The sequence below is a fragment of the Tasmannia lanceolata genome, unplaced genomic scaffold (genome assembly GCF_043159265.1).
Source record: "Tasmannia lanceolata isolate RefF3 unplaced genomic scaffold, GAP_Taslan_0.1 ptg000019l, whole genome shotgun sequence".
Lineage (NCBI taxonomy): Eukaryota > Viridiplantae > Streptophyta > Magnoliopsida > Canellales > Winteraceae > Tasmannia > Tasmannia lanceolata.
This window is the reverse complement of record NW_027518696.1, coordinates 16,422,795-16,543,370: the sequence shown is the minus strand read 5'-3', so window position 1 is coordinate 16,543,370 and position 120,576 is coordinate 16,422,795. Positions and strand designations below refer to the sequence as shown.

Sequence of the window (120,576 nt, the reverse complement as noted above, 5' to 3'; positions counted from 1 at the left end):
CCTCGGATATACGCTTTGTCTTACCCTTTCAATTAGCAAAGAAAACCCCCAAAGAATATCTCCAATATGTTGATTATGTCGAAGAAATATGAGAATTCTTTTTGAAGAACCAAGTAGAAGAGATGAACACCAAAAGAATGGAACAAAATTCCAAGAAAAGGAGCAAGAGAGATGGATGAATTTTCAGATCTTCCCCTAGGGTTAGATGAAGTTTCAAGAAGAAGGCCAAAGGTTGTGTGTGCTTGCTTTTATAGAAAAGATTAGGGTTGAGAGAAAATTAGTAGTTTCCAATGTGAGAGCTTCTTTCTTTAGCATGTTTTCAATTTGTGCTTCTTGCTTCCTTTCTTTCTTGTTTCCAAATTTAATTAGATTCTAATCTTAATTTCTTGTCAAATAAGACATGCTAAATTACACAATATAGATCCTTCAAGATTAATCTAGAAGCCTTCTCACATAGGAAACTAGCTTTTATGAATGATTTTCGTCCAAAGAGGGTTGTCCATGTTTGAGCTCATTTTCGACTTATTTAGGGGCTGATTCAGAAAAAGTGATAAACTAGAAAGTTGTAGATCTTTTTGAGACGTTCGAAACAAGTATAGTTACGAATTTTTTGAATGAGAAGGTAAAAAGTTATGGCAATTTTACTAACCTGACTTTGCTAGCCGTTTCTAATTATAACTCCTCTTTTCTTTATTATTTTTTTTAAAGCAAATATGATGTCACCAACCACCTCATCCCATGTTGGACGTTTTTGCATGTGGCCTCCCCATGTGGGGCACCCACTTATGTGGCCAACCCACATGGGTGGGTCCACATGGACCCCCACCTCATGGGCTTTAGCCCAATGGGCCATATGACATGTATTTCAGGTTTTTTTTCAATGAAAATTCAATAAAATCCTTTAAATTCAAATTTTTTCATTGATCAACTCAACTCATATGACATTCATGGTGTACCCTCGACATATGATCGAACCATCCCCTTTAGAAAAATAATTTTTCGGACCAAAATACCCTTATTCGATCAAAACACCCAAAAGCGACCAAAATGACCTTAAATTGGATTGCCCCCAAAGGGGAAAGTTAAAAATAGAAAGTCTTCATGGTCAAACCTAAAAAATAGAAAGTTTTTAAGTTTGCTTCTTTTGGTGGGCAATATCAAACATGATCATTTGGTACCCCCTGAAAATATCTAAAATGCCCTTCGCACATAAAACTTCCAAGTTAAGTAAAACCCCTGAGAAATTCTAAATTTAGCAGGTTTTCCAAAATTCATGAAATCATCTATAATCTCTCAGACACATTTCAAGAATCAAAAGAATAACAAAGGAAAAGACCAAAATACCCCTGAAGTGCAAAAATGGGCAAAAATGAGGGAAACCCTGGAAATTCTAAAAATAGCAGGTTTTTTCACTTGCTTGAAAACTTGAACTTTCATTTTCCAGATACCATTGGAACACCCTAGAAACCTTTAGGATTGCGAATCAACTTCCAAACACCTAAAATGAGATGAAATCTACCCTAAAATGCATTGATGCCTAATCTATTGCGGAATATAGACTCGAGACTTGACAAACTACCGAATCTTTTGCTTTTTAAAGCGTAGCAAAATGGGGGTGTCTACAGATGCCCCTTTTTGGTAGAGATGACGTAGTCATCGAATACCAAAGCAAAAGTGACAGAATCATTTTGCGTAGCGTTAATCGTCAAAGGATTCACTAGACAATGCAACCTAACCTAATGCAAGACGTTAGATGAAGTCCTAGAATTAGAATGTTATAAAAAGAAAATCCCGCTGCGGTGCCGTTCACAAACGGGCAACGAGAGCATGAGATACCATTTTCGAATGGATATTCGGAGGGAAATGAGATATCACATTTATGTGATGCTCAAAGAGAATAAAAGACCATAGTTGTATGGACTCGAAGAGAATGAAATACCGTATTTGTACGGATTCCAAGGAAATGAGATATCACATTTGTGTGATGCTCAAAGAGAATAAGAGACCATAGTTGTATGGACTCGAAGAGAATGAAATACCGTATTTATACGGATTCCACGAAAAATGAGACATCGCATTTGTGTGATGCTCAAAGAGAACAAGAGACCATAGTTGTATGGACTCAAAGAGAATGAAATACCGTATTTGTACGGATTATAAGGAAATGAGACTTCATATTTGTATGACGTTCAAAAAGAACAAGAGACCATAATTGTATGGACTCGAAGAAAATGAAATACCGTATTTGTACGGATTCCAAGGAAAATGAGACATCGCATTTGTGTGATGCTCAAAGAGAATAAGAGACCATAGTTGTATGGACCTGAAGAGAATGAAATACCGTATTTATACGGATTCCAAGAAAAATGAGATATCATATTTGTATGATGTTCAAAGGGAATAAAAGACCATAGTTGTATGGACTTGAAGAGAATGAAATACCGTATTTATACGGATTCCAAGGAAATGAGACATCATAGTTGTATGATGTTCAAAGAGGATAAGAGACCATAGTTGTATGGACTCGAAGAGAATGAAATACCGTATTTGTACGGATTCCAAGGAATTGAGATATCACATTTGTGTGATGCTCAAAGAGGATAAGAGATCATAGTTGTATGGACTCGAAGAGAATGAAATACCGTATTTGTACGGATTCCAAAGAAATGAGACATCATAGTTGTATGATGCTCACAGAGAATAAGAGACCATAGTTGTAGGAACTCAGAGAAAATGAAATACCGTATTTATACGGATTCCAAAGAAATGAGACATCATAGTTGTATGATGCTCACAGAGAATAAGAGACCATAGTTGTATGGACTCGAAGAGAATGAAATATCGTATTTATACGGATTCCAAAGAAATGAGACATCATAGTTGTATGATGCACACAGAGAATAAGAGACCATAGTTGTATGGAATCGAAGAGAATGAAATACCGTATTTGTACGGATTCCAAGGAAATGAGACATCATAGTTGTATGATGTTCAAAGGGAATAAAAGACCATAGTTGTATGGACTCGAAGAGAATGAAATACCGTATTTGTACGGATTCCAAGGAAATGAGACATCATAGTTGTATGATGTTCAAAGGGGATAAAGACCATAGTTGTATGGATTCGAAGAGAATGAAATACCGTATTTGTACGGATTCCAAGGAAATGAGACATCATAGTTGTATGATGTTCAAAGGGGATAAGAGACCATAGTTGTATGGACTCGAAGAGAATGAAATACCGTATTTGTACGGATTCCAAGGAAATGAGACATCATAATTGTATGATGTTCAAAGGGGATAAGAGAGATATGATAATTTGAGCTTTGAAAGAAATCGAAATTTCCAATTAACAACTTTAGAAGCAAAGGATTTAACAACACCATGCAGCAAAGGACTTTCAGGGCTTAAATATGAGATGCCACTTCATTAGCAACCTGCCCCAGTTTGAGGCATTCTAACCTCCTTCTATTCATTGACCAGATATCATCTTTTCAAAGATTTTTTTGCCATTCGTGACATTCTCACCTTTTCCAAGTTTCTCAGAACCTGTTAATGAACCTGCCTTCAGAGTGATTGCACCCTACAACAATTCTAAAAATAGAGTTCGTAAATTTTTTTTCTAAAAAATAGAATCACAGACACTTGTAATAAAAGGACAAAACAAGAGAGATTACTCAAGTAATCTCGTGATGCTTCTGACTTATCAGTATTTTCTTTTGGGTTAGACTAGCCTCTTTTAAAGAACGTTTCTCCATTGATAAACATCTTCACTTATTTTTAATACAGTGATACTTCATATATCTTTCTATCAACTTTCGGATTGCTTTGGAATTAATGTCCATAGTTTCAGGAATTGTTGTTATTAGCTTTGCCTGACCTACTGTGATTTCAGAGATTGCTGTAATTCTTCTGGCGTGAACCCCATCTTACCACGACCAAGTCTTCCTTTTTGGATTTTTAACTTGGCGGACCGCTCGGCCTTAACTTTTGCCTGAATCGCCTTTTCAGGTTTTCGACTCAGCAGGCCACCCCCTTAACTTTTGCCTAAGCCGCCCTTTCAGGTTTTCAACTTAGCAGGGGAATGATCCTAAATTTTGCCTAGATCGCCTTTTCAGGTTTTCAATCTAGCGGATCTTCAAGCTCCATTTTTTTTATTTTCTTTTTCTTTATTTTTTTATTTTCTTTTTCTTTTTACCTGAACACCAAAAGGACTTTATAGGTGGGGTAGGGCTTTTCAAAGAATGGCTTAAGGTTTTGCAAGAGTTTCGACCGAACCTGTGAACAGGTTGCCTACGTATCCCAGTGTAGGAATCAGGTCATGCGTAGTTCAAGGCGAATGCCCCAAATTCGAAGGTATTTTAATTTTTCTTTTCTTTTTGCATGGATTTTTTTTTTCTCTTTTTTTTTTTCAACTTCTGTGTGGAATAATTGATTTTCTTCTTTCGGAACAACCGAACTCGGTTTGACCAAACTGCCTACGTACCCCAGTGTAGGGATCAGGTCATGCGTAGTTCAGGGCGAATGCCTCTAGTATATTGGGTTTTGAAGGAAAACTTTATTTAGGCTCAAAAGGATTTTCAAAAGGTTATATATATCTTTCTTTTTTTTTAATCTTAGGTTATGAATTTGGGATTTATTCGGCCAACAGACGGCCTTCTAGTGTTCAAGCATAGAACCTCTTGAGTTGATCCACATTTGTTGGATCCGGTAATATTTCTCCATTTAAATTACGGAGCTTGACGGCTTTTCCGGGTAAGATTTGGTCCACAATATAAGGTCCTGACCAATTTGGCTTGAACTTGCCCCTTAGGTCAAACACTGGTGGTCGGTTCTCTTTCAAAACAAGATTGCCTTCTTCTAGATCTCTGATTTTAACCTTTTTATTAAAAGCCCTGGCTATTCTGCGCTGATAACCCTGCACATGGTAAAGCGCCTTTAACCTCTTCTCGTCTAGCATGTTCAGCTCTTTATATCTGACATCTGCCCATTCATTTTCTGGCAACTTGACCTCAGTCAATACCCGGAGCGAAGGTACACGGATCTCAACAGGTAGCACTGCTTCCATCCCATAAACAAGAGAGTAGGGGGTTGCCCCAGTTGAAGCTCTAATTGACGTTCTGTAAGCCCACAAGGTGTACGGTAACTTATTCGACCAATCCTTATAAGTTTCTGACATCTTGCTAATGATCGTCTTGACATTTTTGTTTGCAGCTTCCACCGCTCCATTCGTCTGCGGCCGATAAGGTGAGGATTTATGATGCTTAATCTTGAACTCTTCGCAAAGAGTGATTACTTCCTTCTTGAAATGAGATCCGTTATCTCAGATAAGCTCGTGGGGAATTCCATATCTGCATATGATGTTGGTGCGTATGAATTTAGCAACTGATGCGGATGTAAGCTTTGCATAAGAAGCGGCCTCAACCCACTTGGTGAAGTAGTCAATTGCAACGAGTATGTACTCGTGACCATTAGACGACTTGGGTGAAATCTTGCCAATGATGTCAATTCCCCATACCAAAAACGGCCAAGGAGAGGTAAGAGAATGCAATTCGGTGGGTGGTACATGGATGAGATTCGCATGTATTTGACATTTATAGCATTTCTTCACAAATGTATGACAATTTGCTTCCAATGTTGGCCAATAGTACCCCAGACGTAGGATCTTCTTTGCCAGCATCTTTCCATTCATATGAGGCCCACACACCCCTTCATGAATATCTGCGAGAATTTCTTCTGCCTGATCTTCAGTGACACATAAGAGTTGAATTCCATCGAAAGACCGTCGATACAACTCTCCTCCACAAATGACAAAATTAGCTGCCAATCTCTGCAAAGTCCTTATTTCTTTATTCGACGCCTCATTGGGATGCCCCTGGCCTGAGATGTAGTTCTTTATGTCTGTATACCATGGTTTACCATCGGGACATCTTGCAGCTATCTCTATAGCATCAACATATGCAGGAGCCCATTGCTCTTGAACCGTGATGGGCCTCATCTTCATATTGTGAGGTATGTCAATCATAGAAGCTAATGTTGCTAAGGCATCAGTGAATCTATTCTTCAACCTTGGCAGATAACTGAAAGTGATGCACAGGAATTGTTTAGCAAGAGCATCCAAGTACTCATGATATGGCAATAGCTTTTCTTCTTTGGTTCTCCACTCTCCCTGAGTTTGGCAAATGATTAGCTTCGAATCTCCATATACGTCAAGATTCTCTATGCCTAAAGCCAATGCAGCCTCAAGCCCAACAATGCATGCTTCATATTCTGCCATATTGTTGGTGCAATTGAATTGTAACTTAACGGCAAGGGGAACATGCTCATTTCGAGGTGACACAAGCAATGCCCTTACTCCTTGCCCTGTTTGATTTGCTGCTCCATCAAAATATAGGGTCCAACCAGCTTCTGGATATTCATCTTCTACCATCATGATCTCTTCATCTGGGAACATTGGTTTGAAAGGCTGATTTTCTTCTCGGGGTGCTTCTGCTAATTGCTCAGCAATGACTCGGCCCTTTACTGATTTTTGGGTTATATGGGTGATGTCAAACTCAGACAACAACAATAACCATCTGGCAGTCCTGCCTGTCAAGGCTGGTTTTTCAAAGAGATATTTCAGAGGATCCATCCTTGACAGGAGCAAGACCTTATGTGATAAAAGGTAATGCCTAAGTCACTGAGTAGCCCAAACCAGAGCTAAGCAGGTTTTTTCTAGGACAGTGTACTTCTGTTCATACTCCAACATTTTCTTACTGAGATAATACACAGCCTTTTCATGCTTGGTTTCTGGATCTTGCTGCGCTAACATACAACCCATGGTGGTTTCTGTTACTGACAAATAAAGAAGCAAAGGATGCCCCGGTATTACTGGTGCTACTATCGGTGGTTCAGCCAAACTTTGTTTTATCTTCTCAAAGGCCTGTTGACATTCCTTCGTCCATTCTTTAGAAGAGTTTTTCTTTAAGAGCTTAAAGATAGGTTCACAAGTTGATGTCAGATGAGCGATGAATCGCCTTAGGAACTGTATCCTTCCTAGGAATCCCCGAATTTCCTTCTCGGTTTTAGGCGGCGGCATCTCCTGGATAGCCTTAATTTTCTGAGGATCTACCTCTATGCCCCTTTGACTCACCATAAATCCAAGCAACTTACCGGAGGTAACCCCGAACACACACTTGCTGAGATTCAGGCGAAGCTGGTATTTGAGAATTCTTTCAAAGAACTTCTTAAGGTTTGGGATATGATCTCTCCTTTCCTTGGCCTTTACAATCATATCATCGACATAAACTTCAACTTCTCTATGTATCATGTCATGGAGTAGGGCTGTAGCTGCTCTTTGATATGTTACACCGGTATTCTTAAGACCAAATGGCATTACCCGATAGCAATATGTCCCCCATTGTGTAATGAACGAGGTCTTAGCCATGTCCTCGGGCGCCATCTTAATTTGATTGTAGCCCGAGAAACCATCCATGAAAGATAGTAATTCATGTCCGGCCGTATTGTCTACCAGGATATCGATATGTGGTAGAGGGAAATCATCTTTTGGACTTGCCTTGTTCAAATCCCTAAAATCTACACACATTCTCACCTTTCCATCTTTCTTCGGTACAGGTACTATATTTGCGAGCCATTCTCGATATTCCACCACTTGCAGAAATCCAGCATTCAACTGCTTAGTAACCTCTTTTTCTATTTTCAAGACCCACTCGGGCTTCATTCTCCTTAGGTTCTGCTTTTTAGGTTTAATTCCTGGCAACAAAGGTAGCTTGTGCTGAACAATGTCTTCACTCAGCCCGGGCATATCTTTGTAGGACCAGGCCAAAAACTTCTTTATATTCCTTAAGTAGGTTTATTAATTCATCGCGCTCTTCAGAGGATAGAGTATTTCCAATTCGTATTTCCTGTATTAAATCTTCTGTTCCGATGTTTATAATTTCGATTTCATCTTTAAGAGGCTGGGCTCGGCGCTCCTCCTCTTGTTTGAGCATATGCTGCAATTCAAGGGGAGTTTCGTCGATCCCTTCTTCCTCGTCTGAGGAGGGAGCGTTATCATTATTATTAAAGTCAGAAGCAAACACAGAGACATACTGAGAATCAGATTTCATTGAATTGAAAGAAATTACATCATTATTATCGGACTCATCCTGAACAGGCTCAGGACTCACATAGTAAATAAACTCAGAAAATGACTCGCCTGGACTAGGCACTGACACTGATTCAATCGACTTGACTAGACTTGACTTAGCAATAAAATAAGATGGAAAAACATCAGAACTCCAGTTTGAAAGATTTTCTGTTGCAGGTGCAATCTGACTCTAAGGTTCAGTAAAGATATCATTACTCTGAATAACTGCCACCAGCACATCTTCACAATCTGTCTCTTCTTGTTCTTCAGAATAGTAATCAACATCTGGCACATTTTCTTCAAACAAAGATCCCAGCACATCTGGCTCAAGGTAGACTAACCAGTCATCAACAGCTTTCTCAACATAATATATCGGCGGTTCTGTTTCTGGGAGAGCAAGGCCACTGAATATTTCAAAACCAGGTATCATGATCCCTGTCACTGAGTCATACCATGGTTCAGAAAACCCATAGTATGTAGAGGTCTCACCTTCTTTGATAAAATGACCATTCATTGATAAGGAATATGGAGCCATTGGGAGTACCCTTCCAGTGCGGCGGACTTCTTCCTTCAATTTCAATAATTCTTCCATGGATTCCTCCTCCTCCTCAGTAGGTACATATCCAAGATCGAAAATTCCACGGTTTATTTTGATTGGGCGCCAGTGAGATGCCTTGCTTGGATCACGGCCCAAATTCATACCAGGAAAGTAATTCATTTTTCTCATTATTTCAGCAACCACAGGACTGATAGCAAAAGGTAAACACAACTCCTCCCGAGAGGCATCCTCATAAGAAATAGCAGCCACGTCGAATGTGAAACCATTCAAGTTGTAGTCATCTGCTTTTGCAACTGGAAGGATCAAGGTTTCTCCTGTTATCTGCCCTATTTCTGGCTCTTCGTCACCTCTGACAGTGAACAACTTCCCATCTTTGATGAACTTCAGTTTTTGGTGAAGGGTTGAAGCAACAACACCTTCCTTATGCAACCAGGGACGTCCTAGAAGCATATTGAACGAGGCTTTGATATCAATAACTTGAAACTCAACCTCAAATTCTTGACCGCCTATAACGATCTTGGTGGTGAGGACTCCGACCACATTTCTGCGGGTGTTGTCATATGCGAGGATACCAAGGGTTGATTTGGCAAAATCAGTGGGACCGAAACCCAAGGTAATGGCAGTTCTCAATGGACACACATTCAAAGCAGATCCGTTATCTACCAACACAGATGGTACTTTCTTTCCTCCACAGACAATAGTGACATGAAGAGCTCTAGCATGATTCCGACCTTGAGGAGGCAGCTCCTGATCTGAGAAACTAATGGCCCTGGTGGCCTGGGTTAGAGCAACAACTTCAGCCAGTTGCTCCGGAGATATCTCTGAGGATACCTGTGTGGTATTCAACTCTTTCAACACAGCCTCTCTGTGTTTCTTTGATGCCATCAATAATCCCCATACAGATATAACAGCCTGAGTTTTCTTCAACTGCTGCACAACTTCATCATCTGGATCTTTCACATATTGCGGCTCCTCTCCTCGAGCCAATGCCCCTGGATTTTCGACTCTTAATTCAGCAGGTTTGAAAATTCTTCCGCCCCTTGTCACATGTCTGACTTCATCCAATTCAGGCTCATCATAAGTGATAATTTGAGGGACTTGCGGCTCATAAGTAATTACCAAGGGAGGTACCGACTCTCTTAGGTATGATTCATCACAGAATATGATTTGGGGTTCAGAAATGGGTTCTAAGGCACATATGAGGGTGAGAGGGTCAAACTCAGAATCTCTTATGGTTATGGCATTAACGGCAGCAGGAGGATTTGCATGACCAGGTAGCGGGTTTTGGGTGACATTGGGTCTTGGCTGGAAGGCAATGACTTTCTCATCAATGAGTTTCTGGATTCTATATTTCAAGGCAATGCAGTTGTCAGTAAGATGACCAAGACCTCTGTGGTACTCACAGTGTAGGTCAGCTCGCCAATTTGCAGGTAGAGGATTGGGTGGAGGCCGGATGGCAGGTAGGGTTATGCGACCTGAAGCCAAACACTGCTTAAGCACCTCTGAAGATGGAATGGGGAGAGGGGTAAATTCTACCCGGGTTTGTTGCCGAGGTGCAGTTGCGGTTTGAGCATAGTCCATTACTAGAGGTTCTTGGGACCTAGAGGATTGAACATTGGAACGGGAAATGCTATTGACTTGGGCTGGAGGGGACTTTTTGAAATCTCTGGGGTTTGGGTTGCTACGGTTGAATACACCTTGAGCCATAGCCTCCTCTATCTGGGTACCTGCCACTATGAAGTGTTTGAAGTCTGGATAGTATTGCAAAGACATGTGATACTGGAGCTGGGGGGAAATGTTTTTCATGATTATTTGAACCTGCTCTTCTTCAGACGGGCGCTCCATCATCTGAGCTGCTATTCTCCTCCATCTTTTCACAAAAATCAGGAAGGATTCCCTCGAGTCTTGCTTTGTTCTCTCTAAATCCTTTCTGGTGATTTTTGTCCCATCATCATATTTGAACTGCCTGATGAATTGTTCGCCGATATCCTTCCATGTCCTGTAACGAGTTTTGTCCAAGACCATGAACCATCTCCTAGCAGCCTTGGTTAGGGAAACTAGGAACAATTGAGCCATTTGCTCAGGAAATAAGCCTTGAGGCTGACACATGATGGTGAACATTTGCAAATGTGTGATTGGACAACCCACACCATCATATTTGTCGAAATCTGGCATTTGAAAATTAGCAGGAAGGCGGATTTCGGGAAATATAGTAAGATCATTGGGATTGAAACCACCCTGGTCTTGAAACTGAATGTCTTGAACTTTCTTGGTAAGAGTCTCTAATTTCTCCATAACAGATTTATCAACCATGAACTGAGAAGGCCTACTGCGGTCCTCGCTGTACTGCTCTTTTTCTAAGTCTTCTTCGGCTTTATCAGGGATATTGATGAACACTGGTTGGGCAGGTGCTGCTGAAGTAGCTGCTTGGTGCATAGGCCCTTTATCCTTGGACAACGACGGTCCCAACTTTTCAGAAAGCTGAGCCATGATAACTCGGTTCTCTTCTTTGAGTTCTTGAAGCTGTTGGAGAATCAAGGTAAGAGTATCGGTAATAGCAGCAGGTGGAAGGCCATCTTGGTTATCTGCCATTGGTGAGGATGAGAAAGAAGGAGATGTTGGGGTTCTCAGAGAGGGTGGTGGAGAGACAGAATTCCTCTCCAATCATGAAGAGACCCGAACCCAAGGAGCAATGGGGTTAGCTATGGTGTTTACTGCCCTGTAATATTTGAAAGACACATTTTAAAATCACGGAAAGAAGTAAACAATGACGCATGCATAGACTAGGATAATGAGAGAGAAAGATGAACTTTATTGATCAATCATTAAAGCTTGAGTACAGGGTTCATTCTTTCAAAGATAAACGGATAAGATTAAACATGGAACTAAGCATTCTTTTTAGACTTCTTCTTTGGACGACAATCATGCTCAGCTGACTCTTTTAGAGGTTTGATGATCCTGACATCCCAAGCGGATAAAACGGCTTTGACAATCTTGGGCTTGAGATCCTCAGGCGGATAAAAATGACGAAGGGGAGGCACAATAGATTGCTCCCTTCCATACTGACGCAGGATCCTGGCAGGAATATAAAAGGAAGTCTTTTTTAGACCAAGAAGGCAAACGTAGTTAGCTTCTCCGGTGTTGAAGACAGCTTCTTGGATTCCAGGAATTTGCATAAATCTGATCTTGTCGGCGAGAATTTAACCATTCAACCCAATCGCTTTTATGATCGAAAGAAACATCATGACGCCATTCGCTGAAGGTGTATAACTTATGATCAAAATGGACAGGAGCTGCAATTTTTAGCTTGTGGCACAACCACACCTGGAGTAATGCAGGACATCCCGAGAAAGAACCAACAAAGGAGCGGACATAAGAGCCTGGACCTGAGCTGGCACGAAGACGAGCCATATCATCCAATCCATTGAAGGTTTCTGCAAGTATAGCAGGAACTGGATTGGCGCCACGATCCATTTGATCAACGAGGTCCAGAAGAACAGCTGACGCAAAGCGAGAAGGCTGGACAGTGAGGAACCTAGCAAAGGAGCAGAATCTCAAAGCGCGCCGTCGAGCTTTTTGAATATCAACAGCACCAATGTGTCCAACAGGAGGGTAAATGTCAATCAGTTGCTGCATGGACACTTCTTGGCCTTTGATGAAAGAGTTCATGGATTCATCTGGATTATTCATCAAGCGAAGGAACAAAGGACGATAATCTGGAACACAGGATGGCTTCACTAGAGGGCCATCCACAGGATATTCCAATAAGCACACCATTCTTCAAAGGTGGGACACATTTCTAGGTTGCCAAAACAGAAGACATGATGATCGGGATCCCAAAACTCTAATGCGGCATAAAGTAATCCCCAATCGAGCTTCATGGTCGCCACGTAGCCGAAGAGATTTTTCTCGTGCTCACTTATGGCATAGATATGGGATTCTCTTAATGTACCACGGATCCAATCAAGAATTGCACGAGTAGACATGGTGCCTGCAAGCCAAGAGAAGGGATAAAGAATGATCAGGATTACATGAACACGAGATTGGGATAAGTTCCTGCCAGTATAAAGAAAGTATGGATACATGATCGAATCACATAATAGAAGTTTGAAAATCGTACGATCAAGAGATGGGATGACATAGCATAGAATTGCTTTCAACGGATAGATCATGAATGACTAATCCTATGAGATCTTTGGAAATGATGGGATTTATATCCTAACCTCGAAGGGGAAGTTTTTAATCTTCGCACATTTTAACAGTGTTACCTGAAGGCATCAACCCTAATCCTAATCTATCGGAGTGGAGAGAGAATCTCGACTCATGACTTTGTTTGTGTATCTAAGGACCGATCGTGACCATTGAAAGATGGACCACGGCCTAATCTAGATACAAATGGGTAAGATATCCTAAACTAGGCTCACACACGTGATGCACATGTGTTCGTATTCTACATGCATGTGTGGGTTAATCTAGGGGTAAGGCCAAGAGTTCCCTTAGCGCGAATCCATGTTCGATATACTGTACCAGTGTCCGGCGTATCAGTACGTGAACAAGAGATCCGTTTACGCACCATAAGGTGCTAGGCTAAGGATGGAATGCTTCTCTAGCACAGAGGCACCAGGTGATGAAATCCCAATCAACCATGCTAGATAACACTCCGAGTTCCTAAAATAGGACGTGTGTGCATGTGAGATGCAGGGTTTAGATGCAAGTGATGTAAGTGTGTGCAATAAGTTCGCGCAATCTATGATGCCTTCAGGTTTTGTTAGATTAAGTTCAAGTAAAATGTGATGAGAAAATAAAGCATACAAACTAATCTAATAAGCATAGAAGAGATAGAGTTTTCATGAGCCAGTTAAAATAGATTCAAATGAGTTATCCTTTGGAATTGTAATGAAGTTAGGTGGTCCCCAGCAGAGTCGCCAAACTGTGGGACCCGATCCCGCGAGGGGGGTGGGGCGCGAGCCACCACTCTCTCTCTTGGTCTCTCGTACCCACGCGATTGGCGTGTGCATTTTAATTATTGGTTTTAATTCATCTTTTATGTGAACTTGGGATCACTAAGGCAATCTGAATTCCACACAAAAGAGACTGACAGAGTCGCCACCTAGATGTGGGATCTAGGACCCATAATTAACCAGAAATCTAGACTCGCTACCTGGTTACGAGAATGGAAGGTATGGGGATTTATCCACCACATGCACCATTCCTGCCCGATAATCGGTATTCGATTCCAAAAGCTAACTCTTTTAAATTTATTTTAAATGGCTCATTCAACTCTCTATTAATGTGCTAACTACGGGACATGCATCCTATGATCTAATTTCAATGTGAATCCTAGATGTGTATCTTGATTTCTTAATTGGTTTGAATTCAATCTAAGTGAAAGTTCTCCTAAAATTCTAATTTCATTGAAAATCCTAAGTGATTTAATTAAGCATTTACAAGAAAATTAATATACAGAACACCACAATTTGTTGTAGTGCCGACTCGCGGTTGGTATGCCATCAGAAATCCAAGCTGCCTACGTACCCAAGCCTCACTGGGATCAGAGTCGACGTAGTTCGGTGCACCTAAGCTAAGCTACTTATGCCTAACTCAACTAAGACACCGACCTAGACGGGATTGATTGTTTCAACAGTTTTAGGAGAAGTTATTTAATTCAAGTTGAGGATTTTATTATCTTAGGATTTCATTTAAGATGCTATATGATTCTTATCTAAATGCAAGTTGTTCCTTAGACTAATGCAGGTTAGCCTACATCCTAGTTTACTAGGCTTGTCCTAGGGAAAGATTGGGTGACTAGTGTAACTAGACCTATGGCACGGTTGCTATCCATAGCAAGCGTCCGTGATGAGGCTGAACTCCTAACTCTAGGACTCCCTAAAACCTAGAACACAACGTGACGTGAGTGTTCCTAAGGGGCTCTAAAGGATCCTACGATGGGAGACCGCAATCCAACAGTTCCAAAGACATGGATTAAATCAATTCAGTTTGTTGAAATGAAAGATTTTCAGTTCTTTAAAAGGTTTCTGATTCCTAACATCTAAGGAATACCAAAGGCTCTAAGGCTTGATAAAATTCATGCTTAGATCGCATTCATGAAAGGGAATCGTGCGCTCTCACCTCGCACAATTTAACATCTAAGTTATAGTACATTATTGCCTGGCATGTTTCTCAGGATTTCCGTGGACAGTAGACCTCGGAGCCAATATCGTACTATAATTTACATGCTCAAATTGTCAAGGATTGATCACAATTAGTATACGATTATGAATGCGATTTCAGCCATTAAACTATCACAGCATCAGGATTTTACAAAGGAAATCAGTGATTCCTAAGGTTTCTATTTTGATAATTTAATGATTGAATATGTGATGGAATATTATGATCATCTGGAAATTTTTAAAACAATTTGATTTTAATTCGATTTACTTAAGGATTTTAATTCGATTTACTTAAGGATTTTAAAAGGTTTCAATTCAGATTGTAGATTTACACATCAACATATAGCAAATCTTTTTAGAACAAGATAAAATTTTTACAATAACTTCTCCTTAATTAGATAAGATTACTATAAAAATTTCATAGATTTTAAATGTCTTTTGCTATTAGTTTTTCATTGTTGAAAGTTTCTGTCCAGATTGTAAATTAACACAGTAACGTATAACAAATCAATTCAAAACAATATGAAATTTCTACAGTAACTTTATTACAATAAGAAATGATCACTGTAAAAGTTTCATAAATTTTAAGAATGATTTACTATTAATTTACAATTTTACAAATATCTATCCAGATTATGAATTAACAACGAAACACATAGTAAATCAAATCCAAATCAGTTTAAACTTTATAAAAACATGTAATTCCAGGAATAATTATCAAACAAATATTTTCAGAAGTTTTCATTGCAATTTACTATTTTTCTCAGATTTAATACAGCATGCATGATTTGACATAAAAAATCATAAACAAATATCCAACAGCAACCAAAAATCTTGAAAAATTCACAGGAGATTAGATTAGATTTAATTTGCTTCTCATCCAAATTTCACTTTTGAAAACCTTATAGAGTTTTCGAAAATTGGTTTTTTCCAAAAATACCCCTAGAGTTAAATGAATTTTTAAAGAATTTTCATTGATTTTGGATCTGTTTTGACATATTTTTAAATTCAATCTTTAGAATTTTACCCCTTTGAGGGTAAAGTTCAAAAGGTCAAATCGCGGTCAAAACGAAGTCAAAATTCTTCGAAATTCCAGATTTCTACACTCTTTAATGTGCAAAACACTCAGAGATTGAAAAATTCAAAAATTTGTAAAGGTTTGTTATAATTGCTTTGTAAATTGGATTTTAAACCCTTTTCTTTCCGAAAATTCAATTTTAATATAAAAAATAGATTTTCCAAGAAAAATTTCAGATTATGAAATAACTTAAACTTGATCTAATCTCCTTAAAATTTCACATTCAAATTCTTTAATATTCATGACTTAAAAAAAATCACAAATTCAATCCTAGCATGCTTCTAGTTTAAGATATATGAAAGAGGGTTTTGGAATACCAACCTTGCTAGCTCTCCTTGTCTCTAGTGTAAGTAATCCTCGGATATACGCTTTGTCTTACCCTTTCAATTAGCAAAGAAAACCCCCAAAGAATATCTCCAATATGTTGATTATGTCGAAGAAATATGAGAATTCTTTTTGAAGAACCAAGTAGAAGAGATGAACACCAAAAGAATGGAACAAAATTCCAAGAAAGGAGCAAGAGAGATGGATGAATTTTCAGATCTTCCCCTAGGGTTAGATGAAGTTTCAAGAAGAAGGCCAAAGGTTTTGTGTGCTTGCTTTTATAGAAAAGATTAGGGTTGAGAGAAAATTAGTAGTTTCCAATGTGAGAGCTTCTTTCTTTAGCCGATTTTCAATTTGTGCTTCTTGCTTCCTTTCTTTCTTGTTTCCAAATTTAATTAGATTCTAATCTTAATTTCTTGTCAAATAAGACATGCTAAATTACACAATATAGATCCTTCAAAATTAATCTAGAAGCCTTCTCACATAGGAAACTTGCACTCATGTCCTTCAGTCAAGCTCTCACAACTATGGTGGCCGACTACTCTTCCTTCGTCGTTGGACACCTGAGCTATCCCTCGAAGGACTCACACTCACCTCAGTGCCAATCTGGTCCATCTCCATAGCCTTCATCTCAAATTTTGGCCCCAACGTGACCTGAGTAAGATTGCAAGTAGAATTGGAAATCCATTATATATGGATTCCCAAACAACAATAGCCTCTCGTCTTAGCTACACCAGAATCTGTATTGAAGTATAAGCTGGAAGGTCCCTACCAGATCAGTTAATAATCAACACTCCAACAAGACAAGTGATCCAGAAAATTGAATATGATTGGAAGCCCCCCTTCCTGCTACATCTGTAAGGACTTCAACCATCCCAATTCCTCCTGTCCAAAAAAAAAAATGGTAAATAATCAGAGCAAACCTCCATATTAGAGTGGAGACCTGTTTAGAAAAAAAGGCTTGGAAACAAATGAAGTCATCCCCGAAATTGGCTAAGCAAAGAGACATCCCCCACAAGACGCTCGAATATCTAAGGATGACTCTATACCTATAGACCAGCCCCTTACTTCCAAGATAAAAGATAAGCCTCACCAATGCTCCATCCCCTCCCCACTACTCACACCCACAACTCCTATGAGATCCTTGGAGAGATGGAGGAAGACGAAAACCAGCTTGAGAAAATTGAAGGCCAATGTAAGCTCTCTCTATAACTAGAGTGATCCATCAACTTCTCTTGTAGCCATTGTGTCTAGCCCAAGACCCATACCTAAAGACTAGGGCCAACTAGTGATTCATGAGTTGTGGAAAATCAAGAGAACAAGGAGGTATAGCCAGAAGATAATAGACCTCCTCAATCACAACAAACATGGCTCCACCTGAGTATTGGGCACTACTCTAAGGATCTCATGTATGTTCATTTCTCTAGCTTGTTGAGTTTGTCTTCAAGGGTATCTTGTCCCTAGTTGTTCTTTCCTTTCTCTTAGGCATTGTACCAAGTATTGGACAGTAATCTTGGTCCTTCAATTGTATCATCTTTCTTTATTAATATACTGGTAGGGGTCCGCCTAACCCCAGTTTTCCCATTAAAAAAAGCAATAGCAATAGAATATCATTACTTTTTCACATTTATTTCCTGGCGAAAAATAGAAAATTTCATCACATAATCCAAAAGATTCTGAAACTACCAGTAAAGCTCATTTTCTTTAAGCAAATGATAACATAAGTTTGTCATACAAGAAAAAGGATGATACTACTAGTTTGAACGTTTTATTCTATTTGGTCCCTCTGTTTTTTCTTCCTCGAGTTCTCCCTCCCTACATATCCTATCTCTCTCATTTTCCTCCCAACACAGAAACCGGTAACCCTTTTATATTTTTTTTTCTGCTTCTTCTTTTTTCCTCTTTTGCTTTTTATTTTATCCACTTTTTGTTTTGCTTCTTCTTCCATTTAGAATTTTCTTTTCTTTATGTCCTTTTTTTGTTGAAAACTATGAGATCTCTAATCTCTCAGAATAGGATCAAATATGATGTGCAATAAACGATAAGATGAGATACAAGAAACACAAACCACACAAATCAAGATCACAAAATTTACATGATTTGATTGTGTGCCTACATCCACAGGAGAAGAGAGTCATTATATCAGTTAGTGTTACAAAAATCCTCTTTCTTTCCTCTTACCCAAGAAATACACAAAAACTCTTACCTCCCCTAACCCCATATATATATATATATATATATATATATATTTTTTATTTTATTTTTTTTATTTTTTATTTTTGTTGCTAACACCTGACCTCCTGGTTGTGGAAGTGGCTTATATCATCAAAAAATTACCGAAATACCTTCATCGCAAAAACCGAAAATTGAATTTTGCTTCCAGTGCATTGCCCCAAAAATCCTAGCAGGGGCTCACTATCTCCTACAACACCAATGAGGGATGATTGCACGACTCGACTCATGTGTGCGTCACACACATTAGTCCGCCAGGGTGATGAATCATTGCTAGACAATAAGTATTTTCACTTTTTGTTCACCTCGGTGACCATATCAGTTAGGTTTTACATGCAAATATTCATGAAAACTTAATATCATTTTTTTAGAATTTATTCAATCACTAATCCGCCCTAGTTGACTTGGTTTTCTCTAGGCTGAGTATTTATCCATGTAAGAGTTTTGCCCTACAAAGCCATTCAAAAAACTACTTTTACCTAAGCTTATTTATCGTCTAAGCTTATTTATCCATTGTAAATTCTTGTTTTATATACAAACATATGCATTCTAGTTTGTGTGTTGTGTTTCTTACTATTTTGTGAAAGGACTATGAGAAATGATATCAGCACACCCTTGTTTTTATAATCTCACTTCCCCCTTTTTAGTCACTTTCTTCACTAGTTTTTAATAGTCCGAAGTGTGCAGCCTTTAACAACTAATTAGAAAGTGTAAAATAGAGATAGGAATGATAAATCATGAGAATGTAGATATCATACCAAAGGGTATAGTTGTTAAAAATACAATCTTGAAAGGATGGGTGAAAAGGAATGGAATCTACAAAAAAACCCTATTGAAAACTCCCTTTCTTGATTTTAACAGCCCATTAACCTTCAGTTCCGTCTCTTTTCAAGGCCCTTTTCATAATTTTCACAACCCTGTTGATATCAAAGCTTCGGCTATCCGCTCCTTTTTCATCTTCCTCTTCTCCTCTCTCTCTCTCTCTCTCTCTCTCTCTCTCTCTCTCTCTAAAATTACAGCACAATAGAGGAAATGAAAATAGTGGTAAAAGGGTTGCCTGCATCTTGGAGGAATGTCTTTCTTTGATTTAATTGAAACAAATGGAGCTTCGAGAAGAGTGGGATTCCGGTAAGGAACGTGTTCAACCATTCTGGCTAGAACGGTTTCTAGAAGAACATGATCCCTATCGAAATCCACTCTCCTCGAAAAGTCCTTTTGTTTAGGAAATACTTCGTTGATTCGTGCAGAAAGAAATGGATTTTTACACTAGGTTTTTTTTACTCGAACTAGTTTGGACCTTAATTCAGTCTCAATGCCGTATTCGGTCTTCCTAGTGGCTTCTATCTTTAAACCTTCTCCAATATATGCCTTATATAGATTTTTGGGAGGCTTAAGATTTTCTTATTTTCTGATGTGGGACTAACTTCGGGAGGGAAAGCAAGCTCTGCCGGTCGCACATATATGTCTAGAAGAAATATTGCCTTTTACGCTCAACCTTCCTAAAAAAGTGAAAGGACGATTTATGAGCATGGAACTCCAACACAAGCACCACATCAAAATAATACCAAAATATCCTTAATGAGTATAGAGAAAAAACTCAATTAAGAAAATCTTGAAAATTCATTTAAAAATTTGTAAACAATTCTGACAATAATTGGTTGTCCATGTTGGGTATATGATATAACCCATGTATGTTCTAATATAAGCCCAATAAGATAATGGACCGGTGTAGTGGGCCTACATGGGCTAGAGTCCATTAACCAGTCATTAACCCTAGTGTATCTCTATATATAGGGGCTGGAGGCAACAAACTTGGTATTCCAAACTAGATACCTTGGGTGTAATGCTTCAAGCAAACCTTACCTTGCTTGACTCTAATAATCTTGAAGCATTAGAGTTGAAGTCCTAATTTTTGGATCGTTTCTTGCTTTCCTCTCTCGTCCAAGAATTAAGCTTGTAACGTTTGCCACTCTTGAAATTGTTTTGGGCGTTAGTGCTGCCTCTCTTGGGCGAAGGTCCCTCTCTCCCCTACAAGGTTTCTCTCCTTAGATGGATATCTCCTACACTTCGCGTTTTAGAAGGAGGCTATTCCCTCTCTCGATGTTGTGAATTCGGGTGACCATAACAGAGGTCAGACTGAATAGAGGTCACCAAGTCTATTCGAGAATTAATTTCTTTAAACAAGAATAATTTGGCCACAGAACTTATTTTTGGCTGAGTTTTTTTTTTCTCCCTTGTTTTGGGCCTCGTTTTCTTCACCCATAGACATCGATTGGCACTCCAAGAGACATCTGTCTCTTTCTCTTCTACCTGGTGGTGGTTCTTGCTCAAGTCTATCTTGGTCGGTGCAAATTTTGGGCTTTCAAATATTTTTATCCCTTCACCTCTCGCCTCTCTCTTACCTACTTCACCTTTCTTGATACTTGGGAGTGGCCGAATAAACTTTGGATTTTGGGGCTGAATTTGTGTTTCTGAAAGAAGCCTTTTGAGGTGAATTGTCGTCGATTCACTCTTCTCCCTCCAGTTGTTCCTCAATTTGCCGCCGGTCTGCAAATTGCTGCTAAAGAAGGCGAAGAGGGTTGTTGTTGGTTGTGGCAGAGACCATAAAGAAGGGACAAACGGCTGGTGGTATCTTCACCTTCTTCATCAACTCTTTAATTTGTATACCTCTTACCTGCAATTCGGTTTTTGGTGGAATTTTTTGAAGTGGGTTTTTTGTGCTTGTGGTTTTATATTGGGCGTGGTTCCATTCAATTGGTCGTGCAACTTGTACCCATAAGTGAATTCCATTGAGCCGAGCGCCACTTTTTCTGCAATACTCATCTTGCAGATCTTCTCACCCTCTCTTGCTACTAGAATCAGTTGGGTGTGGGTTTCACACTAGTGCAATCGATTTTGGCCGTGATACGGATTGGGAGTTTCTCTCTCCTTGCCAATTCTACTGTTTGGAATCTTGTTGTTCTTGGAGCTCCGTTTTGGACTTAGTTCTTGGATTCGGCTTAGCTTTGGTTTTCAGACAAGTTACTCAGATAAATGCCTTTACTTTCGTTCTATGTCGAATAAGGTTGCGATTATTTGCTTTTATGTAGATGACATGTTGATTCTTGGTTCCGATCTCTCTGTAGTGAGTGACGTGAAATCAATGTTAGCTAAAGAATTCGACATGAAAGATCTTGGTGTGGTAGACACCATTCTTGGTATGAAAGTAAGTTTTGAAAGGCAAGGGATCACTCTTAGCCAAGCCCATTATATTGAGAAACTACTTTCTACATGGGGATACAGTGAGTGTAAACCGATTGAGACACCATTTGATTATACCAAAAAGCTAATACCTAATGAAAAAGACAACGTGAATCAGTTGTATTATTCTAAACTGATTGGTAGTCTCATGTATGCGATGAGTTGCACTAGACCAAACTTAGCCTTTACAGTTGGCATGCTGAGTCGTTTCACTAGTAATCCTGGCCATGAGCACTGGGATGCCCTTATGAGGCTGATGAGATACCTTCAGGGTACTCAAGGATATGGTCTATCTTATAATGGCCATGCTCATATTCTGGAAAGATATTCTAATGCATCTTGGGGGTCAGAATTAGGAGACAGTAAATCTACCAGTGGTAGGGGTGGACATGGTTCCGGTTCGAACCGAGGATCCGAACCGAACCGGCACATATGGTTCGGTTCGGTTTGGTTCCATATTTTTATGGTTCGGTTCCGGTTCTGATATCCTGGAACCGATGGAAATTCGGTTCTGGGTTTGGGATCCAGGAACCAAAAACCGAACCGAGAACCGACCCTCACCTTAAAACCCAATGCCTCATCGCTTGATAAAATCACCCCACCCCCTTTTAATTCACCCCTCTTTAACGTGTTGCTTTGCCTTTAAAATTTTAATTCACCCCCCAAATTTGTGCTTGATTATTCCAAATTTGTGCATGTTTGTAGGTCATATATAATTTTTGCATTCCCCAAATTTGTGCAAATTTGTGCAAATTTGTGCCTGATTATTCCAAATTCGTGCATGTTAGTCTTTGTAGTTCATATATAAACAGGACCGAACCAATTATAAATACGATTAGGCAAAATATCTACATTTGGTGAAGGTTGGGTAAACCCAGAACCGAACCGATTATATATGAATTTGGTTCGGTTCGGTTCCAAACATATATGGTTCGGTTCTGGTTCCAATTTCAGGGAACCGATTATATATGGTTCGGTTCTGGGTATACCCCAAAACCGAACCGAACCGAACCATGTCCATCCCTAACCAGTGGTTATGTATTTACACTGGGTGGAGTCGTTGTTGCATGGAAGTCAAATAGATAGACTTCCATTGCAGCAAATTGGATAAGGAATCTGATCATGGACATTCCATTGACCCATTTAAAGATTAACTCTTTAGGTTTGTTCTGTGATAATCAAGCTACAATTACGATTGTGAAAAACTCACTCTTTAATGGTAAGAGGAGACATGTCAGACTGAAACATGCCACGCTGAATTATCTTATAGAACAAGGTGTTATCACTCTGGTTGATGTGAGATCAAAGGATAATATGGCCGATGCTCTTACAAAGGGACTGAACAAAGATCGAATATTCAAAACTGTGGGAGAAATGGGGTTAAAGACTGTGTAGACAGGTACAAGTCTTAACCTACATCCAAGTTATTTTGAATTTTTGAATATCTCTTTTGGCCAAGATAAGCACTTGATATGTTTCAGTGATGTTTACAGTTATTTTGTGTCATTCCACATTTGATGACATATCCTTTTTGGAAGAAGTTGTTTCATTCTAAACTTGATTATACAACTTAACTCGAATTTGGATAAGATAATTGTAACATTCCAAATGGAAACATGGAATGGTTCTTTGAAAAAGAAACTATTTTTGTCTTGTTCTTGTATTGAAGCTTGACAATGGTGAATGGTTTTTTGCAAAAGAAACTATTTAAGTCTTGTTCTTGAATGAAACTTGACACTGATGCTTATTGATATTTATTTTTGCAGCCAATATGAAAGTGTACTAAGTTCTACTTGTAGAACTAGATACTTTAGTATTTTACACAAATGATTAGATTAATTTTCATGAAATTCATATTTGATAATTTACAGGAATTGGCGAAAATGGAGGAGATTGCCTCGATCTAGATTTTGATGAGGATGAGTGAATCCTTATAAAGCAGTGGGGACTATTATTTTCTTTTCAGTTGGAAAAAAGGTTCAATTACATGTGAAACTGCTTATGTTTCAGTTTAGATTATTTCTAAAACTCTTGGTTATTCTTAAAAGTATTCTTGTTTTCATATGGATTACGGATCTTTTTTGATATGGTAATATGAATGATTCAATATTTTTGTGTGGACATTACATTATCTATCTATTGGATTGTGCTATATGTAGAACATAGGAGGAGATTGTTGGGTATATGATATAACCCATGTATGTTCTAATATAAGCCCAATAAGATAATAGACCGGTGTAGTGGGCCTATATGGGCTAGAGTCCATTAACCAGTCATTAACCCTAGTGTATCTCTATATATAGGGGCTGGAGGCAACAACCTTTGTATTCCAAACTAGATACCTTGGGTGTAATGCTTCAAGCAAACCTTGCTTGACTCTAACAGTCCAGACAATTTTGCTAAACCTCCTAATAAGAGAATGGTTGCATTTTATGGATTCACTCTAATAATTTATTTTGCTAAAAAATTCTAACAATGATCTTGCTAAATAATTCAAACAATTTTCATAGGGATAATTAGATTTACACCCCCTCAACTATAGCCAAATTCCACTTCTGACCCCGTGGTATCGACTTCACCAAAGACACCCCCTCATCTTTCAATAATGCTTGTTACGTGACATGGTGGATGGGAACGAAGAAATTGTCAGGGGGTGTCTTTGATGAATTTTGAACTATAGGGTCAAAAGTCAGGGGGATCTACTTACAAATGTCAGAATGTTGATGGGGTGTCTTTGGTACCTTCGATACCACGGGGTTAGAAGTGGATTTTGGCCATAGTTGAGGGGGTGTATCTGTGTTTTCCCCTTTTCATAACTGCAAAATGAAACCATTGCTAATTAATTAGTTCCATCCAATTTTTCAATGATTTCAGCTATTAATTTGCTTATATGCATTATTATTGACAAAAGAGACACCAAAGGGGACAATCGAACAAATATTGATTTATGTATTCATCCGACGTCCAGATTGTCTAAAATCTCTTTGAGTGAATCTAGACCACCAAGGGGTTTTCATATGCATACGCCTCAAGGTCTGCCACAAGGAAAGGCGTACCAAACACTTCTATGTGTAATAAGGCTATGCTTCGAAGTAATATGCCTTAAGCTCGGGAGGCTTTATTGGGCTTACAACTTTCAATTGCGGTGTATACTCTCTTTCTTTGATTTGAAACAAATGGAGCTTCGAGAAGAGTGGGATTCCGGTAAGGTCCATGTTCACCCATTCTGCCTTGAACGGTTTTCTAGAAGAACATGATCCCTATCGGAATCCACTCTCCTCGAAGAGCCCTTTTGCTTGTGAAATTATTTCGTTGATTCGTGCAGAAAGAAATGGATTTGTGCACTAGCTTTTTTGACTCGAAGTAGGTTGGACCTTAATTCAGTCTCAATGCCCTATTCGGCCTTCGTAGTGTCTTCTGTTTATAACCCTTCTCTCATCTATGCCTTATATAGGTTTTTGGGAGGCTTAAGATTTTCTTATTTTCCGATGTGGGACTAACTTTGGGAGGGAAAGTAAGCTCCATCAATCACACAAAAAACAAACATGTTTTGATAGCTGACGTCAGGAAGAAATATTGCCTTTTAAGCTCTACCTTCCAAAAAAGTGAAAGGCCGATAAATGTACATGGAACTCCAACACGAGCACCACTAAGGGTGTCAATTTTGGCTCGGGCTCCGAAGCTCGCTCGAGCTTGGCTCGAAAAAAGCTTGGCTCGAGCTTGGCTCGAATCCTTAACGAGCAGAGCTGAGCCGGCTCGCCAGGCTCTTTAAGCTTAACGAGCCGAGCCCGATTTAGGCCAGGCTCGGCTCGGCTCGGCTCGGCTCGTTAAGGCTCGTTAAGATTTTAATATATTTAAATATATATATATATATATATATATATTATATTAATATATACACTAAAAGGGTTGTCCATGGAGTGAAAGGGGGAGGCAAAATATGTCACTTCATTTTTGGAACCCCATTTGTTACTTGGACCACCCCCATAGTGTAAAAAAAGTAGTCAAATTACACTAGATAGGGCTGTCCAGGGAACATGAGGGGTGTGAACTAAATATAACCCGAGCTCGGTAAGGCTCGCGAGCCTGACCGAGCCGAGCCAAGCTTTTGAGTTTAACGAGCCGAGCCGAGCCTGGCCAAGCTCGGCTCGGCTCGGCTCCTTTACACCCCGAAGCACCACATACCCTTAATGAGTATATGGAAAAAACCTAAATTAAGAAACTTTTAAAACTTCATTTAAAAAATTGTAAACAATTCTGACAATAATTGTTTGTCCAAATGATTTTTGCTAAGCCTCCTAGCAAGCGAATGGTTGCATTTTATAGATTTACTCTAATAATCATTTTGCTAAACAATTCTAACAATGATTTCATTAAATGATTCTAACAATTTTTCTTAACTTCAAAATGAAACCATTGCTAATTAAAACGTTTCATTCAATTTTTTTCATTGATTTTAGCAATTAGTTCGCTTATATGCATTTTTATGACATCTAATTTTTCACGCATAGACAATACTTAATTTTGAAGGGAGGACTAGATAAAAAGGAAAATGGTGCGTAACACAAAATAGAGGAGGTGACATGAATAATTTTTATGAATTGAAAGACAACAAAGGGGACAATCGAACAAATGCTGATTTATGTTTTCATCCGACGATCAGATTGTGTTAAATCTCTTTGAGTGAATCTAGACCATCTAAGGATTTTCATATGCATATGCCTCAAGGCAAGGCGTACCAAACACTTCTATGTTTAAAAAGCCTATGCTTGAAAGGCATATAAGGCATACCAAACACTTTTATGTTTAAAAAGCCTATGCTTGAAAGGCAAATAAGGCGTACCAAACACTTTTATGTTTAAAAAGCCTATGCTTGCAAGGCATATATGCCTTAAAGCTCGTGAGGCTTTATTAGGCTTATGGATCTACAAGAACATGATCCCTATCGGAATCCACTCTCTCGGATTTGTGCACTAGGTTTTTTTACTCGAACTCGGCTGGACCTTCATCCAATCTCAATGCCCTATTCAGTCTTTCTAGTGTCTTCAGTCTGTAAACCTTCTCTCATCTATGCCTTATATAGGTTTATGGGACGTTTAAGATTTTCTTATTTTGCGATGTGGGACTAACTTTGGAAGGGAAAGTAAGCTCCGTTAGTCGCACAAAAAACAAACATGTTTCGATAGCTGACGTCAAGGAGAAATATTGCCTTTTAAGCTGAACCTTCCTAGAAAAGTGAAAGGCTGATTCTTGTTCATAAAATTCCAACACGAGCTCCACATCACAATAATACCAAAATACCCTTAACGAGTATTTAGAAAAAACTAAATTAAGAAACTTCTGAAAATTCATTTAAAAAATCGTTAACAATTCTGACAATAATTGGTTATCTAGATGATTTTATTAAGCCTCTAGTAAGTGAATAGTTGTAATTTATGGTGCAGGCCCAAACTTTCTTTGTCAACTTGTTATAAGTCCCCGTTTGAAACCTTTCCTTGCGAAGATACACAATAACAAGATCTCCTTCTTTAAACTTAACATGGCATCTATGTGCATCAGCTTTTGCTCTGTAGTAGTGTGACGTTTTGCAAATTTTGTTGAACTTGCTTGTGCATTGCTTGTATATGCTCAGAAAACTCTTCTTCTTCCATGCTTGTATAATTTGGACATGGCAAAGGTAAAAAGTCCAAAACATGACGAGGATTTCGACCATACACAACCTCAAATGGCGAACTCGGCTTGTCGTAGTACAAGTTTCTGTTTTTTTGGATTATGTACCACCAAGCTTCGCAAGAGATTCCCAAGAGATCCATTGACAACCTCTGTTTGTCCATCAATTTGTGGATGATACGCACTTGAGAATTGTAGACGAGCTCCCATGACTCTCCATAGAGTACACCGAAAGCGACTTACAAATCGCACATCTCTATCCGATGTAATTGATCTTGGAACTCCGTACAAGCAAACAATCTCTCGAAAAAAGAGATTCACTATGTGAGATGCATCTGTGGAGTTCTTGAATGGCGCAAAATGGGCCATCTTAGAAAATCGATTAACAATAACAAAAATGGAGTCACACTCACGTTAAGTCATAGGTAGGCCAAGAATGAAGTCCATAGAGAGACCTTCCCACGGACATTCAGGTATAGGTAGGGGCTGATATAAACCCACATTTTGACGCAAATAGAATCACACTCTCGGTCGCAAATAAGGCACCTTTGCACAAAGCGAGCATCACTCTTCAATGTAGGCCAAAAGTATGGCTCCTTTACAAGAGACTCTGTCTTGTCTCGCCATAAATGCCCACCAAGTCCACCACGATGTAACTCAGTGATAATGCAGTAGTAATGAACATGTAGGTAGACATAGCTGAATTACTTTGAAGAGGTAGCCATTAGTCACGCTATAGTCATTGCATGTTCTTTCTTGATAGTCTTGCAACACTTTGGAAAAGAATGGATCCATAGAATGATATTTTGGCAAGAGATCAAAACCTAATCTCATAAGAAAGAGTAGTGACTAAACTATAATTTCTGTTGAGAGCATCTGCTACCTTGTTGGTTGTACCAGCTTCGTGATCAAGGACAAATGTGAATTCTTGCAAGTAGGACACCCAACTCACATGGGGAGGATTCAACTTTTTTTGCATTGAAAAACTTGAGTGCTTGATGATCTGAATAGAGAACAAAGTCCTTATTCATGAAATAATGACGTCAATACCGTAATACTTGAACTATAGTCTCTCTCTCTCTCTCTCTCTCTCTCTCTCTCTATCTATCTATCTATCTATCTATCTATATATATATATATATATATATATATATATATATATATATATATATATCAACATCATAAGTAGAATACTTCTTTTTGGCATCACTCAGCTTCTCACTAGAATAGGCTATCGGACTTCCTTCTTGAGTGAGGAAAACACCAATGCCAACATGTGAGGCATCCCATTCAACTTGGAATGTCTTAGGATAATTGGGTAAATCCAACACGGGTGCTTCTGTAAGCTTTGATTTTAGGAATTCAAAGCTCTTTTCTGCCTCCTTGGTCCATTGGAACACCTTTTGCTTTAACACATCTATCATAGGAGCGATTATGCTCCTAAAACCTTTTATGAACCACCGATTGAATAAATGCCAATCAATGGTGGCTTGGAGTTTTTCAGTATCCATTTGGATGCATCCTACAGTCAAACATGGCCTAAGAATATAGTATGGCATGTACATCAATATGTCATCAAAGTAAATCAATGTGTGACTTTTCATCCTTGCTGTAAATCAATATGCCATCAAAGTACACAAATCAGAATGAAGAATCTTTCCAAAAGCTCCTTCAAGACTTGTGTCATAAGTCTCATGAAAGTTCTTGGTACATTAGACAATCCAAATGTCATTAAAAGTGATTCAAAGAGACCACTTTTGTCTTAAATGCTGTCTTCCGTTCATTACGAGATTGAATTCAGATTTGGTGATAACCACTTCACAAATCAATCTTTGAAAATAATTTTGCACCGCCAAGCATGTCAATCATATCATCAAGATGAGGAATTAGAAACCGATACTTCACAGTTTTCATGTTCACAGCACGACTATCGATACACATCTTCCACGTCCCATCTTTTTTAGGAGTAAGAATGGTTGGAACGGCACAAGGGATAAGACTCTCTCTTACGAGTCCTTTTTACAACATGTCCTCAACTTGTCTTTGTAATACAACATGCTCTATTGGGCTCATTCGATAATGAAACAAATTAGGGAGTGTACTTCCTGGAATGAGGTCAATCCGATATTGAATATCACGCACGGCTGGAACGCCATGAGGTAATTCATCATGAATAAAATCTTTGAACTCATTTAACAAGTTAGAAACAATTATTAAAATTTCTTTTCCAAACTCTTGACTTTCTCCAATAGCTACCAAATCATAGACCGCCTCCTTTTCTTCGCAACATTGTTCAAAGCTTTTGGTAGGATAGCAAACTGATTTGACTATCCCATTGTGCCTTAATAGGTTTGTCTTTCAATGGGTGAAGCACATACGTCAACCGATGATTAATAAGAGAGTAGGTGTTTCTTTTTCCATAATGGTGAACACATATATCAAATTACCACGGCTTTCCAAGAAGAAGATGACAAGCATCCATAGGAAGGACGTCAAATAAAATCTCATCATCATATTTTCCAATTGAGAACTTGATTCAACACCTCTTAGAAATCATGACTTCATCTTCCCGTTTAAACCATGAAACTTTGTAAGGTCTAGGGTGGTACTCACATTTGAGTTTAAGCTATTCAACCATGGCATTAGACACCATATTTTCACAGCTTCTAGAATCAATCATCACTGTACACATTTTTTCCCATATGATGTGCAATATGTTAGAAAAATAATATGTCTAATCCACTTGTCATCCTCTTGGACAGAGATCACACAACGAATAACAAGGTTATCAAGATCAAATCAGGATTACAATACTCTTCTTCTCCTTCATTTTCAAGTTCTTCATCATAGATAGGTTCTTTTGTTTCCTCATTTTCTACAACTTCATCTTCAACAATGTTTATTTCAGCCTTTTTCTTAGAGCACTCATGCCCTATGTCTAGGTTCACCACACCTAAAATAAGAATTTAGTGGCGTAACAACCATGCTACGCTCCTTTCCTCGTCCGTCACGTGAGTTTAGACGCTTAGAAGCGTGTGAAGAATTCTTCTGAGCTTGAGAAAAAGTCTTTTCTTTCGTTATCTTAGAGGATTCACCCCTCTTGAAAGAATTTCAGCTGAACGTTTCTTCGGCCTTAAGAGCCATTTGATACGCCTCTTCAAGAATGTGAAGAGAATGCATTACATGCTCTCCATAAATACTATATTTAAGTCCACTCAATTATCGTCCCACAAGCTGGTCATCATTTTTACTCAGATCAATACGACTCAATAATTTATAAAATTGTTCGGTATAATTAGCCACGGATTGATCATTTCATTGGCATATTGATGGAAGTTCTTGTAAAGAGATTAAGAATAGTCCAAGGTAGAAACTTATCATCTAGCTTAAGTTTCATCTTTGCCCATGTAATAATTCTTCTAACCCCCCTTTTTCATGATTGTTTTGATATTGTTGTCACCAAACACGAGAATGCCCTTTGAGTTTTGTGGCAACAAATTGCACCTTTCTTTCATCTGAGAGATTTTTCCATTCAAAGAATGATTCTAGTGATGCTATCCAATCAAAATACTCATCGGGATTGAGCTTGTCTTAAAAATCCTGAACATTCACTTATATTCTTCTATCCATTCCTTCAAGAGCTCTAGCTAAACGTTCCATACTCCATTGGTCGTTTGGCGTTGCTGCTGGAGGTTCAACAGACCTAGAGAAGTCACCATCTTCATTCGTATTCCTCCTTTCATGTCTAAATGATGCACTTCTCCTACTTCAAGGAGAAGAAGGAGCCGACGCTCTTTCTAAAAGTTCATTCACTATTTGTCGAAGCTCTTAATTAGATTGACGTAGTTCGGCAAGTTCGGATCGCACATCGACATTATATATTTCAGTAATAGGTCACCCACGATCTCGCCATCCACCACACCCTCTATAAACTTGAAAAATCAAGGAAACTCTGATTGGCAGTCCCCTCAGTCGGCCTTTAGGAAAATATTAATAAATAGGCAGTTCACGTCAACCGATATTGAGGCCCACTAATGAAATGTAGCTCCATATATTGTTTTTTATTATTACAGGGTCTCCCTTCAATCTAGCATTCCTCTTCTTTTTGTTAGTATGGATGATTGACATCCGCTCTACCAAATTTGAAGCACAATACTCCAATGATATCAAATCAAACATTCAATCAGGACAGTGGAAAACTAAGTGAGTAGTGCCATTATCAAAATATGGCAAGAGTATAAAAGGCATAATTTGAAATTCCCCACTACTCACTTAGTTTTCCACTGTCCTGATTGAATGGGTACTTAATAGTGGAGATAGTTTCGGGATTTTCGGCGTGTTTGCTTGATTCGTTCAGACACATTTTGGGTAATCGAACTAAGTGTTTTGCTCAAATAACTTAAAGATACAGGTCACGACCCTTGGCCACAAAGATTTCCCTTACCTTAATTGGTTTCTGGATGAGGCTCGTGCTAGCCTTTCACCAACCGCCCCCAAGTTCCTAATAACTACCTAAATGCCCCTACTTCACTAAAAAACCCCAAGAACAATTTTAGAAATTTCTATTTGACAAAATGCCCTTAACTTTTCTCTTTGTTAAATTGAAGCTTCAAATTAGATATAAAATGTTAAATTTCACTCTGAAATTAAGATGTAAGTAATGGAAAGAAATGATTTCTAAGTGCTCGATCTATGATCGGACCCACGAACAAATTGTTTGAAATCAATGATATGGCCGCCCAAATTTGAATGGATGTGCCAAATTGTTCCTCCCCTTTGAAAATACGGTAAATATTGTATCCTTTATTTCTTTTTAAAGCTCATTAATATTACGTTGAACATGGCGTATCTATGGTGATTGAAAATCATAATCGATCAATCCGGGAGGATTTTTATTTTATTTTTTTGGATTTTTTTCAGGTTTTCCCCATTTATCATTGAAGACTGCAAATTTCAAGCCGTAATTGAATGGATAAGATCATTTAATCGCCGTCATTTTGAAAATTCCATTGTGTCTACATATAGGTGCCTGAGCATTTAATGCCCTTCTACCCATCGCAACTGTGAGATGCCCTTCTACCCTCGCAACTGTGAGATCCCACATCGGAAAGGGAGGAAAAGTTACTGGGCTATATATGTGGATTTCCCCTCTCCCCGTGGAGTCACGTTTTCAGCATCTCCAGGGGGAGGACCCCACGAGTGCGTCGGGCACGGTTAGCTGCTGGAAAACAAAACTAGGGAGGGTGGAAGATCTAGAACCGGACAATATTTACACGGTGGGATCAGGGCGTGACAACAACCTATGGGTGAGGTGATTGTAATGAATGAAGATTAAAGTAATAGGATTTCTAGTTACAGTTAATGTAAAAAATTCAAAGTTTCTGTAATTTATGGATTTTTCTTAGAATTTTATTTGAGAAATTTGATAGTATCTCTTTTGCGTGTAAATTGAACCCTTTAAATAAGGTCTAAACATTTGGAAAATGCTATTCAAAATCGACATGGGACTAAAATCCTGGGGCAATACCAATTACAATTAAACTTTAGCTGGACAAAAATGAGATTTAATTTGAAAAGTGATGTGCCCATAACAATCAAGTAATACTACTACTACTGCTAATAATAGTAATAATAATGATGATGGCGGCGGCGACGATAATGATATTCTGTTTTTTTTTTTTTTTTTAAATGGCCAAAATTTATATTAAGAGGAGGGGCGAGCCCCAAGACCGACAAGGTCGCAAAAGCATGAAGCTAAAGAACACAAGAAGGTAGATCTTGTATTATGATAATAATGGTAAAAACCCAATATGAATGTTGAAAAATTATAACAACAATTATTTTACCTATTTTGATAAATTAAATGTTATTGGATGTTTATATCTTTTTTTTTCAATTGATTTCTTTTTTCTATTTGCATTTTTTTATCTTTAACTGCCAGGATCGTTAAATAACGATAATCCTGCTTGGCAATTATAACATCCTATACATTGTTGTTTTAATCTTTGATCTTACTATACTTGTTTTAGAAAAGGGTGAACTATTTGGCCACAACTTCATTTGAAATAGAAGCATGAAAATTACTCATTGAAGCACCTAGCGAGAGAGAGAGAGAGAGAGAGAGAGAGAGAGAGAGAGAGAGGTGGGGTTGGGTTGGGTTGGGTTGGGTTGGGTAAATAACTCATTTTTAATTAATTAGCTTAAAATAAAAGAACAAAATGGTGGTCAAATTCTTATTTTTAATGAGCCTATTTTGGAAATTTCAGTAATGAAACAAGGGAAACTTTTCGTCAAGAAAAAAAATGGTAGAATGGTAATTTAGGTAACATAGGAGTGCAGTTTGGAAATCTATTCATCCATATAATCACATTTGCAGCCAAAAGCCTCTGTATCATGCCATGAGCAGCCAAAAGCCGTAGAATAACATATTCAACTCCTCTCATCTCTCCTCTCCCTGCAACTTCTTCTTCTTCTTCATCCTCTCGCCATATCACGAAGATCCACGGTCACCCCGGCCCTTTGATTATCACCGATTGTCAACCCCTCTGTTTCAACTCAACATCCATAATTTAACTACCCAAGAAATTCCCTCTTTCCTAACCAATTCCTCCTTCAAGTTATATCCTTGTTACCGATTCTTTTAACACCTCAAAATCCAACCTATTTGTTGTTCTTTAACCCATTAACAGTTCTTTCATTCTCATCATATTGAAAACTCCCTTTCTTGATTTCAACAGCCCATACAACCTTGTGTCCCGTCTGTTTTCAACACCCTTTGCACGTGCCTTTTCAATTTTTTCATCATCATCATCATTGCCATCCCTCCTCCACCTCCTCCTCCTTCTCATCTCTCTCTCTCTCTCTCTCTCTCTCTCTCTCTCTCTCTCTCTCTCTCTCTCTCTCTCTCTCTCTCTCTCTCTCTCTCTCTCTCTCTCTCTCTCTCTCTCTCTCTCTCTCTCTCTCTGTGTGAAAAAATGCAGCCAAGTAGTTCTCTTTCTCCGCTATTTCAGAATAAAGACCGTTTTGACAGAAGCGCCACTCCAGCGCGAATCATGTTCTACTCACACTCAGAATGGTCTGATTACCCATACGAAAACTTCCAAGTACTCAAGACGGCTTTTGTTTCAGGATTTCCTTCCACCATTTTGGAAATCCAAAGTCGTCGTTACCTCATAGATTTCCTTCGTATGCTACAAACTGATTTGACTTCTGGATCAGAACGATCCATCGCTTGGATCGATGTTTCCGGGAAATGTTTCTTCCCCTGTAGTGTTCATCAACCAATTGCAGAAGAAAAAGGAGAAACTCAGCCCCCAACTTCCAATAAACGGGTTCGTATCTCCCAAGAAGAAGAGGATGTAATCCCAGCCGTTGATGTTGCGTGTATAGTAAAGCTAGATTTCAACTTAATAGGAATGAAGCTGAATGAGGAGAGTGTAGATTATAAGAAGATTAAGAATATATTTATGAAGGGGATGAGGGAAATGGATAAAAAGGCGAAGGTGACCGCTATCCATTGCTGCTTGTATAAGGGGGCCAAGAGGATAGAAAGGTTACAGGAATTTCGGAGATATATGAGGTTGACTGAGTTACTTCGTGGGGATGCCAATGTTGCTTATGGATGGTATGGTGGATCTCCACAAGCTGTGGAGAATTTTATTTTGCATGGTTTTGGAGAGCTGGAATATGGAAGATTGCATGATGGGTCCTCTTCCAACGTTGGAGCCTATCTATATCATGAAGACTATTCTCATGTTGCAAGGTAACCAAACCCTAATTTTATTAGGAAGCTTTCTTTGGGGAAGTGACATATTCTCCCCACTTTCTTCCCGGGACCACCAACACTATTTTACGCTCGAAAGTGTGGCCCAGGGTAGAAAAGGGGGTGAATATATCATTTTCAGATTTTTAATTTAGTATATGTGTGGGGCCACATTTTGGTGATCCAAACTATTCAGATGCTGGGCCCAAACGTCTTGACCATAGAATAGATCAATTTCTATTGATTTTCTGAGGAACGGTTTGGACCATGTGAAAACGATGGCGGATCCCACTTCCCATTCAATATCATTCTATTTGTTGTTCTTTAACCCATTAACAGTTCTTTCATTCTCATCATATTGAAAACTCCCTTTCTTGATTTCAACAGCCCATTAAGCTTGTGTCCCGTCTGTTTCCAACACCCTTCGCACGTGCCTTTTCAATTTTTTTACAACCCTCTTGATATCAAAGCTTCCGCTATCCGGCCCTACGTCGTCATCATCATCATCAGGTCCCTTTTCATTTTTTTCACAACCCTCTTGATATCAAAGCTTCCGCTATCTGGCCCTACGTCATCATCATCATCATTGCCATCCCTCCTCCGCCTCCTCCTCCTCCTCCTCCTCCGCATCTCTCTCTCTCTCTCTATCTCTCTCTGAAAAAAATGCAGCCAACCAGTTCTCTTTCTCCGCTATTTCAGAATAAAGACCGTTTTGAAAAAAGCGCCACTCCAGCGCGAATCATGTTCTACTCACACTCAGAATGGTCTGATTACCCATACGATAACTTCCAAGTACTCAAGACGGCTTTTGTTTCAGGATTTCCTTCCACCATTTTGGAAATCCAAAGTCATCGTTACCTCATAGATTTCCTTCGTATGCTACAAACTGATTTGACTTCTGGATCAGAACGATCCATCGCTTGGATAGATGTTTCCGGGAAATGTTTCTTCCCCTGTAGTGTTCATCAACCAATTGCAGAAGAAAAAGGAGAAACTCAGCCCCCAACTTCCAATAAACGGGTTCGTATCTCCCAAGAAGAAGAGGATGTAATCCCAGCCGTTGATGTTGCGTGTATAGTAAAGCTAGATTTCAACTTAATAGGAATGAAGCTGAATGAGGAGAGTGTAGATTATAAGAAGATTAAGAATATATTTATGAAGGGGATGAGGGAAATGGATAAAAAGGCGAAGGTGACCGCTATCCATTGCTGCTTGTATAAGGGGGCCAAGAGGATAGAAAGGTTACAGGAATTTCGGAGATATATGAGGTTGACTGAGTTACTTCGTGGGGATGCCAATGTTGCTTATGGATGGTATGGTGGATCGCCACAAGCTGTGGAGAATTTTATTTTGCATGGTTTTGGAGAGCTGGAATATGGAAGATTGCATGATGGGTCCTCTTCCAAAGTTGGAGCCTATCTATATCATGAAGACTATTCTCATGTTGCAAGGTAACCAAACCCTAATTTTATTAGGAAGCTTTCTTTGGGGAAGTGACATATTCTCCCCACTTTCTTCCCGGGACCACCAACACTTTTTTACGCTCGAAAGTGTGGCCCAGGGTAGAAAAGGGGGTGAATATATCATTTTCAGATTTTTAATTTAGTATATGTGTGGGGCCACATTTTGGTGATCCAAACTATTCAGATGCTGGGCCCAAACGTCTTGACCATAGAATAGATCAATTTCTATTGATTTTCTGAGGAACGGTTTGGACCATGTGAAAACGATGGCGGATCCCACTTGCCATGGCATGATTCATATTTTAATGGTAAGTTCAATTTAATGTGATTGGAAATGTTTAAATATTCATTATTATTTCTCCATAACGATCCATTTTTTGGCATTCTCCTCATTCTATAATAGAGGGTTAGGATCGTCTAATGTGGGAGATTCCTTGAGAGATGGTCCATCATCCATAACGAAGCCTATTAGATATAAAAGAATTGGATCAGACCATCGAATGAAAATACATATATCTTGCCCACTTTAAGAAATGGTCTCATTGGCGACGGACAATTAAATTCCTTCACCAAAGGACAAATAGACGTCGCTATGTACACTACAATGAACAAATATTCGTAACAATATATGGCGTCTATGACCCTATTTGGATTGCAAGAAAATCATTGTTGATAGAAATTTTTCTCTTTGTTTTTTTTACTTTTCATGATTTAGAGCGAAATAATGTGATTATTGTTAATTTACAAGGCTATTATCATAAATAGAAAGTCCCTCTATGTAAAAATTGAATAGGATTGGTTCAACTTATATCTTTTCATGTATAAAACAAATAAGAAATTTTAGAAATATTTCCTTTCCAAACTTTTCCACAAAATTCCTGCAATCCAAACAGGCCTAAGGGCATGTTTGGGAAAATATTTCTCTTCAAAATGCACAGTCCAATATTTGCTTAAGAATTTTAACGAAGATTTTAAAATTCTCGCATAAAACTTTCTCTAAAAACAAGGAAAGAAGAAAACCCTTGTCAACCAATTTTTTTCCAAGAAAGTTCATTTCTCATTTATCATATTTTTTTTCAGAATTTATCTAGGAACCTGGGGGCACCTCAAAATTTTATTGATAGAATAGAAAAGTATAAATGGAAATACCACCTTACCTCAAAGCCAAAACAAAAGGGAAATTACTTATAGCGAATAGCTAGAAGGCCAAAAGAGTCACATCTTAAGGTGGCCCTAGCATTTCTAGGAAGGTCCTTCCACTGCTAGTATGCATGATTCTCTTTTCTTTTACTGGCAAAATCAGCTAAAGAGTCAGCAGTCTGGTAAGCTTCTCTAAATTAATTTGATACTTTCAGCCTCAACTCTAAAACCAAAGATTGAAGTCCCTGGCAATAATATTTAATGGACCATGGGGGATCCTTCTTGTCAATGAGTATATCAATCAAAGTTTTACTGTCTCCTTCAAGCCAAATGTTAGATAGGCCAAATACTGTATAGTACCTCAGCCCATCTAACATACTTGTAGTCTCTGCCTGCAAGTTATTGTCATTATCATAAAAGTGAGAAAAATCAAACAAAATCTTATAATTTATGGTTTCTTATAATTCTTCCTCCACCTGATAAACCAGGATTGACTTTGAAGGCACCATCCATGTTCAATTTGAGCTCCTTCTTAGGCTTAATCCACTTCAATATAATTTATAATATAAATTTTGTTTTGGCATCAGATGACAAAAAGCCATCACCAATGGTGTGCTATTAGCAACGGATTTTCTGTAACCGTCTCCATAATGTCTTTTTTAACGGTCGAATGATATCAACAGTTAGTTTTCCATTGCTATATGGTGTTTTTCTCGTTGCGGTGGCATGATTCCTATTTTAAAGGAAGTTCAATATAATGAGATAATAAAGGTTTACATATTGCTTAATATCTTCCAAATTTTCTTCTTATATTGGTTTTTTCTATGATTTAGCCGACACTTCGAATTTATTGTTGACACACATGTCCACACGTGTCCAACACGACACACATGTCGACACTCCTTTGAAAACTTTAAATGTGTTCCTATAAGTTTCAGACTTAACATGGGTGTGTCAAAATGCTTTTGTACTATGTCAATTGTGGCATTCTAGTTTATTATTGAATATTTTGCTTCTTTTACTATGAACTCTTCTTTTATTATATTCTCTTCTTTTAGCTCTTCTTTAACTAATATTTGTTGTTATATCCCCTCCCATGAACATAAAATCCTAAACAAACTCTTACTCAAATATTATATTCATTGTATCCTATTGGTCTCCCTTTCTCACTGCACATAAGTTACTGGGGAGAATTATATTTGAAAGATCCCACATCGGAAAGGGAGGAAAAGTTACTGGGCTATATATGTGGATTCCCTCTCTCCCTATGTCGAAGCGTTTTCAGCATCTCCAAGGAGCGGGCCCCACGGAGTGGGTCGGGCACGGTTAGTACTGGTGGAAAATAAAACTGGGGCGGGTTATGACCCAGAACCGGACAATATCTACACAGTGGGGTCGGGGGTGACATAATGGTATCAGAGTGGGACCTCTCATCCAGTACAGTATGCCAGCGAGGACGTTAGACCCTAATGGGGTGGATTGAAAGATCCCACATCAGAAAGGGAGGAAAAGTTAGTGAGCTATATATGTGGATTTCTCCTCTCCCTATGTAGAAATTTTTCAGCATCTCCATGGGACGGGCCCCACGGAGTGGGTCGGGCACGGTTAGTGCTGTTGGAAAACAAAACTGGGGCGGGTTATAACCCAGAAGCGGACAATATCTACACAGTGGGGTCGGGGCGTGACAATATTGAATTGATGAATTTGTTGTTATTTGATTATCTCACATTTATTTTAGATTATAGTTGACTAATCCTATGATTTATTAGTTGGTTAAATGAATGTCATATTTATATTGTTGCAAATTATGGTAGTAATCAATAGTTTTATATGTATGTCTGTATGGATGTGTCACCATTTCTAGATTTTAGGGGGTTGCCTTGTCCGACACTTTGTATCCATGTTGAAGCTTGACACACGTAGTTGCAAATTAGGTAGAATCAATAGTGATTGTATTTAGCTTTGTATTTCTCTTAAAATTCCCCTTTTTCTATGTTTAAAAATCTTTTTTCTGACTTCATTGGTGTTATGAAGTCCTTTTACTTTAATATTTGATCTTTTGTAAATGAAATTTTACGTAATGTTCCTGGTGTTTTATGCCAATTCAAAAGTTGAAAGATTCAAAACTTTGTAATTGTCCAATCATATAATCTTACATGAATACACCAAAATACTTGCAAATAGATAAAAGAATTGTGTTTTGTATGTCTAATTGTTCAGCTAAAGACATAATCTATAATTGTTTTGTAGTGCATCTCACTCAGAACCAGACATTGACAACGAATTTCACTTGGTTCTCTGCAATGTTATTCTGGGATATACGGAGCAAATCTCAGAAGGTTCCGATCAATTTGGACCCAGCAGTGGAAGCTTCGACAATGGCGTTGATGATCTCAGAAATCCAAAGCGCTACCTTGTCTGGAAGACCCACATGAGAACCCACATTCTCCCTAGATATGCTGTGAGCTTCACAGCAACAAAACTGTCTCAAGGTAGATTTTCTGAACAATTTTTTTCAAAAAAACTTAAGCCGTTGGAGTTGGTGTTATTTAAACATTTATACTTAACACTTCCCCTCACTTCCCCTCACACGTTACCCCTCTTTTTTGGGTTGGCCTATAGGTGGAACACTGGCCTCTCTTTTGGGTTGGCTATTACATGTGGATTTTTAATACCAAGGTGTTTTGAACCCAGGGCAATTGACCTTTGCCCTGATACCATGTCAAACAACCAATTACTCCAAAAGCTTAAGCTGTTGGAGAAGGCGGTATATAATCTTTTATATTTTAACAAATTCTACCTTAAAATATTACTTTCTGCTAGGAGTGCAACCTTGGCCAGGTAGGGTCGGTTTGAGGCCAACCCTAACTCAACCAGAGGTACCATTACGTAACCTTATAGAATAAAGTACTCAACACTGGATTTCTAAACTCTATCTGAATCTCATGTAATCTTATCTTCTATTTCTTGTACTTTATCTTCTACAAACCTTAAATTGACCTAACCTGAAACTCAGGTTGAGATGGTCAACACTAACCCTCCCCAACTTTAAATCCGTCAGCCCTAACCCAACCCAGCTAACCCAACTGTCCAAATTGGGTTGGGTTGAGTTCAAGTAAGCTATGGGACAAAAAAATAATAGAAATACCAAAAAAATGGATATTGGATTTCGGTTCAGCTCGGTTGGGTCGCGGTAAAATTGCAATAAAATTAGGAGGATGAGATCATGTTCAGGTTTGGATGCCCAATGCCTATACACCTATAGCGTAATCCTACCCGTAATTAATGTGGTTGGCTTACTCCAATTCTAACCCAACCCAACTTGAGGGAAGGCCAACCCAACGCGAGAAAAAATCAGTTTAAAACCTTTGGGCCCATTGAGGTTGGGCCCAACCCAAGTTTCACCTCTACTTTCTTCCATTTCTGCATGTTCCAATCATTTGTTCAAGAAAGCTAAACATGTTTTTCATTGCTTGAATGTGCTAGAACTGTTGAGGAGAAAATCTACATCGGGATCTTCTTCAACTGGAAAATCAAGACCTCCCACTCAAGCAGTACGATGCCAACATTATTTTCATTGATACTTGTCATGCCATGTTTGGCCGCCATGAAATTTTTTCAATGGAATATTAATTTATCAAGTAGTTGGGAGGGGCATGGAGGGTGGGAGAGGGAGAGAATTGAGAGGCATGAGTGAGGAGGGGGTGAGAAGTAGCTGCAAAATAAGGAAAATAAAAACTCTATTCAACACTTGCTTATTTTTCAAAATAGAGTTTTTGTGTTCTATATTTTTCAGCCACTTTGCACCATATCCTCACTCATGCTTTCTCGATTCTCTCCCTCTCCTACTCTCTCTACACTCTCTCAACAATTGCTAAGATAATATTCCATGAAAAAAAATTATGGTTCCCAAACATCGCCTTACTGTACATAGAATTTACCTTTCATGGAGTATTTTTTTATGGTGTTTAGGTTCCACTCATGCTGCCTCCTCCCCCTCCAATAAGTGCACAAGGACAGTAAAATGACAGATTTCCTCACGCAATTGTAGATCACAACATGGCGTTCCCGTTGCTAGTCTCTGTACTGAGAAAACACCTTCCCCAAAGCAGTATTTATCCATTACTGAAAGTATATTATGATTTTATGGTAATTAGATTTAAAAATACTTGGTGTATGTTCTTTCTTTCTTTTTTCTTGGTGCATAGTTACAAAGTTCGGAATTGGGAACAATCTTGGAAGGAAATTATTTAGATAAGTAGGGAAATGTTTGGGAAGAGTTTTGAAAATCAGTAAAGAAAAAGAATGGAAGAGTGTGGTTAACTGTCCAATAGTTTTGAGCTATTTAAGAGATTTACAAATATTATTTCAGAAATGGATAAATTATTTTTCAAATTCATTTGAAAATTTGAAAATTCGGGTTGAAGTGGGAAGTGTGGCCGCTTCATATGAGAATGGGCTAATTTCTTTAGAGCGCTCATGAAAACAGGACATAGCACATGGCCGAAAAGTGCGACACCGTATGAACTTGCTTATGCCTTCTGTGTTGTGTGTGTGGTATGTTGTCTCAGTTTATTACTAAAAGTGCTTGGTTCATGACGTATGTTCACCGAGTACTTGATAAACTCGATATACCTACACTAAGTAAAGGTTCAAGCCCAAAAGACACCTCTACTGATGCATAACATATTTTGCCTTGATCAAATCTATTTACATTTATGATTTATTTATTTCTTGTAATTTTGAATTAGTGGGGGATTGTTGATTTTTTATGTGAAAAAAGTCTTTTTGTAATTCAAACTTACAATGGGGTGTTTTTAGTCATTATATGTATGCTTTTGGGCTTCTCATTCAAATTACTTGGGCTTCCCTCCAAAAAGACTAAAGTCATGAGAAAACTTTAGTCTTAGATGGGAAGTGTGAGAGGATAAGAGTGGCCATATATATACTTCCACTCTCTTAGTCTTGTGAATGAGCAAGAGGTCATGGGGATCCTACGCGCACGAATCGCCCACTTGGGTCCGGTGGGCTTTTGATCTTACCACACACGCGCGCCACCCTGCTCGGCCGGCCGCGCGGTGGACTTAAGGCTTTTCTTTTTCTATTATTTATTTTTTCCTTTTAACGGTCAAGAATTTATTTATTTTGTTTTAACTCTTTTTTACCGTTTGAGATTCCTTAATCGTGGCTTAGTGACCGTTTGGAAAACGTCTCTCACGCACTAAAAGAGTGCAACGTTTCACCCTAACGTGTCGATTACCTTTCTATAAAATCGATTTTAGAGAAAACAGAAAGATATCCTTGACGGATTCTTCTTCTGCTCTTTCTCTTCTCTGGTTTTCTGCTCAAGGCTTTTGGCAAATATAAGCGAGTTCTTAGGCATCCGGGCTGCGTGAGTGAACACCCCTGGAGCGAGAGTTGTTGTATCCTGGAGGCATACGTCGAGACGCCCATCTGCACCGTTGATTCGTCATAGGGGGCGAGATTTGCCTTAAGGACAGCGAAGATTCTTCGTGCCTCAACTCGATAAGTGATCTAACGATTTCTCTTTTTCTTTACAGATTATTATTGCAGAAAATAGTATTATTGGTCTCTGTCTTCAAGTTGTGAGGTTAATTTGTTATAAGGTATTCTTGAATCCTAAATTACAGATTTGCACATCAATTGTCTAACATTGCACACCACCTCGAAGGGTATAACTCTTGTCCGTAAATACAAGAAATAAAACTAAAGAAGAAAGCTCCCAAAGCCTCGTAAAAGCGAGTACACAACACTCAAAGCTCACAGTCACTCCTAAAGATTACAAATCAATGCTCTCTGGAGTGCCTCTTGACAGGAAGTAAATGCACAAATTAAATGCTCAAGAGAAAGAAGAAGAATCCTTTTGATTTCAAGAGTAAAAGCTCTAGGGCTTCATAAATGATCTTTCAAAAGGTCCTTTAGAAGGTCTGAGTGGTTTTACCCAAACCAGATGAAAGAAACGTGGTATTCAAATGATCTTTGGCAGTTTCAATGGGGGCTGCAACCAGGAGCTGCTTAACTCTATCCTCATAGCTAGAAAAAATTTCCTTCTCTTCTACCATGTGTTGTTGGAAGAAAGACTTTGCTTTCTTTCTGCTTTTCTTATTCTTCTTTTTCTTATTGGATGAGGAGTTAGATTCATTAGAAGAAGGAGACTGAGATAGCTCAGCATCAATAAGCTTGAAGATTTCCGTTTTCTCTTTCACGGATAAAGAGTCATCGATGCCTTTAGATTGCACAAGCTGAGAAGTTTTTCACTGAGAGTGACATTGTTCAGCTTGTAGAGGACGAATTGAATGAAGGATAATGGTTGAAGTTTCTCATCAAATTGCTCGGGTAAGATGTAATTCAGTGACCCTTCTTCATTTGATCTTTTTGCCAATGATTCCAAAAGAACAGATTTCCCCACAGAGGAAGCATCCAAGAAAGGAGTTGGTTCCACCAATGGAGCAGGATTTCCATTTTCCACCAAAGTTCCTCTTTCCTTGAGTGGAACTTGCTGAAGTCCAGGAGACCAATCCTTATTTAGGTTGGCATATGAGATGGGGATGGGAATCTGCATCTGAAGCTTCTTCCTCCGAATCTGAGAGTAGTTTAGTAACTGGTGTTCCTTGATCTTCTTCAGAGGATTCAGAGTGCAGATGGGACCTCACAAGGGTAGCTACCACCAGATTTTCTGTGTGTAGAACTGAACTGAACTTGAACTAGAACTGAACTGAACTTGAACAGAGCTAATACTGAACAAAAGCCAAATCTAAAAAATCTAAACCAAACATAAAACCAGGACTTAACTAAGTGAAACCAGTGAGAAGCAGAAGAAGAAGGCTAACCCATTTCACATCTTATTTGCAAATGACATGCCCATGTTTATTGCACAGTCTTTTGACAGGTTTTGAATCATTAGACAAACAATTCGGGAGAGAAAAACTAGTGGGTCGTAGATTACATCCCACTATAGCTAATTAGAAAACAGAAGCAAAAAGCATATTTATGCTAGCCAAATGGAAAAATGTAATTGATGAGTGCACTATTTCAATGAGCCTTAGAATAAAATCTGAATGGCATGTAAGTCAATTATATTAAAAGCATAAGAAACTAAAAACCAATTTATTGAAAGATTAGAGGTTGGAATAATTAGCACATAATAGCACTTATATATGAAATTGTAGAATTCCTTGACTTACAAATCTGCAACAGCGTTGTAAGCATATTAAGCTTCTCCAATCAAAGAGATGATGCCTATTTTTGCAACAGCTAGATAAAAAAATCAAGACATCCAACCCTAACATATAACCAAAAAACCCTTCTTCCCCTATACTTTCAAAGAAAATCATTCAAGAAAAAACCTTCCACCAATCAAATCGATTTCCCACAGATCAAGAATAAGACTATAAATTATTATTAAAACAAGAAATCCACAATAAATTATAAGAAGATTATTTGATAGAATGAAATATAGATCAATCTAGTATGTCAATATCCTAGGGCAAGAGTAGTGCAAAAATGCCAGATAAAACATGAATCCAATGAGAAAAATGCCAAAAAATGAATGCAATGCCAATTATCATCATAAAATCCCCAATCTAGGTAATATTAGGGAAAATAATTCAAAGCAAAAATAGAACTAAAATGCATTGAAAGGAAATAATGCAGATCTGCTAAGTAAGATACGCTATTGAAAGATTAAAATTCTAATACAGGGCAATATTAGGGTAAATTTTCAATGTAAAACCTAGCATACCTCTTAGAGATTGATGCAACCAGCACTAGCAAGAATCCAGCCAATAAGATATCAGAGAAAAGTCAAGAGAGCAACCTTCGGAAAACAGTTCTAAAATCATATGTAAATATTAGAACGGTTTTTCAATGCCCGCCGGACCACTCTTCTTCCGTCGGATTTTCCTCTGAGGTCATAGCGCCACCAATCCGTTATTTTCTCTTTTAAATTTTTTAAAATGACAAAATTTCTCACAGCCCACTCTCTCTCTCTCTCTCTCTCTCTCTCTCTCTCTCTCTCTCTTCACGGTTCATTCTCATAGTAGTAGTACTACTACAGGGGTGCAACTTGGGCGGGCTCAACCCGAACCCGACCGGTTCAACCCGGCAAAAAGTTGGGTCGGGTCGTGTTCGGGTTCGGGTTTCTCAACCCGGGTTGAGTTCGGGTCGGGTTCGAATTGAGGGCTTTGGCAACCCGACCCGAGTGAACCTGACATTTTTAATATTTTTTATTTTTTAAGGTTAAAATCTCGGGTTGGGTCAGGTTGAACTTGGGTTCGGGTTGAACAAAAAGGGTTCCTCAGGTCGGGTCAGGTTGAACCTCGTTGGGTTGGAACTCGGGTCGGGTCGAGTTGAGCAAATTGTTGCTCGGGTCGGGTGGCCGAGCCGGATGGACCCGCAGGTGCCCATAAAAACACAAATGAACAAGATTTTATATGGTGTAAGCCCTTATAGGCCCATATCTTTCAAAAAGTACTGTATTGACCACATAATAGGATGGATGATCTAAACCGCACACAGTAAATAGGTCACCCACCAAAAATCATTTCCATAGGATGATCCTAGCCCTCCGATCTACGGAGGTTTCCACAAATAATAATATGCAGTTCCTCCATGCTACGATCATCCTATGGACATGATCTTTTGAACACAACCTATTTACGTTATGGCCCACCACATGGTTGGTTTGGATCATCCTATTATAGTGTGGGAATAAAAATAGAAAAAAAAATCGGGTGACCCGCGGGTCCACCCAGCTGTACGGGTGGGGTCCGGGTTCACCAAATTGTGACCCGTAAAATTCATTTTAGACCCGGCCCGTACGACCCGGACCCCGTACGGGTTGGGTGAAACCCGGCAGGTCTATGTAGGCTCATCATATTTTTAAAAAAAAAAAATAGGTACATCTTTGCATAGATATGAAATAAAGTATATTTTTTAAAAAAAATCACTTGGGCTCACTTTGATCAAAGATCCAAACCGTCCATTTGCTGGCCCCAACATAAATCGGCCTTGCCCCAAAAATCATCTCTATTGGATGATCGTAGATTGGAAGCGTAGGATCATCCTATGGATATGATCTTTGGGTCACAACGTATTCATATTGAGGCCAAACAAGTGAATGGTTTAGATTCTATATGGCGTCTGTAATTAGGTGCACATATAATAGATGGGCCCATTGTACATGGTCTGCTACACATTCTTTTATTATGTAAAGGCTTTCGAAAAAGATGGCCCTCGCATCATATCGCACAAAATAGAGGATATTAGATGGTGTTGATAATACTTGTTCAAAGATCTAAACCTTCATATGTTTGCCTCAACGTAAATAGGGTATGTCCCAAAAATCATCTCTATTGGAATTAAAATCCTACCCTCCAATCTGTTGACGGACGAAGGCTTATTTACATTGGGGGTGGCCTAAGGAAGAAAAAGGGTCGAATATATCACTTCCCCAACCCATTTAGTTGAGTGTTCAAATATGGTGTGGAGGAGACTAAGGGTAATTTTGTCATTTTGAAAAAATTTGATGTCGGAGAGGAATTACCGTTTGTTTTTTGGATGGTATGGGCTGGCTCATGGCTGGATGGTAAGGCAAGTACTTTCTAAAAGCAAGGAGTAAATGGGAAATATAAAATCATTAAGGACTATTTTGCATTAACTTTTAGAAGCGTTCTTATTTTAATCACAAATTAAGGTTTAACAAGGAAACGGGTGCTCCATGGAAGAGGAAAGGTAAAATTCTGTGGCACGTCTCCGTTTGGTTGCAAAGTTAAATTTTTGTCTCAGGAAGTTTTAGTAAAATTTTGGTCCCATCCCATGTTTGGTTGCCTTTTAGCACTAGGTTTTTTTTAATCCCACTCTTGTAATGAATGCTTGTGTGGTGAATTTTTTAATCTCACTTTTGTAATGATTGCCTTTTCATCCTATCCCAAAATAATCCCAGGAACCAAAAATAAGCTTGAGAAGAATTTTTTTTCTTCCCAACAGTTAACGCAACCAAACAAGGTTTTTTTTTCTTTCCCCCCATAGTCCGGTCAACCAAACATGGGATTTTTATTTTACCGGGATACTTCTAGGACTTTTTTTTTCATACCAATCTCCTGGGATTTTTTTTCTCCCACATAATTCCCAGGAACCAAAAAAAACCTGGCAACCAAACAAAGCCAGTAGTCCAAATCCTATTCAATAAGGTGATTGCCTTAACCATATATTGGGTGCAAACTTTAGAAAGTTTCATATTTGTATCAGCATATGGTTTGTGGCATTGTTGGAAAGTGATTTGCTGGGCATCTAGTAACAATCCCAAAGTTATCCAAGTTTGTTCCCCTCCTTCCCATGGGATTGTCAAACTTAATTTTGATGGCTCAAGTTTGGGGATCAGAGGCCTCAGAGGATTGGAGGTCTTTGAAGAATGAAGTAGTAATATGGGCTTTCAGTGGCCCTATAGGTGTGGCTAATGTTACATGCAACTTAGGGATGGGTTTGGTTGTGGCTACTTTTTAGGAAATTAAAAAAAGATTGAATATTTATTGTTACTAGGATAAGCTATGGTGGAACGTTGTGGTAGGATAGGATGTTTGCACATAATCTTAGTTTCCTATTTTGTAGCTTTTATTCCTACTTTGTTGGTAGTTGGGAGAGTCATTATAAGGTGAATTGTAATTGATGTTTTTTACTTAATAAATGAAAAACTTGTTCCAAAACGTGTCTTGTTCACAAAGGAGGATTGATCCTTCCCTCGAAGTGGATCAAGAGGCCGATCTTCCCTTTAAGAAGATCAATCGCGTTGCGAATCGATCTAAATTTGTAAAAAGTTGTATGAGAGCCATCGATCTTTCACCATGGCTACTTCTTCGGATTTTTGGGAATCCATACATGAAGATCTGGAAAAGATTAAAGCACCGGTTTTGAAAATGGTAGAAGGACAACAACGATTCGTAGAAGGCTTGAAAAAAAATCAGCATGAAAATTGAGAAGCCCTACATGATGAAAAAGAGACGTCGAAATAGAAAAATAGGGGAAAAGAAGGGAGAAAAAATGAAAATAGAAGGAAAGAAAAATGCAAAAAAGAAGCTTTGTCAATTTCGGCAAAGTCGTCGCCCCTCTCGACCTATACACCATCAAGAAGATTCCCATCCATGACTATTCTTGTGCCAAAATCGTAGTTGTTCCAAACAAGTACGACGATGCAGCTTTGATGAAAAACACGATCAGATCGATTTGAAAATGGAGCTTCCTCAACACTTGGTGACTAATCGCAAGACAAAGAGAAGAAAGCCAGCGGCGAAAGAAAAAAGAAAAAGAGAAGAGGGAATAATTTAGAAAGGTTCTGTGCAAATCTTTCGCCAACGGGCCAGCGGTTAATTCCAACCTTGAGGACATGATTGATTCCAAGAGGGGTGGAATGCTACGTGCAACTTAAGGATGGGTTTGGTTGTTGCTACTTTTTAGGAAATTAAAAAAAGATTGAATATTTATTATTACTAGGATAAGCTATGGTGGAACGTTGTGGTAGTATAGGATGTTTGCATGTAACTACTAACACTAATGAGGCGGAAGTCTCAATGTAATTAGGTGGCTAAGAGGCTCGCGTACTGCTCCTTGGAGATTCGGCGCTCTAGAGTTGGATCTTCTTTGATCTCCTTCATCCACATCAGAGTTCATGCTCGCAAACTCGCTAGAGAGAGTGTATTTAGGCATAATATTGAGCTTTTTTATTTTCTTAATCCCTAGTAGCTATGATTTTCGTAATTTTATTTTCTCTTGATCTTGTTCCTTTATTTTGTACTCTTTGGGACCTCCTCTCTCTAGCCTTCAATGAATTTTCACTTGCCATTCAAAAAAAAGAGAATTTATATGATGGGTGGCCGTGAAAACACATGAAGTCTAAAAAAACTTGGTACGGCCCACTTTTTTTTGATGATCCAAACCGTTCATCTGTTTGGGCACAACGTAAATAGGTTGTGCCTAAAAAATCATTTCCATAGGATGATCCTAACCCTCCGATCTGTAGAAGATTCCATAAATGATTTTTGGAAATCTCCATATTCAGATCGGTTCAGATTGGAGGGTTAGGATAATCCTATGGAAATGATTTTTTGGAAACAACCTATTTACATTGTGTCCAAACAGATGAACGGTTTGGATCATTAAAAAAAAGTGGGCCGTACCTACTTTTTTAGACTTCATGTGTTTTCACGGCCCCCACATATAAATTCTCCAAAAAAAAAAAACAAGGAAAGGGGTGCTAGTATCAAAACATACAATAGTGGGAGTATCATTTCCTAGTCCTTTTTAGTTAAATTCAGCCTAATCTCTTGTCTCTTTACCTACCCCACCTCTTCCCAATGACGACGCCAAGGTTGCTCAGCTTCTTACACCGGAACTACCGGACGGTCCGAGAAGGGTATTTGGTTCAAGCCTTGCAATCGGAGCTCAAACATGAGAAATCTTCTAACCCTTTTCAGGTAATATAAAGAAAGCAAAACCCAACTTTAGAATTCTCAGAAACCCTAATAAATTGAGCCTCATCTCTTAAACTCTACAAGAAAATTGCATTTGTAGAAACCCTAATAACAGTCTCTATATTCATAAGAACTCTGCAAATCCAGATCTCTTTCAATGGAGACTATACTTTCAAAGTGATTGGAACTAGTATTTTGGTGCTTGAGTTCCTCATGGTGATGGTTAATGCCATGTTTTTTTATCTCATTATTCTATGAGAAAAATAAAGAAAAAAAGAAGAGGAGAGTTTCAAAATGTCCAACACATACTCTGGGTCGATGGTGTTCAACTCAGGATTTAATGGGATTGGTCATTATTACCCACTAGGCAGATCTGCATCTATAGCACAACTAAGGTTTTTATTTTTATTTTTAGCACACCTTAGTTTTGCGTCATCTAATTCGACAGTGATCATTTCACTGTAGTTTGTGATCCAATTTAGATGTTGTACACTGGATTATTCATTAACAAAAATATTGATTAGTTCTATTGTGGGGATTTTCCATTCTTCATTGAAACTCTGTCATCTAGTTCCTCTGCTGATAATTTCATTTGAATGGAAAGTGAGAACTTTCAAGAGCAAAACATTAACTAGTATACAACTTGATTCTGCTATTACTATTGCTATTGCAGGCATTTTCTATTATTATTCTCTCTAACCCTCTAACTAGACCTATGGACAAGGCTTGTTTAGTGATTCCTGATTTGCGCCAGCCATCTGGTCGCTTTATTAGTAATGCCTCAGTTTGCTGGCCCAATTTCCCATCTCAACTCAACACTCTCCAAAGAATGGTTAGGGGATAATCATTTAAAAAAAAGAAGAAGAATAGTTAGGGGATTTACTGGATGCAACTTCATTTTATGTGACCCTACAAAATCATCTTTAGTAACATGAGTAAATAGCTATGATCTGTGGACACGGAAACAAGTGTCGCGTGTCGACACAGACACCAAGTGTCGGACACGGCAAACCCCCAAAACTTTAGAAACGGGGACATGGCTAAAATAGAAAGTATATGTAATAATGATTTGTGGATATGGATTCGTGTGTCCAGTTTTGATATGGATACGAGTTGTCTAAATGACGTAAACAGAATATTCAATAAAAATCAGAATGTCACACTTGACACGGTACAAAAACATGTCCACACACCCACATTAAGTCTAACACTTCCAGCAATACAAGTAAAAATGTCCAAAGGAGTGTCGACACGTGTGGACGCGTGTCGTGTCGGACACGGCATGACACGTGAGTCGGCAATAAATTCGAAGTGTCGGCCAAATCATAGGTAAATAGGTATATCTGTTCAGAATTAATAAGTTAATAGGTACATATCTTCAGAATTAATGAGCCTTCCAAATACTATAATCCTGAATTTTGTATGCTCTGCAGAGCCATGAAAGTGGCTCTTTGGGGGATTTTGTTTTGGATTGGGATGCCTCTCATTCCCAAGATGTTGTCTTAAGAAGATATAGTCCTGGAGAAGAGATTGCTGTGTCCTCTTTGTTGGGTTCTGGAAGTTTTGAAGAAAATAGTTTGTTACCAAGAAAAGTTTTGATGAAGGTCTGCATAGTGAAGCCTGGATTAAGCCCTGTCTTGCAGTTTGATTGCGATATTTTCAGCCGAGATGATGTGCGCTCTGACTTCAATATTCGAAATGCTTATTATCTTCAATCACGGGATTGCTTAGGAGCTTCCAACTATAGAGGCCCTTTGTTCAGGTCAGATTTGGTAAATCTCTTGTAGATGATCATCTTTTTCTTATTATATCAACTACATTACTATCATTTAAAAAAAAATCAACTACATTACTTGCCGTGCAGCGGGTATTCTTTTTTATCAAGTTTTGTATTTTGTACTTGAATGCACTTTTTATCAAGTTATGCCATAACAAAAACGAATTTACATAGTTTCACTTGCATCAAATACTGGTGTCAAGACCAGATTTTCATTTATTGGTAGATACTGCTTAACTTGAAATCATAGCGATTGCAGTGGATTTTTTGCTTAAAGGTGCGTTTCTTTTTTTCTTTCTTTTTTGTTACTTTTTAAGTGAAACTGCATTGGCATTAGAGATCCCCTTTTGCGTTGGCTTCCTTTCCTGCATTTCCACTTATTAATGAAAGCATTGCATGCTCAGTAAAAGTAACTTGTCAAAAGTATGGAACCAAACACAATTATTCATCTTCTTTCTTACCCAATTAGTTAAACATTATTAATGCAGCCATCAGAAACTATCAGTGCCTTTTACGTAGATATGATACTCTAGAACCCCTCTCATGGTCTCACTTCAATAAGAGTATCAAGAATTGAATCAAACACATACGTAATCCTCCACAGGGTGGACTAGAACATCAATTTGCCCAACAAATGACACTAAGGGACTGCCCCTCCACTTCCCTTCAAAAGAAAAAAAAGAGTGTTCCTCCACTAAAAATTGGGAAGGTCCCAACGATAAAGCTAGAAACATATAAAGCCATTGAAAGGTATAAAATGTAGACCCAACCAAATCATTGTCTAAAGGGACATCTCAAGTTGTAGCTTGAAGGATTTCAACCTTAGCTCCAGCCAAGCAAGCATTTCCAAGAGGAACGTACTAAGTTATGGCGCTACACTCTTAAAAATGTAAAATAATAATAATAATAATTAAGCCAGCTGGTCTTGGGTTTCCCTATGCCCATGCTAGAATAAATTTTAATATAATCCAGATATTGTAGAATGATGGATAATGAAACAGATAGAGGAAAAGAAGAGGAAGAGAAAAGGATCATGGAATTTGGTATGCTAGAAACATGGAGCATCCCTCTTTTATTTATTGAGTGATATGTTACAAAAAGATTTATATGCCCTTAAATGATATTTAAGTGACTTAAAAATTAAAATTATAAAATAAAACAAGTGAACCTTTCAGCACTCTGTGAAGAATGTCTTGCAGGCAACTCTAAGGAACAGCTTTGGTGAGAATATCAAGTAGCTTTTTGGTTGTCACAAAATCACAATAGAGCTTCATAAGAGTGTCAATCTCTACGCCATCTCTTTGAGGAGTGTTTTAAGCTACATAAGCTCACAAGTGTATAAGTTGTAGCCCTTTTCAACTTCGACACTAGACCTTACGACTACAACATGTTTCTTGATTTTCCATTTGACTAGATTATTGCCAGCCACTAGTGGATCTTGTAGAACATCTTGATGCAGTCAACTAACATGATTTTGGTCACGGACATCCCATGCGATTAAGAACAAAAAAAATCAGCAGCTTATATTTTATTACTATAATCCTAAAGGAAGCTTATAGATCAAGGGCTTAGGATTATCCGACGAAAATAATCTCAACGGCTTTCAACCTTAGTTGTGAACGTTGTTTGGATTAACGGATCTGATTACATACATGGCGCAAATAGGTCCAAAGACTGATTCTTACGAAAAAGCGACTTTTAGCAATAGAATTGTTGGTTTGATTCAAATAATCCATCATAGATAATTTGAAAATCATTTCAAGTGATGATAAATAACTGCCTAATCATGCCTTCTCTTGTTACGTGCACGTGTTTTAAATCTGGTATTGTGAATTGATGCACTGTGTTTAGCCAAAATCACTAAAATATCACCTTACTGTTATGTTCTTTAAATGGTCAAATAGCACCTGATTTTATTCTCCTTTAAACCAATGAGCTTCTCACATATTGGTTAAGATAGCGTGAAATACCGCAAAACGATTTAACGTTTCTGGAGGGGTATTTTAGTCATTTTAATTAATTAAATTAATTAAATTAAATGCTAATTTCGTCCAAAAATTAGAGGAAAAATAGGATGACCTAGTTTGAGTCAATTAGGGCTTCTAAAGGCTACTAAATAAAGGACTCATAGAGGGGAAACTATAAATACACTCTTTTAAGCCACAAAGTTGCAAAAATCTAACCCTAGGAAGAGAGGAAACGTAGAGAGAGAGATTGGAGTCTTGGAGGAAGAAGAGCGTAAGGAATTCTTGAGGAAATCACCAACGAAAGGTATGTAGAATTTAATTTTATAATTAATTCTATTCTCCACCGAGATCCAAGATCTCTTGAGGAGAAGATTAAAAGTTTAATCTAGGGTTTGTTGGATTTGAAACGACAACCATAGATTCGAGGTGGAAATCTTGTATTCCTCGAGTAAAGAATCATAGATTAAGGTTGTGGGAATTGATTTCCTGAAGATTTTCGCGACTTTCCGCTTTTGATGCCCTAATCGATTGAGAAATCAAGAGGGAATTTATTAAGATATTTTAATATGCTTAAAGGAAGGAGAAAAGAGGGTTTTATGGTAGAAAATCAAAGGAAGCTCGTGTTCTTGCGCAAATTGGGAAAATCCAAATCGCGAGTCTCGGACGTCCGAACACACTATTAATGCCGAATTTTTGGAATATTTTTCCGGGCAGTTTTGAGGGCACAAATTTGTTCCGTAATACCTTGATATTAATCCAAAGTGTTAATTAAGGGTTAATATTGATTGTAGGTGATACTGCATAGTGATTTGAGGATCTTGTTCGTGGGAAACAAACACAGACAAGTACCACATGTGAGTAGACTTGTTCTACCACAGTTATTCTAATACTGAATATGATTCTTTATGCAAAGTTTATGCATGTCTTGATTAATAGGGGTGCAACTCGGGTCGGGTTGGGTCGGGTTGAGGCCAACTCGACCCAACCCGAGGAGCTCAACCTCCAACCCTAACTTAACCCAACCCGACTCTCAACCCGGCATGGCTAACCCAACCCAACCCAAATTGGTTTTTCCCTAACCCGAACCCAACCCGAATTGCATCCACGAAGGGAAACCCTCGATTGAGCTCAGCAGAGAACCCTAGGGTTTTAGGGGAGAGAGAGAGAGAGAGAAATTGTCTGAAAACCTTAAAACATAAGAAAAAATAGGGTAGAAATAAAATAAATAAAATAGAAATCACTTGAGATGGTACGAAATCGAGGCATTTTCTACCTCTGTTTTAGGGTTTTTGGATTCCTTGCAACCACGAAGGGAAACCCTTGATAACCCTCGATTGAGCTCAGAGAGAGAGAGAGAGAGAGAGAGAGAGAGAGAACCTTGTAGGTTAGGGTTTCTGCTGTGGCGGAAGAGCCGAAGAAGAATGGGAGATGGTCGCTGCTGTGGCTTCTCTCAAAGAGAAATAGAGAATAAGGATTTCTAGGTTAGGGTTTGCCTTTACTTTTTGTTTTTGATAAGTGTATAAAGTATATATTATTATATTTTCAAGGATAGAAACTAGAAAAAACAAAACATAAAAAACTAAAAAAGTCAAAAACGTGTTAATCTATGCCGGGTTACGGGTCGGGTCGGGTTGCCTGATGCCCAACCAAACCCAACCCAACCCGAATTTTGGTCGGGTTGCCAAATCCCAACCCGGACTCGAACCCAACCCAAATTTTGTCAACCCAACCCGCCCAAAAATCGGGTTCAACCCGTCGAGTTCGGGTTTAACCCGACCCAAGTTGCACCCCTAGATTAATATTGATTGTGTTAGTGTACACAAGGGTTAATATTCACAGTATGGCATGACTCCTAGTTCGGATCTACCATATGCACGCATGTGCCAGATAGACTTTTATTAGTCACAGTTTGCATCAGGATATGGTGTTATCCGAGTAAGGATGCAACAGTTAATGTCCTTTGGGGCGAAGTGTTATGCTTGGTTGCTAGTGTATGAGACTTTTTCTAGGCGGCCGAAGGAAGGTCACGGATCAAGCCGCAGTTGTGGCTCCTTGCAGTATTTTCGAGAGCTCCACCCTACGCAGTATTTTCGGGGGTATAATCCCGTACGAGATCGTTGGGATTCGGCTTTATACGAGTTAGTAGGCAGGTTCCGTTGGCTACGTAGTCTAGCAGTACTAGTCTCATTACACTGGGCATCAGGCACAGTTATAGTTAACACATGTTTATGCCAGTTATACAGTTTTGATAGCTAGATTGCTATGCCAGTTACAATGATTACATTGCTTGCCAGTTATTTTGTTTCTATTGATTGATATCATGTTAGTAGTGTAGACATGACTATTTCACTGGGCGTTAGCTCATTCCACGCATTTTATGTTATAGGTGGAGAACAATAGGATGCTTGATTTCACGGGTTTGGGAGTGAGCAAGGACTACAGTTTAGGAGTTTATTATTTCCAGTTATTCAGTTAATTGAGACAGTAGCTTTAGCAGGAATGAACATCTTATTATTTCGTTTGGTTTAATTGATGTAGTCCGTTGGACAAAGATATTTAGGTTCCGCATTGATTACTCTGATAGTTAATTAATAAATTGGTCATTATGTTAGTGGTTCTGTTTATTGCATCGTTATAGTGAGAATGCCTTACATATTTGTGGTTTGATGAATATGTGGCACTGTTATGTACCTAGGCATGAAATTCGGTTTGGGGGCGTGACAATTTTGTGGTATCAGAGCATAGGTTTGAAAACTTAGAGACCTTAAACACCTAGAACACATACTCGATGAGAGTGGGGACCACATGGGGAAACGATATATGTATATAAGTATATGTGTATCTAATATCTAATTTTGTTCATGTATAAATTTTATTTATAAGGAACCCAAACATATACTTATGGACATTTATTTATTGACATAGGTCAGGATGCCTCCTCAGGATGCCTCCTAAACAGTACAAAATGAACAAGAGACAGTTGTCTGTTCCACAGGGGACTGTCCAAGATGAGTCCCAGGAATCAGTCCGATGTTCCTTGGACACCGATGCGATAAATGGAGCAAATATATTCCCCCAAGAAAACCAGGATGAGGAAGCTCCATTTGATGATCAGCAAGTAAGTTCCACGAATCCTCCGTTTGGGACTCAAAATGGAAAGGAGGAGGAACATCTGGGATCTCTGAGCCTTAGGGATATGATGAAGACCTTAGTGGGGGTGGTGACTATGCAGGCAAAGCAGAATCAATCCCAGCCACAACCTCAACTAAAGCAAAACAGTCACCAGTCAGAATTCCAGAAACTGGCAACTGCTTTCAAAGGGAGTTCAGATTCACTTGAGGCTGATGAGTGGTTGGACGACACAATAAAGATCTTTGATTATTTGGAATATATAGATCAGGAGAGGTTGGATGCGGCTACCTTTATGCTCCGAGGTGACGCAAATACTTGGTGGAAGATGGAAAAGCGCACCATGTGGAAGGACAAACAGTGTACTTGGAAGGAGTTTCAGACAGCCTTAAATGACAAGTTATTTCCTGAAGGCATAAAAATACTAAAGGCAAATGAGTTCTTTAACCTGAAGCAAGGAAGCATGGCGGTAATAGAATATGAGGCAAAGTTCAGCAAATTGGGGAAATTTGCACCTTCAGGACTAATAGGGGATGACGGAGCCTTAGCTCATCGATTCCAGGAAGGGCTTAGAGAACCCATCAAGCTGAGAGTTAAGGATTCCCAAATTTGCACCTATGCTGAATCGGTGGGAAAGGCCTTAGCTGTTGAAGAAGGCATAGTGAGAGCCCAGCAGGCTAGAGAGCTTCAACAGAAGAAAAAGCTTAAGAACACCGATGTCACAAAGTGGCCAAAATTCGGAAAATCAATACAAGAAGCAAAAGATAAATCAAAATAGAGATGGGCCATCTCAGAATCAAGGAGGTCAAAAAGGTGGAAATAAAAATTCATGGTGCCAAAGTTGTAAGAGAAATCATGACGAGAAGGGATGCCCCTTTGTGATGGGTGCTTGTTTTGTTTGTGAGCAGCTTGGACACAGGAAAGTCGATTGCCCCCAGAAGAAGGAGGGACAGGGTCAAGGACCGAGCCAAGCGACACCTACACCGTTAGCACCTGTGAACCAGAATCGGCAATTGAATCAAGGGCCTCGAGGGCAAGCAAGGGTGTGCAACATCAACGAGGAGGACATCCTGGCCTCAAATGTTGTGGTGACAGTTACCCTATTAATTTCCTATGTATATGATATGTGTTGTTTGATTCGGACGTGTCCCATTCATTTGTATCTTCTAGTTTCGTTAGAGAGAACAAGTTAAAAGTTGAGCCTATGGAAGTGGAACTAGTGGTAGACACCCCTATGGGAGACTTTATAATGGCAAACAGGGTCTGCAGATCTTACACAGTTGAAATAAAATGTAGGAAAATACCAGTAGAGTTGGTGATCCTAGAGATTAAGGACTTTGACGTTATCTTAGGGATGTATTGGTTAGCAGCAAATCATGCTAATCTTGACTGTCATAAGAAGATAGTAAAGTCTTGCATTCCAAACCAACCGGTTTATTTTTAGAGGAAGTATGAGAGTAGTACCTCTTCGAGTTATTTCTGCCCTACAGGCTAGAAGGTTGTTGAGGAATGGATGTCAAGGGTTCTTAGCTTCAGTGAAAGATGTCAGTCAAGGAGGTCCTAAGTTACAGGACATTCTAATTGTGAGGGAGTATCCGAATGTTTTCCCGAGGACTTGCTTGGATTGCCACCAGATAGGGAGATAGAGTTCACCATCGACCTAGTGCCTGGAACAGGACCTATTTCGAAGACTCCCTATCAAATGGCTCCAGCAGAATTGAAAGAACTCAGTACTCAACTGCAAGAATTCTTAGATAAGGGCTTCATAAGGCCCAGCGTGTCGCCATAGAGAGCACCAGTATTATTTGTGAAAAAGAAAGATGGTAGCAAGCGACATTGCATAGACTACAAGGAATTGAACAGGGTGACGGTTAGAAATAAATATCCGTTACCAAGGATAGATGATCTGTTTGATCAGCTCCAGGGGGCACAAGTGTTTTCAAAGATTGACCTTCGATCTGGTTATCACCAATTGAAGATTAAGGCAGAAGATGTGCCAAAGACCATGTTTAGAACTCGTTATGGCCATTACGAATTTTTCGTATTGCCACTCGGGTTGACTAACGCTCCAGTAGCTTTTATGAATTTAATGAATAGAATCTTTAAACCTCATTTGGATGAGTTTGTGGTCGTATTCATTGACGACATTTAGATATACTCTAAAGGAAAGGAAGAACATGAAGAGCATTTAAGGATTGTTCTACAAACCCTTAGAGAGCGGGAATTGTATGCCAAGTTAAATAAATGCGAGTTTTGGCTCGACGAAGTATCATTCCTTGGGCATGTAATTTCCAAAGACGGTGTATCCGTAGACCCTCAGAAAATTCAGGTGGTAGTGCAATGAACCGACCAACCAACGTATCAGAAGTAAGAAGTTTTCTAGGATTGGCTGGCTACTACCGGAAATTTGTTGAGAGATTCTTTAGTATTGCAGTTCCATTAACGCAGTTGACTTGCAAGGGTGCCAAGTTTACATGGACAGAGAAATGTGAGAAGAGTTTTCGGGAACTGAAGGATCAACTTGTGTCAGCTCCAATACTTACTATACCATCAGACAGTGGAGATTTTGTCTTATACAGTGATGCATCCAGGAGTGGTCTGGGGTGCGTGTTGATGCAGCATGGACGAGTTGTGGCCTATGCATCCAGACAATTGAAACCATACGAGCAAAACTACCCTACTCATGACTTAGAGTTGGCAGCAGTCGTGTTTGCACTCAAGATTTGGAGACATTATCTCTATGGAGAGCAGTGTGAGGTGTTTACTGATCATAAAAGCTTGAAGTTCATTTTCACTCAGAAAGAGTTGAACATGAGTCAGAGGAGATGGCTAGAGTTACTAAAAGACTATGACTTGACGATCAGTTATCACCCGAGAAAGGCGAATGTGGTCGCCGATGACTTAAGCAGAAAATCACAAGGAAAATTGTCAGCTTTGATCACAGATAAGAGACAAATCTTAGATGATCTGAGGAAGTTAGAAATTATGGTGATACAATTTGAGCCAAGGGCTCCGTTGGCAAACCTACGAGTTCGACCAACTTTGCTAGAGAGGATAAAATCTAGCCAACCAACTGATGAACAGCTTCAGAAGACTCGAGCAGTAATAGAATCTGGAGCACAGACAGATTTCAGAGTCCATGAGGATGGATCATCGAGGTTTGGCAACATGGTATGCGTGCCAAACAATGCAGATTTAAAGAGAGATTCTGGAAGAAGCTCACAATTCAGGATATTCGTTTCATCCCGAAGGTACCAAGATGTACAGAGATTTGGAAGAGACTTTCTGGTGGAATAACATGAAGCGTGATGTAGCACAGTACATGGCACAGTGCCTAGTATGCCAACAGGTGAAAGCTGAACACCAGAGGCCAGCAGAAGAGTTAGAACCACTCCCTATTCCCGAGTGGAAATGTGACCGTATCACGATGGACTTCGTGACATGGCTACCTCGGACGCTACAAAAGAATGACGCAATTTGGGTGATTGTCGACAGATTGACAAAGTCGACCCATTTCTTTCCATATGGAGTGGGAGTTACTACTCTAGAGCAGATGGCAGAATGGTATGTCGACGAGATCGTGAAGTTACAAGAGTTCCAGTGTCAGTCGTGTCGGACAAAGATCCTAAATTTGTGTCACAGTTTTGGCAGAGCTTACATAGAGCTTTGGGTACCAGGTTGGATTTCGGTACAACATACCATCCGCAGACAGATGGATAGTCAGAAAGAACTATTCAGATGGGACTATATGAAGCGTTGTACGGAAGGAAATGCAGGTCTCCCATATGCTGGGATGACGTGGGTGAAAGAGCGATCTTGGGTCCAGAACTGGTACAACAAGCAGAAAAGAAAGTACTTTTAATTAGAGAAAGGCTTGAGAAAGGCTTAAGACAGCAGATAGCTGACAAAAGAGCTATACTGATACCAGGAGACGAGATCTAGAATTTCAGCCAGGTGACCATGTGTTTTTGCAGGTCTCTCCGACCAAGGGAGTGATGAGGTTTGGGATCCAAGGGAAGTTGAGTCCTAGATTTGTAGGACCATATGATGTACTTGAGAAGATTAGGACAGTAGCCTACCGGCTCGCCTTACCACCAGCATTGGCGGATGTTCACAATGTATTCCATGTTTCGATGCTTCTGAAGCTTGTCCCAGACCCGAGTCATGTTATTCCTCAAGCCCTACTCCGGCTTAGGGAACATTTCACCTGTGGCGAAAGACCAGAAAAGATAGTAGATCTGAAGGATCAAGTTCTGAGGCGTCGAACAATTCCCTACGTCAAGGTCAAATGGAGCAATCATTCAGAAAGAGAGGCAGTCTGGGAGTTGGAGGAAGAAATGCGAGAAAAGCATCCGCATCTATTTGCAGGTACGCATTTCAGTTACTAAATTTCACGGATGAAATTTTATGAGGGGAGAATGAAATACCCCAAAACGATTCAACGTTTCTGGAGGGGTATTTTAGTCATTTTAATTAATGAAATTATTTAAATTAGAGGAAAAATAGGATGACCTAGTTTGAGTCAATTAGGGCTTCTAAAGGGTACTAAATAGAGGACTCTTAGAGGGAAAACTATAAATACACTCTTTTAAGCCACAAAGTTGCAAAAATCTAACCCTAGGAAGAGAGGAAACGTAGAGAGAGATTGGAGTCTTGGAGGAAGAAGGGCGTATGGAATTCTTCAGGAAATCACCAACAAAAGGTATGTAGAATTTAATTTTATAATTAATTCTATTCTCCACTGAGATCCAAGATCTCTTGAGGAGAAGATTAAAAGTTTAATCTAGGGTTTGTTGGATTTGAAACGACAACCATATATTCGAGGTGGAAATCTTGTATTCCTCGAGTAAAGAATCATAGATTAAGGTTGTGGGAATTGATTTCCCAAAGATCTTTGCAACTTTCCGCGTTTTATGCCCTAATCGATTGAGGAAATCAAAAGAGAATTTATTAAGATATTTTAATATGCTTAAAGGAATGAGAAAAGAAGGTTTTGGGGTAGAAAATCAAAAGAAACTAGTGTTCTTGCGCGAATTGGGAAAATCCAAATCGCGAGTCTCGGACGCCCGAACACACTATTAATGTCAAATTTTTGGAATATTTTCTGGGCAATTTTGAGGGCACAGATTTGTTCCGTAATACCTAGATATTAATCCAAAGTGTTAATTATGGGTTAATATGGATTGTAGGTGATACTACACAGTGATTTGAGGATCTTGTTCGTGGGAAACAAACACAGACAAGTACCACAGGTGAGTAGACTTGTTCTACCACAGTTATTCTAATACTGAATATAATTCATTAAGCAAAGTTTATGCATGTCTTGATTAATATTGATTGTGTTAGTGTACACGAGGGTCAATATTCACAGTATGGTATGACTCATAGTTCGGATCTACCATATGCATGCATGTGCCAGATAGACTTTTATTAGTCACAGTTTGCATCAGGATATGGTGTTCTCCGAGTAAGGATGCAACAGTTAATGTCCTTTGGGACGAAGTGTTATGCTTGGTTGATAGTGTATGAGACTTTTTCTAGGCGGTCGAAGGAAGGTCACGGATCAAGCCGCAGTTGTGGCTCCTTGCAGTATTTTCGAGAGCTCCACCATACGCAGTATTTTCGGGGGTATAATCCCGTACGAGATCGTTGGGATTCGGCTTTCTACGAGTTAGTAGGCAGGTTCGTTAGCTACGTAGTCTAGCAGTACTAGTCCCATTACACTGGGCATCAGGCACAGTTATAGTTAGCACATGTTTATGCCAGTTATACAGTTTTGATAGCTAGATTGCTATGCCAGTTACAATTATTACATTGCTTGCCAGTTATTTTGTTTCTATTGATTGATATCATGTTAGTAGTGTAGACATGTCTATTTCACTGGGCGTTAGCTCATTCCACACATTTTATGTTACAAGTGGAGAACAGTAGGATGCTTAATTTCACGGGTTTGGGAGTGAGCAAGGGCTACAGTTTAGGAGTCTAGTATTTCCAGTTATTCAGTTAATTGAGACAATAGCTTTAGTAGGAATGAACATCTAATTATTTCGTTTGGTTTAATTGATGTAGTCCAATGGACAAAGATATTTAATTTCCTCATTGATTACTCTAATAGTTAATTAATAAATTGGTCATTATGTTAGTGGTTCTGTTTATTGCATGGTTCGAGTGAGAATGCCTTACATATTTGTGGTTTGATGAATATGTGGCGTTGTTATGTGCCTAGACCTGAAATTCGGTTTGGGGGCGTGACACAATGTCTCACACATGTAACCTAATCGTCCTAAGAATTCAAGTTTAGGTGGTCTTTTCAACTATTCATTAGCCACATTTCATGTTTTGAATCTTGACGTTACATGGAAAGATGAAGCACGAGAGGAGTCTGTTAAGTAGTTGCATTGACCACCTCTTCATCTACATGTTGTAACGACTCAATTCCGTAACTGAGTCGTTACGAGCAAAGAACCTGCTAAAAACCACACAAAAAATTTTACACAATAAACCCATTACCTGAATACTTAATCAACCATGATTCTTATTCCAATCAAATTAATAGTTCGACTACAATTATCTTTACTGAAATAACTCAAAAGCATTATCTACTAAATGTCCCAAATATTTAACCATGACCAACTCAAAAGAAAACTTAAAACCCAATAGAAATGACGAATAGCGTCGTCTCCTCGACTGTATTTGCCTCCTGACTTCTCCTACGCTTTTAAACATCCTCTTTTGTAAATGCCCCTGCGTTCAAGTCCTCTACCCCTGGTGGAAAAATAAGGGTCAAAACCATTATCTACTAAATGCCCCAAATGTTAGGGCTTTCTCCACTTGCACTCTCTTTTATATCTCCTTCCTTGTGGGCCCCTTTGCTAGCTCATTTAATTGAAGATGAGAAGACTGCCTTGCCCCCGGTCACAAAGAAGAACAATCAACCACATAAGGGCATAATAGGAAAAAAAAACTAAACAAAACGGAAAAATAATAAAAACAGTGTGTGCAGGGGTGAGCCCTAGATGGTGTGGACATCCCCCACATCTAGGATAATCAAATAATGCTAAATAAGTCCAGTAAAATAAAAATAACCAAGTGCAAACATAATCAAGTAATGATCCCACGGTCGGACCACATCAAGTTTCCTGCTATCATTTCGTTTTATTTTGCTTTTTTTTTTTCCCTTTTCACTGCATTTCTATTTCATTTTTGCTTTCTAACGATTCTTCCTTTGAATCGGTATTTACTGTATTTTTGTTTGCATTGCTTTGAATTAATGGACTTCATATTTCAATGCATCTTCTTCTTTCTTTTTAAAAAAAAAATTTAGACCATACTTTTTTGGTCGACCCCATGCATCGCACAGGTGTCCTGCACGGGTGTCCCACTAGTGTGTGGATATATTATTATTAGTATTAGTATTTAAATGGGAGAATTGATACACACATCCCATTGTTTTGGTAGCATACACCCCTATGTGAAAAACCCTTTCGTCAGATTGAGTTTCAACTATTAACCATCAATCCATCAAAATAAACAATGGCACACCTGAGTTGATGATCTAAACCATTCAATTTTTAGGTTCGTCATGGATAGGCCATGCTAAAAAAATGGGGGTCCTTGGATGATCTATTGGGACGTACTAAATGGGGGCCACAAATCAAGAGATTACGACCATCCAACCGTCCAATCAATGGCTTTGCAAATGAATAGTCAAGAACAACTGATCGAATGGATTGACTGTCATCTTTAAGGCGTGGGCCCTGATATGGACGATCCAGATCATCTGGTGGACCCATGTCAGCTTCTACTTAAATTATCCAGAAAAAACTAATAGCATTTCGGTAAATTTAGCGAAAAAGCAAATGTTAAACTGCAAGCAGTTTCAATACGAGAGTGAGCAGTTTAACATCCGACGCTATAGAAAGATCCTGCGAGAAAATATGAAAAACATTAGCATCCGACACTATAGAAAGATCCTGCGAAAACTGACAGTTTCCACATATGGCTAAAAATTGAAAAACTAGCATTCTTGTCATATTTATAAAAAAGTAAGGTTATTTTTGTAATCAACCCGAAACAACTTATTCTTGCGGAAGGGAAAACAAAATAGGAAAGCTGAAGATAAATATCTACGTTCCAACTGCCTATTTTGTTAATTTTCTTCAAAATGGTGGGTATTTCTCCAGCTATTCACAAGATTCGTCAAAACCCATGAACAAGGGAAAAACAAGACATCAACAATTCTTTGCCCTGATAAGACCTTTCTCCGGCGACAAAATTACAAATGATAACAGAAAACGACGGGAAAGAAAAGAAGAGGCAGAGAAATAGAAAGAAGAAAGGACCAACGGTTTTGTAATTTGTTAGAAAAGTAGGGGCTTTTTCACAAGGCAAAAAAGGAAACAGAATTAAAATAGAAAGGATTTGGTATTTGTTTACGTACCGTTTCAGGAAACCAAGATTTTATCTCTCGCACGCAAACAAATACAAGGTAGAAGAAGATAAAGGAGAAAATAGAAGTGAAGCCAAATTACCTGACGTGGAAGTGATCGGCGATGTCTCGTTTCCCAGGTAAAATCGGACTGCGTCAAAGAAGGCACGATACATGGATATGTGTATGCCGTCGATCCTTGGTTAAGGGAGGTGAGGGCGGGAGAATGGCTAGTCAGGTGACGGATTCCGGCCGACGGCAGACGGCAGAAAAGACGTACTCCTTCCAGGGGATGCCATTTGTAGAGATAGGGCCAATGGCCACGAAGCCAAGCGTGACCATGATGGGGTCTAACTCCTTGTGGGTCATCATGGGTTTTAAGGTCGTGGTGGGATTTTGGAGAGAGAGAGAGAGAGAGAGAGAGAGAGAGAGAGAGAGAGAGAGAGAGAGAGAGAGAGAGAGCTTAAAAATGCTCAAATAGTTGGGATTTTGGAGGGGAGTTAAACTTGAATTACAAGAAACCTGATTTCGGTAGGATGCTCTATAAAACCTATTTTTTGGGGAGTGATATATTCGTCCCCTTTTCTTCCTTTGCCGGCCCCCTCTAGTATATTTATGACTACTCTTTTACACTATTAGGGCATGGTCCGAGGAAGAAAAGGAGGCAAATGTATCATTTCCCTTTTTTGGCAGAGTTAGTATAGCCGTATAGACGTGTACTTGGTGAATCATTCACTATGTCTTTTGATTAGTGCATTAGGTCATCTTATGTATGTGTGTGCGCGCACACACACACACACACACACACACACACACACACACACACACACTAGCATTCTTGGCCCATGCTATGCATGGGTGTAAAATATTGGCCGCAATCAGAAAAAATGGTGTAAGATAGTGGGCCCACCCTACGTAAGTGCTTGGTAGAGATTGTTTGACCCATCAAATCAAAAAAATTAGTGGGCCCATCTGATGCATGGTCTGAGTGAAGTTGGAGGGACCCATGCTACCAAAACATTGTGTAAAATGGTGGGCCTCTCTCACGCTCCTCTATCCCTTCTACTGCCCACATCTCTCACCCTCATTTTTTTTTTTGATAAAGTTTTAAAAGTGACAGGGTCATCTATCCCTACTAGTGCCCACATTCAATCTGTCATCTCTCTCTCTCCCACCCTCATACCCTCATACCTTCTCCCCATTCTCAATCCTCAATCTCTATTCCTTGATCTTTCTTATTTCTCGGCTCTTTTCTTCTCAATTTTCATCTCTTTTTCCTCTCTTGAACTCGTCCTTATCCTCCTCTTTTACGATCTTCATCTTCTCCTTTGTCTCTTCTAGTTTCTTTTCTCATACTCCTCTTAATTCTCCCATATACCCACTGTTTTGGAGACGACGCTGCTGCCCGGACTTCGGATCATGCCCTCGAGCTTCTCCCCCACTCTTTTGGCCCTCTTTCTAGAGTGGATTTCAGGTGGAAAGACTGCTGCGTTTTCCGGGTGAGGTTTTTCCAATTATTTTTAACATTTTTGAACCTTTCGCCCTTTGGAAAACCCATAGGAACCTTATATTTATTTTACCATAGACCTTCTTAGGAATATTACCCCTGTTTAGAGTAGGTTTGGGCCTTAGATATCTATTATATTTTGTGGACAGCAATAAATCAGTGCTTAATTTCAGTTATTTGAGCCACATATCTTCACCTTTTTGTGTTATTTAATTCATTATATGCAATATCGCTTCTTATAGCATCTTGTCGTATTGATGTTCTATCTGTAAAGCTAACATAATTTGGTTTCTTTGCTGAAATTAGTCATTTTTCTTTATTTATTTGCTTTCTGGAACATGGTATGGTTACATGAATTCAGAAGATTGATTCCCATGAGCTCCTAAAATCCTGGTGTGTTTCGCGAACCCTCCCGGTTTGCACCAAAACCCTTTTTCCCAATAAATCAAGAAAATTTAAATGAATGAGTGCCAATAACAGAACAACACGATGGAGGTTTCAAAAATAATTTAGTGCCTTTCAAATATGGTTGAAACTGAAAAGGAAAAACACCATGGAAACCACAGAAGGCAACTCGATGCATTTATTAACCTAAAGAGAAGAATAAAACAACACAGTTAAAATACAACTAGCATAGAAGTAAAAGAATGAAGAGTTTTATAATTAACAGATCTGATGGACATCACACACGAATACAAATCAACATATTTCTTAGCAAATTTATAAAAATCAAACAACAAAGCAGAGAACACCCCTAGCTTTACATTTCATCAAACACGTGGTGGACACCCTCTTCCTATAATCGAACAACATCAGAATCCTTATAAGAAAGAGAAAACTTTGCCCTCAAAACCCTGCTTCTTTCCACTAAGTTACATTTCAATCAAAAGTGTTTACTTATGCAAAACTGTGAAATGAAACACTTTTTCTTTTCCTTTTTTTGAAAATTGACAAATATATTCATACTAGCAAAATTATAAAGAAAAAGTGTTTCATTTCTTCCTTTTTCAGGTCCTAAGGTAGGACTCGAAAAAGGAAGCAATGAAACACTTTTTCTTTCTTCACTTTTTCTTGGGAATTGACAAAAAGAACCAAAATATGTAAGGAACATATTCGCCGGAGGGAAGCATGAATTAATCCTCATTAAGAATCAGTGGAAATTTAAGTAGAACGTGAATCAAATTTATTCTGATGATCATTTTGTAGCTAAAATATCGAATCATACAATTTCGAATCATACGTTACAGCAGCAAATAACGACAATACAGAATCATACAACATAGAACCTCTTACAAAAGGAGGAAAACTATATATAAATTGAGGCTTTGAAGATCCCCTTCCATTCAAACAAGATATGAAAGAAAAAATATAAATAAAAAATAGAAAGATACACATAAGAGAATCTTAAGATGAAGATATTCATAACAAAAAAGTAAGAGATACCCACCAGAGAGAAGAAAATCTCTTCAATACTTTCTGCGGGAGGAAACCAATGTTCTTCTCTGGCTTCCATTCCTACAATAGCACATGTAAAATAATCCTCTCAATCAAATATCACCAGTAAAAACGAAAAGTGAGAATAAGATGAAAATAAAAAAGAAGTTTCGAAAAAAGACCAAATACCTTCCTGAAGGCTAATGACTTTTTCTTGATGGACAAATGCCAATTTTTATTCTCTCAAGATTTAAATCTTAAAATCTGCACAATAATCTTAAAATCTGCACAATAAACACAATCAGAGAAAGGGTAAGAAACCGAAAGACATCACAAAAATATAATAAGTTTATCAAGCTTAAGCAATGACGGTGTGAAAAGAAGAGAAGCTATATTCAAGATGTAAAAAAGGAAAGCAGACAAAAAAAACTTCTTATCTCATTCATTGAAGCTATAATCAGATTATCCTTCACTGAAGCATTGAACAAAATCTCTCTCTCTTGACTTTCTCCGCAACCTTTTCAAAACGCTCCCGTCTCTCCACCACCCTGATGCTGGCCTGGTTGATGCATGTGGGAAACGAAAAGGGGAAGTGGGAAATTATAAGGGAAAATTAAAAAAAAGATGGAACAGTGACGAAAAATCTCAGTGGCTCTTTGGGAAGAGGTAGAACACGGCCTTCCAACGCCCACATTTCGGTTGCCATTCTGGATTTTCTTTAGATGCATGCCATCAACCGTTTTTCAGAGGTAGGTAGGCGATTGCTTCCTTTATGTCTGCAGATGGTAATTTTTCTCCAAGCTCTTTTCTAGAGAACTCCTCAATCTGACCACAAAAACTAAGAGTCAAATAATGTAAATCCATAAGAAGCTGTGGAGATATGGTGAGGGTGTTGATGGTGGTGGAATTGGAAAGCGGGCAACGATGGGGAAGAGTGAAATATCTGCGCCTAGCCATTTCCGGTGTCTGGAAGGTGGGAGTCTTTGAACTCGTAGAGGAGAAACAGGAGAGACGTTGATGGAATGGATTGATGGGTGATGCTATTGGTGATGGCATTTGGTAGGGGGTATGGATGATTTTCGCATTTCAGGATTTCGAGTATGGCTCAGCATGAGTGAGAGATGATTCAAGCGGAGAGAGAGAGAGAGAGAGAGAGAGAGAGAGAGAGAGAGAGAGAGAGAGAGACTGACTGTGAATTCTCTTTTGTTGAAGCTATTGGTGCCTCGGGGGGCATATTAGTAGCATGGGATGAATCTTATTGCGTGCGGTTTGAGGAATGGAAGGGAAGATTTTCAGCTTCCATAGTCCATCGTAGGGTGGAAGATGCGTCTCTGTTGTTGTTCTCTGGAGTTTATGGTCCTTCCTTATGGGCAGACAAGGGTCTGTTATGGGAAGAATTAAATGGAGTTAGGGAAAGATGGTCCTATCCATGGTGCATTGGGGGTGACTTTAATGAAATTAGGTATGCATGTGAAAGATCTGGATGTCGGAGAGCTAATTAGAACATGGCTGCCTTTGGTGACTTCATTTCAGAGCATGATCAATTGACCTTCCACTGACAGGAGCTAGTTTCACTTGGAACAGAGGAGATAGTTATAGTAGGATTGATCGGTTCCTCATTTGTCTTGGATGGATGAACCTGGTTCCTGAGGTTTATCAAAAGGCTCTCATACATTCGGTATCTGATCACTGTCCCCTTTTCCTGGATCCAAGATTGGAATCCTGGGGTCCTCCTCCGTTTAGATTTGAGGTTACGTGGCTTCAGATCCCCCACATGGAGGATAAATTGGGGAAATGGTGGGAATCTCATAAGTCTGTAGGTCCAGCGGATGTGGTTATTGGGTGGAAACATAGGCATGTTAAGAAAAGTTAAAGGAATGGGTGGCGGAAAGGAGATTATCTGACTCGAGTAGAAGGGTTTGGTTGGAAAAGAGAATTGGAGAGTTATCTTTGTTGGAAGAATCTGGGTTAGGGAATGTAATCTTGAGGGAGGAATTGGGGAGAGTAAAAGAGGAGCATAAAGGATTGCTGCTTCATGAGGAAATAACCTGAAGACAGAAGTTGAGAGTGAGGTGGTTAAAGGAAGGGGACAAAAATACGGCTTATTTCCATACAATGGCCAGTGCCCGAAGAAGGAGAAATAGGATTGAGTCTCTAGTTGACAACGGAGTTAGAGTGTCGGGGAAGGCAGATGTTACTAGTGTAATATTGGACTTTTATACATCTTTGTATTCGTCTAATTGTATTACTAGACCATCTCCGGAGGCCTTGGAGTTTTGTGAGCTTAGTATGGCCCAGAGAAGTACATTGGAGAAACCTTTTGAGGAGGAGGAGATCGAAAAAGGAGTTTTTTCCTTTAGCAGGGACAAGGCCTCTGGTCTCGATGGCTTTTGTTTAGCCTTTTTTCAATCTTGTTGGCCGTATGTGAAAGGGGATATCATGAAATTTTTTGACGAATTCTTCGATGGCTTGGTGCTGGACAAAGGCACTGGGGCCACTTTCATTACCCTTGTTCCAAAAGTTGCAGGTGCTTCTAAAATTACCGAGTTTCGTCCTATAAGCCTGGTGGGATACTTATACAAAGTGTTGGCAAAAGTGTTAGCGGATCGCCTAAAGGTGGTGCTCCCATCTATTATATCTGATTGCCAAAGTGCTTTTGTTGCTAATAGGCAATTCTTAGATTTCTCTTTAGTAGCTAACGAGGCCATCGACTCTTATCGTAGACTCGGAGTGGGAGGTATTTTGTGCAAATTGGATATGGAAAAGGCATATGATAGGGTAGAATGGGATTGCTTGGATTATTTGCTTAGGAGGATGGGATTTGGAAGTAGGTGGAGACAATGGATCAGGGCTTGTGTCTCTTCTGCGTGGTTCTCCGTGCTTATTAATGGGTCTCCCAAAGGTTTCTTTAAGTCATCACGAGGTCTTAGACAGGGAGATCCCTTGTCCCCTTTTCTGTTTGTCATTGTGGCAGAGACCCTTAGTCGATTGATGTATAAAGAGAGTGGGATGGGTCTTTTCAACGGTTTTAAAATAGGAAGTGAGAAAGTTGAGGTGTCTCATCTTCAATTTGCAGATGATACTCTCCTATTTTGCGAACCGGAAATGAATGAAGTGCTCAATTTGAAATCTTCCCTTAGATGTTATGAGCTGATTACGGGTCAGAGATCCAATTTTCACAAGTCTAGGTTGTATTCTTTAAACATCCCGCAGGAAGAGGCCCTTGATCTGGCTAAAATTTTGGGGTGTCAGTTAGGTCATTTGCCTTCTACCTATTTGGGTCTTCCTCTGGGGGTTGATAGAACTAATAAAGCTTTATGGGAACCTGTTATTGAACGAATTGATAGGAGGTTGGAGACGTGGAAAAGGAATCTTGTTTCTAGAGGGGGAAGACTTGTGTTGGTCAAGGCGATGTTGGCTAATATCCCCATATATTTCTTGTCATTGTTCAAATGCCCGGTTAGTGTAGTTTTGTGGATTGAACAAATTCAACGTAGGTTTTTATGGGGAGGTAAGGATGAGAATAAGGGTATTCCCTTGGTAAACTGGAAAAAGGTGTGCCTCCCTGTTAAGAAAGATGGTTTGGGTATTAGAAGAGTTAAAGAAGTTAATCATGCACTGCTGGGAAAGTGGCTATGGAAGTTTGGAGAGGAACAATCTCAATTGTGGGTTAGGGTCATTGGGAGCAAATATGGATGCTTGCCGAGAAGGTGGGTTTCTGATAATCGCTTCAAGAAAAAAGGATTGACCGTGTAGCGTGACATTTTGAAAATGTCACATGCTTTTAACAAGTGTGTTAGGTTTAGAGTTTATTCGGGGATGATCCTCTTATGGTGATGATCCAATTTTCACAAGTGTAGCTTCGGATGGGCGGTTTGTCGCGATTGGATTCAAACAATTAACTTCCTTAGGAAGCGAGGTATGTTGCTTGTGGACCATTGCCCCCTATGCTTGGATGATGGTGACTATGTGGGTCATCTCTTCATGCATTGTTCCCTTTATCGTCATATATGGAGCTATATATTTCTGAGGTTTGGCATAGCTTGGGTTTTTCCTTTATCTATTCCGGATTTGATGCATCAATGGGAGTTTGTGCCGTGGAGGAAGAAAGGAAAATTGTTGTGGAAAATTTGTTTGCTTGCAACATGGTGGGTGATTTGGAAAGAGAGAAATTCTAGAGTTTTGGGGTTGCTAAATCTCCTTACTGGCTATATATGAAAATTATTGCCCTCTCTATATCGTGGGCAAGATGCCTTCCGGCATGCCAATTCGTTTCGGCCTTTGACTTATGGGAGGGGTGGAGAGAAGTTTGCTTTAGTAGGGAGGTTAGGTCTCAGGTTGCTCAGCAGTGGGTGGCTCCTCCTTTTGGGATGTTCAAAATTAACTTCGATGGGTCGAGTTTTGGGAACTCGGGCCTAGCCGGCGTAGGCGGGTTATGTCGAGATGATTGTAGTGAAGTTGTGTGGGCTTATTCTGGCCCTCTTGGGGTATGTGATGCCTCGGAAGCCGAGGTAAAGGCAGTATATCATGGTATTAAAAGACTTGATAGAGAGAGCATGGATCACATTATTGTAGAGGGTGATTCACTCAATGTAATTTTATGGTTGAAGGGGGCGGTGTTGCCTCCTTGGAGATTTTCGTCTATCTTTGATGAAATAGATGATCTAATCTCGGGCTCTGCTATTGTTTTCAATCATGTGCGGAGATCTGCCAATGGGAATTCTTTGGCTAGGGGTGGGGTTAGTCGTATGACATTGGAGTGGTTTGACTTCCTCCCTCCTTGGGAGTTTTTTTGTATCTTTATTTTTATTGTTTCTCTTCTACTTTCGGGAGCGGTTCTCCTCGGCCCGCTCCCTTTTCTAATGAAATCATTCTACCATTTCAAAAAGAAAAGAAAAGAGAGAGAGTAAAAATGGAAACAATAAAAAATTGAACAAATTTGAGTGACAACTGACAACACGCAGCCGTTGAGATTTTCTCCATCTGGCACGCAAGAGAGGTTGTGACTGACATGTCATTTTTCTTTTGTTTTTTAAATGGCTTGTTAATTTGGGATGCCACATCAGCTATTATCTGCCATGTAGATCTGAGGGGAGGAAGGAGGGCTATGCCACATCAACGTGCATAGTGAACCCTCGTACCTTTATATATATATATAAAGAGAGAGAGAGAGAGAGAGAGAGAGAGAGAGAGAGAGAGAGAGAGGAGTTTCTACATCCTAGTGTAGATAAGTTATCTACACACTAGCTTAAAATACAGTGGGGGCCACATTGTTTGGGTGATCCAAAGCATGCATTTGATGGGCCCTCACATAGAAAGGGTTTGCCCGAAAAATCAGCTCCATAGGATCACCCCAACCCTACTATCTGTGGAGGTAAAATGGATGTGTATAAACCTTCACAAATCTGTCCCGTTTTTGCCTCCACGGTTCGAATGGTTAGAATGATCCTATGGAGCTGATTTTTTGGGCACACCCTATCTATGTGAGGGCCCATCAAATGAATGCTTTTGGATCACCCAAACAATGTGGGCCCCACTGTATTTTAAGCTACTGTGTAGGTAACTTATCTACACTAGTGTGTAGAAACTCTTTTCTCATATGTGTGTGTGTGTGTGTGTGTGAGAGAGAGAGAGAGAGAGAGAGAGAGAGAGAGAGAAGTGTTCCTGAGCTCGAGCTCAGATAAGCTTATCTGAGCTCGAGCTAAAAAACAAATGTGACCCCACATTTTTTGGGGGATCCAAAGCATTCATTTGGAAGGCCCTTCCATGGATAGGGTACCAAAAATCAGCCATATATGATCATCCTAACCCAATCAAAGGTGGAGGGGAAAATGTGTGTGTCCATGTTTCTGCCCATTTTTTCCCTCCACAAATGGCAGGGTTAGGATGATCCTATAGGGCTGATTTTTGGTACACACCCTATCCATGAGAGGGCCTTCCAAATGAATGCTTTGGATCCCCCAAAAAATGTGGGGCCACATGTGTTTTTGAGCTCGATCTCTCTCTCTCTCTCTCTCTCTCTCTCTCTATATATATATATATATATATATATATAGAGAGAGAGAGAGAGAGAGAGAGAGAGAGGAAAAGGATTGTACGCTCGAGCGTACCAAGCTTATGGTACGCTCGAGTGCCCAATCACATGGGTCCCACATTTTTTGTGGTATCCAAAGCATTCATTTGCAAGGCCCTATTATAGATAGGGTGTGTACCAAAAATCAGCTCCATTGAATCATCCTAACCCCTCCAAAAGTGGAGGGCACAAATGGGCAGACTTGTAGACAAACAGTGTCTATGCATTTTGACCTGCACAAATGGATGGGTTAGGATGATCTTATGGAGCTGATTTTTGGTACACATCCCATCTATGTAAGGGCCTTGCAAATGAATGCTTTGGATCATCCTAACAAAGTGGGCCCACATGTGATTGGGCACTCGAGCGTACCATAAGCTTGGTACGCTCGAGCGTACAATCCTTTTCCTCATATATATATATATATATATATATATATATGAGGAAAGGGTTCCTGCTAACGTTAGCGTAAAACAATGTGAGCCCACATTGTTGGGGGGATCCAAAGCATTCATTTGGAAGGCCCTTTCATGGATAGGGTGTCCACAAAAAATCAGCTCCATTGGATCATCTTAGGGTGTCCATTTGTGGTGTGAAAAAATGGGCAGATTAGTGGACAAACAGTATCTGTCCATTTTCACCCCCACAAATGGACATCCTATGACGATCCAATGAAGCTGATTTTTGGTACACACCCCATCCATGATGGGGCCCTTTCAAATGAATGCTTAGGATCAGCCCAACAATGTGGCCCACCCTTGTTTTACGCTAACGTTAGCAGGAACCCTTTCCTCTCTCTCTCTCTCTCTCTCTCTCTCTCTATATATATATATATATATATATATATATATATATATATATATATATATAATCATGTAATTGCAGTAAATGATATTTTTCTATTTATTAGTCTTGGTTACATGCTTCTTAAAAGATTTCTCCTTTTTCATCTATGCAGCTCTTTGGACCCTTTGTTACAGAAATCATTAAAAGAATATCTGATAGCCAAAGGGATTGGTGTCGAATTGACAAACTTCCTCCTCTTCCACTTGCATAAGAAGGAGCACGGTCAATATGTGAATTGGCTGGAAAAATTGGAAACTATGTTTGCAAAGTAATGGTGGTATGACTATGGAAAGCAGAGGTAAAGTCACAGGTGCCCAAGAATAACAATTTTTCGGTGTGGAAAACCCAAATCAGCCGTGGAAATTCGTGAGCAGACATCTCATTTGATGATTGTTCGTGTAAGGAGGTTCATGAGGATAATCATGTGATTTGAGGGATGATTTCTGATCGGTGATTTGTTTTAGGGACGATCGTCTTATTTGGGTGATTAATCCTTTGGTAGTTGTTTCTTTGTAAGACGGCCATCCCCAAAGCAAATTACTGATGAGAGATTGTCCCCCAATTAATAAAATCATCTCCTAAAACAAAATTAAACAATCGATCAGCTTGAATAGCCTTCAAACAATTTACACAACAACCACCCATGATTACAAACTACAGCCCAACGAAAACAGTATCAGAAAATTGGGTACCGAATCCTTGAAAAAACTAAAAATATTATTCGATATCTTTAAAATAAAAAATACTATCATCAAAGTACCACATAGAGAACCTTAAAAGTACCCAAAATGCAATTAGTTTCCACTATATTAAAAGTCATTACATTCATCTGTACCAAATAATATAAAAACTTACATAACCTTGTCAGTTTAATAAATATACTTCTATCAAAGGGAAGGAAGTGGTTTCACACAAGTCTCGCTGTAATAAAACACCACTGACGAATGCAAAAAAGCCTTCTCACTCGAATAATCGTCAAATGGAGTCACACACATTTCCATATCTATTTTGGGGTTCTCTCTCTCTTCTTTTTTGTCTATGCAGCTCTTTTGACCCCCAGTTACAGAAAGCATCAAATTAACTGATAGCCAGGGAATTGATGTATTTGCACTTGTGCAAGGTGCAGGGTCAGTATGTGGATTGGCTACAAAAATTGGACACTACATGTCGCGAAGTGTGATATGACCATCGGAAACAGAATAATACTCACAGTTGCAATTAAGAGAGGGATTGGCCTCTGTTCATACCATTAACTGTTGTCCAAAACAGATCTTACAGTCTAATTGGGTCTGATTCAAGTTCAATTTATCATCAGCTATGAAGTCTTTGATTCATCTGTTCCTTCTCTTAAACTATAAAGGCTATTTGGATAATCTTCTGAAATTTTTTTAAGGACTGACAGTCAAACTGGTGAGGCGTCAATCCTGGTGGATCAAAGGACTTTTATAAGGTGATTTGAGGTTATAACTTCTAACCATGTTTCTATTTATTACAAGAATGTTGTAAAAGTTTCATTTACATTTGATTGCATAGTGTGAAATCTAGAATTTGTTAGTCTTATTTCTGTTAAGATTACAGATATACCACAATCTTATACAAAGAAAAACGGAGCAACGATCTACATTCAAAATTCAAAGTCCAACTAAGGGTGTGTTTGGCCAGGATTCCTATTCTTCCGGTGGAAGAGCAGAGGAAAAGGGTGAAAACTGGGACTAGTTTGCCGAATGGGATCTTATTGGTTTTAACACTTTGGTTTGATCTACCCAACCCACGGCTATGAGACTTCATATTTCACATTGTTCAACTAGCTACAGGATAGCGAGATTCTCCATGTGTTGGGAGGAAGGCATATTCATGAACAGATGTTAGGGATAGGGATGGGGATAAAGCCGGTAGAATGAAATGTTGGCCCTTAACTTGCCTTAGGTGGTGGGATGAGAGGTGGAGACTGAAAAAGGCTCATCAGATAGGGAAGGTCAACATACATGAGAGTGGTGTGGTGGGGGGCTAGAGGATGAGGTTCCTTCTCCCCCAACATATTGTCCACCACATGCAAATAATCTTTAGGGGGCATTCAAAGAATCCCATTATTGGTAAAGGTCTCTTCCTAGATTTAAAGGTAAGTGATGGGGTTGCCCTTCAGGCTCCCTTTGCTGTTCAGGAATTTTTGTGGTTTTCTCACTTTTGTTTGTTTGGTTGCGGTTCATACCCACTATTTATCAACCCCTGATGCTGACTCTGATGTGGTGGGCTAAGAATTAGATGGTGGAAAGGATTCGAGGTCTCTTGGAGTCCTGAGCAGGACCCAACTGTTAGAATATTTTCAAAATAAAATGAGTTTTTAAAGTTTTGTTGTAGAAAGCTTGTTGGAAGCTTAAAAGCCTTAGTCCCACATTGAAAAGATAGTAGTAAGTGCAATCAGACATTTGCTTTCTATATGGTTGAGAGATAGGATTGATTATAATGAGATGATATGATCATATGGTTGGCATTGACCACTAACGGATATGATATGGATCACAAAATTGTGATCTAGTGTAATTAGGACTGTATATTCACAATTAGCTGCGATTTAAGATCATACAATAGATGTATCGTTCTACGTAAGGACCATAAACTCAACCATGTGAAGTTACTACGAAATACAAAAGTAATTGCTTTATGCAAAGGCTTTCTGCATACCTTCTTCTCTCTTTATATAACTTCTTCAGGTTTTTTGTTTTTTGCATAAACAAAATATAATTCAAAATTGTAATGTGTGCCCTCTTTTGTCCTTTACCTCTAATTTTGTTTTTAGTTCAAAATTTAAATTTCCCGTCATCATTTTGGCTTTAAAATGAGATCTCTTGTCCCGCATTCTTAGAGTGAAAATCATGAAGTTTATGGGAAAATCTTCACCATGTGAGTCGACCCGTTCCGGGTTGGGCCGGGTCGTGTCGGGATTGTGTGTAAAATTTCCTTTTTATTTTTTAATTTTTTGTCTCGTCATTTTTCCACTCTTAATTTTAGGTGGAATAGTGCATTGGTAAAGTGTCCTTACTTTGCCATTATTAATCTTTTGGTTTCCACAAAAAAAAAAAAGTATGGAGTGAGTTGTGTTCTATTTAACCCACATAAATCTCTTATTTTATGCTGAAAATAGTGTCTCAATTTCCATTTTGATTTTAATAACCGTATAAATGCGGATTTATCTCTCCTTTCCATCTGGAAGTACTCTAAAATGTTTCTTAATTGTGTTCTTTCGCAAGGCGTCTGTTAAGCTTCCTTAGAAGTATGGTATTAGATACGGAAATGGCATTTGAACAGATATTGTTCTTTCTCCGTTGTTTCTTTCTGAGTGTTTAAGCTTTCATTAAGACTGCACAAGGAATGTTCGCTGAGCATCCGGGCGGTGTGAATGCACACCCCTGGAGCAGAGCCATTGTATTCTAGAGACATATGCCTGAGTTCTCATTTTGCACAGTGATTCGTAGTATGTGGGGTTTGATATTTGTCTTAAGGACAACGAATTCAAATTGATGCCTCTCTACTCATTGATAAGTCACTCTTTACGATCTCGTTCAATGTCAGGTCTAGTTTTCGTTTGTACATAACAACAGCAGACATTAGTGTTAAGCTAGGCTTTACTATATCTTGAACCAACCCATCAGTTCAACAAGTGGTGAGAGAGCAAATATTGTCTTCTATTATAACAACGCACCTTGAAGCATTAAATCTTCTTCAACCACAGCTTTTTGTATCAGCATCAACACCTGCTATTTCCCTACTCTGAAAAATTATACGGTGTTATAGAGACGGCACATCCTAGAACCTCTACAAATCAGAGGGTTAGGATCATCCTATGGAGATAATTTTTCTTGCATAATTTATTTAAATAGGGCCAAATAAATGAATGGTTTGGAACATTGAATATTGTGGGCCCCACTGTAATATTAAAAAAAAAAAAAAAAAACACTTGCACATATGCGCGGACACTATAAAAACTTGGAGTACAAAGCCATATTTTAAAAGAAATGTAAGAATGGTTAGAAGTAGTGGAGGCTCCACTATTTCAATAATCTAAACCATTAGTTGTTGGTTCTTATCGTTGACAGGAAATGCCCCAAAATCTTCTCTCAGACTGGAAGATGAACTCTTTCAGAAAGTCTAAAGGAAAAGAAAACAGTACAAAAATCCTCAATATATCTCTGCAGGATATTGTTCTATGCCACATGCCCAAAAGATGTTTAGAATAGCTTAGATCACTCATGTGGTGAGTCCCACTTACACTTTCGCTGCTATGGACGCTCATAATTCAAAGTCCACTTCTAATGGATGATTCCAACCCTCGACTGTGTGACTTATGAATAGGTGTAAGAAATGGGCCCCACCCAGCAAAACCTGACGTTTAAAAGTGTGGCCCCCGGCCTATGCATGGATTTGGGACGGTGGGCACACTCATGGGTGTAAAAAGGTGGGCCCTATAATATCAAAGCATGAGGTATCACATGGTGGGAATTACCGTCAAAACATGAGGTGTAAAATGGTGGGCCTCTGCCATGTTATGCATGAGGTGTAAAAAAATCCTAACAGAAAAGTCTATTACCATTTTCCATGGAAAAAAAAACTAATGAAAAAGAAAGAAACTCAGTTAGTATATACTAGCAGGCCCATTCTATGCATGGGTGCAAAATGTGGGCCCTACACCATCAAACATGAGGAATAAAAAACTCTACTATAAAGCTTTACTTCCAGGCTTCCATCCTAGTATGGGCAAATACATAAAAGTTTTGTTTTATTGATACAATGGCAACTCTAGCTAGTAATCTACTTTTGTCATTTAGCCTGTTTAATCTAGGCAGGGTTTCTAGCACAGTTGACTCTGTGCTTCAGCGTTTAGTGCCACCCCTACTTGATTTTTACCCCTTCAGAGTGCGAATTATCGAACTGTGGGTGCGAATTTATCATTGCCCTAAAAATATTATGCTAAAAATATATAATGTGTAAAGAACACGAGGAAAAGCTCGAGAGCTCGAGCTCAAATAAACTTATATGAGCTCGAGCTCAAAAACACATGTGGCACTACATTTTTTGGGGCATCAAAAGCATTCATTTGCAAGGCCCTTTCATGGATAGGGTGTGTACCAAAAATCAGATCAATAGGATCATCCTAGCCCAATCAAAGGTGGAGGGGAAAATGGACAATTGCCAACTATCTGTGCTCCCTACTTTAAATAATGGCACCCCACTTGATTTTCTATTTTACTTTTCCTACTAAAATGCATAAACATCCCTCATCTCTTCTTCTCTCATCTCTTCTGTCCCTTCATGGACAATCATCTCAAACATCTCTCTTCAAATTTTACAGGCACAACTTCCCATCAATCTTAGCCACTATGTCATGTTTCATTATCCTAACTTCCTACATCTTTTTAGTAAAATTAATGAAACAATCCTACATATAAACCACCTGTTTTAGAGAGGTTGAGCTGCAATGGAGAAACCCTTCATCTTCCTAAGTAGCCACCATGACCCCTAAACAACCTTCATTTTCCCAAGATTCGATCTCCCACGAAAAATTTGCCCAAATGACATTCAGTAAGTGCATCGGTAATTATTATTTTCTCCCCGAGAATCTCTCATCCCATGTTAAACTGATTCTTCTGAATAAGTGAAGTACCCATGTTGGACATGTGTCAAATTCCAATGCTTCATGATTCTCCAGGACGCTTCTAGATCTCGTTTATCTTGTTTTTTTATTTTGAATACTACAGCCACAACTTTACAATTACCGCGCGTTTTTTGTTTTATCCTCATAGTAAGTTTTTTATATGGAAATAAAACATTATATATTAAAAAAAATTTAGAGTGTTTAACGCTTGCAGCCCGTAAAAGAGGTGGATACGGACTTTTAAGGGCTGAATTTATCAAGGTTGCCAGAGCAGAAAGGGGAAGAAGGAAGCAAAAGCTCCTGGGATGGTGAGAAGCATGAAGGGTCGAGGGAAGCACCGGGGGAATCGCCGGGGAATTGAAGCGCGAAAGGAAGCGTGTTTCCCATAAAATTAAAACGATAGGAAGCAACGGGGAAGCGTGATTCCCATTTTGGGAAGCACAATTCCCACTTTTTGGAGAAGCGCCGAGATTCCCTATATGGAATCGGGTTCCGGTGAATCACGATTCCCCGATGCATGGAGAGATTCTTGGTTCCTTAGAATTATCACCGCTCTTTTAGTTTAGACTTTCTGAAAACAGTTCATCTTCCAATCGGTAATATAAATGCTTAAGGTCGTCGGAGAAGATCATGGGGCATGGCCCATCCATGATGGGAACCAACAAACGTGAACTTCAAAAACAAACTACTAAAATTTTCCATAAAGTATTTGTTATAAGTTATGACTATATTATTATGTAAAAAATTAAAATTTAAGATTTGATTAAAATATTTTGAGGAATCACGAATCTATCTTTATGAGGTTTGTAGAATCCGACACTGAGAATACCCATGTCAGATTTGGACCCTCGTACCTGTACTAATGCAACATAGCCCCGACCCTAACCATTCTCCACAATTTGTAGCCAACCGGTGTACCCATTAATATTTTGGGAAAATCGGTGTACAGACGCAGTTCTTCTCCATCATCACTCATGGATTCCAAGAGTAAGCAAGCTACTCTAGTTCCATGGAATGAATCAAATAAAACCCATCTCTGATTTTCAGAAACCAATCAAGCATGCAAAATCAGACTCATTCATCTGTAAAATAGGGCTCAGATACTCTTAATACCATGACTTTGTTGTCCATGCTCTCAATAAATGGTTTAAGTTTTTTCTCCCAATGAATTGGCATCAAGAAACAATTAAGACATAGGTAGAGCTGCAAATGAACCGAGCCAGATCACGAACATGTTTGGGTTCGGCTCATTAAAAGCTCCGCTCGGGCTCGTTCGTTTACTAAACGAGCCGAACCTGAGCCCAAAAATTAGGCTCGTCAAATAAACAAACCGAACTTGAGCTTTGTATAGTTCGGCTTGGACAAGCTCGTGAACTTTTTAAGCTCGGTTCATAAAGCTGAGCCGAGCCGAGCTTTAAAGCTCGGATTATGTTCGTTATATATATATATATATATATATATATATATATATATAAGAAAACGGTTCCTACACATATGTGTAGATAAGTTATCTACACACTAGCTTAAAATACAGTAGAGGCCACATTATTTGGGTGATCCAAACCATTCATTTTTAAGGCCCTCACATAGATAGGGTGTCCATAAAAAATCAGATCCGTAGGATCATCCTAACCATTAGAACTGTGGAGGTAAAAAATGGACTAATTTGTGAAGGCTTAAAGACATCCATTTTACCTCCACAAATCGTAGGGTTGGGATGATCCTATGGATCTGATTTTTTGTAGACACCCTATCTATGTGAGGGCCTTTAAAATGGATGGCTTGGATCACCCAAACAATGTGGGCCCCCACTGTATTTTAAGCTAGTGTATAGAGAACTCTCTACACATATGTGTAGGAACCGTTTTCTCTCTCTCTCTCTATATATATATATATATATAGAGGAAAGTGAAGCTACACCGCCGGCTTAAAATACAATGGGCCCACATTGTTTTGGTGATCCAAAGAATTTATTTGATTGGCCCTCACATAGATAGGGTGTCCACCAAAAATCAGTGTAGCTAACTTAGCTACACCGCCGGCTTAAAATACAATGGGCCCATATTGTTTTGGTGATCCAAACCATTCGTTTGATTGGCCCTCACATAGATAAGGTGTCCACAAAAAATCAGCTCCATAGGATCATCCCAACCCTTCAAACTGTGGAGGCAAAAAATGGACAAATTTGTGAAGGTTTTTACACGTTCATTTTTGCCTCCACAAATCGTAGGGTTGGGATGATCCTATGGAGCTGATTTTTGGTGGACACCCTATCTATGTGAGGGCCAATCAAATGAATTCTTTGGATCACCAAAACAATGTGGGCCCATTGTATTTTAAGCCGGCGGTGTAGCTTCACTTTCCTCATATATATATATATATATATATGAGAAAACGGTTCCTACACATATGTGTAGAGAGTTCTCTACACATTAGCTTAGAATACAGTGGGGGCCCACATTGTTTGGGTGATCCAAGCCATTCATTTTAAAGGCCCTCACATAGATAGGGTGTCTACAAAAAATCAGATCCATAGGATCATCCCAACCCTACGATTTGTGGAGGTAAAATGGATGTCTTTAAACCTTCACAAATTAGTCCATTTTTTGCCTCCACAGTTCGAATGGTTAGGATGATCCATTGGATCTGATTTTTTGTGGACACCTTATCTATGTGAGGGCCTTAAAAATGAATGGTTTGGATCACCCAAATAATGTGGCCCCCACTGTATTTTAAGCTAGTGTGTAGATAACTTATCTACACATGTGTGTAGGAACCGTTCTCTCTCTCTCTCTCTCTCTCTCTCTCTCTCTCTCTATATATATATATATATATATATATATATATATATATATATATATATATATGAGGAAATGGTTTGTGTGCAGCTGACTGCACAAACCATGGGGGAGCCACATTTTTTGGGGGATCCAAAGCATTCATTTGGAAGGCCCTTCCATGGATATGGTGTGTGCCAAAAAGCAGCCCTTTAGGATCATCCTAACCCTGCCATTTGTGGAGGAAAAAAATGGGCAGAAAAAGTGTTTGTCCATTTTCCCCTCCAACTTTGATTGGGTTAGGATGATCCTATAGGGCTGATATTTAGTACACACCCTATCCATGACAGGGCCTTCCAAATGAATGCTTTGGATCCTCAAAAAAATGTGGCCCCCACTATGATTTGTGCAGCCATGCGCATATAGCTTATCTGTGTAGCTGCACACAAAACATTTCCTCATATATATATATATATATATATATATATATATATATGAGAATAGAGTTCCTAAGGTGTCACCTCATATAGCTTATATGAGGTGGCGCTTAAAAACATAAGGGGCCCACTTTGTTTGGATGATCCAAAGCATTCATTTGATAGGCCTTCACATAGATAGGGTGTGCCCAAAAAATCAACTTCATAGGATCATCCTAACCCTTCCATTTGTGGAGGTTGAAATGGATGGGTAAAACCTCCATAAATCTACCCATTTTTAACCTCCATAAATGGAAGGGTTAGGATTATCCTATGGACCTGATTTTTTGTAGGCACCATATCCATATAAGGGCCTTTCAAATGAGTGGTTTGGATCGCCCCAAAAATGTGGGCCCCTTATGTTTTGTGAGCGCCACCTCATATAAGCTATATGAGGTGACACCTTAGGAACTCTATTCTCTCTCTCTCTCTCTCTCTCTCTCTATATATATATATATATATATATATATATATATATATATATATATTACTTAATGGTATTTATTTTATCTGTTTACTAAACGAGCTGAACCCGAACCCGAACCCAACCAAGCTCGAGCCTGGCTCGGCTTGGTTCATTAAAAGCTCGGCTCGGGCTCGTTCGTTTACTAAACGAGCCGAGCCGAGCTCTACTGAATTTTGGCGAGTTGAACACGAGCCCAAAAAAAAAAAAAGCTCGTCACGAACACGAGCCAAACATGAGCCGAGCCTCAAACTAAGAGTGCCGAGTATGAACACCCCAATGTTCGGCTCGATCGGCTCGGTTGCAGACTTGCAGCCCTAGACATAGGCACCAAATTTTGTTCTTGAATCAAAGGAAGCTGTTCTCAGAGTTTCCCAAACACTGGAGTTCTGATATACAAAGATCAAGCCTAATACCCTCCTCAAAATTTCTTACTTCATCTACTGTGAATGATGTTCTGATTGAATCCAGAGAGCACTTAAACTGCATTTCCATATCTGCAATTGTCATTGCAAGAGGATAATTTTGCTATGGATCTCAGTTTGAAGATAATATGTTTCACTTCAAAAGTAACTATCAGTAGAAGCTCTGGACATCCAACAGGTTTCGGTTCTAATCTAGAGGAAGCTGGCCAAAAACCGAAAGATATGTTTTAACATTCATGTGTAATGGAGAAATTGGTGAGAACGCCAACTACAGTGGCAGGCAGGGTGGAGAGGATTCAACTAGTATCCCATGGAACGTGGCCAGTGAGAGGAGGATTCATCCAATAGACAACTTGAAGGCGCATGTGCTTCTGAGGACTGAAGGGTGTCTTGGGATGCGATGGCTCTTCCGGGGAAATGATGGTTGAAAATAGCTCCTGCAAGTGGCACAGAGCAGCACAAAGACGGATGGTTCTTCCCCGTGTTTAAAAACCAATTCAGACGATAACTCAATCAAGGTGAAAAGGAGTTGACTCGGGCAAGTCAATGATTGAAGAGCTCAACAATTTCTCACCATTCAAACTAAAAAAAAGGCAAGTTCTCATTAACTCGAGCAATTCAAAGGAGATTTTGATTGGCTTGGTAGTGCAAGACTACGACAAGAACTTGGCCAAGGTAAAAGAGAGTCGACTCGGGCCAGTTGATGATGGACTTGGGTAGATACAGTAGTTCTTCCATACGAGAGAAAAAACTCTAAGATTCACACATTTGGACCAAGATATGATTGCAAATATTGTGAATTAAACCGATTGTTTTTTGTAGTTTACACTTACTCGGGCTGAAGCAAAGGCTGTAAAAGAGTCTCTAAATCAGTATGTAGCTTTTACACACAGTATGGATGGAGGTGACTTGTTCTAAGAAGGTAATGGAATTGATGATGGAATTTTGGATGATACCTCTGTAAATGTTGTTGTCTGTTATATTAGTAGATTGCTTTGTCTAACCACCAAGACCAGTAACAGTCTCACCGTTTTGATTAGAAGTGGTCAACCATGTGATGTGGTCACATTTGAAAATCTATTGAGACTTCTATACTATTCTCCCACTGCCACTAAAAGTGCATTTTCTGAACAGTTTCTCGTGAATCCAGTAAATTAAGTTGCATGACCTTGATGATGACCCACTAAGACTGAAGTCCATGCCATTTTTCTTCATTGCTAACTTTGAGACATCTAACTACGTAGAGTTCAAAAATAAATTAAAACAATAGCTTTATGCTAGAGAGTCAGATTAATTATGACTCCCATTAATCAGGCATAACTTTTCTTTTCAGGCTAGTGCAGTCTTCTTTCTAACCATCCCATTGATACAATTACTTTTTTACTCAAACTCCAATGCTAACATTGAGGAGTTTAGTGATATAAGAAACTCTGCCATGCATAGAAGCAAATAAGTCAACTAAAATTTCTAGTCAAGCACAGGACTGATGTCCTTCTACATTATAACAAAGGGGAAATATAAGAAATCCTGATTTCCTTTGATCTCGTGTCTCTACTTTCAGATTGAAACATCACAAAATAATGTAGGAACATGACAAACAACTAACAGGGGATCCTCCGGAAACAAAGAATAAAATTACTTTCATAATGATAAGTATGAAGTACCAAAGCATAAAATTGCTTCCATAATGACAAGCATGAGGTACCAATGCATAAAATTGCTTCCATAATGAGAAGTATAAAGTACCAAAGCATAAAATTGCATTCATAATAAGAAAGATGAAGTACCATAGAACACAATAATTTTAATAATTCAGACACTGAGTTAATGCAAGTAGCCAAAACAGGGTTTCTCACCGATGTCTGCACTCTGATAATGTAGAAAGGACCCCATAAAGTAATAGTTAATGATTCCCTTAACAGAATACAAGAACCATATCAGTGACCAGAGCTTGGTGACATAATTGCAGAGAGAAAATTCCACTAAGTACAAAAACATTATCCATTTAAAATTGGTATGTACATCCACCAAAAAAATTCAAAACTGTAATATACATGCTGAGCCTCCAACACCACACATCTACCAAAAGTTATTGAGATACCTAAATAAAACATATCTATTTGATATGAACAGATACTGTATCCTCCTGTATTTATAGCATGAAAATTGACATTTTGGGCCTTTGTAGGATACATGATATATTATAGATGGAAGATGAAGGACTTCGCTTACAAAGTGAATTATACTGTTTAAAAGGATGTTCTTATTCAGCTTGAGAAGTAGCAGACACCACGCCTCCAACGATATCCATGGGATTTGGAATCAAGCAATCAAAATGAGCTGCAGCTCTTTCCAAATTTTGTGCCATATCCCCATTTGGATTTGCTCGACAGTCAACAATTGCAGGTTCACAGCTTCCTTCCCAACGGACCATTTTTGCACTTCCACCAATGCCACCTACTGATGATGACCCAATGATCTGATGAAGGCATGGAGCATCAGTCTCACACTCAATAGACTTGAGACTGCAATCCCCTTCCTTAAAACTAGTACCATTACACTGCTTTTGGAATGGAAAAACACCCAATTCAACATCAATCTTTCCCCTAAGATCCATAAAAAGGCTTCTAAGCCTAAGAACCTCAGCCTCAAGCAATGCTTGCCCTTGTAATCTTCTTAACAGTTGCTGGTTCACGAGGTGTAATTTCTTAACTTCCTCTTCCAAGTAAGCTGTTTGTGCCTTCTTTTTCTCTCTATACTTCCGAACCGCTTCCCTATTTCCCGAAGGCTTTCTAGATTTTGAAATAGATTGGTGTTGCTCACCCGGTTCTTCGTCTTGTCCATTTGCAATGACTTGGGTATGTGTGTGGTAACAAGTATGTGTGTGAGTAGCATCTGGGCCAGGGGGGTTGCAAGTGTGAGTGTGAGTACAAGTTCGCGCGTTCTTCAGGAACTCATCAACGAAAGTGTCCATGGACATTGATTCACTAAAATTAAGATTCGGAAACAAGACATGATCTGAGAGCTCTACTTCTCCATCATCCATAGCTTTTTTTTGACTTCAATGCATCATTGTGTACTCTTCTAAACAGGAAACAAAAGATTATAAACTGTTGTACCCAATTTCTAATGCAACTAGGAATCCAAAACTATGGCAAGTTAAAGGAAACTATACAAAATTCAACAAAAACCCAATTTCCAAATGAACTAGGAATCCAAAACTATGGCAAGTTGAAGGAAACTATACAAAATTCAACAAAAGCCCAAGACAACTATTTCATCTATGAGCAGAAAATAAGTTAGAAAGCACCATTTTTTTTATAAACTTTTGAACCCAATTTCCAATTCAACTAGGAATCCAAAACTATGTCCAGCTAAAGGGAACTAAACAAAATTCAACAAAAACCCAAGACAGCAAATTCATCTATGAGAAGAAAATCAGTACGAAACCACATAAACCATTTTTTTTATGTGAAGAAGTGCTAAATTACAGTTGACAGAGTCAGGACTATATGCCAAAAAGTCCCACAGAATAAGTCCACAGCATAAATTCACAAAAAGAAAAAAAGAAAATTCTATAAAAGCTACTAATTTCTATTACCTACAAGCAGAAAGAGGCCCTATTGTGCCCCAAAAATTGCATGCTTTTTCATATGAAAAGCAGCTCTTTTGTGCAATTAAACGACTACCCAGTTGCAGATTCTTCTCAAAAAGTCAAGATTAAGCATCAAAAAGAGACCTTGACATTGAAATTGTGTAAGTGCAGAAGAGAATCCAAGCTTCAAGTTGGCAGAATTATACAAAAAGAAAAAGCACTAAAAAAGGGACTACTTTCTACAGAATCTGATATAAAAAAGATTAGAGATTTTGATAGAAAAGTATATACTTCTCCTTTTATAATGATGCCAATTTTTGCCTGGTTTAAAAGCGAACACAATGAAATCTTCACCTCTCTCTGAATTATATGGACCTCTTTTTTTCCCAGAAAAAAACAAAAAGATAAAGGCAGATAAAGGTGGAGGTGGGACCACTTTTTCAAGGATCTAGATCATTGTGGTTTCCATAACAGATGGTGATTTTAACCATTCAAATTATATGCTGTAAATAAACCATTCAAGACTAAAGATATATTTACCAAAATTCTCCAAAATTTGAAGGATTAGAATTATCTGATATAGAAAGGTTACCAATCGATGCCCAATCTGTTGCAGAGTCAAGCAAGTGAACGGTTAGGATCATTGAAGAGGTCTTTTTGAGATCCTCTTGGAGGATAGTAAACGTTGGATGTACTTTTTGGTTGGGCGGTTGGCGCAATTTTCTGTCATGGTCATTAGATAGTAGGAATATTATTACATCACTTATGATTGATCTAAGCTTGTAAAGCCTCTATTTAAAAAGGGATTTTCTAGGGACCATCGTAGAACGCATTTCGCTGATGGTCTGTTGCGTGAGAGAGCAGCCACATTGGCTTACTTTTCAACATGTTTTGTCTTTATTCATGATGTGGCTGCTCTCTCAAGAAACGGACTGTCCGTGAAATGCCTTCTGCGGTCCGTAGCAAATTCCAATGGTAATTAACCAATGGCATTTGCTAGGGACCATCGCAGAAGGCATTTCGCGGCCTGCTGTTGCATGAGATAGCAGCGACATCGGCTCACTTTTCAACAGATTTTGTCTTATACACTTAATTCATTTGAGGTGACTGCTCTCTCATCCAACGGCCGCCCCCACGAAATGCCTTCTGCATAGTCCCTAGCAAATCCCTTAACGAATAGGCCAAAAAGTCCTTGGACTGGTTTTAAATTTCTACCGAATTCCGAAATTTTGGGTTTCGGTTGAGACCGAAATCGAAACTGGGTATACCGGAAACGTTACCAAATTTCCAAAGAAATTACCAAATTTTGAAAGAAATTTCATTTTTTCTCGAAATTTAAGGAATTTCACCCAAAAATCTTGATTTTATTTATTATTTAATATTTTCATGGAATTTTGTAGGAGATAAAATATTATTTTCTTTGATTTCGTTGGATTTCAGCTGAAATTTCAGTTTCGGTGAGGACCAAAATACATTCCGAAACCGAAATTTGAAACCTTGAATGTGTTAGGCTAGGCCTTTAATCACTTGTACGGAGGGCACGTCTTAGGCTTTGTTCGGGAACCATGGATTTTTTTTCCATGAAATTTTAGTTTCTCAAGTGGTGAACAAGGGCTAGGGAGGTTGGGAGATGAAGAGACTTGAGGTAGCTTGACTAAGTAGAGACGGTAAGAAATGACTCAAAAGCAGGGGAAAAAGTATAGGGCAGTGTCACTGCCCAAAATAAATTGTATTTTGAATAGAGTTTTTCTTTTCCTTATTTTTCAGCCTTTTCTCACCCTCACTTAAGCCGTGCCCTCTCTAGTCTCTCCATCTCCCACCCTTCATGGCCTGTCTCACGATCATAAACTAAAATACCATGGAAAAAAAATTCAAGGCAGCCAAACACGGCCTTAGCATTGCAACATTCTCTATCATAGTTCATAGCTGATGTCCCCGACGGCTCAGTCTGTGCTTGTTTTTACAATAGTTGTTCTCCAAACAGCCCTTTTCAGAGGCCGCCTTCTGTCTGTAGCCATACTTAGACGGCTCTTGCGCGGTTGTTCCAGGTAGTCCTTTTCATAGGTTGCTTCTTTCACCTCACAGAGTAAGTTCACTTTGTGATGACTTTCACTTTGGTTAAGTAACCCTTCTCACAGGTCATTTCTACGTAATTCGAACCTGAGACATGATGCCAATGATGCTAGCTTCGATACCAAATGTTAGTTACCTAACCAACACGTCCGTAGAGATATTGATGGTGGTGATACCATGCAAAAAAAGGCCGTCATAACTAGAAGCGCCCCTTGTTTCAAATAGAGGAGGACAAGTTATTCACATTTCATTTGATGGTCAGAGGCGAATTGAAAGCTAAGCAGTGGTAATTCTAGAGATCCCGGAAAAAAAATAAGGCAAAATCGACCCTCATTTGGCTACAAGAACCCCTTATTGATACATCCATGATACTATCTAAGGTAAAATAGCAAGGGAAAAAAAAGAGAAACCATGCAAATTAAGGGTATTTTTGGAGAAAACAACTGTTTCTACCCCTGATTTGTAGAAATTACGGGCAGCTTTGTCGACAAGTTAAATATAGATCATTGGATCAAAATTGATCTATGATCCACATTCAATACTCATTTCAAGAGTTGATGTGACTGGAAGTTTGAGAATTTATTTTTAGTCCCATTTCTTTTTAAAAGAATTACTTTTAATAAAAATATGTTTTTATAAAAGATAGTTTAGTTTTAATGTCTTTATTTAATTCAAAATTAAGTTTCTTTGAATTTTCAAAATTTTTAGAGTATTTCAAAATCATGGGCTGGTTTGGATTTTTGAGATAGATTGAATACATTTGGAGCATGACTGAAATCTTCAAAAATGTAGGTAAAGACAATTTCTAAGCCACTCTTTCTTTTTTTTATGCAACATGGTTTCATAATAAACCGTATATTTTATTTTATTTTGTAATTGTTCATTACTTTTTATGGGAGATTTTTATTATATTTTTTATTTTCTATGCATCGAATATAAGAAAATTAATTTTAGTGTGTTGGTCTGGTCATTGACAATGTTGTGAGTTCTATAAGCACTCAGGATATGAAAGAGTAGGTTCAAGAGATGAAGAAACTAGAGCTCGTTTAGCCGAAGGTACAGAAAAAGCAGTATCGAAGGATTTGAGCACTCTAATCACTTCTGACACAAATTCAAAAAATGGAGATGACCTACTTGACTCGGCTGTTAGAGTATCGCTTTCATACCACGAGAGTCGTTGGTTCAAATCCACTAAGTAGGTAAAACCGGCCTAAACCCCTGCATTTGCCAGCACGACAGCAAGCATGGAATCTTCGCAACCACTACCAAAAGACGTTATGAGAACGATTGATTGGATGCTGAACCAAATCGACGCTCTAATCGAAGGCTATCTTGCGTGGTTCATCTATTCGTAGGTGTGCAATTTGGGTCGGGCAGGTCGGGTTTTGAAGAACCCTACCCTACCCGAGAAATATCTTGGGTGGTCGGCTTGTTTTTCCGCAAAACCCACGATTCCCGAACCCGGCCCTACCCATGATAATTCTCAGGTCGAGTCGGGTTGGGTCGGGTTTTTTCACCTTAACGCGTTGTAAGAAAAAAATAACAAATCTTCCCTCCAAAAATCTTTAAATTTATGTAATCAAGTTCCACGTTCCCGATTCATGCCACTAGGACCATCTTTCCCATCGAAACCGAAAAGTGGAAAAGATCAAGTTTGTTCCCCGTGAACAACATGCGCAGTTGGCGTGAACAATATGCTAAGTTGAGGAAGAGCGAAGCCTGGCAGCACTGAGCGCTAAGTTCTTATATTTCAACATCACAAACATGATCACCTCAATGAAAATAGTTATATCAATATATTGAAAAATAATTTGCTATGTTAATCAAGAGATAATAAAAATGTCATAGTACACCTACATAAGTTGGGTCGGGTTTGGGTTTTTTTTTTTCTTTAAACCCGACCCTACCCAAGATTGAACTGAGTTTTTTAAACTAAAACCCGACCCTACCCATGACCCATGATTTCTAAACCCGACCCACGCTATTTTTGGGTCGGGTCGATGCAGGTCGGGTAAAACCCGACCCAAGTTGCAACCCTATCTATTCGCTTTGTTGAAGTTCAAGCTTGCGGTTTGTGGTTTGCAATTAGGAACCGGCTTCATTTTGGGAGAGTTTCATGAATTCACTTTTATTTGCTTGTTTAGTCCCGCTCTTACATGTTCTTTGGTTATATTTGGGAAAAACAATCACTTTTATTTGAGTCCGGTTTGTTTTGGATTTTGAGAACGGATTGCGATTCCAAAATAGGGACTTGGAGGATTCGAAAGATCTTCCGCTCGTCTAGGATTATGACAACCGATTTTGGGTGCTTAAAATTGAGTCCAATAATAGTTTTGGCACTCAAAAAGTCGCCATAATCTTAAACAAACATGGCCAGATTTGGACTTAATCGGTTCTCAAAATCCAAAATAAACAGGACCTCTCTTAGAGGTGTTAACGGATCCACCTATGCCTTAGTCACAATCCATTCAAATCACTTATATGCGGGATCAGATTCAGAGTGTTCTAAGGATCCTACTTCCCATGATTTTTCCTAGTGTCTATTCCAGTGGAGGATAAACAGAACTGTCTATCCCGTTTTTTCCTAATTCGGTTGGGTTGAACCGGGTCGGGTTCGCCAACAGCGAAAACAGGAAGAAGAAAAAACAAGGGGACTGATATTAAATTCACCCCCTCTAACGTTTCTCTTTCCCTTTAAAACTTAACGAATAACATTAAAGGGGGGGATTTTATCCGTGGGGTGGGGGGTGGGGGGTGGTATCATTTCCCAAAAACAATACCCCTTGATTTTACCAATCCCTCACCCTTGTGCGTGTGGTAAGGTACATGAACATTATTTCATGTTGGTCTCTTGTTCAAACAAAACCCCTTGATTTTAGAAATCACAATAAAATTGGATGATGGGTGGCAGGTTTGGACTCAGGTTTGGGTCGAGTCGGAGTGCCCAAGGCCTCAACCCTAGCCCAACCGGAAATTAAAAGTAAATGCCAACCCCGGCAGAAATCGGGTTGAGCCCGACCAAAGTTACACAACTAGTTGTGTCCCTGAAAGGATACTAAGAAAAACCAAGATAAAAGAAGAAAAGAAACAGCAAAAAATGCAACTAAGCAACAGTAACGACTGAAATGTAGCAAGCACCTACAAGCCCAAGCATAACTAAAGCACTTTACAAAAGCACAAGATCCAAAAAATGAGCAGGAAGAATAGGTAATATCTCAACCAGGAAACCCAATCATCAAAACATGAAACAACCAAGTCTATGTTTTACAGACTTCGATGCTGCTGACTAAATTAATTAACTCAGAGATTAGTGCACTGTAAAAGTACTTACCTCAATACAAGCATTTGTAGAGTTCTATATATTCTAAGGAGGGCGCAGCAGAGTTTAAACAGCTCAGAAGAGAAGGATACAGCATGAGTAGATGGCAGACCAGAGGAAATAAGCCATGTAAAGAACACGGCAGAAAGTGGAAACCAGGTGATCCGACGAATCAACCAAAGCAGTTCAGAAAATGAAAGTAAATTTCCAATCTCACAATCAGAAACCCAATTGCTCCTTTCAGTCCCAAAGTCACGCGCAGCCTCAGAATCGTCTCCTAGGACTCCTCGAACGATGCCCACGTGGCGATCTGCAAACAGAAAAGAAAGACCAAAGCATTTTTAAAGAACAGTTATTCAAATTTCAATCAGGAAAACAAGTTGCCAAAACCAGCTTGCAACAAAACCAAAAAAAATCCCAATCTCTAACCAACAATTGAAATGATAATGCGGCTCGGGCCAGTAATCTGCCCAAGTACATCAAATACTATTAGACTCGGAGAATTAACAAACCTCCTCCGCATGTTCCTGCGCTTGAAGGGTCCATTGCTGAAAGCCCAGTCAACTGAGATGGTTTGAGTGAGGAGCTCAGCTCCATTCAACGTTGATATTGCAGCCTGAGCCTCCTTGAAGTTCTCATATTCAATCAGCGCATAACCCTAGTTCACAAAAAATGTCAACCATTGATTTGCATTTAGTAATTAACTTAGGAAATTTCCAATCACAATGATTCAAAACAAATAAAAAAACAACTCCGATTGTTTTGGGAAAAAGATTTACATTCAAAAAGACAATAATAAAAGCGGGTCGGTATTTACAGCTTCAACTCAACTCAACTATAGTAACAATACAAGTACGTTCAAGCTTTATTGATATGAGGTTCTTTCAGAGGAAACATAACATTTGGTTCCCACAAGCAGAAAGTTTTTTTTTTTTGAACTGTAAGAATTTTTTTATTAAAAGCTAAAAAGAAGCGATGTGGTCAAAGTACAAGAAGCAAACAAGAAACAACGAGAACCACTACAAACAAGAAAAGAATGGAACGGTGATCGTTCCTAATGAGGAAATCAAAAAATTCTAGACAGGCCAAGACACCACTGATCTACACAATCGGTTAGGATCTCCGTTGGCAGACCTCCACACATGCTGGAAACGAACTTATGGCCATCAATGCTTTCTTGAATTTCTTCAATGGCATCTGCGAATCTCTACGGAAAAGGGGTTCTTTTATTGAGCAAATAATATTTAACAAGTCTCTTTCAATGACAACGTTATCAAACTCCTTGAAAACAACCAATCTAATTCCTTGCAAAATCGCTTAGACGTCCGCTTCGTTTGAGTCCTTCTGACCAACAGGCCCTGAGAAAGCCCATTTGACTATACCGGCATTATCTTGAAGGATTCCCCACACCTGTTGGGCCAGGGTTCCAAATGCTTGACCCATCAAAGTTCAGTTTAAAGTATAATACCCATCGTTTGGTTGGGGGTGTTCCTAACTATAGCAAATCAGTCCCCAGACCTGCCTCAAAGCATAGGAGGAAACTCCTCTGAAACAATTAAGATTAGCAGCCCAAAGAGATGTCAAGGCTTGAGCTTTTTTGAAGGTCTTATGAAAGAAATTAGATTTATTTTTGAAAATGAGGTTATTTCTCTTTGCAAATAGCCCAAGCATCAGGCATGAAACATGGCATCCTTAACGTTTCCCCTCTAAGAGGCAAGGGATCGAAGTTTCAACCTTCGAAGTGCTCATCTATGTGGGTCAGTAAGACCAACACCATACCGAAGCGCACGAGAGTGTGACTCCAAATGTTACTGCAAAACTGCAATGGATGAAGAGGTTGTCAACGATCTCTCCCCCATTTAAGCAAAGTTCACAATGATCAACGATGAGAACTTTCTTGCTTCGAAGATGATCAACCGTCAAGATCCTGCTAAGGATAGCAGTCCACGTACGCACTCTAGGTAGTGATGGGATCCTCCATATTATCTGTGAGAGAAATGATGCAACAGATTGTCTACAAAAAAGGGGCTAGTTATTGGCAATCAGAATATTTAGCGATCTCTAGCTCATTTTTTGAGAAAGATGACTTTAATAGAAGATATAGGACAAAGAGGATGAATCCAGTGAAGATGGCCCTCCACCACAGAAGAATGAAGGGAAAAGGAGACGGGCTAAAGCCACACTTAAAACAAGGCTAAACACGTTAAAAACAATAAGAGACTACTTATTACTCCCAGCACTGGCAAGATTGTTAGCCATTTCATCGGAAAGTGGGGGAACTTATATCTTTGTTCAAGGCCTAGATCTCCTAGAAGACGTCCAAGCAACCACAGTCACGGAACCCCTTCCACCCAAAAGTGCCTACCTGGATGCGCCACAAAAAGCTTTAAACTATCAACCAAAGAGTAGTCCTTCCTAATGACCCTTGGAAGAAATACCCAAAGGATAACGGAAATTTGATTCTTGAAATCACCACTACCAAACGAGAACTCATTTTGCCACAATTCATAATATTACTCTTTCCAAATACCACACAAAACAACAAATGGAGTATTGTGCTAGAGGATCTTACCCTTCTCACCAAGTGAACCAAACATGTCAACTTCTAACTAGACCTCACAAGGACCTCATGAACGACCACAACACTCCAAAACTTTTCAACCTAAACTCCAACTGCCAACTTGCAGTGGATAAAGATACGGTTCGTAGAATCTTTTGCTTTCTCTACAATGGATACAACGACTTGAAGTTCTAGACTTTTTCTTCTACAGGATATCATAACTATTAAATACATTTGAAATCAGAAAAGGAAAGGAAGATGAACACCCCAAGCTAATGCATGAGGGAGAAGGGAATCACCTCAACAAATTATTTAGCGAAAAAACAAAGAGCGAGTCGTAAAAGGAAAGCCACTTGAGTCCCAAATCCAACATTCATATCTGCCATACAAGGGGAAATACAGACATCTCATCTCAACTCTTTCTCAACTCAACAAAGCCTTTGTCCCAAACTAGTTGGGGTCGGCTAAATGAATCCTTTAGAAAAATTTCATGAAGAAGGTGAAAAGAATCTATCCGGCTCTAATCCTGGCTCTAGTTGGGTTCTTCTACGTGGATCATTTTCTTCCATTCTATCCTATCCAAGGTCAGGTTCTCTATTATGTTCCTAGCTATCAATTCTTTCCTCACTGTTTCTACCCAAGTTGTTTTCGGTCTGCCCCTACCTCTTTTTACTCCATCAATTTGGCACGAGTCGCCTCTTCTCACCGGAGCATCCAAAGGCCTACGTTGGATATGTCCAAACCATCTTAAGTGGTGCTCTCTCACCTTCTCCTCAATTGGTGCCGCCCCCACCTTTTTACGAATGTCTTCATTTTTAAGTCTATCTAACCTTGTGTGGCCGCACATCCATCTAAGCATTCGCATCTCTGCTACACTCATCTTATGCACATGCTGCTTCTTGGTGGCCCAACATTCTAAGCCGTACAGCATGGCTGGCCTCACAGCTGTCTTATAATACTTTCCCTTCAACTTGGTGATTTTATGGTCGCACAGAACTCCTAAGGCAAGCTTCCACTTCAACCAACCTGTCCTTATTCTATGGTTAACATCCTCTTCAATATCTCCTTCCTTATGTAGAATTGAACCAAGATAGCGAAAGATATCCCTCTTAGCTACCTCGTGTCCAGTCATATTTACTACAACCTCATCCCGCCTCCTTACATTACTAAAGTTGCATTCCATGTATTCTATCTTAGTCCTACTCAGTATAAAACCTTTGGATTCGAAAGTAGTTCTCCATAACTCAAATCTAGCATTTACTCCTGCTTTAGTTTCGTCAATTAATACTATGTCATCTACAAATAACGTACACCACAGCACCTCATCCTGGATACCCTCCGTAAGCTCATCCATAACCAGCGTAAAAAGATAAGGCATACAGCTAATCCTTGGTGCAGTCCTATTGTAATTGGAAACTCACTAGACGTGCCATCCGTGGTTCTGACACTAGCTACTGCTTCATCGTACATATCCTTAATCACATTAACATATTTAGTAGGCACTTTTTTCCTTTCAAGGACCCACCACGTAGCATTCCTAGGAACCATATCATACGCTTTCTCCAAATCAATGAAAACCATATGAAGGTCATTTTTGTTTTCTCAAGATTGCTTCCATAGTCGATTGTTCGGGCATGAAGCCAAACTGATTTTCCGACACCTTAGTCTCTTTTCTTAGTATATGCTCAATTACCTCTCCCAAAGCTTCATGGTGTGACTCATTAGCTTAATTCCCCGCTAATTGGTGCAACTCTGATTGTCCCCTTTATTCTTATAAATAAGTATTAATGTATTCTTCCTCCACTCATCAGGCATAGTCGATCGTCCGGGCATGAAGCCAAACTGATTTTCCGACACCTTAGTCTCTTTTCTTAGTATATTGTCAATTACCCTCTCCCAAAGCTTCATAGTGTGACTCATTAGCTTGATTCCCCAGTAATTGGTGCAACTCTGAATATCCCATTTATTCTTATAAATAGGCACTAATGTACTCTTCCTCCACTCATCAGGCATCTTCTTAATCTTCCAAATATTGTTAAATAATCTAGTTAACCAAACCAAACCCACATCACCCAAGCATCTCAACTCTTTCTACAACCTCAAAAATAATAAAAATAAAAAATCCACTTCGAAATATCCTCTAAACGACCATTGCACCCCCAATGCAACCCATTCGGAGTGTCGACAATCCAAGTCATTTGATTAATGGCTAACCTACATAAACGGGGAACCCTCTTCTTTAACAGGTCAGAATTCTAACTAGGCAGTTCTGCAAGTGGTGCTATCTTCGAGTTGTCCATCCCTATTTGCCCCTGATATTCCCGTGCCGTGGTCCCACTGCAAGTAGCCACCCATCTTGTTCTAGCTTTTGTAACGACCTGGCTTCCATTTGCCTTAGGTCGCTACGAAAAAAGACAAGAATACCACAGAATTTTTTTTAAACACCACAAGTTAAACGTAAGCGGAAGCGATGTAAAAATTTAACCTAATCAAAGCATTAAATCTTCATCTCAACAATTAAAATAAACTTTGTTTCCAAAAAAATATAATCAATACTCCAAACCATTAAATTTTAAACCCAACTAAAGCTAGAGTTTTTTATTTTTATTTTTTTATCGGGTCACCTTTAAGATTCCCCCAAATGCATCGTCTACCAGCTATCGTACGCTCTCGGACTGATCGGCTTTTGGATTTTCGCCCAAGGTTGCATCCAAGGGTTTTCCTTAGACCTCCCTCCCATTTCCCAATTTTAAGTATGACATAATTTTCCGATAGCAATACTTTTCTCTTTTCTTACCAAATCTTAAATATTTTTATGAAATCGAATACAACTTACTCATAATTAACCCCATCTTATTGAATGCAAGAATCTATAAGAAAACAAATATTTTAAATAGATCTCCCATAAGCAGTGTAACAAATCTATAAATAACAAACACCATGGTAATAACTAGGATGACAAACTCAAGTAATTTAAATCAGCCTTACTAATTAAATCAATCAAATACTTGCCTCAACTTTGCTACCGAACAAATTTAATGATCCTCGAAGTTAGGAGTGAATGAGGAAACTTTGCACGGAGTTTCATTACTATTAATGGGTGGCTTCGGGATTTTTTATGGGCACAGGCATCTCAGGTAATTCAGTCTTATGGTTCTTCATTATCTGTATATGGCCTTTTTTTCCTAGGTGCTCATTTTGTCTGGGCTTTTAGTTTAATGTTTCTATTCAGCGGCCGTGGTTATTGGCAAGAACTCATTGAATTCATCGTTTGGGCTCATAAAAAATTAAAAGTTGCTCCTACTACTCAGCCTAGAGCCTTGAGCATTGTACAAGGAGGCGCTGTAGGAGTAACCCATTACTCGAAGGTAGGAGAGAATACTGCCTGCAACAAGGCCACAAAAATTATCTAAGTTTTCACTATTAGTTTTATATGACACCTCTAACTTTAGATATTTTCATAAGTTATCTCTAGGCTAGGTATTTTACCCTTTTTTTAACTTTACCAAATTTAAACTCTTTATATAAATACAAATAAAAACTTTTTACCATACTTACATATCTACAAATTTTGACAACAAAATCATCAAAATTTTCAAATTAGACGAATCACTTTTGCACAATTATCAAAACTGTTTTTCGCTGAAAATCAGCAAAAATCTTTAAAAATCGCAGAATTCAAAGATCTATTTATTTAAAACAATCTAGGCAAATATCAGCCCCAAATTTTTAAAAAATTTAATAAGACGAACTAATTTTGTTTCTAATGAAAACAAACGAAAACTGAAAATCAGCATAAAAAAAACCCTGAAAAATCTGAAAATTAAAAAGTATAGTAAATTAGATATTTCACTGTTGAAAATCAATATCTAACTCCTTAAAATTTCAAATAAGACGAAGGAATTTATTGCCGTTATCAAAACATGAAACTCATTAAATCTGTTATTTTAAATTTGAAATCCCTACGTATATAAGATTCTCTTCGTATTTCTCATAAAGTTCTAAAATGAACAACTTAAAATTTCTAATAGGATGAACCGATTTTGTACGATTATCAATTTCAGATTTTTGGGTTAGATCTACAGTTTCTCCAGCAAGTATATGTTATTCGAAGTTGTTTTCTATTAATTTTTTTCCTCTAAATTTTACATACGACAAGATTACAATGTGTGGTTATCAATTTCATTTTTACACCTACATGGGTACAAAACTGATCCCAGATTTGAATTTTTATCATTATTATTATAAAAATATTGATTCTTGATTAATATCTATACTATTTGAAGAGAAAAACACACAAAATGACGTGTTTCGGCACTTACCCGGGAGTTGCGAAGAACCTTAGATCTTTCTTTTGTCCTCTTTTCTCCTTTTCTTTCCCTCTCTTTTCTTTCTTTCTTTCTTTCTTTGTTTCTTCTTTCCTCTCTTTTTCTTTCTCTTGGTCGTGCCTCTCTCTTAACACGTTCATATGTATATATAGTGTGTGGTTTTCCACTTGGATGGGATTCTTTCCCACCAATCAAAGATTTTTCTAATCTTTTCTTTCCTATTTGCTTTACTTTCATGAATATCCCAGCTCTTATGGTACTTTTCTTTCCTTAAATAAATAATAAATTATTACGAAGCTTTTAGATTTTATTTATTTTTAAATAAAACAACTTAAAAGTTGCCTAATAAGACAAAACTCGTAACTATGCATAATTCTAACAGAAAAATGGTCATAACTTACTCAAATCACGTCCGAATCGCTAAATCTTAGGTCTGTTGGATAGGTATTCGAAAAACCCATCCAATGAGACCAAAATCAAGTCAAACGAACAAGATTTGATGCCCCAAATTTAGCTACAATTAAAGTGTCGAAAATAATAGTTAAAATAGAATAATATTTCCCTCCTACGTTTTATCACGGTCATATCTCGTCCTCTATTGGTCGAAATCTCTCAGATTTTGTTGTCAATTAAAGCTATATAATAAATTAAATTAAACATAAATAAAATACGGTCCATTGATTTCCATTCCATCAGCTAATTAGATAATTAAGGCATGATCGACCCTCAGATAATAAATCTTGCTTCCATCCGAGCTTGATCGAAGATCCAATGGGCCCGGTTGATCAAACGCTCTGAAAGGCTCCGATTTCAATTCTAATTCATGCGACCATCGATCAAGAGGGAATCTACAGACAAGATTTATTAACTATTAAATACTTGACGGACCCTTGTAGGGTCGGTCTTTACATTCTACCCCCTTAGAAGAAGTTCGTCTCCGAAATTCCCATCTATGCATTAATTTTGATTCTACTACCCTTACAAGAGTCAAATCAGAGCTTATCTACTTCAACTACAATAATTTTTTAGCTTTCAAGATTAAAGGTACCTTCAGTGCTCGAAAAATTATCGCCTGCATACTCTCCTTCAACAAGCTCGATCCTTGTTTTCTTTCTCATTGCGCTAGTGACTTCCTCTTCCGAATGAAGTGACAGTTGATCTTCCATACTCCATGAGTCCTCGGAGTCAGATGAGATGATATGGACAATGTAAAAACCAACTTTACAAGGGTCCGTTAAGTATTTAATAGTTAAAAAATCTTTTCTATAGATCCCTCTTAATCGATGGTCTTACGAATTGGAATTGGAATTGGAATTGAAATTGGAGCCTTTCGGAGCGTCGTATCAACCATTGGGCCCCTTGGATCTTCGATTAGGCTCGAATGGAAGCAAGATTGTATCATCCGACCGTCGATCATGCTTTAATTATCTAATTAGGGGATGGAATGTGTTAACTTACCAACTTCTCCAAAAGCTTAAGCTGTTGGAGAAAGGCGTTATTTATCTTTTATATTTTAACACTCCTTGGCCCACTTGGCAAACATGTGGCACATGTGGTCCCCCACTTTGAGCCGACCATCGCATGTGAATTTTTGCTATCCGGGAGGTTTGAACTCGAGACCCGATACCATGTTAACTTACCAACTTCTCCAAAAGGTTTAGCTGTTGGAGAAAGGCGTAATTTATCTTTTATACTTTAACAAAATGGAAATCAATGGGCCGTATTTCATTTATATTTAATTTGATTTATTAATAGCTTTAAATGACAAAAAATCTATAAGAGATTTCGACCAATAGGGGACAACACATGACCGTGAGAAAAGCTAGGAGGAAAATATTATTCTATTTTAACTTTTATTTTCGTCACTTTAATTGTAGCTAAATTTTGGAGCATCAAATCCTGTCCGTTTGACTTGATTTTGGTCTCAATGGAAGAGTTTTTCGAATACATACCCAACGGACCCAAGATTTAGTGATTTGGACGTGAGTTGAGTAAGTTATAACATTTTTTTTTGTTATGGTTAGGCATAGTTACGAGTTTTGTCTCATTAAGCAACTTTTAGGTTATTTTATTTAAAAATGATAAAATCTAAAAGCTTCCTAATAATTTTTTTTATTTAAGGAAAGAAAAGAAATAAAAGTTAAGATATTCATGAAAGTAAAGAAAATGGGAAAAAAAAATTAGGGAAAGATTTGATTGGTGGAAAATAATCATATCCAAGTGGAAAACCACACACTATATACATATGGCCGTCCTTCTCCCTCAAATTCACGTTAAGAGAGAGAGGTACGGCCAAGAGAGAAAAAAGAGAAAGAAAGAGAAAAGAAAAAGAGAGGAAAGAAGAAAGAAAGAAAGAAAGAGAGAAGACAGAGGGAAAGAAAAGGAAAAAAGAGAAGGGAAGGAGAAGAAGAAAAGAAAGATCTAAGGTTCTTCGCACTCGCTGTTTAAGTGTCGAAACACGTCCTTTTGTGTGTTTATCTCTTCAAATAGTATAGATATTGATCTAGAATCAATATTTTTAATAATAATAATGATAAAAACTCAGAACTAGGATCAGTTTTGTACCCATGTAGGTGCACAAATGAAATTGACAACCGCACATGCTAAACTTGTCTTAAAATTTAAGGGAATTAGGATGAAAATTAATAGAAAATAACTTGGAATAAAGTATACTGGATAAAAAAACTGTAGATCTGACCCAAAAATCTAAAATTGATAATCTCACAAAGTCGGTTCGTCCTCTTAGAAATTTAAAGGTTAACACTTTATAACTTTATGAGAAATACGAAGGGAATTTTATATACGCTGAGATTTCAGATTTTAAAAAACAGATTAAATGAGTTTCATGTTTTATAACGGCACTAATTCCTTTGTCCTATTTGAAATTTTAAGGAGTTAGATATTGATTTTCAGAAGTAAAATATCTAATATACTATATTTTTTAATTTCAGATTTTCAGATTTTTCGAGGCTTATTTATGCTACTTTCAGTTTTCGTTCGTTTCAATAAAGACACAAAATTAGTTCGTCTTATTCAAAAATTTTAAAGATTTGGGGTTGATTTTTATATAGATTGTTTTATATAAATAGATCTTTTAATTCTGTGATTTTTAAAGATTTTCGTTAATTTTCAACGAAAAACAATTTTGATAATTGCACAGAGCTTGTTCGTCTTATTTGAAAATTTTGATGATTTAGTTGTCAGATTTTGTAGATATGTAAGTATGGTAAAAAGGGTTTTATTTTTATGTATATAACAATAGGTTAGGAGTTTAAAGCTAGTAAAAGTTTTTTTTTTTTAAAAAAAGGTAAAATACCTAGCCTAAGGATAACAACTTATGAAAAGATCTAAAGTTATGAGTGTCATATAAAACTAATAATGAAAACTTAGATCATTCTTGTGACATTGTTGCAGACAATATTCGCTCCTAACTTCGAGAATCATTAAATTCGTTCAGTAGCAAAATTAAGGCAAGTAATGATTGACTTAATTAGTAATGTTGATTTAAATTACTTAAGTTTGTCATCCTAGTTACTACTATGATATTTGTTATTTATAGATTTGTTACACCGCTTATGGAAGATCTATTTAAAATATTTGTTTTCTAGATTCTTATATTCAATAAGATAGGATTAATTATGAGTAAGTTGTATGCCATGCGGTTTCACTTAAATTGGTAAGAAAAGAGCAAAGTATTGCTATCGGGAAATTGTGTCATACTTAGGATTGGGAAATGGGAGGGAGGACTAAAGAGAACCCTTGGATCCAACCTTGTGCGAAAAGCCAAAAACAGACCAGTCCCAGAGCGTACAACAACTGGTAGGCGATGCATTTGGGTGGAAACTTAAAAGTTTTTTTCTTTCTTGAATGGTAGAAATCCTAAAGTGGATCACATTCCATTAGGGAATGGGGGTCATTGACAGTCAGTCAATAATCGCCGGCCAGACTATAAATCAGCGTTATACATGAGAAAAGAATGTTGGGATTGCCGCATGATCATTGGAGAAAGAGAGATGCATTCTGTTTGATGTCATGCACTGCATTTATTTAAATTCATAATTATCTTTAATTGTTGCTTTAAATATTGTGAAAAAATTTCAATTGCTTTTTATTATTTCATCATTGTAATACATAGCTTGGTAAATATCATGTTGTTTAGTTAGTTTTAATATTTGAGCCTTTCCTTTACCTTACTATAACCCACCTACACTATAGGGAATGTAGATGTTGAGGAAGGAGCATTTGCAAACGAGAAACATCTGACGAAACAAATGCGGGAATGGGAGAGTTGGTGTCGGAGTCTTCAGAATGACATAGTGTGTCATGACCAAGAGTAGTAGTTAGATGAATTTGGTTTAAAGACTATCTTTAGTTGGATTTAAAATTTAATGGTTTGGAGTATTGATTAAATTGTTTGGGAACAAAGTTTATTATAATTGTTGAGATGAAGATTTATAGAAATGCCTTGATTAGGTTAAATTTTATATCGCTTCCGCTTACGTTTAACTTGTGATGTTTAAAAAAATCTGTGGTATTCTTGTCTTTTTTCGTAGCAACCTAAGGCAAATGAAAGCCGGATCGTTACAGCTTTTCATCAGTCCATAATAGCAAACTCACCTTTGTTTGCTCTCCGCATTGCGGAGTGCCCCGCTTCAGGACTCTGGCTTTTGTGAATGAAGATTGAGCTAGGCCCACACTTGCTCCGTCCAGCCGACCCTGAAGTCGTACAATTCTTGTTCAATCCATACAATATCTCACCCCTCCCCCTCTCCCACACTCAAACCCCCGCGAGATTGCAAAACGTCGATCATGAGTTATTTTTTCTCCTGCGATCTAGGGAAATGAAGCAACAAAGGAAGATTGTCCATCGAACTATCCTCCCAGAATTTGATTTCATTACCCTCATCAACGCTGAATATGATTATGCCCTCTTTAATTTTTCCAATACAACATAAATGTACCTCGAAGAGGGCGAGCCTCGGCGCAACGGTAAGGTTGCTCCATTGTGATCTGGTGGTCATGGTTTCGAGTCACGGAAACAGCCTCTCTGCAAAGCAACAAGCAGGGGTAAGGCTGCGTACATCTAGCCCTCCCAGACCCCGCAATGGCGGGAGCCTCGTGCACTGGGCTGCCCTTTTTTTAACATAAATGGACCTCCAAGCATCAAAACCCATACTACTCCAAGGATATGTAACATCCCATGCATTACCCTCTAAACCATAGTTGGAATTAATGATTAGTCTCCATTTAGCATAGCTCTCTTCTCCTGATTCCCATAGCAATTTGTCTAGCAATGCCAAATTTCTCCATAAGATGTTTCTGATTTCTAGCCCTCCTTTATGTTTCAATCTCTAAACCTCCTTTCAATTAATAAGATGCTTGAATTTTTCATTCTCCTTGTCGCCGTCCCACAAGAAATCTTTGTGATATTTTCAATTGCAATTGAAATAGGGATCTTAATACAGACATGAAATAAACTTACATATTAGAACGGGCGGATTTAATGAAGTTTGATTCTACCACAAAAAAAGAAGTATCTTTTCTTTCAAGACGTGAGCTTCTTCTCCATTCTCTATCACTGTAGCACATGATCTTTTTTACAAAATACACACTCCAAAAGGGAGACCAAGGTCAGGGACAGGGAGACCATCATGCTGGCAGCCAAAACCATTACTCAATTCCTCAAATCCACTTTCCTCGACATTAATCCTCCCCAAAGAGCTCTTAGATTAATTTTGATGACCAAAGAAGCTTTAAACCATCTAAGCACAACAAGAGTATTCTGCAAATCCTCTTCGCTATCTCTAATATATAATCACATCAGCAACATACTGAAAGATGGGATACTGTGTGAATACAAATGTCAACTACCGCCCTTTTTGAAAAGACCGTGAGTCTTCCCCAGATAATCATTTGAATTAAGGCTTTATCCCCACAATGATAAACAAAAATGGGATGGGTGCTCACTTCGTCAAATGCCTCTATTACTGTAGAAAAGCTCAGCCAGATATCATTGATAAGGATCTGAAATGTCCAGAGGATATAATGCAAAAATCCATTTTCTCCATAATTGGCCAAAACCCATTCTACTCATTGGATGCTCCAAGAATTTCAAGTGATAATATGTTTTCTCAAGGTCAACTTTTCAGATAATACTCATTTCGTTTCTATGGGTTAATGAATTGATGCATTCATGAGCAATGAGCACATCATCGATGGATGATATATGTTCCTTCAATGAAGGCACTTCATGGTTTTAAATTTCCACTGAAACCGACACGAAACAAAAACAAAATGTTTCAGTTTCCATCCCCACCAAACTGCATATCGAAACTAAAATGCATAGCAAAACCAGTATATTATGCCAGCATTTGTTACATAATTATATTTATATAAATTACGAGTGAAATCTGGTGTTTGTATTTTGTAGAAATATTTATATGAATGATAGGTAAAATGTGGTATGCATTAAATTAATAGAGATGCACGACATCCTATGTCACTGGGTGATTGATGTTGTTAAACCATTATTTGTGGTTTTTCACTTGCATGGTGGTTCTTTAGTGTATTAGGGATTATTCTAACACTCACTGAAGTTTCTTCTTTAATGTCCATCATCTGCATGTGTTCACATACATTTCTATGATTTTACATGATTTCTACCAAAATTTCCATTCGAAACCAGCATGTTTTAATTTCTGTCACGACCAAAACGCAAGCATAAACCGAAACATGAAACCTTAGGTTCCTTGAAAAGGCAAAATAATGGAATGAAGAACCCTCCCCCGATTCTGATGGAACAGAGTCGGACCTGTGGAGACCACCTCCGATAGATTGTACACCAAGCTTATGGGCTTGAAACCCCTTGCTAGAACCGAATCCTATTGTAATTATCATCCCTACTTTGATAGAGTCATGGTTTTAAATTTCGACCAAAATCCGAAATTAACGAAACTGAAATTTTCCGAAATTTCATTTTTCGCCATTTACCAAATTTCGGTAATTTCGATCATTTCGGTCCGAAATTTCGGTTTTCGGTGGGGTCCGAAACGGTTACCGAAACCGAAATTTTAAATCATGGATAGAGTATGAGAGAAATGTGGTAGTAAATGCTTTAGCTCGCGAAAGGCTAGCCATCCAGACTAGGGAGTTCAGCAATCACTGCCCTCTGGTACTTTGTTCCCATTAATAATACAGCATCAAATTATGATATATGCATACATATAAATGTTCATACGTATAGCTAGGGAAGCAGCTAGTTCTCTAGATTCATGTATTGGGCAATCTATGCCCCTCTTGTAATTATCTTTCTTTAATAAAGTTTTTGTTTACATAGGGTATCCCCACCCCATTTTAGGGCGGGACTAATCCCTACGGATGCATGCAATCGCCCATAAACCGCATGCAACACAGAAATGGCTCCACAGTATTTTATGAAGGAAAAGGAAAATAATAGCACGAGTGTCACCAGGGGAAAAAAATAGCAGATGAAATTTCATTTAGAATGGTAATGGCAAAAGGCTGCAATTTTTCACTCCATTATCAAATCTGACATGCATGTTATCTTTCTTTACTATATTGTTAAGTCGGAAGGTGCCTAACAAATGCATCTATATCTACAGCTAAACATCAGAATACATAGTATTATCACCCTCCGCCTTGAATATCAAAGAAAGCAGGCAATCATTTCCCACACATAAACAAACTGGAAACAAAGAAATAGGAGAAAAAATATTAGTTTATCAAATCGTAGTGGTGCCCTTACCTTGACGAATCCCGTGCGTCGATCAAGATTTAGATGCAAATTCTTAACCTCCCCAAACTCACCGAAAGCGGTTTGGAGATCCTCATCTTGTGCCTCTTCGTGCACTCCAGTAACCAACACAATCCATCCCTCAATGGCTGTATGAATTAACAAACAATAAAGTCATTTCGCAGATCATATTAAAGCTCTGTTAAGTAATATGTCCCTCAAAAGTGTTAGTTTGAAGCTGCAGAATCATAACACTCAAAAACACTCACGCTAGTCAATAAGTGTGAACATTATAAAAAGGAGGAAAGTACGCAGTAACTTGAATAATGAACATATAAAAAAGCGGTAAATGTACAAGACATATGACAAACAAACTGTAGCATGGTAACTATTTCCCACTGACATTTGCCAGGAAAATCTGGAAATTTGCATGATGGTTTGATAGTAGAAAAACAAGTATCAGTCAACCAAAAAATCAGAACAGTGTGTGTGAGCACATCAGTCAACCAAGGTTTTAAATCTCGGTTTCGGTGCCGGCTTCGGCCACAACCGAAACCGAAATTTCCAGTATTTTCGGTGAAAATCTTAAATTTTTTGTGGAAATTTTGGTGTCGGTCCCGGCCGAAATCCGAAATTTAAAACCATGCAGTCAACTGAGGAAACAATAGAATATAAGCCATGGTTTGTACAGTTAATCATAATAAAAAATGTGGAATTTGACAGACAGTTACGCATAACTAACTTCTCCAATTTATTGAAAATAAGACAACAGACAACATATTGCTCTACTGCTTAGTTATCGATTCCGTTTCATTAGCTGTTTCTTTTTGGTAAGTGGAACGGAACATTTTGGCAGTTTCAGCATTTCGTTTTAGAAAAGACGCTACCACCGGAGAAGTTTTTTTAATAGTGAAATTTAAAAAAAAAAAACATAAATTGCTAAAAATTACCATTTAAAAAAAATTGCTAAAAATTGAAACAACAAGGACATCCTATGTAACCCAATCCATCATAACATCAAGATTGTAAAGATCCCATATTTACTTAACAGAAAATCAATATCAGCTGAAATTTTTGTGGTGATCAATGCCTAATTAGATGAAAAAAAATTATAGACTAAAATATGATATTTTTTTACCGGACTTTTGGGATTTAATAATGTTTGGAAATGATAGAATTTCTGAATTTTTAAAATTGGAAAAAATACCCCATCATTTGGAAGTTGAGATTTTGAACCAGCCCAAAATGACTGAAAAAAGTCGAATTTTGTACTAGATCTGGAAAGTTGACTTTTTTATCCTTTTAGAATTGGGTCTTGAAACTATTTTTAATAAATCCAAATGGGGGGGTATTCCCTGTTTAAATGCAAATCTTAATTCTAAAAGAGAGAGAGAGAGAGAGAGAGAGAGAGAGAGAGGTAAAAAGTAAGTGTTTCGGCCGAAAGGGCATTTCACCTTGTTTAGGATGAAATAGGACAAAACACCGGGGGATGGTTAGGTTTCGTTCAAGAACTCTGGATGAAATGAAATAACATAGATGACTAAGATCTAATGTATAGGTGGGTTCCAGACACAGATACAATGTTGATCATCTAAGGCTCAAGATGCACAGGCACACCAAAGGTAGTGGAGGTATCCAATATTAATAGTCTAGGTTTCATGATGCATAGACATGGGAAAGACATGTTAGTCATAGTAGAATATATCAGTTCCTCTTGAGCCACTCTTGGCTTGATCTTTACCCTGAGTCTACTAAAAAAGCCATCACATATTATGTATCGGACCATTGCCCTCTTTTACTGGACCATAGACTTGAATCTTGGGGCCCCGTCCCCTTTAGAATTGATATTTCTTTGTTGGAGATTCTGAAAATGGAGGAGATGCTGGGAGGTTGGTGAGTAGACGAGCTGGCTGATGTTGTTATTGGCTCTAAGCTCCGTATCATTAAACAAAAACTAAAACTGTGGAAAAAGGAAGAAGAGAAGGCAGCGGCCGAGAGAAAGTTGTCGCGGTTGTCCAGAGTAAAAGAAATTAGCCAAGCTGAAGAGGCGGGCCTGGCTATGAGGGAGGAGATTGAGGAGGGTTGAAGACGGCAGAAGTCGAGAGCAAAATGGCTGGAAGCTAGGGATAGAAATACCACGTATTTTATGGGATTGCTACTGCGAGAAGGCGGAGAAATAGAATTGAGAGTTTGGTGGTGAATGGGAAGAAAACAGAAAATAAGGAGTTGATTGTGAAAGAAATGGTGGACTTCTATGATAGACTTTTCTCATCGGAGTGTATCACTCGACCTATCCCTAAGGACGTGGAGTTTATGTCTCTTGAAGATGACGAGAGTAAAAGATTGGAGAGACCTTTCACAGAAGAAGAGATTGAAAAAGGGAGTTTTGTATTGGGCAGAGATAGAGCCCCGGGCCCCGATGGATTCTGCCTTGCTTTCTTCCAATGTTGTTGGTAGTATGTGAAAGAGGATTGATTACATTTTTAATGCTCCGTTTGGTTGCCAGTAAAATTTGTCCTAGGAAGGTTTTAGTAAAATTCTTGTCCCATCCCATGTTTGGTTGCCTTTTAGCACTAGAATTTTTTTAATCCCACTCTTGTAATGATTGCTTCTGTGGTGACATGGACTCTTTATCCCCTATTTTTCTTTCCTAGGGAATGATGTCCTCTCTTTCTCTCTCTTCTCCCTTCCCATATTTGGTAATGACACCCCTAAATTTTGGTGGGAATTTTAGGAATTGTAGGAAAAAAAAACCTAGCAAATCCCGTTGACTTCACTGTTTGGATTAAAAACTCCCTAGGATAAAAATTTTACTGGCAACCAAACGGAACATAAGGGATTTCTATGATGGGATGAAATTGAACAAAGCGACTGGAGCCACCTTCATTGCACTGATACCCAAAGTAGAAGGAGCCTCTTTGATGTCGGATTTCTGCCCCATTAGTTTGGTGGGGTACCTTTATAAAGTCCTTGCGAAGGTCCTAGCCGAACGTCTGAAACTTCTCCTTCCACTGCTTATATCTGATAGCCAAAGTTCCTTTGTCTATGAAAGACAACTAATGGATTTTTCTCTTATTACCAATGAGGTGGTGGATTTTTATTAGAAAACTGGAAGCCGAGGTCTAATTTGTAAACTAGATATGGAGAAAGCATATGACAGAGTAGAGTGGATGTGCTTGGACTACTTGTTAAACAGAATGGGCTTTGGACCAAAATGGAGGATGTGGATCAACAATTGCATTTCGCTAGTCTGATTCTCTGTCATAATCAACGGCATTCCAAAGGGCTTTTTCAAGTCATCCAGGGGGTTGTGGCAAGGAGATCCCCTATCCCATTTTCTTTTTCTTTTTGTCGTCATTCCTGAAACCCTTAGCCGTCTAGTGGAAAAAGGGAGATCGACTGGATAGATTGAGGGTTTCAAAATTGGCTTGGATGAGATTGTGGTATCGCACCTTTAGTTCACTGATGATACGTTGTTGTTTAGCCCACCCCCCCCCCCCCCCTCCCCCCTCTCTCTCTCTCCCGGATGTGGTCTAGGTTTTGAATCTGAAAGCAATCCTCAGGTGTTACGAAGTTATAACGGGTCAGAGGTCTAATTTTCACAGGTCTAGAGGTATTCATCTAGATCTTGATACTATTCAGCTCCTGTCTGGGATTTTCGGGTGCAAGATTGACACTTTACCAACTACATATCTCGGTGACCCCCTAGGGGTGGGGAGAGCCAAGAAAGTTAGTTGGGATCATATTGTTGACAAAGTGGAAAAAAGGTTGTATACTTGGAAGAGAAACTTGGTATCCAAAGGTGGTCGAGTGACACTCATTAAAGTAGTCCGATCTACCAACTTTCCTTTTCAAGTGCCCTATGAGTGTGGTGAATAGAATTGAACAGTTCCAAGGAAGATTTTTGCTGAAAAAAAAGGCAAGATCTTAAGGAATATTTCTTTCCAATCGGTGATTTGGGTGTTGTGGAAAGAAAGGAACGCAATAACTTTTAAGGGTCTTGCGAAAAGTGTTCCCTACTTATCATTCGAGGTTTTGGCTCTAACGGTCTTTTGGGCAAAATCCCTTCCTAGCTTCAATTTTGTCTGAGCCTTTGATTTAAGGAATGGATGGCGAGAAGTGTGCTATAGTTTTGAAAATAAAATCCCTATTGTTCAAGTTTGGAAGCCTCCACAGCGATGATCTCTCAAGCTTAATTTTGACGGATCTAGTCTTGGCAACCAGGGCCCTGCTGACATTGGGGGCGTTCTTAGAATGAGGAAGGAGTGATGAGGTGGGCTTTCGTAGGCCCTATTGGAGTTGCCGACTCTAGTGATGTGGAGGTTCGGGTGGTCCACCATGCTATCAAATTTTTGGTGGGGGCTGATCTAAGTCGTATGGTGGTGGAAGGCGATTCCCTCAATGTTATTTGTTGGTTGTCCGGCTCTCATCTTTTTCCTTGGCGCAGATTTCTTAAATGAGATAAATGACAGTGTTGGTATCTCTTGTTTCTCATATCGCCACGTTAGGAGATCGGCAAATGGAGTGGCAAACAAGCTAGCTAAGAGTGGGGTTCATTTGGAGTCTCTCGAGCAATATGACTTTCTTCCTCCTTGACTTTTTGTGGCTGCCTCTCTTTGTTGTAAATAGCTTGTGTTTCTCTTTTTCTATAATTTTCTCTTTATAATTCTCTCTGTTTTTTTACCATCTCGGTCTCTTTATTGAATTTTTTACCATTAAAAAAATACACTCTTTTTTAAATACTCCTTCGGCACTATCAAAAGAGAAAAATATTCTTTCAGGAAGAAATAATCACCTACATAGGAAGCGTACTCTTAGTTAAGAGGAAACGAGTAGGAAGCGCCTGGGAAGTGAAAAGAACCTAGCTTCTGAGGAGTGTTTCCAGGGAAGCGAGCTTCCCATCCAACTAGGAAGTTTGCGGTAACTATGACTATATAGAAATTATGAAATCCAAGTTAACCAGATCTTAAAACCAATAAAGCTTAGGTAGAAGCCGAAAAGCATTCATTTCCGGTAAGCCTAGCAATGGACATAGCTAGAGTTTCAGACTATAAAAACTAGATCAAGCCATGAAAATACATCGAGCTTTTACAAATTTGATGGCTTTTACCTTTGGTTCTACTATATTCAGAACTAAAACTGGATCTATAATTTAGAGAAAGTTGAACTGATTTGCCAAGTTTTAGGTTGCCAAAATTTCAACCACAGGTGCGCAAGGCTTGGTGGTGGTTCTAGCTTTGAATTTTCCAAGTAGATATGGCCTGGTAAAGAAGATTTCAGTATCTAAATGCTGTTTTGAGTTTGACAAACAAGAATGAATTGCTACAAAGATTTCTGTTTCGATACATTCAAAATCTACAAATATAAACAGAAACTCAGCTTCCAAACATTAAATAAAAAAAACCCAACAAAGATTGATCAATCTTATCAACTTCAAAGGTCAAAATCTCTTATATCCTAAAAATGGCACAAGAATAGGAAGGTTCCAACTTCCAATACCGAGGCATAGTTCCAAAAACGCAAAACAAACTAGCTTTCAAGAGGGAGAGTGAGAGAGTGAATGAGTGCGCGCGTGTGTGTGTATTGAAACAGATATCTCATACCCATGGTTTTCATCAAAACTAAGAGAAGCCAGTAATAAGATGAAGAAAACTCCCCATCTCTAAATCCATGAAAAGCTAAAAACCCTAACATAAGAGAAAAAAGCAAGTTTGGAAGAAACCCAAAACCCTCAACTCAACTCAACCAAGCCATTGTCCCAAACTAGTTGGGGTCGGCTAATGAAACCTTTAGAAAATTTTCATGAAGAAGGTGAAAGGATATACCCTGCTCTAATCCTGACACTACTTGGGTTCATCTAGATGGATAATTTTCTTCCATTCTCTCCTATCCAAGTTAATGTTCTTTGTCATGTTCCTAGCCCTCAAGTCTTTCCTCTTTTTACTCCATCAACTTGGCACGAGTCACTTCTTCTCACTGGAGCATACAAAGGCCTGCGATGGATATGCCCAAACCATCTTAAGGCGGTGCTAAGAAACCCAAAACCCTAAAAACCCTAAAACCCTAAAAATTAAAAAACCCAAAAAGAGAAACAGAAAACCCAAGTTGCCATGGTCTTGAAAAAAAAAGGATTCAATAACACTAGAAACAAAACCAAAATTAACAACAAGAAATATACAGAGAGAGAGAGAGAGAGAGAGAGAGATGTAGAAAACTGACATCGTTGGGGACCGGGACCGCCATCAGAATCCAGGGAATCGAATTCCTTTCCGGCGAATCGATTATTGCGTTCGGCTTCGGTTTCTTCACGGAAACCCCTCCCTTTGGTTTTCTTGGGAGCGGAAAAGTCAGGGAAAGTGGAGGTAGAGCCTCCTGTAATGGTGGATTTTAGTTTTGGGAGACGAGGAACTAGTGGTGTTGCTTCCACCTCCATTGCTCCCTCCTCGTCCATCAGATCGTCATCCTCCGGTTCAAAATCCACGGCTTCTACCTCGTTCGCCATTCTTTCTCTTTTCTTTTCTCTTCTTTTCTCTTTACTTTGGTTTGAGAAGAGGCAATCAGAGAGGAGATTGAGAAGAAGAGGGTTTTATCGAGTTTTTATACGGTTCAAGCCCGGAAAAAAGTGCTGTATGTCCTACAATGATCTAAACCGTCCATTTGATGGGGTCGTGCCCAAAAAATTGTTTCTATGGGATGATCCAAACCGTCAATTTGTTTCCATAGGATGATCCCTCCAACTGCACATTATAGAAACTTCTATAGATCGGAAGGTAAGGATAATCCTATGGAAATAATTTTTCGGGCATGACCTGTTTACATTGCGGCCCATCAAATGGACGATTTAGATCATCTAGGGGTGTTGGCCGTACAGTATTTTTTGAAACATGTATGGGCTTACACCATATAAAAACTATGGAAAATTATTTAAAAAAATGCAAACTTTTGCTGAAATTATGAATCAAGAGTAGAGTTTTTGAAATCATGAAAGATGAGCTCTCAGGTACTTTTTAAGCTCCCTTAGGGCAAGAATACCCTTCTTGCTTTCCCCCCTCCTTTTAGGGCTCTAATCCCAATGCCCTCTCACCTCCAACTTTTTTTAATAATTTTTTCATAAATAAATAATAAAAGGGAGGTGCGTTATCGACTTGGAGTCACATAGGCGTGTCGCCATGACGCGCCAATCATGGTGATGGTTTTTGTATTTTGTTCTTTTTTTGGATTCTTTTCAAACATAATTTTGGGCCCTTAAATCCGAGATTCGGGAAAAGTTTTCAACTATACACTACCTTTTTCTGATTATCAAATAATACATAGTGCGTTACGGACAAAACAAGGTATATAATAATAAAAGAATAGATTAAGAAAAGATCTTGGGTTTAGGATCATAAGCAGAAAAAGTTCTGAACTATACCCTAAAGTTTTTCGGCGTTTCGAACGCAAGGGTATAATTTTCAGAACAATCCAAGATCAGTATGTTGTTGTTCTCTATGTTTCCACGATAAAAGGGCTTTGAATTTTGTCCCCAGGGTTTGGGAAACACTCCCAAATGTTGATGGGATATTACGAGCACCCTAAGGTACTATGTGTATCAATTTCGGTCCGATTGGATTAATGGACTATGGTTCTGAGGTCTACATAATGGTTCTGATTGTATACATACTTATTATGAGTACCTAAGCCAATATTAATACACTCATGATCACTTTTACAACCTTCAAAACCACTAAATTGTGGTTCTGAAACCTACATAATGGTTCCGATTGTATACATACTGATTATGAGTACCTAAACCACTAATAATACACTCATGATCACTTTTACAATGTATGAACCCCTATTTACACTCTTGGAACCACTATTTAATCAATTGAAACCACTAAATTGTAGTTCTGAGGCCTACATAATGGTTCTGATTGTATACATACTGATTATGAGTATCTAAACCACTATTAATACACTCATGATCACTTTTGCTACCTTTGAAACCACTAAATTGTGGTTCCGAGGTCTACATAATGGTTTCGATTGTATACATACTGATTATGAGTACCTAAACCACTATTAATACACTCATGCTCACTTTTACAATGTATGAACCCCTATTTACACTCTTAGAACCATAATTTACACTCTTAGAACCACTATTTAATCAATCAGAACCAGTAAATTGTGGTTCCAAGGTCTACATAATGGTTCCAACTGTATAAATCAGTTGTTCTAAGTGTCTAAATGGAGTACTCTATCTTTGATAATGTTTACAACCATTGAACCATTGAACTCTTGAGAGAGAGAGAGAGAGAGGTCAAAACATACATATAACTAAACAAAGACACCACTGTAAAGATGATGAAAATAAACTAAATCACAAAAAACATAAAACATGAAATAACATGTAAAACCTAAGCAAGTGGAGGAGAATGGACCTATCGGAGCACTCAAAGCAAACTAAAGAGAACCAATGGAGTTTTGTTTTTCAAAAGGCAATGGCAATGGAGTTTAGAACATATGGCAATGTGAAGCTTCAATGGAGTTTCTCATGTTTGGGATGGCTTGGGGAAGAAGAAGGGAAAAGGTGAACAGTGTGGGTGAAAAGTGCATGGGGATTAGAGCTAAAAGGTAGAGGGAAAAGGAAGGAGGGTATTCTTGTCCTAAAAGCTCTCTAAAAGTATATGACAACCCCTTTTTTACAATTTTTCAAAAGGTGCCCTTAATTGACAATTTCACCAAATATTTGCATTTTTTTAACAATTTTAAATAGTGGGTAAGTGGCGTGTAATTATGGTAAATCTCATTTCCTCCACTTTGATTTTGGTGGCTTGCCAAATCTCATTTCCTCCACTCAAATTAGAACCCCTAATGAGAGAGAAACCCGTAGTATGAGAGAGAATCTAATTTAGGGGGAAATTGATTTTGGTGGCCCGCCAAATTGGATTTCCTCCCCTCAAATTAGAAGTTGCCCATAAAATTTGAACCCAGATTTAGCTGGTGTGAAATCAAAATTAAAAATGGGAGGTTTCAAGGAAGTTACCAGTTTTTTTTGGGGTAGAGGATTTAGGCAATCATCCCAAAATTAAATATTCAAATGAACTAGTTCATTGGTATCTTGGATACCCTTAAAACTAATTTAGTATGTAAAATCGACATTATAGGAGCAGATTGGAAAATGATATTAATAGCATTAAATTAGATTTTTTGGTGGGGGATCCTAATAGGGAAGGTCAAATTAAAAGCGGTCATTACCATATTTATGGCATGAAATTAGATTTTGCAGGTTATCAAAATGGTAAACCATATTAATAGCATGAGATTAGATTCTGTGGGGGATACAAATTAATCGTGAAGGGCGGCAAACTGTTCGATTTTGTACGGGATGTGGCAACAAAATCCATAAATTATTGGAAACCTTCTACCATAAATCCATTTGATAGAGGGAGAAAGTTTTGGAATATCAATCAAAATTGGGAGATTTTCTCTCGTAGCTGCTTAGCCTGCTTTTTCCCCTCCCATTCCAACTCAACTACGCACTAAATTTGCGTCCTCTATCTATCACATTTGGTGTGAGAGGAACGCTAGAATCCATAATGAAAAATGTACTCACAAGCAGGATCTCCTCAAGCGAATTCTCTCTACCTCTTGCACAAAAATTCTGTTCCTTAGGCTTTCAGACTCTCCCACCGAGGCCAGCTCTAAAATTGCTGTAAATTTGTCACTCCTTGTTTTCCAGCAATCCAAAACCTCAAAATTCTATCGATGGACCCCCCCCCCACCGACCTCAGCCACAATAAACTTAATACTGATGCATCCCTCATGGACAATTTTGGTTCTGTTGGTGGCCTTATTAGAGACCATCTCAGCTGTCCCATTGGCCCGTTCTCGGAAATCGTCCCCCCTGAAGCTATTCATCACCTGGAGATCGAAGCCATCCTTCACGGTCTAAATCTAGCAGAGAATCTCAGCATCTGCAACCTATGGATTGAATCCGACTCAATCCATGCCGTCAAAGTGATCGAAGGTACCCAAGCATGCCCTTGGAGGAAAATCCAAACTCTTTCCAAATATAGGTGGAAGAGAGAGAAAAGTAAGAGAGAAAAAGAATAAGACAAGAATTTCTCCTAATTCCCCCAACAAATTTCTCCATTTTGGTGAAAAAAAGGGAGAAGATTATGGAGGGAACATCTCCGCCACGTAGGCGCCACCTAGGATAAAAACCAATAATGATGTCTAGAAGTTGTCTAGTGGTCAAAGGTGTAAAGGACAACCAAACATGCTTTGGGGAGATCTCTGGGAGATCTCATGCATTTGAAACTCCTACAATCCCCCCAAAACAAGCAACCAAACAGAGCATAAAAGAAACAATCTACATATGTTTCCCACCCGAAACAGAAACGCGAGATCACTTCGTGGAGGACTCTCTCTCTCCCCCCCTCTCTCTCTCAGGAAAAAACTTTCTCAATCTCCTAAATATCAGGTAACTGTGTTTTAGTGTGTTAATTTGCGTTATTCTTATTTGAATGCCATGAACTAGAGATATGCTTACTGGATTTATGTTTTTAATTCAGTTGTTATTTTCAGTTCATATTTGAATTCAATGAACAAGATATTAGATATATGCTTGCTAGATTTCTGTTCTTATCTCAGTTCATATTTCTGTTCTTATTTTGGTTCCCTTCTCGGTTTCCATATATGGACTTCCATCGTGGGGTTTCTATTTGGAAATATCTAATTTTCAGAGAGGGATTTCTCTGAATGTAAATATCTTCCTTTTTCTTCTATCAATTTCCATGTAAACCATATCCCACATATTTCCTATAATTTGCTTCCTCCTTGCTTATTTTTGCAGGGTAGGGTAAGGAAAAAGAAAGGAACTAAACATGGAATTGGAGATATCTGGAAAATTTTGTGAAACAAGCCCTTGGCTTGTCTTTCCATCTGAAGAAGACCAGACATTCTTCAGCATACACAAGGAGACATTTGCAGTGAGAAACATACTGAATATGGGTCGGAATGTGTTGGTGGTGTCCTCTCATGGTTGGTTGTTGATTCAATCATCTACATCTTCTAATGATTTTCTCCTATTAGAGCCTATCAATCAAGATACCACCACTGGGCATACGAGATGGAAGCAAATGGGTTATTCCATTCCCCCAACTGATCCCAATTGTGTGATTCTTTCCATCCCCTACGAAAGTATGTTCTTTCTATTTTGTTGGCCAGTGATAACACATGGATCAAGCATGAGTATGAGGAAGAGGAAAAATGGTTGAAAGATGACTTTTTTTAGGGGGGGGGTGCACTATCCATGACGTCGTCGGTTGCCAGGGAAAGTTGTATGCCTATACCTCTATTTCTAGGGTTGCACTTATCGAACTTTTTCCTACTCCTAGATTCACCATGCTGGAAGTAGACATCATTAGAGAAATTCCATATGAACACATGTTCGATGTTCATTTATTGGAATCTCGTGGAGAGGTGTTTGTTGTTTTCAAGCACTTTTATAGGATGACCAGTAGAGTACACAGTTTAATGGTTTCAGGTTGCATATGTGTAGAAGGATGTGGGTGAAGGTGGAAACCATTGGTGCTGATTGCATCTTTTTCTTAGGATTTAACCGAGTTCTGCTTCTTATACGACCCAGCCAAAAGGAGGACTTAAGAGAGATGTCATCTACTTTGCCGACTTCAATCATAAAGCCGTGTATGCATTCGACTTTGAAGATGGAAGTATCTCAGTTGATTTGTCTTGTCAG

General features: G+C 38.7%; 5 protein-coding genes and 1 pseudogene across 15 annotated transcripts; 4 read left to right on the top strand and 2 right to left on the bottom strand.

Annotated features, from left to right (window-relative positions):
* Window positions 1-34,374: 34,374 nt before the first annotated feature.
* Window positions 34,375-35,166, top strand: LOC143852363 (putative inactive poly [ADP-ribose] polymerase SRO1). The gene has a single exon (XM_077361746.1). The coding sequence runs from the start codon at window positions 34,375-34,377 to the stop codon at window positions 35,164-35,166; it is 792 nt and encodes a 263-aa protein (XP_077217861.1).
* Window positions 35,167-35,903: 737 nt separating this feature from the next.
* Window positions 35,904-41,793, top strand: LOC143852362 (putative inactive poly [ADP-ribose] polymerase SRO3). The gene is made up of 3 exons (XM_077361744.1): window positions 35,904-36,613; window positions 40,016-40,257; window positions 41,738-41,793. Exons 1-3 carry the CDS (start codon window positions 35,904-35,906, stop codon window positions 41,791-41,793), a joined length of 1,008 nt encoding a protein of 335 aa, XP_077217859.1.
* Window positions 41,794-50,093: 8,300 nt separating this feature from the next.
* LOC143853460 (mitochondrial acidic protein MAM33-like) lies at window positions 50,094-76,971 on the top strand. 5 transcript variants are annotated; one of them, XR_013237138.1, is made up of 5 exons: window positions 50,094-50,253; window positions 51,684-52,022; window positions 62,313-62,375; window positions 75,524-75,709; window positions 76,532-76,971. XR_013237138.1 is itself a non-coding variant. In XM_077363236.1 (4 exons), exons 1-3 carry the CDS (start codon window positions 50,134-50,136, stop codon window positions 75,681-75,683), a joined length of 609 nt encoding a protein of 202 aa, XP_077219351.1. In that variant the 5' UTR covers window positions 50,098-50,133; the 3' UTR covers window positions 75,684-75,709; window positions 76,538-76,971. The 5 variants fall into 5 exon arrangements, 2 of the variants coding, with proteins under 2 accessions (XP_077219351.1, XP_077219352.1); XR_013237137.1 differs by having other exon boundaries at window positions 50,096-50,253; window positions 76,538-76,971; XR_013237139.1 differs by lacking the exon at window positions 62,313-62,375 and having other exon boundaries at window positions 50,097-50,253; window positions 76,538-76,971.
* LOC143853459 (uncharacterized) lies at window positions 54,244-59,187 on the top strand. Its single transcript, XM_077363235.1, has 2 exons — window positions 54,244-54,298; window positions 56,920-59,187. Exon 2 carries the CDS (start codon window positions 56,939-56,941, stop codon window positions 57,899-57,901), a length of 963 nt encoding a protein of 320 aa, XP_077219350.1. The 5' UTR covers window positions 54,244-54,298; window positions 56,920-56,938; the 3' UTR covers window positions 57,902-59,187.
* Window positions 76,972-87,179: 10,208 nt separating the features above from the next.
* On the bottom strand, window positions 87,180-89,167 carry LOC143853348 (basic leucine zipper 23 pseudogene; annotated as a pseudogene). Of its 6 annotated transcripts, none has more exons than XR_013237081.1 (2): window positions 89,089-89,167; window positions 87,180-88,286 (listed from the first exon to the last, which is right to left on the bottom strand). The product of XR_013237081.1 is annotated as a basic leucine zipper 23 pseudogene, transcript variant X4 (transcript). The 6 variants fall into 6 exon arrangements; XR_013237083.1 differs by having other exon boundaries at window positions 87,180-88,283; window positions 89,089-89,157; XR_013237078.1 differs by lacking the exon at window positions 89,089-89,167 and adding an exon at window positions 88,804-89,082.
* Window positions 89,168-94,061: 4,894 nt separating this feature from the next.
* On the bottom strand, window positions 94,062-115,412 carry LOC143852787 (RNA-binding protein Y14A-like). The gene is made up of 4 exons (XM_077362388.1): window positions 115,050-115,412; window positions 108,843-108,979; window positions 94,702-94,847; window positions 94,062-94,499 (listed from the first exon to the last, which is right to left on the bottom strand). Exons 1-4 carry the CDS (start codon window positions 115,330-115,332, stop codon window positions 94,454-94,456), a joined length of 612 nt encoding a protein of 203 aa, XP_077218503.1. The 5' UTR covers window positions 115,333-115,412; the 3' UTR covers window positions 94,062-94,453.
* Window positions 115,413-120,576: the final 5,164 nt, after the last annotated feature.

Bases quoted from the DNA above. Each gene is read 5' to 3' on its own strand.
- LOC143852363 (XM_077361746.1), top strand. From the start codon at position 34,375: ATGCAGCCAAGTAGTTCTCTTTCTCCGCTATTTCAGAATAAAGACCGT.
- LOC143852362 (XM_077361744.1), top strand. From the start codon at position 35,904: ATGTTCTACTCACACTCAGAATGGTCTGATTACCCATACGATAACTTC. The intron at 36,614-40,015 runs GTAACCAAACCC...ATTGTTTTGTAG, and splicing joins GACTATTCTCATGTTGCAAG to TGCATCTCACTCAGAACCAG. The intron at 40,258-41,737 runs GTAGATTTTCTG...TATGGTGTTTAG, and splicing joins AGCAACAAAACTGTCTCAAG to GTTCCACTCATGCTGCCTCC.
- LOC143853460 (XM_077363236.1), top strand. From the start codon at position 50,134: ATGACGACGCCAAGGTTGCTCAGCTTCTTACACCGGAACTACCGGACG. The intron at 50,254-51,683 runs GTAATATAAAGA...TATGCTCTGCAG, and splicing joins AATCTTCTAACCCTTTTCAG to AGCCATGAAAGTGGCTCTTT. The intron at 52,013-75,523 runs GTCAGATTTGGT...TCATCTATGCAG, and splicing joins TATAGAGGCCCTTTGTTCAG to CTCTTTGGACCCTTTGTTAC.
- LOC143853459 (XM_077363235.1), top strand. From the start codon at position 56,939: ATGCCTCCTAAACAGTACAAAATGAACAAGAGACAGTTGTCTGTTCCA.
- LOC143852787 (XM_077362388.1), bottom strand. From the start codon at position 115,332: ATGGCGAACGAGGTAGAAGCCGTGGATTTTGAACCGGAGGATGACGAT. The intron at 108,980-115,049 runs GTCAGTTTTCTA...TAATTCATACAG, and splicing joins CGGTCCCGGTCCCCAACGAT to CCATTGAGGGATGGATTGTG. The intron at 94,500-94,701 runs GTTTGTTAATTC...TTCTGTTTGCAG, and splicing joins CGCAGGAACATGCGGAGGAG to ATCGCCACGTGGGCATCGTT.